This window comes from Macaca nemestrina, chromosome 20 (assembly GCF_043159975.1).
Source record: "Macaca nemestrina isolate mMacNem1 chromosome 20, mMacNem.hap1, whole genome shotgun sequence".
Taxonomy (NCBI): domain Eukaryota; kingdom Metazoa; phylum Chordata; class Mammalia; order Primates; family Cercopithecidae; genus Macaca; species Macaca nemestrina.
The window spans coordinates 16,827,741-16,953,819 of NC_092144.1; the positions used below are offsets into that span (position 1 = coordinate 16,827,741).

At 51.4% G+C, this 126,079-nt stretch overlaps 1 protein-coding gene across 8 annotated transcripts; it reads right to left on the bottom strand.

Annotated features, from left to right (window-relative positions):
• Positions 1-12,931: 12,931 nt before the first annotated feature.
• Positions 12,932-105,045, bottom strand: LOC105486735 (unc-13 homolog A). 8 transcript variants are annotated; one of them, XM_071086774.1, is made up of 43 exons: positions 104,867-105,045; positions 92,299-92,328; positions 90,939-91,038; positions 88,871-88,988; positions 84,945-85,068; positions 82,979-83,052; positions 80,600-80,654; positions 77,409-77,444; positions 71,160-71,367; positions 68,381-68,893; positions 67,772-67,880; positions 65,703-65,749; positions 62,030-62,108; positions 61,435-61,506; positions 60,955-61,174; positions 59,660-59,887; positions 58,094-58,235; positions 57,798-57,967; positions 54,788-54,903; positions 53,313-53,476; positions 52,433-52,583; positions 51,762-51,830; positions 51,358-51,447; positions 51,009-51,143; positions 48,171-48,304; positions 45,295-45,380; positions 44,972-45,098; positions 42,548-42,644; positions 42,040-42,183; positions 41,139-41,219; positions 39,830-39,907; positions 39,475-39,563; positions 38,663-38,815; positions 36,930-37,053; positions 33,935-33,973; positions 32,799-32,828; positions 30,722-30,778; positions 30,239-30,319; positions 29,520-29,667; positions 28,223-28,279; positions 23,029-23,121; positions 21,212-21,371; positions 15,102-17,949 (listed from the first exon to the last, which is right to left on the bottom strand). In XM_071086774.1, exons 1-43 carry the CDS (start codon positions 104,886-104,888, stop codon positions 17,649-17,651), a joined length of 5,151 nt encoding a protein of 1,716 aa, XP_070942875.1. In that variant the 5' UTR covers positions 104,889-105,045; the 3' UTR covers positions 15,102-17,648. The 8 variants fall into 8 exon arrangements, with proteins under 8 accessions (XP_070942879.1, XP_070942878.1, XP_070942881.1 ...); XM_071086773.1 differs by having other exon boundaries at positions 41,136-41,219; positions 104,867-105,044; XM_071086778.1 differs by lacking the exon at positions 28,223-28,279 and having other exon boundaries at positions 12,932-17,949; positions 104,867-105,044.
• Between the last annotated feature and the right edge of the window lie 21,034 nt (positions 105,046-126,079).

Sequence of the window (126,079 nt, forward strand, 5' to 3'; positions counted from 1 at the left end):
TTCAGTTGGGTAAATAGAGACAGGTGGGATTGCTGAGTCAACTGGGCTGTGCACTTCAAGTTTCAGTAGAGGCTACCATATTTCTTTTTCTTATTGAATCCTAACTATTCATCATCTATTGGCCAGAGTGAATTATCCATGTTTATTAAACGGTCCCTTCTGTGAAACATTTTTTTTTTCATTGAGGCAGAGTCTCATGCTGTCACCCAGGATGGAGTGTAGTGGCATGATCTCGGCTCACTGCAACCTCCACCCCCACCCTGGGTTCAAAAAATTCTCCTGCCTCAGCCTCCCCAGTAGCTGGGATTACGGACACCTGCCACAATGCCCGGCTAGTTTTTGTACTTTTAGTAGAAACAGGTTTTCACCATGTTGGCCAGGCTGGTCTCAAACTCCTGACCTCAGGTGTTCCTCCCGCTTCGGCCTCCCAAAGTGCTGGGATTAGAGGCGTCAGCCACCGCACCCGGCCCCTTCTGTGAAACTTTTTTTTTTCATGTTTTGCAGGGAAGTTTCTAAATCTTATTTAACCCCGTGAGTCTCAACCAGGGGTAATTTTGTTCTTCTGGGGACATTTGGCAGGATGTTTGTCTCCTAAACATCCTACAATGCTAACACCATCCTACATTGTACATCCTATGCAGTAGGATGCAGCTAAATATCCTACAGTGGACAGGTCGCCCCACCATACAGAATGTTCCAGTCCAGAATGTTCATAGTGCTGACATTAGGTCGCCCCACCATACAGAATGTTCCAGTCCAGAATGTTCATAGTGCTGAGACTGAGAATTCCGGTACCCGGCCAGATATGGTGGCTCGTGCTTGTAATCCCAGCACTTTGGGAGGTTGAGGCAGGCAGATCACTTGACCGCAAGAGTTTGAGACTAGCCTGGGAAAAACCTTGTCTCTATAAAAAAAAATAGAAAAACTTGGCCGTGTGTGGTGTCACGTGTCTGTGGCCCCAGCCTCAGGAGGCTGAAATAAGAGGACTGCTGGAGCCCAGGAGGTCGAGGCCGCAGTGAGCAGTAATTGTGCCACTGCACTCCAGCCTGGGCTACAGAGTGAGACCCTGTGTCAAAAAAGTCAAAAATAAAAAAAAGAATCCCTGTACCCGATTCCTTTTAGCCTCTTGGGGACATGAGTCCTTAGAAAGGTCTTGTCTGTGGCATGAAGTGAAGCTTCCTTTACTATGAAATGTATCTGAATAAAGCATAGATTCGCAGGCTCTTCTTACAGACTAAAGGGTTAGAATTTGGAGGCAGCCGGGTGCGGTGACTCCCAACTGTAATCCCAGCACTTTGGGAGGCCAAGGCAGGTGGATCACCTGAGGTCAGGAGTTCGAGACCATCCTGGCTATCACAGTGAAACCCCGTCTCTAGTAAAAATACAAAACAATTAGCCGGGCGTGGTGGAGCATGCCTGTAACCCCAGCTACTCTGGAGGCCAAGGCAGGAGAATTGCTTGAACCCGGGAGGTGGAGGTTGCAGTGAGCTGAGATTGCACCACTGCCCTCCAGCCTGAGCAACAAAGAGCAAAACTCCATCTCAAAACAAACAAAAAAAACTAACTTGGAGGTGGTGCCTGGGAACTGAGTTTTATTTTGAAGGCCCCCATACAGTTACCTAATTTTGGTGTTGCCTTTGACCTCCACACCTTCAGGAGACCCTCATACTTCTGGAGCTTTCTAAATAGACACACACACACACACACACACACACACACACACACACACACACACACACACAATGTGTACTTGTCTTGACTTTGTAAAATTTAATTTAATTTTTTTTTTTTTTTTTTGAGACAGAGTCTCGCTCTGTCACCCAGGCTGGAGTGCAGTGGCACGATCTCGGCTCACTGCAAGCTCCGCCTCCCAGGTTCATGCCATTCTCCTGCCTCAGCCTCCCGAGTAGCTGGGACTACAGGCGCCCGCCACCACACCAGGCTAATTTTGTTTTTGTATTTTTAGTAGAGACGGGGTTTCACCATGATAACTAGGATGGTCTCGATCTCCTGACCTCGTGATCCGCCCGCCTTGGCCTCCCAAAGTGCTGGGATTACAGGCTTGAGCCACCGCGCCCGGCTGTCTTTGTAAAATTTTTATTATTATTTTTTTCTGAGACAGGGTCTCGTTCTGTTGCCTAGGCTGGAGTGCAATGGTGCAATCACACTTCACTGCAGCCTCAACCTCCCAGGCTCAAGTGATCTTCCCACCTCAGCCTCTTAAGTAGCCAGGACTACAGATATGAGCCACTATGCCGAGCTAATTTTTTATTTTTTGTAGAGATGGGGGTCTTGCTATGTTGCTTGTCTTGAGCTCCTGGGCTCCAGCAATGCTCCCCCCTTGGCTTATCAAAATGCTGGGATTACAGGCATGAATCACTGTACCCGGTACCTTTATTTTATGAATGCTGTTTTTAATTATGAAGTGATTCTTATTCATGGGAACACCCTTCAGTTGGTCCACTGGCTATTATATTAGTTCCCTGTTGCTGCTCTAACACATTTCCATAAACTTAGTCGCTCAAAACAACATCAATGCCTTAGCGTATGGTTTTGAAGGCCAGAATTCTGACAGTTTCACTGGGCTAATGTCAAATCAAGCTGAGGCCAGGTGCGGTGGCTCACGCCTGTAATCCCAGCACTTTGGAAGGCCAAGGTGGGTGGGTCACTTGAGGTCAGCAGTTCGAGACCAGCCTGGCCAACATGGCGAAATCCCATCTCTACTGAAAATACAAAAATTAGCTGCACATGGTGGCGCACACTGTAATCTCAGCTACTTGGGAGGCTGAGGCAGGAGAATTGCTTGAACCCGGGAGGCGGAGGTTGCAATGAGCTGAGATTGGGGCCACTGCACTCCAGCCTGGGCAACAGAACAAGACTCTCTCTCTCTCAAAAAAAATCAAGCTGGGTGCAGTGACACACACCTGTAATCCCAGCTACTCGGGAGACCGAGGCAGGAGAATCGCTTGAGCCCAGGAGTTCAAGATCAGTCTGGGTAACATAGTGAGACTCCCGTCTCTAAAAACAAATAAGTAAAAATAAATTCAAGTCAGCAGGATTGGTTTCTTCTTTATTTTTTTGAGACGGAGTCTCACTGTGTTGCCCAGGCTGGAGTGCAGTGGCCGGATCTCAGCTCACTGCAAGCTCCACCTCCTGGGTTCATGCCATTCTCCTGCCTCAGCCTCCCAAGTAGCTGGGACTACAGGCGCCCGCCACCTTGCCCGGCTAGTTTTTTGTATTTTTTAGTAGAGATTGGGTTTCACCGTGTTAGCCAGGATGGTCTCGATCTCCTGACCTCGTGATCCACCCGTCTCAGCCTCCCAAAGTGCTGGGATTACAGGCTTGAGCCACCGCGCCCGGCCAGGATTGGTTTCTTCTGGAGGATCTGGGGGGAATCTCTCTCTCTATCTTTTCTGGCTTCTGAAACCCACTGGCATCTTTTTTTTTTTTTTTGAGACCGAGTCTAGCTCTGTCACCTACGCTGGGGCTGGAGTGCAGTGGCACGATCTCAGCTCACTGCAACCCCTGCTTCCCAGGTTTAAGTGCTGGTTATGCCTCAGCCTCCTGAGTAGCTGGGATTACAGGCGCCCATCACCATGCCTGGCTAATTTGTGTATTTTTAGTAGGGAGGGGGCTTCACTATTTTAGCCAGGCCAGTCTTGAACTCCTGACCTCAGGTGATCTTCCCACTTTGGCCTCCCAAAGTGCTGGGATTACCGGCATGAGCCACCATACCCCATCCCCACTGGCATTTTTTTTTTTTTTAATGCTTTAAACAATTTACTTTTTTAGAATTCAAAAGCAAACTCTGGATCTTGAGCTTAACTGTAATGGAATATATTACGTTCCATTTATTTTTGTAAATTATTTTATTTCTTCCTTGATGATTTAGAGGGACTATCTTCAAGCCAGTACAAATATTTCATACATAATAACTGGCCAATTTCTAACCAATTGAGTAATTTGTTGCATAAAAAGCTACCTCACATCTTTCAGCAAGAAATACATTAAATTTAAATAGTGAAGACATTATATAATGAATTAGGACACAATTAAAATTTGCTTTAAATATTTCTTTGGGGGGAGAACACCACACTTCTACTCAATGGAGAGAAAGCTTTTCATAGTCCGGAGGCGTTTTATTTTATTTTATTTTATTTTTTTGAGACGGAATCTCGCTGTGTCGCCCAGGCTGGAGTGCAATGGCACAATCTTGGCTCACTGCAAGCTCTACCTCCCAGGTTCAAGCAATGCTTCGGCCTCAGCCTCCTGAGTAGCTGAGACTACAGGCCACCATGCCGGGCTCATTTTTGTACTTTTAGTAGAGACAGAGTGTTACCATATTGGTCAGGCTGGTCTCGAACTCCTGACCTTGTGATCTGCCTGCCTCGGCCTCCCAAAGTGCTGGGATTACAGACGTGAGCCACCCCGCCTGGCCTTTTATTTATTTATTTATTTTTAACACCTATTATGTCATGAATTCATAGGAAGAGTTTCCAGCAGCTCAAGCTCCTTCCGACTGGTTTTCACGCAGTGTGCTTCTCTGGGTGGAGCAGGCTGCCACTTCAGTTGAACCCAGATACCTTGGTCTTTGGTTTCTTTCTTTTTCTGATTGTTTTCCTTCATGCGTTTCAGGAAGCTATCTTGGCTCTTTGAGAGTGCTTAATGTGCTCAATACGCACATTAATTCTCTTGGCAAGAATCTTGCCCTTAACTTGTTTGTTTACAATGCCAACAACATGCTGGGGAACATTGTAGGAGTCCAGTTTTGCCACGGTAACACTTGCGGGGCATTCCTTTTTGAATATGACGCACTCTCTTGATGTCTACAGTATCACCTTTCTTATAGATTCATGTATACATGGCCTAAGGAACAACTTCATGTTTTCTAAAAAGCCTAGAGAACATATATCAGGTGCCTCTCCTTTCCCTTTGTGTTTGTCATCTGGGCAAATTACTGGAAGATGGCGGTTCTGACCGAAAGGCCCCACTGGTATCTTTTGCTTGTGGTCCCTTCTCGTGTCAATCCAAGCCACTTCAATCCCTTCAGTTCTATGTATTCACCTAACCTTCTTGCCTCCCTCTTCCAAGGACACTTGTGATTACATTTACAGCCCATTCAGATGATCCAGGATAATCTCTCCATAATCTCAAAATCCTTGACTTAATCGTATCTGCAGGGCTGGGCCTGGTGGCACGTGCCTGCAGTCCCAGCTATGAGAGAGGTTGTGGTGTGCAGTAGGATTGCTTGAGCCCAAGAGTTCAAGGCCTCAGTGAGCTATGATTGCACCACTGCACTCTAGCCTGGGCAGCAGAGCAAGATCCTGCCAAAAAAAAAAAGAAAAAAAGAAAAATCACATCTGCATCTGCCAAGTTTCTTTTGCCATTTAAACTAACATCCATAGGGCCAGACGAGGTGGCTCATGCATGTAATCCCAGCACTTTGGGAGGCCAAGGCGGGTGGAACACCTGAGGTCAGATGTTCAAGACCAGCCTGACCAACATGGTAAAACCCCATCTCTACTAAAAATATAAAAATTAGCTGGGCATGATGGCAGGCGCCTATAATCCCAGCTACTTGGGAGGCCGAGGTAGGAGAATTGCTTGCGCCCAGGAGGCAGAGTTTGCAGTGATCTGAGATGGCGTCATTGCACTCCAGCCTGGGCAACGAGAGCTAAATTCCATCTCAAATAAATAAAGTAACATCCACAGATTCTGAGCAACACACATGGATATCTCTGAGGGGACATTATTTAGCCTACTGCTACAGTATCCTTTGGAGGGGCTGCCATTGTGTCTGACTCTATGGATGTATCAGTCATATGATACATAGTTACGTATCATAGTACAGTGTATCAGTCATGGATCAAGGTGGGAAAACAGAAACCACTTGAGGTCTTTTAACAGAAAGGGGTTTGATACAGGAAATTCACAATGACTCAGTGCTGCCATTGCAGCCTGAAAAACAACCACAGGCAATACATAAATGAATGAGCTTGGCTGTGTGCCAATAAAACTTTATTTGCAAAAACCAGGGTTGGGTCAGATTTGGCCCAGGGGCTGAAGTTTGCCATCTCTGGGTACAAAGGATCAGGACTGAGTCTGGTTCTACAGAGACGACCTTGAAGAAGTGGCTTTCCAAAGCTCCCCGAGGTTGTCACTGAACAAGGGAATGCTGAAACCCCAACTGGTTCCACATCTGGCTGCTGCCAGAGTGAAGGGGAAGGAAAACCAAGACGACTCTGGTCCCTTTTGTTTTCCATACTTGAACTTGGGTGGACACCTTGGGTGTGCCCAGCTGCAGGGAGACCTACGCGTGTAGCTGGGGCTTTGGAATGGGGTGGGACAGGGGCAGATGCTGATGTCAACCTCCCATGAATGGTTTATTAGCATATGTTACAATGATGATAGGGACGGCGGTGTAACTGTAGGGTGCATAATCACAGTCACCATTACGTGTAATTGCAGGATTTGGAGCAGAGTAATTCTCATGCAATATAATCAATTATATAATGAAATGTAATCTCAGACAGATCATCAAGGACATAACTGTGTTACGCCCTCCAGGAAATGGAATATACCTCTTTTTGAAGTTCCCAGGAGGTTCTGCCAGGTTGGCTGGTGGAGGGAGAAGAAGTCAAGAGCCAAATGGGGTTAGGATGAGAGGGTGATTGGGGTGGGGGTGTTTCAGGTGAGAGTGGAGGATAGTGATGGGCATGAGAATAGTTGGGAGTTTAGTCTGAGGTTGAGAGAAGTGAGGAGAAGCAGGGGAAAAAGTTCAAGAACAATGGGGTCAGGTCAGGGATTAGCAAACTGTGGATGAGGGCCAAATCTGACATCTGACTTTTTTTTTTTTTTTGAGACAGAGTCTCGCCCTGTTACCCAGGCTGGAGTGCAGTGGCGCAATCTCGGCTCACTGCAAGCTCCCCCTCCCTGGGTTAACGCCATTCTCCTGCCTCAGCCTCCCGAGTAGCTGGGACTACAGGTGCCCACCACCACGCCCGGCTAATTTTTTGTATTTTTAGTAGAGATGGGGTTTCACTGTGTTAGCCAAGATGGTTTCGATCTCCTGACCTCATGATCCACCCGCCTCGGCCTCCCAAAGTGCTGGGATTACAGGTGTGAGCCACCGCGCCCAGCCCGTTTTTTTTTTTTTTTTTTTTTTTCTGATACGGAGTTTCACTCTTGTTGCCCAGGCTGGAGTGCAATGGTGCGATCTCAGCTCACTGCAACCTCTGCCTCCCAGGTTCAAGTGATTCTCCTGCCTCAGCCTCTGGAGTAGCTGGGATTACAGGCGTGTACCACCACACCTGGCTAATTTTTGTATTTTTAGTAAAGATGGGGTTTCACCATGTTGGCCAGGCTGGTCTCAAACTCCTGACCTCAGGTGATCCATCCACCTAGGCCTCCCAAAGTGCTGGGATAACAGGCGTGAGCCATGTCACCCAGCTTTTTTTTTTTTTGCGATGGTGTGTCTCTCTGTCACCCAGGCTGGAGTGCAGTGGTATGATCTCAACTCACCACAACCTCCGCCTCCTGGGTTCAAGCCATTCTTGCACCTCAGCCTCCCAAGTAGCTGGGATTACAGGCATGCTGCCACCATGCTTGGCTAATGTATTTTTAGCAGAGACGGAGTTTCATCATGTTTGGTGATTCCTGAAGTGCTGGGATTACAGGCATGAGCCACTGCACTCAGTTCCCCCAAATTTTTTAAAAACAAGTCAGATTTGAGGCTGGGCACGGTGGCTCATGCTTATAATCCCAGCACTTTGGGAGGCCGAGGCGGCTGGATCACCTGAGGTCAGGAGTTCAAGACCAGCCTGGCCAACATGGCGAAATCCTGCCTCTAATAAAAGTACAGAAATTAGCTGGATGTGGTGGCATATGCCTGTAATCACAGGTTCTCGGGAGGCTGAGGCAGGAGACTCACTTGAACCCAGGAGGTGGAGGTTGCGGTGAATGGAGATCATGCCACTGCGCTCCAGCCTGGGTGATAGAGCGAGTCTCCCTCTTAAAACAAGCAAGCAAACAAAACAAACAAACAAACAAAACCCCAAAAATTATTTGGCTGAACAAGAATCTGGAAAAAAAAATTTTTTAATTGAGGTAAGATTCAGACAACATAAAATTAACTATATTAAAATGTCCAATTTGGTGGCACTTAGCACATTCGCAATGTTGCACGACTATCACCTTTATCAAGTTCCAGAACATTTTCATCCCCCTCAAAGGTGATCTCGTTTCTATCAGCAGTCACTCCCCACTCCCTCTCCCCCAGCCCCTGGCACCACCAATCTGTTTCCTGTCTCTGTGTGTTCCCAGAAAGGGGTCCCGATGAAGACCCTAAGAGAGGGATGTTGGATCTCGTGCAAGAAAGAATTCAGGGCGAGTCCGTAGAGTAAGTGAAAGCAAGTTTATTAGGAAAGTGAAGGAATAAAGAATGGCTACTCCAGGGTGGGCGTGGTGGCTCACGCTTGTAATCCCAGCACTTTGGGAGGCTGAGGCAGGCGGATCACGAGGTCAGGAGATCGAGACCATCCTGGCTAACACGGTGAAATCCTGTCTCTACTGAAAATACAAAAAATTAGCCGGGCGTGGTGGCGGGCACCTGCAGTCCCAGCTACTCGGAAGGCTGAGGCAGAATGGCGTGAACCCAGGAGGCGGAGCTTGCAGCGAGCCGAGATTGCGCCACTGCACTCTGGCCTAGGCTACAGAGCGAGACTCCGTCTCAAAAAAAAAAAAAAAAAAAAAAAAAAGGCTACTCCATAGAGCTATTAGAGTGACTGATGCGGATCTATTTGCCCCTCGCTACAAAAGGGTCTCAAGTCTTTGATCTTGTGTCCTTCAGTGTGTGGGACCCATTGTGTTACCCATGGGGCTTGGGGACTGAGGCTCAGGGCTGCTTGCTGGGAAATGTAACCCCTTTGTCCCAGAAAGGTAGAAGGAGTGAGAATGGTCATTCGGGCTTAATGCAAAGTTTCTGCAACCCAACCCAATTCCCAGACGCATTTTGGTCATGATCAATACAGGGGTCAACCCTGAGGGCTGCTGCTTGCCCGTTGTTATGGTTATTTCTTGATGATATGCTAAATGAAGGGTGGATTATTCATGCCTCCCCTTTTTAGACCAAATAGGGTAACTTCCTAACATTGCCATGGTATTTGTAAACTGTCATGGTGACGGGGGGAGTGTAGCAGTGAGGATGACCAGAGGTCACTCTTGTCGCCATTCTTGATTTTGGTGGCTTTGGGCCGTTTTTTGTTGTTGTTGTTGTTGTTGAGACGGAGTCTCGCTCTGTCACCCAGGCTGGAGTGCAGTGGCGCGATCTCTGCTCACTGCAAGGTCCGCCACCTGGGTTCACACAATTCTCCTGCCTCAGCCTCCTGAGTAGCTGGTGGGACCACAGGCACCTGCCACCACGCCCAGCTAATTTGTGTGTGTGTGTGTGTGTGTGTGTGTGTGTGTGTGTTTTAGTAGAGATGGGGTTTCACCGTGTTAGCTAGTATGGTCTCGATCTCCTGACCTCGTGATCTGCCAGCCTCGGCCTCCCAAAGTGCTGGGATTACAGGCATGAGCCACTGTGCTCGGCCAGGCCGGCTTCTTTACTTCAAACTGTTTTATCAGCAAGGTCATTATCTTGTGCCGACCCCCCATCTCATCCTGTGGCTGAGAAGGCCTTAACTGTCTGGGAATGCAGCCTAGTAGGTCTCAGCCTCATTTTATTGAGCCGCTAGGCAAGATGGAGTTGCTCTGGTTCAGACGCCTCTGACTTACGGATTTGCCTGTTCTGGACATTTCATGTCAATGGAATCTCACACTATGTGGCCTTTGTGTCTGGCTTCTCTCACTCAGCATCATGGTTTTGGGCTTCAGTCACGTTGTAGCATGGATCAGTGCTTCCTTTCTTTTTTTTTTTTTTTTTTTTTGAGACGGAGTTTCACTCTCGTCGCCCAGGCTGGAGTGCAATGGCAGAACCTTGGCTCACTGTAACCTCTGCCAAATGATTTGATCTTGGGTCCTTCAGTGTGTGCGACCCATCGTGTTACCCATGGGGCTTGGGGACTGGGGCTCAAGATTGCTTGCTGGGAAATGTACCTCCGGTTCCTTTGGTTCTCAAAGGCCTGGAGTAGCCACTCTTTATTCCTTTACTTTCCTAATAAACTTGCTTTCACTTACTCTATGGACTCGCCCTGAATTCTTTCTTGCACAAGATCTAACATCCCTCTCTTGGGGTCTTGATCGGGACCCCTTTCTGGGAACACATAGAGACAGGAAGCGGGAAGCACCAAAACCAAATGATTCTCCAGCCTCAGCCTCCCGAGTAGCCGGGATTACAGGTGTGCGCCACCATGCCCGGCTAATTTTGTATTTTTAGTAGAGACAGGGTTTCACCACGTTGGCCAGTCTAGTGTCGAACTCCTGACTTCAGGTGATCCGCTCGCCTCGGCCTCCCAAAGTGCTAGAATTACAGGCGTGAGCCACCATGCCCAGCCACTTCCTTCCTTTTCATGGCTGAATCATATTCATTGTATGAATAGACCACGTTATGTTTATTCATTCATTTGTTGGTGGACACTTGAGTTGTTTCCACCTTTTGGCTATTGTGAATAGTGCTGTTCTGAACACGCATGTCCAAAGGTTTGAGTATATCTGCTTGATTTTCTAAATAAAGTTTTATTGGCATGCAGTCATGCCCATCATTTGCATGTTGTCATGGCTACAATGGCCGAGTTGGTTGCAACAGAGACAGCGTGGCACGCACAGCAAAGCTATTTACTAGCTCACCCTTTACAGAAAATTTTGTTGACCCCTGTGTTGATTGTAACCAAAATGAGTCTGGAAATTGGGTTGGGTTGCAGAAACTTTGCATTAAGCCCGAATGACCATTCTCCACTCCTTCTACCTTTCTGGAACAAAGGGGTTACATTTCCCAGCAAGCCGTCCTGAGCCTCAGTCCCCAAGCCCTATGGGTAACACGATGGGTCCCACACACTGAAGGACACAAGATCAAAGACTTGGAAGCTTTTTGTAGCGAGGGGCAAATAGATCCACATCAGTCACAGCGTGTAGCCTATGCACTTTGGTACAGGAACAGCTCGGTCTCCAAGCCCTGCAGTCTGGCTCACGCAGCAAAAATGAGCAGGGGCACTCAAAGACCAGCAGGCTGACTCTGGGGACAGGATGCAGACAGCTGTGGTTTGTCCCGTTTTCCCAGCTATATGCTGTTCTTCTTTGAGAAGATACCACACCCCCATGTGCAAGTTTCTCAGAGGGGAAGAAGTCCCTCAGGAGCGGGATTGCTGTGTGCTGGATAACTCCTGGCGTAAGCCACTCTCTGGCCCCAGTTTTAGTCCTGTTGGCTGTTACTTGCAACCAAAAGCACTCACTGAACCCACTCCTGGTGGTGGATCCCACAGTGCCCGTCCTGTCCACTCAAATGTATAAATGACCCTAGACATTAGGAGGTGAATTGCGGAATTTACCGAGGAAACTGGGCTGAATCAGATTCCATTTCTACTTCCTCGTGGGATGGGGACTCAAAACAGAAATTAAATTCAGTTGTTGGAAAATGGAGTTTCATTCATTGCACATTTGAGTTTATGAAATGAGATTCCCAGCTGGTACATTTAAAACAGACATGGCCAGGCACAGTGGCACACGCCTGTAATCTCAGCAGTTTGGAGGGCTGAAGCGAGAGGATAGCCTAAAGCCAGGAGTTCAAGACCAATCTGGGCAACATGGCGACATCCTGTCTCTACAAAAAGTACAAAAATTAGCCAGGTGTGGTGGCACACACTACTTAGGAGGCTGAGGTGGGAGGATCGCCTGAGTCTGGGAGGTCGAGGATGCAAGGGGTTGAGATTGTGACATTGCACTCCATCCTGAGTGACAGAGCAAGGCCCTGTCTCAAAAACAGACAGACAAGAAAATCCCAAATAAACCAACAAAACCAAACAAGCATGGGGATGTGGGTTGAATCAACGGCGTGTATTCCTAGCATTTGTATCTTAACTTCCTTAAGGGCAACAGATGGCCAGGCGCGGTGGCTCACGCCTGTAATCCCAGCACTTTGGGAGGCTGAGGGGGTGGATCACCTGAGGTTAGGAGTTTGAGACCAGCCTGTCTGACATGGTGAAATCCTGTCTCTACTAAAAATAGAAAAATTAGCCAGGCAAGGTGGCGAGCGCCTGTAATCCCAGCTACTCAGGGGGCTGAGGCAGGAGAATCACTTGAATCTGGGAGGCAGAGGTTGCTGTGAGCCGAGGCTGTGCCACTGCACTCCAGCCTGGGCAACAGAGACTCCATCTCAAAAAAAAAAAAAAAAAAAAAAAAAAAAGAAGAGCAATGGTTGCAAATGTCCTGAGTTCAAATCTCAGCTCCATCTTTTCCTGGCTGTGTGATCTGAGCAAGATCTCATCTCTCTGTACTTCAGTTTCCTTCTCTGTAAAATGGGGATGACTCAGGCCGGGTGTGGTGGCTCAAGCCTGTAATCCCAGCACTTTGGGAGGCCGAGACGGGCGGATCATGAGGTCAGGAGATCGAGACCATCCTGGCTAACACGGTGAAACCCCGTCTCTACTAAAAAATACAAAAAACTAGCTGGGCGTGGTGGCGGGCACCTGTAGTCCCAGCTACTCGGGAGGCTGAGGCAGGAGAATGGCATGAACCTGGGAGACGGAGCGTGCAGTGAGCTGAGATCCAGCCACTGCACTCCAGCCTGGGCAACAGAGCGAGACTCCGTCTCAAAAACAAACAAACAAACAAAAAATGGAGATGACTCCAGTCGTGGATGAGCCACATTCACTGGCAAGCAGTGTGTTCTACTGAGTCTGCAGGTGCTAAACGTACGTGAGAGTTTTCGTTGTTGTTGTTTGTTTGTTTCTGCTGATAAAGGAATGCGAGGAGGCAACCACGTGTCGGAGGCTGTGTGTGGTTTTTCTTTTTTTAATGTCTGCTGTTAATAAAATATTTTTACAGAGACCAAAAAGTCAGAATAGTGCAAAACATCTCAACACCATGCATTCATGACCACTTCTCGTTTGTGTTAAACATTTGTTCCAAGTCACATATTTACAGAGAAATGAAGGCGTCTGTGCAGACACCGGACCGACGGGGTGGAATCAAAACAAAACAAAAAACAAACAACGCTTTGATTTCACATCTGCAATCACATGCTAAGAGAAGTTGTGTGGAGGGGAAGCGTCCCCGGACTGCTTGGCCGGTTTGTGGGGGTCTGAGGGAGCACGAGACAGGGGTGGACAGGGGTCAAACACCCCTGGCTGTGTGGTCAGGGATGATCAGGGGACCCTCCGCCTGTGACCTGTGTCTCCAGAGAGCCACTATGGCTGGACGGGGGTAAGGGGGTGGGGTGTTACTTGACACAGTCAACTTGATTTTTCTCTAAAACAATAAAAGGCAAAGAGAAAAGCAACACGTGTCAGCAAAGACGACTTTGGTCCTCAACGATTCTTAGGAAAGGATTCTGGGGAGCAGAAGGGGTTGTGATCCGGGACCAACGCCCTCCCCCCAACTTCCCCAGGGTGGCAGAGTTCCGGGAGGCCCCAGGTTGTCCCCATCTGCAAAATCGACAGCACATGGGGTAGGGGTCGGGGACAGAAAGGCTCTAAGATCCCAGCCGAGAGAGGTCCCAAGGATTTCTAGTTGGGTGTTTAGTTTTTTGCATCTCTGATGGGGGCATGGTGAGGTCTCAGGCTCTGGCACCTGAGAGAGGAATTGGGGGCATGGACAGGCACCTCCTCATTTTATGCAAATCATTCGAGGACAGACTGGTGACAATGGACAGAGCCTTCTTTCCTCGGGACACCCTCTTTACTTCCCCCGACACCCCCTGCCCTGGTCTCTGCATTTCTCTTTCTCTGTATATTTCCACCTCTATGTCTCTCTCCGTTCTCATCAGGGCGTGATCTCACTCTCTCTGTGCTTTCTACTCTTTCTCTATTCCTCTTGGTCAGGGGACTTTGACTCTGAGGCATCCCTCAATGTTACCCCTTTAATCCCTGCCCTGCCACAGGCCAACCCTCTTGTGCTGTTTCCCTGATTCATGGAAATCTGCGGCCAGCTCCTTGCATAAAGTGAGGTCCAGGGTTCAGAATCCTGGAGGTGTCATCCAAGGCTGGGCTCTGTGGCCACTTGCTGGGTGGCGATGGGGAAAGCCCTGCTCCTCTCTGGGCTTTGTTCTGCCAATCCAGGAACTTCCTGATTTCAAAAGGCTTTCAGCCGCCTGGACTCCTTGTCTTGTCTCTGTCCGTGTCTCAGCCGTGTCCACTCTCTGTCCCATGTGTTGGGCTCAGACACCTCCTATGTGCCCAGGTCCGTGTGGAAGGGGAAGGTTGGTATGGACAGACATGGACAGATACACATGCAGATGTGTATTCTCGCACTGACACTGCCCCAACACATAATTCCACTAGGCACAGACTCCCTGCCATCCACCTGTGCCCAACCTGTGCTAGGTAAAGTTGGGGGTCCTGAGAGGCCTCAGACCCCAGTCTGGGAGAAACAGAGCTGAAGAGAGAAACCCCAGTCCCATGGCATCAGGCTGGACTGGAGGAGGGATGGAGGCTGGGAAAGTCCTGAGGGGAAGGAAGGAGGGTTTTCTCCAAGAGGGATTTTCATGATGGGTTTCAAAGGATGAATAGGAGTTCTCTGGGAGGGAAAGAAAAGAGGGTGGAAATTGCAAAAACAGTTCTAGCCTGGGAGGCAGGAAAACTCATTCAACAAATATTCCCTGAAGCTTGTTTCCTTCACATGCCTGAGCCATTCTTGGGGAACCCTAAACACACACACACACACACACACACACACACACACACACACGTCTTGACCAGAAAGACTCCTAAGGAATCTTTTGGGAAATATCCTGACTATCTCAGGCAGCTCAATTTCCCCATTTCTTTCCAGCCATCCAAAAATGTTCCAGGTCACCCTCACCACAGGTCACAGATCACTTCCCCTTTGGGCTCTACGGGTTACAACCCTGAATCATCCATCCACCCGACCCCCACCCTCAGGCATGGCATGGTCCGAAATTCACATCTGCTCCTCAGCCCATATTACAGTCACATAAGCTTATCCCTGGCTACAGCTTCCCAAATCCTTTATGAGAATTTGCATTTTAGCCTTTGGTTCAGAACCTCCAGTTACCTGCATCTGTCTGAATTTAGGGGACACGCAACACCTTCAAGCAAATTAGAAAGTGGCGCCACTTCTTCCAGACACTTGGGCCATTCACATGTTGGGACACCAAGGTCATAAACATACAACACTCAATGTCTAGGATTTGCACGTGGCCTTCTTAGCGATGCCAAACCCTTGGGCAGTGTGCAACTGGGACAACTGTACTCAGCAGCCATGGAGCTCATCTAAGCGCAGGATTTTTTTTTTTTTTGGGGGGGGGTAGAGGGGAGGGAACGGAGTATTGGTCTGTTACCCAGGCTGGAGTGCAGTGGTGTGATCTTGGCTCACTGCAACCTCTGCCTCCAGGGTTCAAGCAATTCTCCCACCTCAGTCTCCTGTGTAGCTGGGATTACAGGCATGCACCACCACACCCAGCTAATTTTTGTATTTTTAGCAGAGACAGGGTTTCACCACGTTGGCCAGGCTGGTCTCAAACTCCTGACCTTAAATGATCCACCAGCCTCAGCCTCCCCAAAATGCTGGGATTATAGCCATGTCCACAGTTATAGGTGTCTTTTCAATACAGCCTTCAGAATCTTTCCAATAATCCATTTCAGTGTCTCCAAAGCACCCCCACCCCTCCTCACTGGTTTTAGTCTTCACAAAACAGCTTTTGCAGGCTGGAATCCAATCTCTCCCCAGCTTAAACATCTCCTGGAGCTCCCCGACTGTCTTAGAATAAAAGTGAAACTCCTCAGGACAGCGTACAAGGTCCTGCCTGGTCTGATGCTTCTGCAGATCTCCCCAACCCCAAGGCTCGTCATGATCCCCCTTGCTGGCTCAGCTCCAGCTGTGCCACCTTTCTCCTTGTTTCAACAGTTCTCCTCTCCTGGCCTTTGCACATGCTGTTCCCAGGCCTGGAGCTCTTTTCTCTCTAGTAAGTGGTTCCCTCTCATTCTTCACCTCAGAAAGCCTCCCCATCTGATGTTCCATCCTCCAGGAACCCAGCTACTCATCTCACCCCGTTTTCATTTCTCCCTAGCACAGCAAAATCTTGTCTTTCTCAATCCAGCAGAAAAAGGCGTGCCATACGAGCACGAGGAAAAGCAGATCCCAGAGCAAATATGGTCCACACTGAACTTTCCCCTAAGGTCCTGTGTGCACAAGGTTAACTGCAGCCAAGTCACTGCAACTTTGCTTACTGGAGAAAGAGCTTCCAGCAGGCTAGAGGGCCATCTGAGGTATCCTGTGGCTTGGGTGTTTGAATCAATAAATAGGATCTTGGAGACTAAGCTCTCACTGTGTTTGGGTTTCTCTCTCTCTCTCTCTCTCTTTCTCTCTCTCTCATTCTCTCTCTCCCCCCTAGAGTTTCTGGTCTCTTTCTGTTCTTTCCTATTTGGAAAATTCTGGGAAAGGAAGAAGGGGTGGAGAAACCTGGGACCAGGGGATCCCAAATTCTCTTTTGTGGTGGAAGGTCCTCATGGCATCCCCCATGGAGTGCCAGGAGAAAGGACTGAGGGCAGGGGTCTTGCTTGGCAGCCGGAGAAGGAAAGGCAAAGTAGGGGTCTTGGCCTGGAACTCCCACCCCTTGGAGGAGGCCCCCGAGGGGGAATTAGCAGCAATAGGGAGCTGTGTCAGGTCATCCCGATCTCAGCCCACCCTTTCATGGGGCACACAGGCCTAAGGGAGAGGAATAGAGGGTATGGCACCTGGAACCTCGGCCAAGTCTCAAGCAGCTCTTTGAGCCTCAGTTTTGCCATCTGTCAAATGGGTGTGTTGAAATCTATGATATGAGGACTGGGTTTGTTGGGGGAGAGGGAGAGGCAAACTCCCAAAGGGAAGTAGGGGCAGCGTGGGTGCCCCAGAGCCGTCCCCTCGGCCCCCAGGGTTTGGGCGCCCAAGGGCGCATGTGCTTTTGAAATCCCATCCTCCCCCCTCCCCCCATTTATTTTTTGCACAAACATCTAAAGGTACTCCGGTATTCCGGGGCCCTCCAACCAGAATCCTGGTCCCTCCAGTCCCCAGATCACCTAGAGGGGCCCTCCAGGGAGCTCTATCCCTTGCCCAGGGCCCCCCCCTTGAGGGAGCTGAGATTTCCATACTTGGCAATTGGTCTGGGGTCCCAGGGGTCTGGGTCCCGTCTTATGGCTTTTCCAGGGGACAGGAGGCTGTGCCTCCCAGTACCGGAGCGCCGGGATGTGGCCTCCTCCATGGGGACGAGGTTTCCCCCATCCCAGCTCAAAATGCCCCCTAGATGCTGGGGGCGTGGCCTCAAGTTGGGGATGTGGCTTCTTCCTTCATCGCGCCCTTGGGCGTGGCCTCCCGAGAGGGCGGGGCATCCTCCATTCCTAATTCTCCAAAAGGGAGAGCTCAGTCAAGGGCGTAGGCGCAGCCCACCCTCGGCGTGGTCTCCCGAGCCCCGCCCCTGGGGAGGTCCCACCGAGACGCAAGCCCCTCCCCGCCCAGCGCCCTCCGCGCAGGCGCAGTGCCGCTCGGCCGCCCGCCCCGCGCTAAGGCGCAGGCGCGGCACCACCCTCCTCGGCTGAGCGCGTGTCCGACTTGAGTTTCACGAACTCTTTGGCCACCTCGTCGTTGCTGCGCTGCGAGAGGATTCGCAGGACCGTGAGGCCGGTGTCGTCCATGTGGATGCGACGGCCTAGCGGCAGCCAGCAGGCGGCGCTCCCGCGCTGGGCCAGCTCGCGCAGCTGCAGCACGGCCAGCCCCACCGTGCGGTCCTCGCGCGCGAAGCAGTAGTCCTTGACGCACACCTGCAGCTCGTAGCACTCGGGGCCCGCGTCGGCGCTCAGCGTACTGCGGGGGGCGGGGGGAACGAAAGTCAGGCCACACCCACAGTGATGCCCCGCCCCCACCGCATTTGCTGGCCACGCCCACGCCCGGGAGGACGACCCCGGGGTACCCACACCTGTCACCTCCCACGCTACGCTAGCCCCGCCCCTGCCCCGTTACGTGCCCTACAACCCTGCGCTTGGCCATGCCCACAACAGCTGATCTCGAGCTGGGCCATACCCATGCCTTTTTGTCCCGTTTTTCCACCCACGGATAAATGACCGCATAGTTTTACTCCAGCTCCCGCCCCTCTAACCCTTTCCTCAGACACCGCCCCGCAAGGCCATGGCCGCACCCTGAGATACCCGCGCCTGTGCCCTCTGCCGCGGGCCCCGCCCCTAATGTCCCATCCAGAAGCTCTTTAACCAGGCTCTCCTCTAGACCCACGACGTGGCCCTTTCCCCAGCCCCCCACACCCCCAGCCCACCCCTCTTACTTCCAAGATGCCCTCCAGACATGAGCTTGCCCTGGTGCCTCACCATGGGTGACACCACCGCCCGCATGCCCCTCACCTGTGCTCCTGCTCCTAAGCAGTCCCAGTGACCTGCCCTGACGCCGGCTGGATAAGAGCCCCTCCTACAGGGCCACGCCGCCCAGCTGCTCCCTCTTGTCCCCCTCCCAGGTTGCACCTCTATCCCTGAAGTACTCCGGCCCACCCTGGCTGACATCTGACCTCCCACTAGACCATGCTTCTCCTCCTGAGTATTCCCTAAGGGGGCCAATCGCCCCAAAACCTTCTGACCAAGCGCCCTGTGCTGACATGACCTGGAACTGGCTTCAATCTTGTCCCATAAGAGCTCCCAGCCCCCCAGATGATACCAGCTAACCAGCTCTGATTTACCGTTACCTCTGTGCATTTTTATGTATTTATTTTATTTTATTATATTTATTTATTTTTTGAGCGGGCGTCTTCCCGTCACCCAGGCTGGAGTGCAGTGGCACAATCTCGGCTCACTGCAACCTTTGCCTCCCGGGTTCAAACGATTCTTCTGCCTCAGCCTCCCTAGTAGCTGGGATTACAGGCATGCACCACCACCCCCGGCTGATTTTTTGTATTTTTAGTAGAGATGGGGGGGGGGGGGATCTCACCATGTTGGCCAGGCTGGTCTCGAACTCCTGACCTCAGGTGATCCACTGCCTTGGCCTCCCAAAGTGCTAGGATTACAAGCGTCAGCAACTGTGCCTGGCCCATAGATTTTTGGTTTTTTAAAGACAGGGTCTCGCTATGTCGGTCACCCAGGCTGGAGTACAGTGGCACAATCATAGCTCATTACAGCCTTAAACTCCTGAGCTCAAGCGATCTTCCTGCCCCAGTCTCCCAGGTAGCTGGGACTACTTTTGTCTGCACTTTTGTCCCCCAAGAACATCCAACATTGCCCTGCCCCAGTGCTCTATGAGGCTGACACTTGACCCAAGGATCCAGCCCACATGACCCCAACTATACCTCTGCTAACCACCACCATCTAGCCCCGTGAACAGACATTTTTTTTGAGACAGTCTTCTTGCTCTGTCGCCCAGGCTGGAGTGCCATGGCACAATCATGGCTCACTGCAACCTGTGTCTCCTGGGTTCAAGCGATTCTCATACTCCTTACCCTCTGGAGTAGCTGGGATTACCAGCGCCTGCCACCACACCCGGCTAATTTCTGTATTTTTATTTTTATTTTTTTATTTTTATTTATTTATTTTTTTGAGACAGAGTCTCGCTCTGTCGCCCAAGCTGGAGTGCAGTGGCCGGATCTCAGCTCACTGCAAGCTCCGCCGCCCGAGTTTACGCCATTCTCCTGCCTCAGCCTCCCGAGTAGCTGGGACTACAGGCGCCCGCCACCTTGCCCAGCTAGTTTTTTGTATTTTTTAGTAGAGACGGGGTTTCACCGTGTTAGCCAGGATGGTCTTGATCTCCTGACCTCGTGATCTGCCCGTCTCGGCCTCCCAAAGAGCTGGGATTACAGGCTTGAGCCACCGCGCCCGGCCTAATTTCTGTATTTTTAATTTTTTTTGAGTCTCGCTCTGTAGCCCAGGCTGGAGTGCAATAGCGCCATCTGGGGTCATTGCAACCTCCACCTCCTGGGTTCAAATGATTCTCCTGTCTCAGCCTCCCGAGTAGCTAGGATTACAGGCGCCCACCACAACACCCAGCTAATATTTTATATTTTTAATAGAGATGGAGTTTCACCACGCTGGCCAGGCTGGTCTCGAACTCCTGGCCTCAAGTGATCTGCCCAAGTTGGCTTCCCAAAGTGTTGAGATTACAGGTGTGAGCCACCATGCTCGGGCAGAGCAGACTTTTTTTTTTTTGAGATGGAATTTCGCTTTTGTTGCCCAGGCTGGAGTGCAATGGCTCGATCTTGGCTCACTGCAACCTCCCGGGTTCAAGCGATTCTTCTGCCTCAGCGTCCTGAGTAGCTGGGATCACAGGCGTGCGCCACCACACCCGGCTAATTTTTTTGTGCGTTTTTAGTAGAGACGGGGTTTCACCATGTTGGTCAGGCTGGTCTTGAACTCCTGACCTCAGGTGATCTGTCTGCCTCGGCCTCCCAGAGTGCTGGGATGACAGGCGTGAGCCACCACACCAAGCCAGAGCAGACATTTTTATGCTGTCCACATCATCAGCATCCTCTAGACCCTATCCTGATACCCGCAGCCTAGGCCCACTCCCAACTCCGAGAACCTCCATCCAGTGTGACCCCACCCCCATGCCTGGGATCCATCCACACTCCACTCCTGTCCCCAGAGCCGACTCCTCCAGATGGGCTGCCCCGACGGTTCTGACAAGGCTCAATGTGGACTCCAGTAGTCCCCACCCCCATGCGACCTCGGTCCTGTCCCCAGGTCCCTCAGCCCCCCACTCATAAGCCTCATCACTGCCACCCTCATTCCTTCACCAGACAGAGTCTCCAGCCCCAGCAATGGCCCTGCCCAACATGCACTTCCTACCCAGACTTTCCCTCCCCTCCACAAGTCTTCATCACGAAGTTACTCCACTCTACTCATTGCCTCCCCTGGGATCTGCCTGCTCCCAAAGGTGACCTCCATCCTCGTGTCCCCTCCCTGATGCCATTCCTGCACTACTAAGGTGTCTCCCTTTCCAGCACCCGCACCTAGAATGTGGCCTCTCCCATTCTCGGGCCCAGATCCCAGATCCCTCCTGCCTAGCTGGCTTTGGGGTTCACCTCGCGGATGCCCCCGCCCTTGCCCCCATGCTCTTCGCAGCATCCCAAACTCACAACTGGAAGCTCTCATTGTACTTGGGAGCCCAGCTATTGTTCTTGGATTTGGTCGCAAACTTGCGTTTCTTGTCGCTGAGCTGGGGCCCAATGATGTTGACCTCGATGAACGGCCGGAAGATGCCGGAAGTCTGCCATTTGAGGTCATTGGCAGCCACCACTGTTGGGGGAAGTAGAGGGTAAGACAGGTCAGGTTCTCCCAGTTGGAAAAAGTAAATGTTTGTGGCTCTCAAAACCTGCCCCAAGGCTGGGCGCAGTGGCTAACGCTTGTAATCCCAGCACTTCGGGAGGCAGGTGGATCGCTTGAGTCCAGGAGTTTGAGACCAGCCTGGGCAACATGGTGAAACCCTGTCTCTACGAAAAATACAAAAATTAGCTGGGTGTGGTAGCACATGCCTGTAGTTCCACATACTTGTGGGGCTAAAGCAGGAGGATTGCTTGAGCCTGGGAAGCAGAGGTTGCAGTGAGCTGAGATTGTGCCACTGCACTCCAGCCTGTGTGACAAAGCAAGATCCTGTCTAAAAAAAATAAAACTAAAAACAAAACAAAAACAGCTTCCGCGCCCACCAAAAACTATGTCTGAAATAAAGACTACATTTCCCAGCATTCCCATGCAGCTAAGTGTGGTCATATGACTATGTTTTGGCCAATGAGATGAGAGAAAAAAAATCATGTGTACTACTTCCCCACTGTAGTTTAAAAGGCCGGGAGTGAACCCTAAACTTTCCCCTTCCTCTAGCTGCAGTCTGCAATGCTTGTGGGGCTGAGCTCTTTATGAGCCTACAGTGGAGGGAAAACACATTTGAATCCAGGTGTGGTGGCTTACGTCTGCAATCCCAGCACTTTGGGAGGAAGGATTGCTTGAGGCCAGGAGTTTGAGACCAGCCTGGATACCAGAGTGAGACCCCATCTCTACAAAAATATAATTAAAAAAGTAGCCAGGTGTGATGCTGCATGCCTGCAATCCCAGCGACTCCGGAAGCGGAGGCAGGAGGATTGCTAGAGCCCAGGAGTTTGAGGCTGCAGTGTACTATAATTGCACCACAGCACTCCAACCTGGGCAACAGAGTGAGACTCTGGCCTCTAAAACAAACAAACAAACAACAACAACACATTAGGGATGAAAATGCAACAAAAGATGTCAGCAGCACAGATCACCAGCACCGCGAAGCCGTCGTATCAGCTTGAGGCTGGTTGCTCTTAGACTGTTACCCCAGAGGAAACCAATTCTATCATTTTTGTTCATTTGTTTACATGGAGTCTCACTCTGTCACCCAGGCTGGAGTGCAGTGGCGCGATCTCAGCTCACTGCAACCTCCACCTCCCGGGTTCAAGCGATCTTCCCACCTCAGCCTCCTGAGTAGCTGGGATTACAGGCGCACACCACCACACCCCGCTACTTTTTGAATTTTTAGTAGAGACAGGGTTTCACCACGTTGGCCAGGCTGGTCTCGAACTCCTGGCCTGAAGTGATCCGCCAGCTTCGGCCTCTCAAAGTGCTGGGATTCCAGGCCTGAGCCACCACACCTGGCCTAATTCTCTCTTATTTAAGCCACGTCAAAAACAACCCAATCTGTGTTCTAGTCAACAAAAGACAAGAAAAGGAAAGCAGGGCTGAGAGATGGAGAAAGTGGGATTCAGTCTTATAACACTGTTTACACTGCTGGATCCGGCCACGCCTGAAGGTGGTGACCTCTGGACATTTCCATTTCATGGACCATTAAACAACAACAACAAAAAAGGGTATTGCTTAAGCCAGTTTGAATTTGATTTCTGTTTTAGAACCTAGCAAGTCCCTCCCACCTCAGACCACTCACCTTTCACTGTGACCTTGTGTTCCCCAGTTCCTGGATGAGTAAACAGCTCAACGTGGACGGAGACTTCACCCACAGGGTCTTCTACACCCAAGCCTGGGCAGGGCAGGGGAGGATGGTCAGCATGAGCTCTGTTCTTTCCCACCCACCAGGAGGGACCTTGACGGCCTCCCACCCACCCGTGCTGGCGGCACCAGGTCATCAGCCCTGATAGGGAGGCACTGAGGGGGGCCGGGATGGGAGGTGCTCTTGGGAAGCCAAGAATCCTGGGTTCTGGCCTTTTACTGCCTTGCTGTGTGATCTTGGGTAGATCACTTAACCTCTCTGAGCCTAATGCAATTCTTTTCTTTTTTTTTATTCCATTGACTGCCATGTTGTCAAAATTCAGTCTTCACGTTACACTACATCTTGGCAACATCTGGCACCCTGGCCTCCTGTGGCTGTTTGTCCTCTTGGCTGCAACAACATCACCAACTCCAGATTCTCATCCTACATAGTTGTCACTCCTTCCAACCCCCTTTTGTCATTTTCTCCTCTGTGGGTCCTCAAACTAACCCTGCACCTCAATCTTTGACTCTCTTCTTTGTCTTCACTTCTTCCCTAGGTGCCCATAAACTGGAAAATCCTGCCAGCTCTACCTTCAAAATACATCCATATGTCTTTTACCTGTATCCTACACTTGCCCCCAGCATCCCATGCCTGGACTATCGCATTAGCCTCCTTACTGGTCTCCCTCCTTCCATTCTTTCATCGACTCTCAATATACCAGCCAGAAAAATCGTATTAAGTCAGAGCTTGTCGGCAGGGCATGGTGGCTCACTGCTGTAATCCAGCATTTTGGGAGAGTGAGGCAGGAGGCTCCCTTGAGCCCAGGAGTTTGAGACTAGCCTGGGCAACACGGCAAAACCCCATCTCTACAATAAATACAAAAATTATTGGCCATGGTGGCGCGTGCTTGTAGCCCCAGCTACTCTGGTGGCTGAGGTGGGAGGGACGCTTGAGCTCAGAAGTGTCCAGGCTGCAGTGAGATGAGATCGCACCACTGCACTTCAACCTGGGTGACAGAGTGAGACCCTGTCTCAGAAAATTAAAAAATAAATACATAAACAAAATTTAAAAGTCAGATCATGTCCCTCCTCTGCTCAAAACTTCCGTGGGTTGGGCAGTGGTGGCTCATGCCGTAACCCCAGTACTTTGGGGGGCTCATGCCTGTAATCCCAGCATTTTGGGAGGCCAACGTGGGCAGATAACTTGAGTTCAAGAGTTTGAGCCCAGGCTGGCCAACATGGTGAAACCCTGTCTCTACTAAAAATACAAAAATCAGCCGGGCGTGGTAGTGCACGCCTGTAATCCCAGCTACTTGGAAAGCTCAGACAGGAGAATCACTTGAACCTGGGAGGCAGAGGTTGCAGCGAGCCGAGATTGAACCACTGCACTACAGCCTGGGTGACAGAGAGAGACCCTGTCTCAAAAAAAAAAAAAAAAAAAAAAAAAAAAGAGAGAGAAAAGAAAATTAGCCGGGCGTGGTGATGCGTGCACCTGTAGTCCCAGCTGCTTGGGAGACTGAGGCAGGAGGATCGCCTAATCCCAGTAGGTTAAGACTGCAGTGAGCTATGATCCCGCCACTGCACTTGGGCCTGGGTGACAGAGTAAGACTGTATAAAATGGAAACAGAACAAAGCAAAAACAAACTCTTCCATGGCTCCCACCTCACTCTGAAATAATCAAAGTGGTTTTTGCGATCTACAACACTCCTTCCAATAGTGGCCCTTTCCAGTAGGTTACTATTACCTCTCCCCACTCACCCCATTCTTGCCCTTGTTAACTCTGACCCAGCCCCACAGGTAACCTCATTGCATCACCTGGCTCAGAATCCTCATCCCTCCTGATGTGACAGCTAGTAGGAGCATATTTTATTTTCCTTACCCGTATTTCCCTTCTAGTGCAGAATCTTAAGTTTCTTTTCTTCCTTTTTTTTTTTTTTTTTTTTGAGACGGAGTCTCGCTCTGTCGCCCAGGCTGGAGTGCAGTGGCTGGATCTCAGCTCACTGTAAGCTCCGCCTCCCGGGATTACGCCATTCTCCTGCCTCAGCCTCCCGAGTAGCTGGGACTACAGGCGCCTGCCACCTCACCCGGCTAGTTTTTTGTATTTTTTTGTAGAGACGGGGTTTCACCATTTTGGCCAGGATGGTCTCGATCTCTTGACCTGGTGATCCTCCTGCCTCAGCCTCCCAAAGTGCTGGGATTACAGGCGTGAGCCACCGCACCCGGCCTTCTTTTTTGTTTTTGAGACGGAGTCTTGCACCGTCCCCAGGCTGGAGTGCAATGACGCAATCTTGGCTCACTGCAACCTCCGCCTCCCAGGTAAAGCAATTCTCCTGCCTCAGCCTCCTGAGTAGCTGGGATTACAGGCATCCACCCACACGCCTGGCTAATTTTTATATTTTTAGTAGAGATGGGGTTTCACCATGTTGGCCAGGCTGGTCTCAAACTCCTGACTTCAAGTGATCCACCCAACTCAGCCTCCCAAAGTGCTGGGATTACAGGCATGAGCCACCGCGCCCGGCCTCAACCCCTAATTTTTCCGTTCTGGAGTCAACAAGTTCCCTTGTCTGCTTGAATTGTGGTGTGGTGGGCTTCTGTGTGGAGTCACACGTGCCCTCCATGGTTCCAATGGGGATCATGGATGCGGCAGCCTATAAGAATCTCTCCCAGTCCTGCCTTCTGTGACTCAAAAGGGCATCCTGTGGGGCCTGTGGACCTGTGACCGCCAGCACCTCTACCAGCCCCTCCCCAGCCCCTACCAGGCAGCTCCCCACTCCTGGACCACCCCATGCACGGGGAGAAGAAGGGGAAAGTCAGAGGTGAGGGCGGGAAGTTGGGTCAGTCCAAGGCTGATTGGGTTACCTCGCGCTGGACAGGAAGTGACTGAGGGTTGGGAAGCACAGGGGCCTGGAGACCCCCATCACCCCAGGACTGGGGTATGTGGCCCCGGTCTTTGCTGCCCACCCAAGGCCGCCTTCCTTGTTGCCTCAGGCTCCCATTCCACCCCCGCCCCCCGCCACCAGTCACATGCTCAGCCGCCCTGCCCTCCCCCAGGCCGATGCTTCATAGCAAGCTCAATCCGGGCCAGACTGGGGTGCTGGGGGGAATTGGACAGTGGTGGGTCAGGTGAGGGGTCAGACCAAGGCCAAAGCTAGTAAGAAGGGGGGAGGGGGGCAGTGCTGGGTGCCCCCATCCCATGCTTTGCTGGCTCCATGAGGAAGGGTCTGTCCTGGGCCTCTCAGTGCTTCTTCCAACCCCGCTCCCCACTCCCCAAGTCCCGGGACTCCTGCAGGTGAAGGTTCCTCGGACAAGTGGTTGAATCTCCTTTGGCTCTCAGCATCTCATCTGTGGAATGATGGACCCCTCGTGGGGCAGTTAAAGAAATCTGTTTCAGATTCCCCAAGAAGGTTAGGCACGGAGGCTCATGCCTGTAATCCCAGCACTTTGGGAGGCCGAGGTGGGAGGATCATTTGGGGCCAGGAGTTTGACACCAGCCTGGGCAACATAGCCCAGGAGGTGGAGGCTGCAGTGAGCTGAGATTTCATCATTGCACTCCAGCCCGGGTGACAGCACCTGCCTCAAATTGAAAACAAACTGGTCAGGTGCTGGGATTACACCTGTCATCCTAGCACTTTGGGAGGCCGAGGCCAAGGCAGGTGGACCACTTGAGGCCAGGAGTTCAAGACCAGCCTGGCCAACATGGCGAAACCCCGTCTCTACTAAAAATACAAAAATTAGCCAGGTGTGGTGGTGCAGGCCTGTCATCCCAGCTACTCAGGAGGCTGAGGCACAAGAATCGCTTGAACCCAGGAGGCGAACGGAGGTTGCAGTGAGCTGAGATTTCGCCACTGCATTCCAGCCTGGGTGACAGAGTGAGACTCTGTCTCAAACAACAACAACAAAACCAAACATAGATTCTTCAAGAAATGCCTGGCACAAGGTCCTGCTCAGCGTTAGAACCTGATAAGTGTTCACTGTTTTCTATGCTAGGAAATGTGACATCAAATATATTAATGAGAACAATAATAATGGCCGGGCGTGGTGGCTCACACCTGTAATCCCAGCACTTTGGGAGGCTGAGGTGGGCGGATCACCTGAGGTCAGGAGTTCAAGACCGGCCTGGCCAACATGGAGAAATCTGTTTCTACTAAAAATACAAAATTAGCTGGGTGTGGTGGCGCATGCCTGTAATCCCAGCTACTTGGGAGGCTGAGGCAGGAGAATCGCTTGAACCCAGGAGGTGGAAGTTGAGCCAAGATTGCGTCATTGCACTCCAGCCTGGGCAACAAGAGCAAAACTCCATCTCAAAAAAAAAAAAAAAAAAAAAGAAAGAATGAAAGAACAATAATAACAGTGAGGAATTGCTGAGATCTTACTATCTGCCAGAAATCACTCTAAATGTAACTCCTTCAATCCTAAAAATAATCTCCTCAGCCTGGCATAGTGGCGCACACCTGTAATCCCAGCATTTTGGGAGGCCAAGGAGGAGGATCACTTAAGGCCAGGAGCTCAAGATGAGCCTGGACAACAAAGTGAGACTCCCTCTCTACAAAAAAAATTTAAAAATTAGCTAGCCATGGTGGCATGTGCCTGTAGTCCCAGCTCCTCGGGAGGCTGAGGCAGGAGGATCACTTGAGCACAGGAGGGAGGCTGCAGTGAGCAGTGATTGCACCACTGCATTGCAGCCTAGGTGACAGAAGGAGACCCTGTCTCTAAATAATAATAATATCGATAACAATAATCTTATGAAGTAGGGTCCTTGACTGTCCCCATTTTACAGATGAGAAAACTGAGGCTCAGGGAATCAGATTCTTGCCCAAGGTGCCTACCCATGGAGTGGCTGGGCTGGAATCACAGCCCAGCTCTTAATCTGACAGGTGCCTGTCCCGGGGTCCCAGGATCTGGCTTAAAAAAATGTGTCATTTCAGGAGAAATGAATTCTGGGATTGAATCACTTCTTCCCCATGTAGAACCAGCAAATCGTCCTTCCCCCTCACCCGCCTGGGCCCTCCAAGCTGCTCAGGCCTGGGCGGAAGCCCTGCAGGCCCCTGAGGCAGAAGGACGATCCTTTTACTAGCCGGGCCGGGAGGGGCGCAGGCACCGGGCACCAGGCGCGGGCGGCGGGCGGGCGGGCGGGCGGCGGAGGCACGTACCCTTCTCAGGATAAATGTCTTCACTAAGGGTAAACCTAGTACCTTTTCCACCATGGACTAATTGGGGGGTGGAGAGGGGAGAGAGGTGGGAAGCATGGGGAGCGGGGAGAGACGAGCCAGTGAGAGGTGAGGATGGAGGAGTGTGTGTGGAGCGGGCAAGGGAGGCGCGGAGAGGGGACAGCGAGTGAGAGGGAGGAAAAACAAGAGAGAGAGAAACGTCAGCTGCAGACAGACGGAGAGACAGACAGACAGCCTCCTGCTCCACGGACACCAGAGACACTAAAAGCAGCCAGGACTGGAAGGGAAGCTGAGCTCAGAGACCCAGCGCCCACGGAGGGCCCTGGGCTGGCTGGATCCGGGGGGAAGGGGGCCGTCGGAGGCCACAGGCCTTTACTCCCCTCGCCCCAGGCTGGGTGTCGATGGCGATTCTCCCTCTCCCTCCTGAGGTCAAGCTGCCAAACTTCTTGCCCTTGTTGGGACCAATTTTGAAAAGGGGGGCGGTCCCCAAGGAATCCCGCCCTCCATCCAGCCCCAGCTGCCGTGTGTGTGCACTCAGAGAGGGACAGGAGACCGAAGCAAAAGGCAGAGAGAAAGAGAGAGAGAGTTTGAGAAATGGGAACTCCCTCTCCGTCCAGCCTCCCCCACCAAGTCGAGGTCCCTCCCACCCTCGGGGCTGTCAATCATTCCTTAGCCCCATGACGTCACAGAGGTCCCTCCTCAGGGGACTTCAACCACTTCCTGGGACCATGAAGTCAGAGGTCCCACCCGTGGACCTGCCAATCATTCCTTGACCCCTTGACATCAGAGGTCCTGCTCATCCTGAGCTGTCAATCACTCCTGAAGTCTCCCAGAGCTGTCAACCACTCCCTGGACCCATGACTGTCCAGGTCCCTCAGGAGCTGACAATCATTCATTGGCCCTGGGACACCATAGATTTTCCCGGGAGATGACAATCACCTTGTGGCCCTACGAAGTCACAGGTTCCACACCTAAGAGTCATCAAGCCTGCCCTGGTCCTTGATGTCAAAGACATTCCATCCCAGAGCTGCCAATCATTGTCTGGCTCCAGGACATCACAGATTTTCCCAGGAGCTGACAATCACCTCCCGGCCTGTGACGTCAGAGGCCCCGCCCCCACGAACCTTTGATCACTCATTGGTCCCCGGACTTGGTGCAGAGATGTCAATTCCGCCCCATCCATGAGATCACAGGGGGAGTGAGCCGCACAGCCGCTCAGGCTTGGGGCGGGGCTGTCTCTGCGGAGCGGGAAAGGGTGATGGGGTCTGGGCGCCCTTACCCTGGGCCGATTGCGTCTGTACAAAGGTCTTAATGAGCAGGTCGGTGGCCTGTGTGTAGAGCGACAGGGCATAGCGCAGGGATTGCAGGTCCGGGCTCTTCTCCAGGAAGGTCTTCTTGAGGCCCACGCCACCCGCATGGAAATATTGCTGGGGAGGACAGGGTGGGAAGAGGTGAGGCTGGTGGGACGCTCTACCCACTCATAGGGCGGGGTAGCCCTGCTGTCACCACTCCCAATTCCTCCCGCTACTACTTTCTCACCTCTTCCTTTGCTTTGCCTGGTGAACTCCTATGCATTCCTCAGAACCCACCTCTCACATGCCCTCTTCCAGGAAGCCCTGGCTTCTCCCACCTTGGGTTCACCCAGCCCCCATCCTTCCCTCTACCCTTCTACACCTCAAGAAACGCCTGGCACAAGGTCCTTTACATCCTTCCCTCTATACCTTCTCACTCCTTGGGCTCCCCCAGCCCACATCCTTCCCTCTACCCCAAGCCTAATCCTACAAGGCTGAGGATGTCTGTATCCAGCCGTCTTCCCTGACCTGGGGCTCCTTAATGCTCCGGCATTAGCCAGCCCAGCTCTGGCACAGAAGAGGGAATGAGGCAGTGTTTATCAATTGAATGAATTAATGTGGGTCTGAGGCAAACCTAGGTCCATGACCACAGCAGCCACACCCTCTACACCCCCCACCTGGCATGGGGAGGGGTAGGGCCTCTCACCTTGATTGTGTCCAGGGCCAACTCAACCACCGCGCACTGCTTTGGGGTCAAGCTCTTGGCTTCTTCTCGTACCATGTGGTCCTGGATGGATGGGGAGAGGGGCCACGTGGGTGGAGTGGGCTCCACCTTCGGAATCTGTGCTTATGGGTCTCATCCCTGTTAAACTTGGAGGAGCTGGGCTGAGGGTCTACGTTTTCATCATCCCAGCACCCAATATGTGACTGGTACACAGCAGGTGCTCAACAAATATTTGTTGAACAAATGACTTGCCCTCTTGATCAAGTTGTACCTGAAGCTGAACCATTCACATCTTTCCGACACACTGGGGAGCAAATATCTTGTGCTTCAGTGAGTAGTTTCTGTCCTTTGAGCCTGTAATGCACGTCATCATCCTGCAAACCCTCCCCCAGGATGGTGGCAACCTGGAAGCCACATGAGTTTGGGGAGCAGTCCCTCACCCCATACTCTAGCCCCACTCCTCACCTTGAGTTTGGACAGCTGACCCAGCTCCTTGGCTGCATTGAAGATCATCTGGGTTCCCTGCGGGTAACAACAGACAGCTGGGTGAGGGCAGGGGCACTACAGCTGACACTCCAGCCCCAGAGACCATCTTGGTTCTTGCCCAAAGGCTCTGGGCAGGGCAATAATTGTGTCCCAGGGACAGAGGTCTGGAATTCCCCAGGAAGAACTGAGGAGGATGTGGTGACCTTGTCCCTGAAAATCCCAGTCCCATGGGGATAGTACCCACCCTCTCAGCCTCAACCAGGCTTGTGTAATGGGAGAAACAGACAGGGACCAGACTGTGAGGGGCAGTGGGTTGGGGGGGCCTCAGACGGTGGTGTTTGTGGGTATGGACAGGGTTTCCCAGGGAAAGGGAGCTTTGGGAAAACAAAAGGCCGGGCTGCGGTTTCAGAAAATGGCTCTGGTGAAACACTTCCTCCTCCTCAAGGAAGCATCCCCTCTGCAGGGAAATTTCCCCTGTAATCTGGAAGGACTTTCAGTCTGATTTTTTTTTTTTTTTTTTGAGACAGGGTCTCCCTCTGTTGCCCAGGCTGGAGTGCAGTGGCATGATCATAGCTCATTGCAACCTCAAACTCCTGGGCTCAAGCAATCCTCCTGCCTCCCCAGTAGCTGGGACTACACGTGTGAGCCACCATGTTCAGCTAATTTCTGAAAATTTTTTCATAGAGATGGGGTCTTGCTGTGTTGTCCAGGCTGGTCTTGAATTCCTGGGCTCAATTGATCCTCCCACTTCAGCCTCCCAAAGTGCTGGGATTACAGGCTTGAGCCACGTTGCCAGCCAGTCTGACCTCTTTTTTCTTGAGACGGAGTCTTGCTCTGTCGCCCAGGCTGGAGTGCAGTTGCGCAATCTCGGCTCACTGCAAGCTCCACCTCCTGGGCTCAAGCCATTCTCCTGCCTCAGCCTGCCGAGTAGCTGGGACTACAGGCGCCTGCCACCACGCCTGGCTAATTTTTTTGTATTTTTAGTAGAGACAGGGTCTCACCGTGTTAGCCAGGATGGTCTCCATCTCCTGACCTCGTGATCTGCCTTGGTCTCCCAAAGTGCTGGGATTACAGGCGTGAGCCACCATGCCCGGCCCAGTCTGACCTCTTAAAGGAAAAATCCTCCCTCTATACAAACACCTCCATATCCATCCTCCACCCCACTCCCAAACAGACACTGGCAAGATGGTGATGTGGTGATGGCTCTGACAAGCCAGATGGGCCTGGGTTCAAATTGCAGCCCTGCTGAGTGGCCCTGGGCAAGTCACTTAACCTCTCTGATCCTCAGTTTTCCCATCTAGATGGGGAAAATCATATCCACTTTGTGGCTTAGTCTGAACTAAACATGTCTTTGCTCAGTGTTCACTAATTATCACTTGGTCTCAAAGTCATGGGCAATGCTAAGGGAGACGGGGTCCCAGCCTGGAAGGCATGTCTCTAGCCCCCTCTCTCACTGTTGGATGGCCCCAGTCTTGTCCCTGAATACTCTGAGCCTCAATTCCCACCCTGGCTACCATGGATACCCATGGTAACTTGGGGGACAGGGTGGGGCTGAGTATTGAGGTAACGAGTCTCGTATTACTGGGTCCTGGGGTGGTCTGGGGGTCCTGGGTGAGGCTATGTGGGGAGGGGGCCCATTTACAGTGGGGAAATTTGAATGATGTTTATAGTCTACCAGCTGGCCACCTGGTCATTCCTACTAGTATTATTATTATCATCTTGGCTGTTACTATTCTTATTTCTTGTCGTGATCCTGAGGTTCTTACAAGGCACAGTTATTCAGGGGTCCAGCGAACTGGGCCTCAGTTTCCCCTGCTGGACCCACCTGTAGTCTGGCAGGGCTCAGGGGCCTTCCTGGGTACCCTCTGCCCTACCCACCAACCCCCCACCCACCACCCCAAACGAGCAAGCCAGACAGACAAAGGAAGAAGAGACCAACAGACAGTTTCACAGTACGCCCTCGGACGGCACGAACCACAGAGGTGGAAGGGGGCACAGGGGTGGGGTGGAGGGGAGTGGGGTGGGAGCCAGACAGACAGTGAGAGGCCGGTCTTACGTCTGAGTGGCTTGGCAATTTCACCCTGCCCTGTGGAGAGAATCAGGTGGAGGTCAGAGTTCTGGTGACTGCTGGGAGGATACTCAGTGGGACTTCCCTGCCCCCTCAAAGCACAGTCTCACTTCCCAGCCCAGGAGCTCCTCCCCAGGTCCTGAGTCTAATGGTGGGCCCCCTCCCCAGCTAGCACCTCCTCTTGTCCCCCAGCGGGGGTTTAGGGGTCAGACTCCTTGACTGCCAGAACATGCTCAGGGTGCCCAGGAGGCTGGAAGCAGCCTCATCCCACAGTCAGCCTGCCCCAAGATGGGGCACCTGGGGAGGTGGGGAGATGAGACAGGGCTAGGAATCTCTCCTCCTCCGTTCCCTAAGGGGCTGCCCCTATATCCCAGCACCCGAGTCTACAAAAAACATACTAACATATACTGTAAGTTCACTCAATGCTGAAGAATCCATACACTAAACTACATACGTGCACTCCTAAACACTTGCAGGCATGTGCACAATCACACACATAAACCCACACACTCTTGACCCCACACGGATTCACATCCACATATAGGGTGCCTGGACACTGAATATGCCCCCCAGAGGGCTGGCGGAGAAAGTAGAGAATGTGTGAATCCCTGTGACCCACATTCACAAAGCTATGTACTCCATTTATATGCACAAAGGTACAACAATATCTTCTGCACAAGTGCACAGCAAGACAGCTGCTTGCGTGTTGCTGTAGCTCCCATCTCCTTAACAACAAGCACGCACTAGCACAGCAACAAAAAATATTTCTACATAAAAAACAACACGTCTCAATCCAGGGTGGCGATCCAGCGTATAGGCTCCTCAAGAAGTCACAGAATTTCAGCTGAGCCCAGGGCTCAGATGAGCCCTGTGGGTACTACTGTGGGAGGATGGGAGCTGTTTGTGCACACACATTAGTTCACATGTGCACACACACTGCATGTTCTGTCCCTGGAGAATCACTTCATCTCTGACTTCTGGATTTGCAGGACTTGGTTAGGACAGCTATCTCCTACCCATGACCCCCAGCTGCCCTTCCTGCCTAGGTGCACAGACACACACACATGCACACGCACGCCCAGACACCGGAGCTCAGGGCCTCAGTGAGACGAGGCCCTCATTACCTTTTCTAATCCCTTGCCATGTTTTCTCAAGAGGTTCCCCTGCAGAGACAATGTTACAGGGTGATCAACCTGGCACGTCGTGCAGGGTGGGAACCTGGGATGCTCACAGGAATATTCACGGGGATGGGGGAATCCACACAGCACAGGGGACTTGACTGGGTTGCATGGGGATAGTGTGTTTGTGTGTGTGTGTGTGTGCACGTGTGGGCACACTTTAATGACTGACTCTTAAATGGTGTGAGTTAGAGACAGGAAAGAGAGAGAGAAAGATACAGATACAGAGCTAGAGAAAGCCAGAAAGAAGGGAAATAAGTCACTGCCAAAATAAAATCCATTTACATTTACTGTACACATGAGACCCTTGGTTCTTGGGTTAACAGGAAAGCAAATGTGCTGCATATTCAGACAGATCTGAATTTGAATCCTGACTGGCATATATTTACTATATGACCTTGAACAAGTGACTCCTCTCCGAGCCTCAGCTTTCCTCATCTGCAAAATGGGGATAATAATATCCACCTCACTCAAAGGGTAATCATGAAGGTGAGCTGAAACAGGGGCTATGAGAAGGTCTGGCATATGGGGAGTCATTAAATGTGAATTCCTTTATCCCCCTGCCTACAAATGCATTGCCTGTGGTCAGGTATGCTGCCACCAAGTGGTTATAGCCAAAGACCCAGGCTGCAGCTACCAGGAAGTAAGCACTTGTAAACTTTTGACAAAGTGAAATCTTGTAACAGCCTTGTCTTGCCCACAAAGGGAAAATCTGAAGTTGTTTTGTCTCTGCTCTCATACATGTCTGCATATCACCACCACCATCACCACCACCACCACCATTAGCTCTGATTTAGCGATCACTGCCTCTGGGCCAGTCACTGAGAGTGCAGTGGCGGGATCTCAGCTCATTGCAACCTCCACTTCATGGGTTCAGGCAATACTGAGATGAGTATTTTAATGCATCATGCCAGTAGGTTCTTAGAACTACCCTCAGGGAGGTGACACAATGAGCCCCATTTTCCAGACAAGAAAACAGAGGCTGGGAGGTCAAGTGACTTCCCAAGGTCACAGAGGGGGAGTGGCTGGGCTAGGATTTGACCCCAAATCTGCCTGACCTCAAAGCCATGACAAAAGTCTCCCACTTGGTCAACTGGGTGTATGTCTGGGATTGGTGTGTGTCGGTGTGGATGGCGGGAGTTGGGTAGGCAGGGTGTTGGGGCACCAAGGAATGGTCTGGAGCATGGAATTGCAGAAGAATCAGAAGTAGAGACCCTCATGGTGGGGACCTGCATTCTGAGAAGCTGCTGACAGTTCAGAGCCCAAAGAGGAGGTCAGAGGAATCCTGGGGTTGATCCTCTTTCTAGCTTCAAGGCATCTGGTGACATTTGGGCCCAGGAGCAAGGTTGGATTCTACCCTTAGATGGCAGGTCCGCTGCGAAGGAGGAGCTGGGATTTGGGTTTGGAAGCCGGTAAGGGGGGCTCCTCTGGACTTCAATGGAACAGAGAGGGTAGGCGTGGTCTCCTTCCCTCCCAGCCCCGCCCCCACCCCATGCCCCGCCCCAGACAGACACAGGCACATCTAGGCGGGAGGAAGGATGGTGGGTGAGGAGGGGGCGCTGGGTGGGTGGGGAGAGGGGTGCAGCGACGCGGTGGGCTGAGTCCAGACACAGAGAGGACGGACAGACAGACGGACAGACGGGCCTCTACTTACGATCATCTGTCAGCCGTGATGGGGGCGGGGCGGTGGGGGAGGGGGGAATAAGGTACCATGAGTCTCCCGGGAAGGCCAGGGAGGGGGCAGAGATGGCAGCACGGAGGGGCAAGACCCCTACCCCAGCCCAGCCCAGAGGAGATGGGAGGATGGGAAGTCCGAGCCTCCCCCACCATCGTCGCCTATCTATGGCCCCCACGCACCCTTCCCAAGCCTCCGTGGTCCACCTGGGAAAGACCTCCCCACTCCGCAACGTGCCCACAGCCCAAGTGCCATTGCTGTCCTCAGGTTCCTGACGCCTCCCGGAGGGACCCACGCCCAGCTACATCCCTCTACAGATGTCTGGGTCCCCCTGGTCCCTGGAGATTATGGCCTCTGGTCTATCGGTCCTGGTCTGTGGATGGCCACTGACCTCTGCTTGACCTCTTTGACCTTGGATGCCCTCCATGACCTCTGGCTGACCTCCAGGAGCCCCCTGGTCTATTGATCTCTGATCTTTGAAGTCCATGGTATCCCCCTTCTTTGGCTTTTGAATGAGCCCCAAAGCTCTTAGAAAAACCCATTGATGTCTATGCCTTCTTCTTTTTTTTTTTTTTTGAGACAGGGTCTCACCCTGTCGCCCAGGCTGGAGTGCAGTGGCACCATCTCAGCTCACGGCAGCCTCTACCTCCCAGGTTCAAACAATTTTCGTGCCTCAGTTTCCCAAGAAGCCGGGAAAACAAGCATGCGCCACCACATCCAGCTAATTTTTGTATTTTTAGTAGAGATGAGATTTCACCATGTTGCCCAGGCTGGTCTCAAACTCCTGACCTCAAGCAATCTGCCCGCCTCAAACCTCCCAAAGTGCTGGGATTGCAGGCATGAGCCACAGTGCCTGGCCAATGTGGGCCTTCCGTGACTCAAGGATAACCTTGATCCTGAAGCTGACTTGTTTTCTAGATGACCTCTGACCTCTGAATGCTATTTTGACCTACATGTGACCTCTATGACTTTAGCGGTCTCTTGACTCTACCTGATCTCTTCGACCCTGGAGAAACCACAATGGACTCTGAATGATCTCTTTAACTCTTCGATGATCTTTAACCCCCATGTGACCTCTCTGACCTCTGAATGGCCCCCCACTGACCTCTGGTGGCTTCCATGACCCTTGGATGGCCCTTGAGCCTGGATGACCTCTCTGAGACCGGATGCCTTTGTTTTCAACCCCCAGCCTCTAGGCACCAAGTTTTCTGGGCTCCCCCCAGGGATGTGACCCAAATATCCCCACGGGCCCCCTGTAGCTCTCACCGTCTGGTCGGTGAGGGGTGGCAGGACGATGGTTTTCTCCATAGTGTTCATAACCAGCTTCCACAGCTCCTTCAGCACTCGCTTCAGCACCGTCTTCTCACAGATTTTGGCAAAGAGGGTCAGGCTGGGGACGAGGGGCAGGTCTGAGAGAGGGCCCAGTTGGCCCCAACCCACAGATCCCCTTCCCTTAACAGGTGGGCAAGGCATTCCACAGATAGGAAAGAGGGCCCACAGCCTGTACAGGGACCCCTGGGTGGTTTGATGGGGCTATGATATCTGATGCATGAAGAAAAGAGTGAGTGGTGGTTGGACTGGTCAGCAGGGACCAGATGGGAAAGGGCCTCAATGTCTGCGAGGAAGGCTTAGGCCTTATCATGAGGATAGGGGTAGTGGGGAGCCATGGAGTGTTCAAGAGGGAGACACAGCCAGACTTTCATGTGTGAAAGAACAGTGTGGGGGAGGAACTGAAACAGGAAGGATGGAGATCAGGGACTAGGAGGGAGAAGGCCACGCCCAGGAGGAACAGGAGGGGAATGGTCAGAGGGCAGACTTGAAAGAGAAAACAGCAAAGAAATCGTGGTTGGATGGATAGGGGTTGAAGGAGACAGGCAGTCCACCATGATCCATCTGCCAACTGATCCAGTCACCCACCAATCCATCCCTCCTCCAGTGGTCCTTAATTCTCTATTTCTTTTTCTATCCATCCATCTGTCCATCTGTTCATCCATCCATCCTTCCATGCATCCTTCTACTCAGCCATCCACTTATCCATTTATTTATCCATCCACCCATCCATTCATCCATCTGTCCATCCATCTATGCATCAAAACATTTATTCATCCATCCAAATATTACTCAGCTATTAATCCATCCATTCATCGACCCACTCATCCACCCACCCACCCATCTGTCCATTCATTTACGCATCAAAATATTTATTTATCCATCCAAATATTTATCCACCTATATCTATCCACCGTCCATCCATCTACCCACCCACCCATCCAACCATCCATTTATTTATCCATCCACCCATCTGTCCATCCATTTATGCATCAAAACATTTATTCAATGATCTAAATATCTATTGACCTATCCATCCATCCATCCATCCATCCATCCATCCATCCATCCATCCATCCACCCACCCATCCATCCATTTATTCATCCATCCACCCATCTTTCCATCCATTTATGCATCAAAACATTTATTCATCCATCCAAATATTTATCCACCTATCCATCCATTTATCCATCCATCCATCCATCCATCCATTGGTCCATCCAACCATCCGTCCATCCAACCATTCATCAAGTCAGCCTGCCGGACATCCATCCATCTATGCATCAATCCATCTATGCATCAAAACATTTATTCATCCATCCAAATATTTACCCAACTATCCACCCATCCATCTTTTTAAAACATCTATCCTCCATCTAGCCTTCTAAACATTTATCTTTTAATCCATGCATCCACCCACCTATCCACCCCTCATGTCACCTATTCATCCACCATTCATTCATCCACAAAAGTATTTACTCACCGATCCTTCCAATTTTTTGCCCACCCAACTTTCCATCCCCTTCATTCCACCCTCTACTCAGCCATCCAACTATCCAGTGACTACGCGGCAAACATTCCCTGCACACCCTCTCCAGCCAGTCTCTGGGTCTCTATGGCCCTGCCCCAGCCCCTCCCTGGCCAGCCCAGTCCACCTGGCCCGGCTCACTTGCTGTCCAGCAGGTCCATGATGGGCTGCAACACATTGTCAGCGTCCTGGGCCACGCTGCTGCAGGCACTGGCTGGCACATTGCCTGTGCCCTTAACCTGGCTAAGGATGTCACCCATCTGTTTAACACACTCTTCAATGTGCGGCTGGAAGCTGGGGACAGAAAGAAAAGGCTCAGACCACAGGAAGGGCTGGATGAGGACACAGATGCTCATCTTTGGTCCTCGAGGTCATATCATTAGCATCACAGCACATAACCGAGCAAGAATGGAGAACAGGCCAGACATGGTGGCTCACGCCTGTAATCCCAGCACTTTGGGAGGCCGAGGTGGGCGGATCATGAGGTCAAGAGATTGAGAGCAACCTGGCCAATATGGTGAAACCCCGTCTCTACTAAAAATACAAAAATTAGCTGGGTGTGGTGGCGTGCACTCCAGCCTGGAGACAGAATGAGACTTCATCTCAAAAAAAAAAAAAAAAAGAATGGAAAATAATAACAGCAGAACCAGGCAAAGGGATAAGATGTTTGCCCACATTGCTCATTTCATTCTCAAAATCCTACCCAGGTACTATTATTGTCATCACCCCAACTTTACAGAGGAATAAAAGAATATATAAGGCTCAGAGAGGTTAAGTGACTCACCCAAGGCCACACAGCTAGTAAGCAGTAAAGCCGAGATTTGAACTCAGCCTTGTCTAACTCTGAGCCTGCAATCTTCACCGCTACATCTGCTGAGCCTCCAGATGCCCCAGGCTCAGAGGGCTGAAGGCTGTTCCCTCCCCACTGCCCCCAGCCCTGGAGATGCTCCCACCTGGTAGCAAACACCCGGCTGAGCTCATCCAAGACGTTATTGAGTTTCACCTGAAGCTCCTTCAAGATGTCACTGGCTTCGGCATCCAGCTAACAGGGGAGAAGGGACGTCAGGCCAGGTTCAGTAAGTATCCACATGTACTGGGCATTTTCTCATCTGACCCAGGGAAAGGGATCCCAAGGGGCTGGAGGGGAAACTGAGGCACAGACAGTTGTGTTGCAAGCCTGGGTTTAAGAGCATGGTTGAGCTGGAATTCATCCCCAGGCCTGGTGGCATATGAGCTTAGGGGCCTGCAGCGACACAGTGGTGGGGGTGCCCCCTTCCCTTCTCCAGCCCTGCCCTGGCCCTGCCTCACCTCCTTTCCTCCCATGGCTTCGAACATCTTCTCCAGCTGAACTCGTAGCTGTTGAGTGTTGTTCATGAGGATGCAGGGCTGCGGATGGGAACAGAGAGAGGAGTCAGGCCTCAGGACCTCTCCCCAGAGCCTCCCCTACCCACCGCCAGGGACCTCGGGATGGTTTCAGGGTCTGAGTTTGGGGGAAGCTGGGGTCCCCAGGGGTCACCTGCGAATGGAAGGCAGTGTTTGAGCTCAGGCTTCCGGGCATGTTGTTGCCAGAGCATCTCTGGGGATTGGTGGGGGCAAGGAGGACTCAAGTAATCCCACAACCCCAGGCCTGGTGGGTCCATGAGAGGGGCTGGGAACGCTAGGGGTAGCAGAGTTTCCTGCAGGGGTCCAGAGCTTTGCAGCTCGCACAACGAAGGCTGCATTTGCAACACACTGAAGGCGTGTGCCCTCACCCCCAGATATACACACGAGACCCCCCCCCACAGATACACAAACTCAGACATGCACAGCCAGACACAGTCAAAGATACACCCTCACACCATGCACATTTGACACAGCCAGACCAAACCTGGTGAGACACACCCACCCAGACGTGCACACACATACATAGACACACACTCACACTATATGCCGTTAACTCAGCCAGACGAAACATGGTCACACACACCCAGACACGCACAGCTGGACACACACACACAAGCATACACACACTAACACTATAACCAGTTAACACAGCTAGATAAAATATGAGACACACACCCAGATGTGTATGGTTGAACACACATACTCACACATACATACACTCACACTATACCCAGTTAACACAGATGAAACACGGCTAGACACCCACACTCAGATATGTACAGACACACACAGAGAGGCACACACACTCATGTTATACCCAGTTAACACAGCCAGACGAAATACAATCACACACGCACACTCAGACGTGCACAGTCAGACACACACACATTCATGCCATAGATACCCATTGAACAAAGCTAGATAACATATGATCAGACACGCACACTCAGATGTGCACAGACACACACACACATGTGCAGTGTACCAGTCAACACAGACAATACACAATCAGACACATGCACTTAGTTCCCATACACTCAGACACACACAACTAGATACACTCCAATCACACACATTCAAACAAGCACCTCTACACACACACACAGTCCAGTCAGATCACACACAGGTGGACATACATAGCCCCAGGTGTCAGGGCTCTGGGGAGAAGGGAGTCCTGGGGATGCTGAATGGGGCTGAGGAGGGGGATAGGTCAGGGGTTCCCTCAGGTCACCACTTTCTCCTTCTCCTTGGAGCAGTAGGAGGCGAAGTCCTTGGAGATGATGTCTGCATACTGGAGGAGCACGTTACTGATGGTCTGGGGAAGACACAGCATGTGGGTGAGAAGAAAGGCTGGGACCAAGGCAGGCCCCAGTCACCAGGTCCCATCAAGGCCACTAGAGAGATCAGTGATGAACTCAAACCCTAATAGCACCTAAGATGGGCCCTTGGGCTAGGCAAATTCTCCACCCAAGATGACCATCAAGACCTAGAGGAGATACCGCTCGATGAAGACGATCATTTTATGTAGACCCAGCTCTTTTTCAGAGCAACCAAGCATCATATTAACCCAGTCTCAACCACAAGCATGACCTCATCTCAAATCAAAAGCCAGTTCCTACTTGTAATCCCCAAGGTCAACACAGCCTAATGCCAATCAATCAAACCTCAACCCCAATGATCCCAACCCTCAAACTCACCCCAAGACTCACTCGAATTCTGTATCAATCTCAGCACTCATTGCAACCTCAATCCCAGATCAAGACCCAACCCAACCTCAAACTCCAACCAAACAGCATTGCCAACTCGCACTAATGACCTCAATTCCAACCATGATCTCAACCCACACCTCAATTCCAACCTTACCCTACACCTCAACTCCAACCCTAACTCAACTCCAATCTCAATTTAAACCCTAATCCCAACTCCAACCTCCATGCAAACCTCAACTCCAACCTCATCTCAACCTCAACCTCAACCCAAACTTCAACTCCAACCTCAACCCAAACTCCAACTTCAACCCCAACCTCAATAACATCACCAACTCCAACCTCAGCCTCAACCTTAGCCCATCTCCAACTCAGACCTCAATTCCCTGACCCCATTCCCTAGCCCCAACCCTACCCACTCTCCCACACCTTGGCAAAGCGCCTCATGTAGTGCCCCACAATCTGGGGGTCGGGACACTCAAGTTTCTTGATGATTTCAAAGCTCTGGTTGAGTTGAGAGAAGACGTCCACCACGGAGCAGGAGAATAGGGCATGCTCTGAGGTCTGCTGGAACTGCAGGGGGAAGCAGGCCAAGAGGAAGGAGATCAGCACCAGAGAAGCCCCAGAGCCCGACTCTCCCACTCTCCATGGGGAAAGCAAGAGACCAACTTCCCCAGGGTGAGATGGACAGAGGGCGAGGTTGACTTAGAGTCAACTCTAGAGGTGGACGCAGAAGCCATGGGGTGCATGGAGGTGTCTGGCTTGATGGAACTCACATTTCATAGTTGATGAATGAACAAAAGATTTTTAAAAATCATGAGCAAGACAAAGATGGCGGACACCTACCAGAGACTGGCCTCATCCCAAGAGCAAATTTCCCCTGAAATTGGACCCCAGTGGGAAGATTAGGAACCTGATTGTGGGTTGACCTTCTTACCCCATCCTTCTTGTCTCGCTCCAGGGCACCGTGCAGGAAATCCCGGGACACCTCCTCATTCTCATCCAGCCACTGGATGACGAAGGGTTCAAACCATCTGGAATGAAGAGCCAGGGTGGGGCTCTGCCACCTCTTGTCCTCCTCAACCTTTGCACTGCCTGGTTCTGACCCACTAATGAGTGGAGCTACGGCTGCTCCTATTCTCCCTGGAGCTCTCCCTGCAGCTCTCCCTGCAGCCTTGAGTGGCTGCTCCTCTGCTCGCCTCCTGCACTGAACCTTAGTTACTTTGCTCGTGAAATAGAACGAGTGGCCCTTTTTACAGGAGGGCCCAGGCCTGCGGGAATCCTAGTTCAGATAAACTGCCTGTGGCAAATGAATTTATTCTCTGAGCCCTTCCTTCCTTCCTTCCTTCCTTCCTTCCTTCCTTCCTTCCTTCCTTCCTTCCTTCCTTCCCTCCTTCCCTCCTTCCCTCCTTCCTTCCCTCCTTCCTTCTTCCTCCCTCCCTCCCTCCTTTCTTTTCTTTTCCTTTCTTTTTTTTATTTTTCTTTTTTTTTCGTTTTTGAGACATGTCTTGCTCTGTTGCCCAGGCTAAAGTGCAGTGGTGCGATCATAGCTCACTGCAGCCTTGACCTCCTGGGTTCAAGTGATCCTCACACCTCAGTCCAAATAACTGGGACTACAGGCACGTGCCACCATTCCTGGCTAATTTTTTTTTTTTTTTTGTCTTCTTTGTAAAGATAGGATTTCCCTATGTTGCCCAGGCAGGTCTTGAATTCCTGGCCTCAAGTGATCCTCCCACTTCGGCCTCCCAAAATGTTGAGATTACAGGCATGAGCCACCGCACCCAGCCAGAGCTTTCATTTCTTGTACAACAGAAGACTATCCGTCTGTGCTGTTGGGAGCAGTGAACGACACAGCACAATTCTCAGGAACTGGTGGTACCATACTATTCTCCAACACACAGCCCAGGAGTCAGATGTCCCGAGTTCAAATCTTGGGTCTGTCCTGTACTAGGAGTCACCTTGGGCAAGGCATTTGGCATTTATTCACTCATTCATTCTATTTTTATATTAATTTATTTTCTGAGATGGAGTCTCACTCTGTTGCCCAGGCTGGAGTGCAGTGACACTATTTCCGCTTACTGTAACCTCTGCCTCCTGGGTTCAAGTGATCCTGCTGCTTCAGCCTCTCGAGTAGCTGGGACTACAGGCGTGTGCCACCACACTCGGATACTTTTTTTTTCTTTCTTTTTTTTTTTGTTTTTGTTTTTGAGACGGAGTCTGGCTCTGTTGCCCAGGCTGGAGTGCAGTGGCGTGATCTTGGCTCACTGCAAGCTCTGCCTGCCAGGTTCACGCCATTCTCCTGCCTCAGCCTCCCAAGTAGGTGGGACTACAGGTGCCCGCCACCACGCCCGGCTAATTTTTTGTATTTTTAGTAGAGACGGGGTTTCAAGGTGTTAGCCAGGATGGTCTCGATCTCCTGACCTCATGATCCACCCGCCTCGGCCTCCCAAAGTGCTGGGATTACAGGCGTGAGCCACCGCACCCGGCCAGTTTTTTTTTCTTTTTTTGAGACGGAGTCTCACTCTGCCGCCCCGAGATCACTGGTGTGATCTTGGCTCACTGCAACCTCCGCCTCCTGGATTCAAGCAATTCTCCTGCCTCAGCCTCCCAAGTAGCTGGGATTACAGGCACCTGCCACCACACCCGGCTAATTTTTGTGTTTTTAGTAGAGACAGGATCTCACCATGTTGGCCAGGCTGGTCTCAAACTCCTGACCTCTGATGATCCACCTGCCTTGGCCTCCCAAAGTACTGGGATTACAGGCATGAGCCACTGTGCCTGGTCAATTTTTGTACTTTTGTAGAGCTAGGGTTTTGCCCTATTGGCTAGGCTGGTCTCAAACTCCTGACCTCAGGTGATCTGCCCGCCTCGGACTCCCAAAATCCTGGTATTACAGGCACAAGCCACTGCGCCTGACCCATTTGTTCATTTCAGAGATGGGATCTCACGATCTTGTCCAGGTTGGTCTCGAACTCCTGGGCTCAAGTGAGCCTCCTGCCACAGCCTCCCAAATTATCGGGACTACAGGCATGTGCCACTGTGCCTGGCCATTTGGCATCTTTAACTCTCCAATTTCTTCTCCGCAAAATAGGAATTAAAATGATCCCACCTTAACTCATAGAATTGTCAAAAGGATAAAATGAGAAAGTCACATGGTTCCTGCTGCTGTTATGACTATGAATTTTCTGGGCTGTAGGAGTCAACTGCTCAATGGCTGAGAGCGGAGAACACTGGATTCAAGCCCCACCCGTGCCCCTGATGCCCAGGTAACCCTGAGTAGGTCAGTCCTCCTCTCTGGCTTTCCTTCTAGCTGTCAGCGCTTCAGTTCTGGCTTGGGCTGGGCTTGGGGCAGGGGACTTACGCAGGGTACTCAGGCACGCGGTCCTTAAAGGCGGGAAGTTCCGTCACATACTCATTGTAGAGCCATTTCACCTTGAAGTGGAGGTTCATGTAGTCGGCACTCTTGCATAGACGATGCTTGTCGTGCTCTGGCCAGGGACAAAGAGGGTGGCACAGCTGGAAGGGTCTGCCACCCTGTGTCTCGGCAGAGAGGCTGCCCACTCTGGCCATCACTGATGTCCAACTCAGGCATGAGGGTACAGGGCACTCACAGCCTTGGAGGGGACACAGAGGTGCAGCCACCTGGTTTGGCCAGGCTGGGGAACACTGGGGTGGGAAACTCACCCTCCATGGCATACTTCATGTCTTGGGCAAACAGATTCCACATCACTTCAGCGCTGATTTTACCCACATTCAGCTCCTGGGGAAACCTGGCAAAGTCATGGAAGTATAAAACTTTGGCAGGCAGAAGGCAGATGGGATGGGCTGCTTTGTCCTTCCCTGCCCCACAGGGGAGTGTAGGGTAGGGTAGAGGGATTTGGGTTCAGGTTCCCTCATAGCCACTGCTGACTGACTCTGCACTAAGGCTTTGCTTCTCTTTGAGCTTCCACCCACTCATCCATCTGTCCCTCCATTCATTCATTCATCCACTCATGCAACTATCCACCCATATATTCAACAACTAATTTATTCATCCATCCATCCATCCATCCATCCATCCTTCTATCCATTCATTCACCCACTCATGCAACTATCCATCCATCCATGTACCCATCTATCTATTCATCCATCCACCCATTATCCACCCATCCAATCCTACCTTCCTCAATTCATTCACCCACTCATGCAACTATCTATCCATCCACCTACCCATCTATCTATTCATCCATCCACCCATCCATCCGTCCCTCTATCCATTCATTCACCTACTTATGCAACTATTCACCCATCCACTCACCTACCCATCTATCTATTCATCCATCCATCCCTCCATCCACTCATTAATCCAACTATTCACCCTTCCACCTAACCACCCATCTATCTGTTCATCCATTTACCTGTTCATCCATCTGTCCCTCTACCCATTCATCCAACTATCCATCCATCCACCTACCCATATATCTATTCATCCATCCATCCATCCATCCCTCTATCCATTCATTCACTTACTTATGCAACTATCCACCCATCCGTTCACCTATCCATCTATCTATTCATCCACCCATCCATCCATCCCTCCATCCATTCATTTGCTCATTCATCCAACTATTCATCCATCCACTCAACCACCCATCTATCTGTTCATCCATCTATCTGTTCATCCATCTATACCTCTACCCATTCATCCAACTATCCATCCATCCACCTGCCCATCTATCTATTCATCCATCCATCCATCCGTCCATCCCTCTATGCATTCATTCACCTACTTATGCAACTATCCACCCATCCGTTCGCCTATCCATTTATCTATTCATCCATCTATCCGTCCATCCCTCCATCCATTCATTCACTCATTCATCCAAATATTCATCCATCCACTCAACCACCCATCTATCTGTTCATCCATCTATCCCTCCACCCATTCATCCAACTATCCATCCATACACCTACCCATCTATCTGTTCGTCCATCTATCCATCCATCCTTCCATCATCCACTTATTTATCCATCCCTCCATCCATTCATTCACCCACTCATACAACTATCCACTCATCCATTAAATGACCCATCTATCTATTCATCCATCCACTTATCCATCCATCCTTCTATCCATTTATTTACTCACTTATCCAGCTATCCACCCATCCATTTACCCATCCATCTGTCCATCCATCATCCATCCATCCTTTTTTTTTTTTTGGAGACGGAGTCTCACTCTGTCACCCAGGCTGGAGTGCAGTGGTGCAATCTCAGTTCACTGCAACCTCCACCTCCTTGGTTCAAATGATTCGCGTGACTCAGCCTCCCAAGCAGCTGGGACTACAGGCATGAGTCACCATGCCCAGCTAATTTTTTGTATTTTTAGTAGAGATGGGGTTTTGCCATGTTGGCCAGGTTGGTCTCGAACTCCTGACCTCAGGTGATGCTCTTGCCTCGGCCTCCCAAAGTGCTGGGATTACAAGCGTGAGCTGCCGTGCCCGGCCCATCCATTCGTTTATCCACACAGTCATCCTTCTACCAATCTATCAGTCCATCTGTTATTTATTTATTTATTTATTTAGAGATGGAGTCTTGCTCTGTCACCCCAGGCTGGAGGTCAGTGGCACAATCTCGACTCACTGCAACTTCTGACTCCTGGGTTCAAGCAATTCTCCTGCTTCAGCCTCCCGGTAGCTGGGATTACAGGTATGTACCACCACACCCGGCTAATTTTTGTATTTTTAGTAAAGATGGGGTTTCACCATGTTGGCTAGGCTGGTCTCGAACTCCTGACTCAAATGATCCACCCGCCTTGGCCTCCCAAAGTGCTGAGATTACAGGTGAGAGCCACCATGCCTGACCCCATCTATTTATTAATCCATCCATTCATCCACCCACACTTCAATCCATCCAAATCCCTGATCTTAATTCCCTAACCAGGATATGTTAACACCCCAAAGCTTGAGTCCTCTCTAGCACTCATCTGGCGGATAAATAGAACACAGTAACCCATTCAGCTAACACAGATGAAAATGCTACAGACATATAAATCCACAAACGAAAACAGTGCACATATTCATACACAATACACAATATTGTATATTGTACAATATTGTATGTTGAAGTGCATTCAACAATTTTACACATATACAAATTAAACCCAAAACCCATTGACCACAATAATATACAAAATTGCTTACATCCACATGTGTAAGATATAATGCAATTTAAACATATAGGGTAGCACATAGTAATACTTGAGCAACATTATTATTAATTAACCTACACACACATACAAAATTATATACATATGTACACACTGTTATTCATGCAAATGAATACATACAAAATACATGTCTGATTATACCAGTGATTGTGAACATACACACAATTTTATATTTCTGTTTGCAAATTGGACCCATATTTGAATTTTGCACAGGCACAATCAGACCCACAATTACCCCCAGGTGCACATTTGTGTAATTAGAGAAAATCACCTTGACACGCAAGACACAAAGTTGTATACAAACGCATGATGATAAACCCAGATAATTAAACTACACAGATATGCAACTCACTGATTGAGGCAGGGAGTGTAGGAATTCTTGTCTTCCTCAATGATGGACACTATGAGGGTAATCAGCTTGGACCAGAAGTCGAGGTTCTTGATGCTGGGCCCCTGTTCCTCTGGGGGAACTTCCCCCTTCTTCGCCTGAAATGGGTAGTGGAGACCTCGGTTATAGGGGGTCCAGAGGTTGGTGTCTCGGTCAGTTTATTACTGAAGAACAAGAGGTTGTTGAGGAATGCATCCTATTAACATGTATATGGTTCAGGTAAGAAGTCTATATAGAGAGGAACTGAACTCATAAACTGGCCCAGAGCTCATGTCAATGCAGCTTGATAAAGCTTAAGATTTTTAGACTCCACTCTAAAACTGAATGGAAATAAATGAAATCAAATTTAGTTGAACAAATCCAGCTCCACTAAACCAAATGGAAATGAAATGAATGCAAATCAAGCCCACTTAGCTTAACGGAAGTAAGTTCTTCCTCAGAGTTAAATCAATGGAATTGAACTGGGGCCAATTACGCTGAATGGAGTGCAATTCAACCTAACTAGATTGAATTAAACTCAAATGAACTCCATTGGATTGAACCTAATCAACTTGTCCAAGATCAACATCAACTCAAATCAAAATAATGGAAATAAATCAACTTGAACTGAACTCTACCCCAGTCAACCCAATCCGATTCTACCTATCTAAATCCAACCTCACATACGCAGGGCAATTCAACCCAACTTTCGTTAATCAATGGAAATGAGTGTAATCAGCTGAAATTAGCCCAATTCAACTCAATTCAACTGAAATCAATTGCATCTAATCCAACAACCCAGTTCATCCTAACTCAAGACAATTTAACCCAGTTGAGAACAACCTGACTTGACTGTAAATGAACTAAATGGAAATGAATGAATTTGTACTCAGTAAAACTCAGCGCAATCTACCAACTTAGTTCCGCTCACTATTTTTTTTTTTTTCTTTCAAGAGACAGGGTCTCATTCTGTCACCCAGGCTGGAGTGCAGTGGTGCAATCATGGCTCAACATAGACTCAACTCCTGGGCTCGAGTGATCCTTCCACCTCAGCCTCCAAAGTAGCCAGGACTACACGTGTGCCACCATACCTGGCTAATTTTTGTATATTTTGCAAAGAGAGGGTCCTGTTATGTTGCCCAAACTGATCTCGAGCTCCTGGCCTCAAGGGATCCTCCTGCCTCAGCCTCCCAAAGTGCTGACATTACAGGTGTGAGCCACTGAGCCCAACCTGGCTCACTAATTTGTCAAGAACAATTTTAACTTAAGTCAACCAAATAGAAATAAATAGAACTAAACTGATTATGGTTGAAGTAAACAATCTAATTTAATCCAGTTCACCTCAACTCAGTTCAAATGAGAGCGAGACTGATTCCAACTCTAGTCAACTGAATGTAAAGGAAAAGAATGAAATCAAATTGAACTGAACACAGCTTATGTGTTATATCCTATCAGAACCTAGGTAGGGGCTGCCTCTAGCTCCCACAGCCTCCTGAGATCCCACTATCGCAATACTAACCATCCCTGTTTGTAAATTTCCAGTCTGTACATCTTTCCCTCATGATAGGCTATAAGCTCCTTACAGGTGGTGGCTCATGCCTGTAATCTCAGCACTTTGGGAGGCTGAGGCAGGAGGATCACTTGAGCCCAGGAGACCAGCCTGGGCAACATAGTGAGATGCCATCTCTACAAAAATACAAAAATTAGCCTGCCATGGTGGCGCATACCTATAGTCCCAGCCACTTGGGAGGCTGAGGTGGGAGGATCCACTTGAGCCTGGGAGGTCAAGGCTGCAGTGAGCTATGATTGCATCACTGCACTCCAGCCTGGGCAACAGAGTGAGACCCCATCTCAAAATAAATAAATAAATAAATAAATAAATAAATAAATAAATAAATTCAATTTAACTCAACATTTACTGAACAGTGACTGTATGCCAGACATAAATTTTTATGCCAGGCTGGGCATGGTAGCTCATGCCTATAATCTCAGTACTTTGGGAGGCCAAGGCAGCTGGATCATCTGAGGTCAGGAGTTTGAGACCAGCCTGGCCAACATGGTGAAACCCCGTTTTTACTAAAAATACAAAAAATTAGCTAGGCGTGGTGGTGGGCACCTATAATCCCAGCTACTCGGGAGGCTGAGGCAGGAGAATCATTTAAACCTGGGAGGCGGAGGTTGCAGTGAACTGAGATCATACCACTGCACTCCAGCCTGGGCAGCAAGAGTGAAGCTTCATCTCAAAAAAACCATTTTTTTTATGCCAAACTCAACTACGCAGCCAAGTGTACTGAGTGCCTACTATATTTTATCTAAACTTATAGCTCACGGCCGGGCGCGGTGGCTCACGCCTGTAATCCCAGCACTTTAGAAGGCCAAGACGGGCGGATCACAAGGTCAGGAGATCGAGACCATCCTGGCTAACATGGTGAAACCCCGTCTCTACCAAAGAATACAAAAAATTAGCCGAGTGTGGTGGCGGGCGCCTGTAGTCCCAGCTACTCAGGAGGCTGAGGTAGGAGAATGGCGTGAACCCGGGAGGTGGAGTTTGCAGTGAGCCGAGATCACGCCACTGCACTCCAGCCTGGGTGACAGAGCGAGACTCCATCTCAAAAAATAAATAAATAAATAAATAAATAAATAAATAAAACTTAAAGCTCATGAACTCTTCTCCCTAATCCTGAGATGTGGGTTAATGACCCCATTTTATAGAATAAGATACTGAGGTTCAGAAGAGTTAAATCCTTCGGGAAGGGGCAGTGCTGGGACTTAAGCCTGTGTCTAGTTGGCGTCACTGTTCCCTCGACCCATCTGGAGTCTCACCGGGTCTGTCTGGTACTCCCGGCTGTAGAGTTCATGGCAGTTGTTGAAGATGTACTCGTAGGTAGAATTAAGGCAGGCTTTCACACAATCCTTTACCACCTGGCTAGCTCGGGGCGGGCTCTGGAGTTCTTGTACCTGAAGGGAGGGAGAGAGGCACAGGCGGCCACAGCTGCGACAGGAGGTCCCCAGGAAGTGACTGCAAGTCATTTTGGATTTAAGGAAATGAAGTGGTATGAAAGAAGGTTACTGAGAAAGGTTGCCACTCTCCAGGAGGAATGTCACTTGTCCTGGAACTGGGAACCCTAGAGAACCCTCCTTGGAGGGCAAATGCAACTGGATCCTTTCCTACCTTCATCCGAAAGAAGGTGATGCTGGTGAGAAGGTCCACAGTGGATTTGAGGTCCTGGAGTCTCTCTGGGCTGCTGGCTGGGAAGTTATTCTGTGGGAAGTAGGAAGAGAGGTGGGGTTATGGAAGAAGGTTGGGGGAGGATGAGAGACTGCTTTTCAGGGGGATACAAAGCCTTCCTGGTTTCAGGCTTGGGGTTGATTAGAGCACCTCGAAGCAACTGGGGATCTGCTTGGATGCACCAAGCACATTAGGGCAGGTAGTGCCCGTGCAGGTGCACACACGCCGGAGGAACACACCGTACACGTGAAGATGCATCCTCCCATGCATACACCTGCTGGTAGCTTCCCCCTCCAGGCACACACACGTGCACAGGGTGAGCAAATCCTCCTGCACGCGCTTCCTACCCGGTACATGGAGAGGTCAATCCGCAGGGAGTTATGCAGCTGGTCCAGGAGTTTCACGAAGCGCTCTTTCTGAGGAGGAAGGGGAGGAGGGAGGATGGATGGAGCAGGACATGGCCGCCATACTGGCTGAGCACCTATTGTACACCAAGTATACCTCATCCACCACCCTCGTAATGTCCATTTCCATTCTATAGTATTCTTTTTTTTTTTTTTGAGACAGAGTCCTGCTCTGTTGCCCAGGCTGGAGTGTAGCGGCGCAATCTTGGCTCACTGCAACCTCTGACTCCCAGGCTCAAGCAATTCTTCTGCCTCAGCCTCCCAAGTAGCTGGGACTACAGGCACAGGCCACCACCCCTGGCTAATTTTCTTTTGGATTTTTAGTAGAGACGGGTTTTCACCATGTTGGCCAGGCTGGTCTCAAACTCCTGGCCTCAGGTGATCCACCCGCCTCAGCCTCCCAAAGTGCTGGGATTACAGGCATGAGCCACCGCACCCAGCCTCCATTCTATAGCAATCTACAGAGGAGTAAATGGAGGCTCAGAGACGGGTAGTGATTGGTGGAAAGTCACACAGCAGTCTGGTCTAGACTGGGGACCCAGGAGTCACATCAGATCTGACCGGCATAAAGTTGGGCTCTCCCTCATTCTCCAGTCCCAGTCCCCAGGACTGACCCCAAAGTTGGAGGCGGCGAAGCGGTCAGAGGCAGACACGTTGGTGGAGGCGGTGGTGTGCGCGTAGTAGGCATTGATGTTGGCGAGTAGGGTGCTCATGACGGCAGGCACCCCCGGGCACATATACTTGGAGGAGAGGCAGGCAAAGTGGCTGGAGAGAGGGAGCAGGAGGCACTGGGCCAGGGGTCCAGCTGGGATGGACCAAGTTCCCCCCTAGAATGCCTCCAAGATAGCATCTGTGAGTGGGTCTCCATCACCTCCCAAGCCATCCCCTGCTTGATTCTGTCCTTTGGGTCCCTGCATCTCCTCTCCCCTCCATCTTTATATCCATTTGAGTTGCTCTAACTCTGCTTCTTATTTATTTATTCATTTATTTATTTTGAGATGGAGTTTCACTCTGTCACCCAGGCTGGAGTTTAGTGGCACAATCTCGGCTGACCGCAACCTCCGCCGCCTGGGTTCAAGCGATTCTTCCACCCTAACCTCCCCAGTAGCTGGGATTACAGGCGCACGCCACTACACCTGGATAACTTTTGTATTTTTAGTAGAGATGAGGTGTCACCATGTTGCCCAGGTTGGTCTTGAACTCCTGGACCTGGAGTGATCTGCCCACCTCGGCCTCCTAAAGTGCTGGGATTACAGGCTTGAGCCACCATGCCCAGCCTCTATCTCTGCTTCTAACTCCTCCTTCTCTTCCGTGTCACTCCAGATGTCAACCACAACGCCGTCCTGATCTCCAGGGGAATTACAAAACACCCCCCCTCCACCATGCCCACTTCCTCTCTGGATCCTCCCCCTGAGAATCCCTCCCACCCCAGACCTGCAGGTGCCCACTTGGTGACCTCCCTCTTGTTTCCTGCACCCCAGCCTGCAGCCTCACGTCATGGCTTGGTAGATGGACTCAACGCCGTAGCGCATGGCAAACTCGTCCACAATCTCCTGGGCTGTCTCATCGTAGTAAACCTTCCAGGCATCGTCGCCCTTGGCATCCGGGATCTTCACAACCCCATTGTTCTGCACGTCGGTCACAAAGTGGAACAGGTTCTGCCACCATGGGAAAGAAAGTGTCATGGAGAGTGCAAGCGGTCGCCAGGGGTCAGAGGTCCCAGGGTCTGGGGCAGCTTATGTCATCCATCTGCCTGTTTATTCATTAATTCATTCGTCTACTGTTTCATCCATCCACACACCCACCAATCTAACTACCCCAAATTTCACCCATCCACTCTTCCAACCTTTCAGTAGTTCAACCACACATCCATCCACCCATCCATCCATCCATCCATCTCATACATTGATCCACAACTTAATCCACCTGTCCAATCATGCATTCTTCCATACAACCAACCATCCATCCACCCATCAATTTATCCATCCATCCATCTATTCCTCATCTGTCCACCAACTACTCACAACCATCCAGCTAAATACTCAGAAATTATGAACCCACTTATCAATACTTGCAATAGTTCAACCACACATCCTTCCATTCATCCACCCACCCATTTATCCATTTGTCCATCTGCCTGTACATCCATCCATCCATCCATCCATCCATCCATCCATCCATCCATCTACCTATCTACCCATCCGACTATCAACAAGTTCACCTATCTACTCAATCTTCCTTCTAATAACTCAACCACACTTCCATCCATCCCGTCCAATACATCTTACTCTGCTCATCCAACATCTCATCTATCCACCCATTCAACCATCTATCCAGCAATCTATCTATCCATTCATCAAGTTATCCATCCATCATTCATCTATATCCATCCATCATCTAGCAATTACCCCCAAATTCACCCTTCCACACATCTATACTTCCAATAGTTCAGTCACATATCCATCCATCTGATCATCCATCCATCATACATCTAGCCACAAATCTACCTACTCATCCATCTATCCATCCATGTACTCACCCATCTCTCCATCCATCCTTTTATCTACTCATCACTCATTCATCTACTCAATCATTCATTCATTCACCAGCATTCATTCAACAAACTAGTTCCTGGGGATACAGTTCTTTCCAGGAACCCCAGGCAGCTGGAGGAGACATACCCAGACACAAACAGCCCAATCCTCAGTGGTTAGGGCTGGAATAGAAAGAAGAACCTGACGGTGATTAGTGAGAGTCAACTTGGAGGCCAAGGAGGGCTTCTCAGAGGAGGTGACCCTGAATCTGGACCCTGATGGATAGTGAGGAGTTTTCCAGGTAAAGGGAATGGCATGGTGGGCAGTTTCAGAAGGCCAGGAGAGTGTGGATAGTGTGGCCAGAAAGAGGAAGAGCCGGGCAGGCAGGAATGGTGAGTGGAGGTGGTATGGGAGGGGCCAAGCAATGAAGCTCACCTCATGCAGACAGGTATACTGGACATGGTATGGGGCCACCTTCTCCTCGCCTTTGATCTCCACACTGATGTGGAGCCGGATGGCACCCGACACAGCAGATTTGTCAGTTCGCTTGTCTGCAGGGCAGAAAAGGATGACAGCGTCAGAACTTCCCACTATAGCTGTGGGCAACTTTTTTTTTTGAGACGGAGTCTTGCTCTTGTCACCCAGGTTAGAGTACAGTGGGGCGATCTCGGCTCACCGCAACCTCCACCTCCTGGGTTCAAGCGATTCTCCTGTCTCAGCCTCCCGGGTAGCTGGAATTACAGGTGCCTGCCACCATGCCTGGATAATTTTTGTACTTTTGGTAGAGATGGGGTTTCACCATGTTTGCCAGGCTGGTCTCAAACTCCTGACCTCAGCTGATCCACCCGCCTCAGCCTCCCATAGTACTGGATTACAGGCATAAGCCACCGCGCCCGGCCAGCTGTGGGCAAATTTTTTTTTTTTTTGAGATCCGTCGTCCAGCTAATTTTTTATTTTTAGTAGAGACGGGGTTTCCCCATGTTTGCCAGGCTGGTCTTGAACTCCTGACCTCCGGTGATCCGCTCTCCTTGGCCTCCCAAGGCAATTTTTAATAGATGCACGATTCTGTAGTCCTCCCAGACTTCCGGAAGCTAAGGGCTTGGTGTCTCTCTTCTGATTGGCTCCCTAGGCTTGAGTCTCCCCGCTTAGGCTAGAATTCCTTAAGCCCTGTCTCTTCCCTTCAAACAAGGATCCCAGACCTTGCTTCCTCACTCAGATCAAGTTCCTGGGTAGGTGCCTCCCTCCTTAGACTAGCAGCCCTAGGCCCTGCTTCTTTCCCAGTCTGAGCTCCCAGGCCCTGCCTCCCCCATCAAATCATGCTCCCCAGAGACTATACATCTTAGACATGGTTCCTGGGTCTGTCCCTCTCTCCTCAGACTAGGACCCCTGGTCTTTTCTCCCGCCTCCCCCATCAGAATGGATAGCTAGATGTCCTCCAACCTAAGAGGTTCTGCTCACCTCTCTCAGGCTAGGTCCTTTCTACCCCCTCAGATTAGGCTCATACACTCTGCCTTCTCCATTAGATTGGACTCCCCAGATTCTACTCAACTTCTTTTTGAGACAGAGTCTCGCTCTGTCCCCCAGGCTGGAGTGCAGTGGCGCAATCTCGGTTCACTGCAAGCTCCGCCTCCCGGGTTCACGCCATTCTCCTGCCTCAGCCTCCTGAGTAGCTGGGACTACAGGCGCCCACCACCACGCCCGGCTAATTTTTTTGTAAGATGGGGTTTCACCGTGTTAGCCAGGATGGTCTCGATCTCCTGACCTCGTGATCCGCCTGCCTCAGCCTCCCAAAGTGCTGGGATTACAGGCGTGAGCCACCGCGCCTGGCCTCAACTTCTTTACACAGGGTTCTTGGATCTGTAGCAGCCATCTCAGATTAGGATTCCCAAACAATACCTCCCTCTTTAGACTGGATTCTTTTCTTGTGGTGGGGGGTCGGGGGCACACAGAGTCTCGCTCCATCACCCAGGCTGGAGTGCAGTGGCATGATCATAGCTCACTGCAGCTTCAACCTCCCAGGCACAAATGATGCTTCCACCTCAGCCTCCCAAGTGACTGGGACTACAGGCATGCACCACCACACCCAGCTATTTTTTTTTTTTAAATGGAGACAAAGGCCTTGCTGTGTTGCCCAGGCTGGTCTCGAACTCCTGGGCTCAAGTGATCCTCCCATCTCAGCCACCCAACCAATGTGTTGGGATTACAGGTGGGAGCCACCATGCCCAGCCTGGATTCTTTTTTTTTCTTCTTTTTTTTTTGAGACGGAGTCTCCCTTTGTTGCCCAGGCTGGCGTGCATGGCTTGATCTTGGCTTACTGCAACTTCTGCCTCCTGGGTTCAAGCGATTGTCCTGCCTCAGCCTCCCCAGTAGCCGGGATTACAGGCACGTGCCACCATGCCCGGCTAATTTTTGTTATTTTTAGTAGAGACAGGGTTTCGCCATGTTGGACAATCTGGTCTCAAACTCCTGACCTCAAGTGATCTGCCTGCCTCAGCCTCCCAAACTATTGGGATTATAGGTGTGAGACACTGCACCCGGCTATATTTGTTTTTTGAGAAAGGGTGTCTGCCCGGGGCTGGAGTGCAGCAGTACGATCACAGCTCGCTGCAGTCTTCACCTCTCAGGCTCAGGTGATCCTCCCACCTTAGCCTCCAGAGTAGCTGGGACCACAGGTGAGTATCACCCCGCCTAGCTAATTTTTGTATCTTTTATAGAGATGGGGTTTCACTATGTTGTCCAGGCTGGTCTCAAACTCCTGGACTCAAGTGACTGGCCGCACCCAGCCTGGATTCTTTTTTTTTTTTTTTTGAGAGCGAGTTTTGCTCTTGTTACCTAGGCTGGAGTGCCATGGCACGATCTCAGCTCACTGCAACCTCGTCTTCTTGGGTTCAAGCGATTCTCCTGCCTCAGCCTCCCGAGTAGCTGGGACTACAGGCACCCAACACCACGCCGGACTAATTTTTATATTTTTAGTGGAGACGGGGTTTCACTATGTTAGCCAGCCTGGTCTCGAACTGCTGATCCGCCTGCCTTAGCCTCCCAAAATGCTGGGATTACAGGTGTGAGCCACCATGCCTGGCCCCAGCCAGGATTCTTAAAGCTCAATCTTCTTTCTTAGATTTGGTTCCTAGGTCTCTGTCTCTCCCCTCAGACTAGGATTCCCAGTTCTTGCTTCTTGCCTCCCCCATTAGACTAGGACATGGAGATTCTGTCCCCACCCTCCCTTCTAAGCTGAACTAAGAGGTTTCTGGGCTCTGCCCACCCTCCTGGCATGGGTGCTTCCTGCTCCCATCATATTGGGCTCCTAGACCCTGGATTCCCCATCAGATTATGGTCCTCGACCAAACTCCTCCTGAGAATGCATCTCTCCGCTCTTCATGGGCTCCAGTTCTGGCTGGATCCCTGGGACCCGTCCCCACCCCCTTCAGAACCCAGCTTCTCTCACCCAGGTTGTACCACACGTCCATCTCGCCGCTGAGCGTCCGCACCTCAATGATCGTCTGCCCCAGGAAATCGTCAGATTCCCTCTTGAACCTCTGTTTCACGCGGGATTTGATGTCATCATCCTCGTCCCAGACGCGCACCTTGATGCGGTCGGAGGAATTGTGACATTCACTGTGGCAGGAGGAGGAGGCAGAGGCGGGGGTCAGGCGGCCAGTGTGAGTCCTATGCTTGGAGCCCTCTTTTGGCTGCCCCAGCAGAGTGCCCCACACGGGACCAGTGACCTAGCCAGGCACTTACAAGTGGAAATTCTCCTCCCACACCGGGTTGAGGTTCCCATAGATGGTTTTTGTCCGTTTCTTGGTCTTCCCAACCTGGACGGTGACGTAGGGGTCACTGGATCCCGTCTTGTCCTTTGCCTGCAAGCCCTGCGCGCAGACCACTGGAAGACACAGAGGGCATACACAGGTGTGCACTCTAGGAGCGAGGCATGCTGGGAACAGTCACTGCCACACGCTACAGGCCAATAATTGGGACGCCTGCAGCATGGCTGGAGAGCAATGGCAGGGCACGCTGGGCTTGCTAGAGAGGTTTTTTGTTTGTTTCTTTTTTTTTTTTTTTTTTCGAGACGGAGTCTCGCTCTGTCGCCCAGGCTGGAGTGCAGTGGCGTGATCTCGGCTCACTGCAAGCTCCGCCTCCCGGGTTCACGCCATTCTCCTGCCTCAGCCTCCCCAGTAGCTGGGACTACAGGCGCCCACAACCGCGCCCAGCTAATTTTTTGTATTTTTAGTAGAGACGGGGTTTCACCGTGGTCTCGATCTCCTGACCTTGTGATCCGCCCGCCTCGGCCTCCCAAAGTGCTGGGATTACAGGCGTGAGCCACCGCGCCCAGCCGTTTGTTTGTTTCTGAGACTGAGTTTTGCTTGTCACCCAGGCTGGAGTGCAACCTCTGCCTCCCAGGTTCAAGCAATTCTCCTGCGTCAGTCTCCCAAGTAGCTGGGATTACAGGCACGTGCCACCGTGTCTGGCTAATTTTTTTGCGTTTTTAGTAGAGATGGGGTTTCACCATGTTGGCCAGGCCAGTTTCGAACTCCTGACCTCAGGTGATCCACCTGCCTCAGCCTCAGCCTCCCAAAGTGCAGGGAGGGAGCCCCCAACCCATGAAGGATGGGAAGGTGCCCCAGCTGCCTCCCGCATGGATAGGACCTCTCTCAGGTGTGAACTCTCTGAGGTCACTCACAAGAACCCATCGTCCCCGATAGCTCCTGCTCGTTAGCGCCCCCTGCAGGGTGCCTTCCCTTCCTAACTCACCACCCCAGTTCCATCCTGGGGTCACCCACTGGATAACCCATATACCCTGAAATCCTCATCCTGGGGTCTGTTTATGGGGAAACCCACATGAGGCTGGGTGTGGAGAAATGCCAGTATCCTCACCCCTGAGTGGGGTCACACTGAGCTGCATGCTCGACGTTCTCACCAACGGCCCCATGATGGGCTGAGCCCGTTGCCCATAGCATTGTCTGCTCAAGGCATCGCCTTCAGGACTCCTTCCATCCCTGTCTCAAGTCCTTGCCCCTCACCAGGACTTTCTGGGGTCACTTTCCAGATAAACTATGCACCCTCAATTCCTCTTCTTGGGGTCTCACTCTGGAAGGCACCATCCAAGACGAACCCAGATACAGTGCCCTGAACAGGCGTTTGGAGGCACGCATGTCCCCCCACATGCGTGCACAGGCGGAGATGGGATGGAATGCACGAGACTGAGTGCACGCTGCAAAGGAGAGGGACCTGGCCATGGGACAGGGCATGAGACAGGTCTCAGAGGGTGAAGAAGGAGGGGCCCTGTGGCGGCCCACGTCCCCTCACCGGTGATGCTGATCTTGGCGGACCACTTGGACGTGCCGTCCAGCACGCTCTGCTTGACCGCCTTCATCTGTTGCGTGTGCGCCGTCTTGGTCACCGCGAAGATCTCCTGGATGAGCTCGAAGATCTCGGGCTTGTTGCGCTCCCGGATCTTCATGCGGTCCTTGAGCACCATGATGATGTTCTGCGTCCGGTCCTCCGCCCCGTGCTTGGAGCTCTTCTCTGCAGCCCCTGAGGACGCCCGAGGCCGGCGCTGACCCCAGCGCCTCTGCCTAGTGGCTCCTCACCAAGGTGAGAGCCCGGCCCCCACTCATCAACTGCGGGGACTCAGGTGTCACCCCCTGAAGCCGGTTTCCTACCTACTCTCTGTACCCCCCACCCAGACCCTTCACCCTTTCACCTCCTCTCGGAGCCATGCTCCTCTGAGTCCCCATGTCCCTTCTCTGCCCCCCACCCCTTGGAGTCCCCACAGGTTTTTGGAGCCCCACTCCTCTAAGGCCTCTTCCCTAAGCCCCACTCCTCTGAGTCCCCGCCCCCTCTCTGCGTCCCACCCGAGTCCCCGCCCCCTCTCTGAGTCCCACAACTGTGAGTCTCCGGGCCCCTCTCTGAGTCCTTGCCGCCTCTGAGTCCCACCCCTCTGAGTCCCTGCCCCCTCTCTGAGCACCACCCCATCTGAGTCCCCGCCCCTTCTCTGAGCCCCACCCCTCTGAGTCCCCGCCCCCTCTGAGTCCCACCCTTCTGAGTCCCGCTGCCTGTCTGAGCTCCACTCCTCTGAATCCCCTCCGCATCTCTGATCTCCATCCCTGTGAGTCCCCTCCACATTTCTGAGCCCCTTCCTTCTCTGAGACCCCTCCCTTTCTCTTGGTCCCACCTCCTCTGAGTCCCCTCCCCCTTCCAACCCCCCTCCTCCACAGTCCTCTTGCAGTCTGAACCCCTTCCCTCTCTGAGCCCCCCTTCCTCTCAGAGCTACCCCTAGCCAACCCATTTTATCCAGGGGAGCTGCCTCTTCTCACTAAGCCTGTCCTTTGCACAACCTAGCTAGTCCCTGAGCCCTGCCCCACTCCTCTCTGACACCCTCCCAGTTTCTTTCCCCATCGCTCGACCCCCTAGCCCTGCCCCCAGAGAGTCCTGCCTCTTTAACTCCACCCCCAGTTCCTCCCCTGCCTCACGACGCCCCGCCCCTTGCCCCGCCCCATGGTGCCCTACCCATCGCCTTGCCCCTTCAGCCTTTCCCCGCCATGCAAGCCCGGGGGCTCCCCACGCCAACCCACGACCCTGCGTTCAGGCCCTGCGCTCACGCTGCAGGCAATCGGCGTTGAGCAGGTCCTGGCATTTTTCGTGGCACTTGACACCACACTCCGTGCAGCGCATGCCCTGCCTCGCGATGCCCCACAGCAGCCCCTCGCACTCGTAGCAGTAGGTGGGCGTGGTGGCCGTCCACACTTCGAAGTTGTGTGGCGTCGTGCACGAGATGGGGTAGATTAAGGCTTGCAGGGTCTTCTTGTAAACGTGGTTTTTCTGCAGGGAGGGAGGGGATGCTGTTTGTGGGGGCTAACCTGGCGCTGTCCCTGTCCTGCCCCACTCCGCCCCAGCACTGAACGCGGTAAGGTTCCAGCCCCTCCCCGGCCTCCACGCTGTAGGAATCCCCGCTGCCTTCTGCCAGTCTGTGTCACACACACACCCCTCCTCTTCCCAGGGACCCACAGAGGCTTGGACAATTCCAGAAGCTCCCAGCCCAGTCCGTCCCTGACCCGGGCAAAAACGGGTGCCCCACGCACCAGCTCCTCGTTGTTCAACGTGCTGGAGGCCAAGGCCGAGGTGATGCCCGCTTTCCTGGACTGGACCAGGGACTAGGGAGGTCACAGAAGAGGGAGTCGGGGGTTGACATCCATGAGATTACCACCGGGAGAGTTCACAGCCACGGATGGGGCCAGCAGCCACATTTTGAAGCCACAACCGCAAATTGAAAACAGGTCACCGAAGGCATCCGGGCCAGACCCAACAAAGAATTAGGAGGTGACAGAGGCTTTGAGTTAGAAGGGACCCTGGAAAGTGAGCAGCCCCACACCCCTGACTCACAACATGCAACACAGTGGGACACAGCAAGGTTTCCCCAGAATCCATGAATTGGGGGCCTGTTAGAAGGTCCCAGTGGGGGAGTTTGGGGAGAAGACCCCAAGGGGCCCATGTCGTCATCACTCACCATGGCCTGAAGTGTCCATGCAGCACGTGGGGGTAGGAATCAGATTACATTAGTCTCACAGAATCCCTAGCTAGCCCCCAACCCCAGGTTGACCATGGGCAGTTCCACAGGTTGTGTACTGCTTATAGCAGGCCTGCTCTGCTCGGGGTGTAAAGGACGAGGGCGCTTACCAGGTCGCTCACGAGTGGGATAGGTTTCCTCTTGCGGATGTCTGGCATGCTGTCGATGATGATGAGACCACCTCCTGGGCTGTAAGACACAGAGGGACATTGAGGGCCCAGATGTCCCTATTCCTCACATAGACATCACTCGAGCCCTGGAGACAATACTTAACCCCCACAGGTGTTAAAGGGTTGAATTGGGTCCCGCAAGAAAAAGATATGTTGATGCCCTAACCCCCACTACCTCAGAAGGTGACTTTATTTGGAAACGGGGTTGTTGGAGATGAATTAGTTAAGATAAGGTCATACTGGAGTAGGGTAGATGCTTAATCTAATATGACTGGTGCCCTTAGAAGAAGAGATACATGGGGAGAAGGCGGCTGCATGACGGCTGAGGCAAGGAGTGACATATCTACAAACCAATACTCGGTGGCCAAGGATTTCAAGCAAACTAGAAGCTAGAAGAGGCAGCGGAGGAATTCTCTTCTACAGATTTCAGAGGGAGCGTGGCCCTACCAATGCCTTGATTTCAGACTTCTGGTCTCCAGAACTGCGAGAGAATACATTGCTGTGGTTTTAAGCCTCCCGGTTGTGGTACTTTGTGATAGCAGTCCTAAGAAATGGAGACACCAGGCCTCAACCTCCTCATCTGAAAAATGGGCAGATGATGTAGTTGCCCACCTTGAATGAAAACGTGAATTAAGGCAAATCTAAATAATATACTAAAATACAGATGAGGCCGGGTGTGGCGGCTCACGCCTATAATCCCAGAATTTTGGGAGGCCAAGGCAGGTGCATCACCTGAGGTTAGGAGTTTGAGAGCAACCTGACCAACATGGTGAAACCCCGTCTCTACTAAAAATACAAAAATTAGCCAGGCGTGGTGGCGCGTGCCTGTAATCCCAGCTACTCAAGAGGCTGAGGCAGGAGAATTGCTTGAACCCCGGAGGCAGAGGTTGCAGTGAGTTGAGATTGTGCCACTGCAATCCAGCCTGGGTGACAGAGTGAGATTCTGTATCAAAAATAAAATAAAATAAAATAAAATAAAATAAAAAATAAATAAAAAATAAAACCTTTCTTGGCTCACTGCAACCTCCCCCTCCCAAGTGTAAGCGATTCTCCTGCCTCAGCTCCCCAAGTAGCTGGGATTACAGGTGCCCACCACCGTGCCTGGCTAATTTTTATATTTTTAGTAAAAACAAGGTATCACCATGTTGGCCAGGCTGGTCTCAAACTCCTGACCTCAGGCGATCCGCCCACCTTGGCCTCTCAAAGCGCTGAGATTACAGGCGTCAGCCACCGTGCCCAGACTTCTTTTGAGACAAGATCTCATTCTGTCACCTAGGCTGGAGTGCAGTGGTGCAATCATGGCTCACTGTAGCCTCCATCTCCTGGGCTCCAGCAATCCTCCCACCTCAGCCTCCTGAGTAGCTGGGACCACAGGTGTACGCCACAACACCTAGTTATTTATTTATTTATTTTTTAAAGATGGAATCTCGCTCTGTCGCCCAGGCTGGAACGCAATGGCATGATCTTGGCTCACTGCAACCTCTGCCTCCTGGGTTCAAGCAATTCTCCTGTCTCAGCCTCCCAACTAGCTGGGATTACAGTTGCCCACCACCACACCTGACTAATTTTCTGTATTTTTAGTAGAGATGGGGTTTCACCATGTTGGCCAGGCTGGTCTCAAACTCCTGACCTCGGGTGATCCACCCGCCTCGGCCTCCCAAAGTCCTGGGATTACAGGCATGAGCCACTGCACCCGGCCCACACGCAGCTAATTAAAAAAAATTTGTTTTGTAGAGACGGGGGGGTCTCACTATGTTGCCCAGGCTGGTCTTGAACTCCTAGCCTCAAGCAATTCTCCCGCCTCAGCCTCCCAAGTGGCTGGGGTTACAAGCATGCACCACGACACCTGGCTGATTTTTGTATTTTTTAGTAGAGACGGGGTTTCACCATGTTGGCTTGGCTGGTCTTTTTTTTTTTTTTTTTTTGGAGACGGAGTCTCGCTCTGTTGCCCAGGCTGGAGTGCAGTGGCGGGATCTCGGCCCACTGCAAGCTCTGCCTCCTGGGTTCACACTATTCTCCTGTCTCAGTCTCCCAAGTAGCTGGGACTACAGGCGCCTGCCACCATGCTCGGCTAATTTTTTGTATTTTTAGTAGAGACGGGGTTTCACCGTGTTAGCCAGGATGGTGTCGATCTCCTGACCTCATGATCCGCCCACCTCAGCCTCCCAAAGTGCTGGGATTACAGGGGTGAGCCACCGTGCCCGGCCGGCCTGGCTGGTCTTGAACTCCTGACGTCAGGCTTCAGGAGTTCAGCCTCCCAAAGTGTTGGATTACAGGTGTGAGCCACCACGCCTGGCCCCAAAATGTTTTCATTGGCCAATGAGATAGGTGCCTGCAGCCAACGATTCCAGACAAGCCCTGCAGGGCTATTCAACCTACAAAGCTTTTTGCAGGAGCCACCTGAGGCTTTGAGACTCCTAAACCACATCTTTTCGGTCTCTACTAAAAATACAAAAAACTAGCCGGGCGTGGTGGCGGGCGCCTGTAGTCCCAGCTACTCGGAGGCTGAGGCAGGAGAATGGCGTGAACCCGGGAGGCGGAGCTTGCAGTGAGCCGAGATGGCGCCACTGCACTCCAGCCTGGGCGACACAGCGATACTCCGTCTCAAAAAAAAAAAAAAAACAAAAAAAAAACCACATCTTTTCTCGGCAGCCTCCCCTTGTCTGACAGGTTTCTCCTGAGAGCACATCCTTCATAAATCACGTGCACAGGAATCCCCATTTCAGGCCCTGCATCCAAGGCTCTCAAGCTGGGGCACCTGCTCATTTATTAAGCAATCCCAGTTGCTGTCTCCCTGCCTGTTTGCCAAGGACGTACAAGGAAGGTCACTATCGTGCTGCTATTTTAAAACCTGAACATATTTTTAAAATATCTTGTGCATCCTCTAACCTGAAAATCCATAACATAAGAGGTTAGATGTGACCACATGCTCCACTGAAGACTAAACAACTATCTTTAATTAAAGAGCCCACAACTGTAGCAATCATCAAAGAGATTTAAAAATAGAAATCAAAGCAAAAATTTTGCTCCGGGATTACAAATGTATAGTGTATCTTTCCCAATAATGTCTAGTCCTAATAGTATCTGCTTTATCTTACATTTATTTACCTATGTATTTGTTTGTTTATTTTTGAGACAGCATCCCGCTCTGTCACCCAGGTTGGAGTGCAGTGGTGCGATCTTGGCTCACTGTAACCTCTGCCTCTTGGGTTCAAGTAATTCTCTTGCCTCAGCCTCCCGTGTAGCTGGGATGACAGGTGCCTGTCACCACGCCCAGCTAATTTTTGTATTTTTAGTAGAGACAGGGTTTCACCATATTGGCCAGGCTGGTTTTGAACTCCTGACCTCAAATGATCCTCCTGCCTCGGCCTCCCAAAGTGCTAGGATTACAGGCACGAGCCACTGCACCCGGCCCTATCTTCAAAGATTACTGTCTTTTGCGTCTACGTGTGGTTGTGTACCTTATGAAAGTGACATATTTTGCCCAAGCTCAATTTGTCCTCTGTCTAAATGGAACCCCTCCCCATCCTCTCTGGGCTGAGGCTCAGGCGCAAACCAGCTTTGGGCTCGGGGTTCAAATCTTCCACCCACAGCTCACAGTTCCAATACTTACCCGCCTTTGAACCATAGGGATTTGGACATTTCTCCTTCACCCCGGGCCTGCAGGACAGACAAACAGATATGGTCAGTGTGGCTGTCCCTCCCCTTCCCAGAGCAGGCTCCACACCCACTTCTGACTCCCCTCTGGGCTGGGAGTCAGATGGCCTGGGTCCTAGTCCTGGCTGAGTGATTTTAGGAAGTTCCCTGGCTATCTCTGGGCCTTAGTTTGTCCATCTGTCAGATGGGCTGGGGGAGAAAGAAGCTCCCTTCTTTCAACCACCTCAATGGACCTGTCTCTTCATTGCTTATTCCCTAAACCCCCTACAGTCTCACTTGTTCATCTGCTCTCTGGCCCCGGGCCCTTTCCAGGAGTTGTGACTTCAGCTTGTACCTCTTTCCACCTTCTGCAGCCAACCAGCCTCTATTTATCATTCAGGTCTCAGCATAGAGCCGGGGTCTATGCCCCCTACCTTCCCTCCATCTTGTAACTAAAGGGTTAACATGGGGGAGTCCTATGAGGAAGACAGGCAGTACTCTTCTGTTCTGAAATATTGAGGGTGTGTTTGGTTTTTTTAAAGACAGGGTCTTGCTATATTGCCCAGACTGGTCTTGAACTGCTGGCCTCATATATCTTCCTGCTTCAGCCTCCTGAGTAGCTGGGACTACACGCATGAGCCACCACACTCAGCTCCCGAAATATTTTTGAGATGGAGTTTCCCTTTTGTTGCCTAGGCTAGAGTGCAGTGGTGCAATCTCAGCTCACTGCAACCTCTGCCTCCTGGGTTCAAGCGATTCTCCTGCCTCAGCCTCCCTAGTAGCTGGGATTACAGGCGCCCACCACCACGCCCAGCTAATTTTTTGTATTTTTAGTAGAGATGGGGTTTCACTATGTTGGCCAGGCTGGTCTCAAACTCCTGAGTTCAGGTGATCCTCCCGTCTCAACCTCCCAAATTGCTGGGATTACAGGCGTGAGCTCCTGAAATATTGTTGAAATATTTTGGATGTCACTTTTCCTTAAGTGTCATCTCCTCCAGGGAGTTTTCCTGATTGCCTTGGATTAGTTTTATGCTTTTCCTATGAAACCCAGAGAGCCCTCCATGTGTCTTTTTCTTGTCATATTACTAGTTCCATAGTTTGTTTTTCTTGTATATCACATAGTTCCAGTAGTAGCTGCTATTTTTTCAATTTAATTTCTTGACGTAGTGAAAGTTATCCAATAGCCTTTTCACTGTGTACTCTTCCATCTGTCTAATTTAGAACCATATGTATGTATCGCTGAGTCAAAAAATAGATTTCTATTTTAAAACTGATGAGAAATTTCGTTTGGTATTTTTGTGGCTCTGATATTTGATGGTCTAAACCTCTGGAAGCCTGTTTAGAATCTCCTCCTGCCAAGCCTACTGCAGTTTGGAGGGTAACCCTGGAGAGCAACACAGCTGTCCCCAGCCCAAGGTGAGCTGAATGAAAGAATAAATCAATGGCCTCAATCCTGCTGCCCATCTGAACAGTCACCTTGACCCTGATGCTAATTCCTTCCCTTGATTCCTACTCCCCTACTGACCCGGCCCCAGACCTTTCCCTAACCCTGACGATGACTTCCAATTTGACCCTAAGCACTGACCCCTTTGCCTAACACCAATTCTAACCCTGACCTCTGATCTTTGATAGCTGAACTAACCCTGACCTTGATCCCTAACCATGACTTCAGCCCTGTTTCAGCCCCAGTTTTCTCTCCTCCCTCTTGACTTAGAAACCCCAGGCTGACACTGGGGAGGAGGTTGGGCTGGGGATGGGTGGGGCCAGACTTGGTGTGGGGTTTGAGAGTGGGCATAGCCAGGCTAGTGTGGACAGGTCATGGGGATACCCTGGGCTGTGTGCGTGCATAGCTAAGGAAGGGTCAGGGTGGGTGTTGCATGGGCACAGTGTGCGGACTGCACTAGGCATCCCCAGGCTAGGCTTGGGTGCAGGTGGGGTGTTGGGCGTGGCCAATTTAGGTGTGGGTGTGGCCAAACCATGTGTGGGCGTGGCATTGGGCATGGCCTGGCTGAGTGTGGCAGGGGCATGGCTGGGCGTGTCACTCACCTCCTGCAGCTGCATCCGCACCTTGTTGAAGGCACGCAGCCAGTTGGCCTTGGCCCTGGACATGGAGTCCTGCCCCTCCTGGCCTTCCTCATCCTCTCTCGGCCTGAAACTGAGACAGGGAACGCTATGAGGCTCCGGCTGGCTCTCCGTGACTCCTGACCTTCCCTCGACCCTCCAGCTGTGAAAGTGATGCACGGCTCCCCATGGTATCTCTGACCCCTCAAAGACATGGGGACCCACCTGTGTCCCCTGGCCCACCTCGGTGCCCCTCACCCCTTCCCACACACCCAACGCTTCTCTGACACTTCACTGTTCCCCAGCTTCCTTTTCACCAGCCCAGTCCCTCTGGCACCCCATTTACCCAGGATCTTGACCTCCCTGAGCCCAGCAACCCCTAAGGTCACAACCTCTAAGACCCCTTCATGACGCCCCTGAACCCTCTTTGACCCCTGTACTCTGCTCTGTCACCTCTGATCCCTTTAAGAAACCCAAGGGCCTGTGACAACTTCAGCCCTGGCAACTGCCCAGGTTCACACTGACCCCATCACAGCCCTATTGACCCTGTGACCTTCTGGCAGCCCCTCTGACCCCTTGGTCCCCTCCTGTTACCTCTCCTCGGCCTTGGGGGGCTCAGCCTCAGGGATCTGCTCAGCTGCAGGCACCTCCTCGGGTGTGGCTGGCTTGGGGGCCACCTTGGCCGTGTCGGGGGCCTCGGTGGGTGCCAATGGGGTCTTGTCCTCCTTCCCTGGGGCAGCTGGCGGGAGGCTGATGCGTTTGAAGTCTTTGGGCTCAGCCACAGCCACCTCTTCACGCTGGGCATAGCTGCCCAAATCGTCAGGCACCTCCTCCTCCTCCTCCAGCTCCTCCTCGTCTTCAGGCAGCTCCTCCTCCTCCAGGAAGTCCTCCAGGTCCTCCTCCAGCTCCTCCTCATCCTGGTCCCAGCGAGGTGAGTCTTTGTGATAGCTGACCGAGCTGTGGCAGGAGTGGTAGGAGTCCCGGTCCCGCTCGTCCTCCATCTCGGAGCCCTGCAGGCTGTGCTCGTCGGGGTCAAAGTCCTCACTCAGCTGAGAGCTTCCCTGGCTCAGCTCCGCTGAGGAGGCGTAGCGGCTGCTACCTGTGGGGCTGTGGGGATGAAACAGGGTTCAGGCGCCGGGGTACCGAGTCACTGCCCACCTGAGCCCCAGTCACACAGGCATTGACTCATCACCGATTAAGTACCTACCCTGTGCCACGTCCTGCTCTAGGGGCCAGAAAACACAGCCATGATCAGCAAAAATAAAAATTCCCCCTTTTGGCCGGGCACAGTGGCTCACGCCTGGAATCCCAGCACTTAGGGAGGCTGAGGTGGGCAGATCACCTGAGGTCAGGAGTTCAAGACCAGCGTGGCCAACATGGTGAAACCCTGTCTCTACTAAAAATACAAAAAATTAGCTGGGCGTGGTGCCGTATGCCTGTAATCCCAGCTACTCAGGAGGCTGAGGCAGAAGAATCACTTGAACCCGGGAGGCGGAGGTTGCAGTGAGCTGGGATCATGCCATTGCACTCCAGCCTGGGCAACAACAGTGAAACTCCATCTCAAAAAAAAAAAAAAAAAAATTCCCCGCTTTTGTGGCATTTGCGGTCTGTGGCAGACAGGCAATTGACTGTGCTGGGAACTCAGGGTCAGCGCCATCACCACAGCCCTGCAGCATGTCTCCTGGCCTCCACCTCGAAAAAGTATAGAAAATACATTCACTTCCCTGTACCCTCGGCCCCACCCCAGGCCAGCCTCTGCTGTCTCTACCAGATGCTGTCCCCACAGTTCCTGCTTCCCTTGGAAGCCACAGGGAGTCGTAAATCCAATCACCTCCCTCCCCTGCTCTAACTCCTACCATGGCTCCCTAGTGCCTTGCAATAAAATCTGTGCTAGCCCTGCGTGGCCCATACCCTCCAAACTCCCCCTGCATACCTCCCTCCACTTCTCCCCACCTCCTCCATTCCAGCCACACTGGCTACCTCATTGTCTCTCCAACACCATAAACCTGTGTACTTGCCATGGTCTCTTCCTTGTCTGCTTTATCTAGAAAACTCCTACCCATCCTCTGGTACCCACTGAAACATCACTTACTCGTGCGAATGCCCCCCATTCTCTGGCCAGGTCAGGCCCTCGGTTATATGCTGCTTATATGAACCCAGGATCGTGCTCAGCATCAATAGGAATATCTGTCTCTGTCTAAGTGCAGGCAGGGGAACATAGGGGCCTCCACTCAGCCCTCTTCTAATCATTCACTTAGTCACTCAACAAACTTTATCATCTCCTGATTAGATACCTCCTCCAATCTTAGTGCCTGGGACCCTCTTCCCTGGCCAGCCTCAGGGATGCTAGAGGAATAAAAAGGGGTTCAACACCAGCCCGGGCGACGGAACAAGACCCTCATCTCTACAAAAAAATAAAAATAAATTAGCTTGGTGTGGTGGCCTGTGCCTGTAGTCCCAGCTACTGGGGAGGCTGAGGTGGGAGGATCGCTTGAGCCCAGGAGTTCAAGGCTGCAGTAAGTCACGATGGTGCCATTGCACTCCAGCCACCATGCCTGGCTGTGTAGAATTTTCTTGCAAGCTTTTGGGTAAAGAAAGAGGCTGGGCCGGGCGCGGTGGCTCAAGCCTGTAATCCCAGCACTTTGGGAGGCCGAGACGGGCAGATCACGAGGTCAGGAGATCGAGACTATCCTGGCTAACACAGTGAAACCCCGTCTCTACTGAAAAATACAAAAAACTAGCCGGGCGAGGTGGCGGGTGCCTGTAGTCCCAGTTACTCGGGAGGCAGAGGCAGGAGAATGGCGTGAACCCGGGAGGCGGAGCTTGCAGTGAGCTGAGATCCGGCCACTGCACTCCAGCCTGGGTGACACAGCCACACTCCGTCTCAAAAAAAATAAAATAAAATAAAATACAAAAATAAAAAAAAAGAAAGAGGCTGGGTGCAGTGGTTCACCCCTGTAATCCTAGCACTTTGGGAGGCCGAGGTGGGCGGATCACTTGAGGTCAGGAGTTTGAGACCAGCCTGACCAACATGGTGAAACCTTGTCTCTACTAAAAGTACAAAAATTAGCCGGGCTTGGTGGTGGCGTGTGCCTGTAATCAGGAGGTGAGGCAGGAGAATCGCTTGAACCTGGGTGGCGGAGGTTGCAGTGAGCCGAGATGGTGCCACTGCACTCCAGCCTGGGTGACAGAGCAAGACTCCGTCTTAAAAAAAAAAGGAAAAGAGAAAAAGGGCTCATTCCCACAAGAAAATGTGAATTCTGCCCTCCTGGAACTCCACCTCCAGCTCCGTCCAGCCCCCAACCTCTCTCTCTACTCCAGGAGACACAGCAGGACCCTCATACACGTGCACACTGCACTCCACGGCACCTACCTGAGGGCCTGCGGCTCAGAGAACTCCTCATAACTGTGCATGGAGTCGCTGTAGGATTCCCGGGAGCCCAGGGGTGGTGGGCGAACAGAATACTGGTGGACTGAGGCGTTGGGTTGCGACGTAGTGTAATAGGGCGGCGGGATGCTGTTGCTCGTTTCACTGCGGTAGTCACTGTCGCGATCATCCACTGCACTGTCGGGGTCATCGTCTGGAAGAGAGAGGAGGTATGGGAAGAGGGTGAGGAAGAAAGAGTGCACATGATGGGGGCCAATATAGTTTCCCAGACTTAGGGTGCTGCTACTGAAGAAGAGAATTTTTTACTAGTATGGATAAAGAATTGTGGGTCATGTTAATAGAGATTTAGGCTTCAGAACAAGGGAGGTGAAAACCCTACTTTGCTTTATGTGGGTCAAATTGGACCTACAGTCTAGGTGCTAGTGTAGGTTCTCCAAGGTGAAGAAAACAGGGACAAAATAGAGGGCATCCTTCAGCTCAAATGTGAGGAACAGCTTTGTTCAAGGTCAGGATCTCTGAAAATGAGATGGGATTTTTTTCCGCTGGACAGTTAGTTTCCATAACAGGAGTCACACAAACAGGAGGAAGTTGGAGGAAGATCAGGAGTTCAAGGTGGAGGGAATGCCCTTTAACCCTTAGAGATTTCCTGATATCTGAGACTGAGGACCCCAGACCTGAACTTACATGTACAAGAACTAAGAAGATGCTGAGACATGGTTCTGTCTGTTTCAAAAAGGATTAGATTCTTAGCTTGGCAAAACCACCACACACTCAGAATCTATTGCTAAAATGGAATATGGTAGAGTTGCCAAACTTCATGTTTAATAAGAACTAAAAGATATTTTGGTTTAGTTTGGTTTCCTTAGAAAAAAGAACAGTTTGTTTTCTAAATCCTAAAAAAAAAATTCCAATTCTAAAAGCCACATGTCTGGGTGGTGGCATAATTGGGGATTGTACATTTTCTTCTTTATTCTTTGCTGTACCTTCTGAAAAAAAAAGATTTCAATAATGCAATCTTTTTAATTTTTTTAATTAAAAAGAATGATAAAAGTAAAGCAAAGACTGGGCACAGTGGCTCACACCTATAATCTCAGCACTTTGGGAGGCCAAGGCGGGCAGATTACCTGAGGCCAGGAGTTCGAGACCAGCCTGGGCAACATACCAAAACCCTGTCTCTACTAAAAATACAAAAATTAGCCGGGTGTGGTGGCAGGTGCCTGTAATCCCAACTCCTTGGGAGGATGAGGCAGGAGAATCTTTTGAACCCAAGAGGCGGAGGCTGCCACAAGCCAAGATCACACCTCTGCACTCCAGGCTGGGTGACACAGAGCCTGTCTCCAAAAAACAAAATAAAATAAAAGTAAAGTAAAATGTAGTCCATGGGCCAGGTGCAGTGGCTCATGCCTGTAATCTCAGCACTTTGGGAGGCCAAGGCAGGAGGATCACTTGAGCCCAGGAGTTCAAGATCAGCCTGGGCAACAGCAAGACCCCATCTTTTTTTTTTTTTTTTTTTTGAGACAGAGTCTCACTCTGTTGCCCAGGCTGGAGTGCAGTGGCACAAGTTCCGCTCACTGCAAGCTCTCCTGCCTCAGCCTCCAGAATAGCTGGGACTACAGGCGCCTGCCACCACGTCCGGCTAATTTTTTGTATTTTTAGTAGAGACGGGGTTTCACTGTGTTAGCCAGGATGGAGTAAGACCCCATCTCTTTAAAAAATTTAAAAATTAGCTGGGTGTGGTGGTGGGCGCTTGTAGTCCCAGCTATTTGGGAGGCTAACGGCAGGAGCATTGCTTGAGCCCAGGAGATCGAGGTAGCAGTGAACTATGATTACGCCACTGCACTGCAGTCTGGGCGACAGAATGAGACCCTGTATCAAAAAAAAAAAAAAAAAAAAAAAAAAAAAAGTAGTCCATGAAGAAAACATGAGAAGTATGGGGTAGGGGAAGAGGATGTAAAAAAAATGAAGAAACGCCCAGACCCCAAAGTCTCAGAGCAATGAGTGAAACCTTCAGACTTTTGCTGTATTCATCCATTCATTTAGACAGAGTCTCTCTCACTTGGGCTGGAGTGCAGTGGCACTTTCATAGCTCACTGAAGCCTCGACCTCCTGGGCTCGAGAGATCCTCCCACCTCAGACTACAGAGTACCTGGGACCACAGGTACACACCACCACGCCCAGCTAATTTTATTTACTTATTATTTTGTAGAGATGGGATCTTGCTATATTGCCCAGGCTGATCTTGAACTCCTGGGCTCAAGCAATCTTCCCGCCTCAGCCTCCCAAAGTGCTGGGATTACAGGCATGAGCCACCTTGGCCGGCCAGCATTCTTTCTACCCAATTGTCCTTGACCGGGCTGAGATGTTTCCAGCCAAATTGCATGAGGCTGTGCACATGTTCACCCAGTTTTTTTTTTTTTTTTCCCCTGACAAATTATCTGCTTATGAAGGGTAAATTACTTTGAATTGAATTCTTTTTGCTTTTTGCCCAGGCTCTGCTTTCTTAAGTAGCTCTTGACTAAATTGCCTGCTTCTGGCTATTTTCAACCACTTTTGTTTTGACCCAGTGGTCTGTTTTTAGCTCAATTGTCTTTCCTTTTTGACCCAATTATCTATCAGCTTTAGCTGCATTGGTGTTTTGTTCTGTTTGTTTGGTTTTTGGGTTTGTTTTTTTTTTTTTTTTTGAGACGGAGTCTCGCTCTGTCGCCCAGGCTGGAGTGCAGTGGTGCGATTTCGGCTCACTGCAAGCTCCGCCTCCCGGGTTCACGCCATTCTCCTGCCTCAGCCTCCCGAGTAGCTAGGACTACAGGCGCCCGCCACCATGCCTGGCTAATTTTTTTGTATTTTTAGTAGAGACATGGTTTCACCGTGTTAGCCAGGATGGTCTCGATCTCCTGACCTCGTGATCCGCCCGCCTCGGCCTCCCAAAGTGCTGGGATTACAGGCTTGAGCCACCGCTCCCGGCCGGGTTATTTATTTATTTATTTATTTATTTTGAGACGGAGTCTCGCTCTATCGCCCAGGCTGGAGTGCAGTGGCGTGATCTCGGCTCACTGCAAGCTCCGCCTCCCGGGTTCCCGACATTCTCCTGCCTCAGCCTCCCGAGTAGCTGGGACTACAGGCGCCCGCCACCTCGCCCGGCTAGTTTTTTGTATTTTTTAGTAGAGACGGGGTTTCACCGGGTTAGCCAGGATGGTCTCGATCTCCTGACCTCGTGATCCGCCCGTCTCGGCCTCCCAAAGTGCTGGGATTACAGGCGTGAGCCACCGCACCCGGCCAAGGGTTTTTTTTTTTTTTTTTTTTTTGAGACGGAGTCTTGCTCTGTTGCCCAGGCTGGAGTGCAGTGGCCAGATCTCGGCTCACTGCAAGCTCCGTCTACCAGGTTTAGGCCATTCTCCTGCCTCAGCCTCCCGAGTAGCTGGGACTACAGGCGCCCGCCACCTTGCCCAGCTAGTTGTTTTGGTATTTTTTAGTAGAGACGGGGTTTCACCGTGTTTGCCAGGATGGTCTCGATCTCTTGACCTCGTGATCCACCCGTCTCGGCCTCCCAAAGTGCTGGGATTACAGGCTCGAGCCACCGCGCCCGGCCGGGTTTTTTTTTTTTAAGAAGGAGTCTCGCTCTGTCACCCAGGCTAGAGTACAATGATGCAATCTCAGCTCATTGCAGCCTCCACCTCCCAGGTTCAAATGATTCTCCTGACTCAGCCTCCCGAGTAGCTGGGATTACAGGCATGCACCACCATGCCTGGCTAGTTTTTGTATTTTTAGTAGTGACCAGGTTTCATCCTGTTGGCCAGGCTGGTGTCAAACTCCTGACCTCAAGTAATCTGCCTACCTTGGCCTCCCAAAGTACTGGGATTATGGCGTGAGCTGCCGTGCCTGGCCTGTCTTTGCTTTTGACCATACTGTTCGTTTGTGGCAAGTTGGTTGTTATCAAGCTTGCCCTGTCTGCCAAGCATTCATTTTGGTGAAATTGATTTTATTTATCTATTTATTTATTTATTTTAATATATTTATTTTTTAGAAATGGGGTCTCACACTGTTGCCTAGGCTGAAGTGCAGCCGCACAATGATGGCTTATTGCACCCTTGACCTCCTGGGCTCAAGCAGTCCTCCCGCCTCAGCCTCCTGAATAGCTGGGACTACAGGGGCACACCACCACACCTGGCCTTTTTTTTTTTTTTTTTTTTTTGTAGCGGTGGGGTCTTGCTGTGTTGCCCGGGCTGATTTCAAACTTTGGGGCTCAAGCAATCCTCCCGCCTCAGCCTCCCAAAGTGTTGGAATTGTAGGTGTAAGCCACTGTGGCTGGCCTAAATTGATTTTTTTTTTTTTTGAGTTGGAGTCTCGCTCTGTCGCCCAGGCTGGAGTGCAGTGGTGCGATCTCAGCTCAGATCATGATCTGACCTCGTGATCCGCCCGCCTCGGCCTCCCAAAGTGCTGGGATTACAGGCGTGAGCCACCGTACCCGGCCCTAAATTGATTTTTAACCAACTCGTTTTTGATAAATTGTGGTGGACCAAAGTGTTTGTCAACAGTTTCACTGGTCCTGGAGATAGGTTTGTCCACCAGGATATAAGGAAGGAGTGAAGGACTTCCCAGTTGGTGGAGAAGAGAGAAGGAGGCAGATTTATCCTCAGAATAGAGGACTGGCCAGGCATGGTAACTCACACCTGTAATCCCAGCACTTTGGGAGGCCGAGACAGGAGGATTGCTTGAGGTCAGGAGTTCAAGACCAGCCTGGCCAACATGGTGAAACCCCATCTCTACTAAAAATACAAAAATTAGCCAGGCATAGTGGCATGCACCTGTAATCCCAGCTACTCAGGAGGCTGAGGCAGGAGAATCGCTTGAACCCGGGAGGTGGAGGTTGCAGTGAGCAGAGATCGCACCACTGTACTCCAGTCTGGGTGACAGAGCGAGACTCCATCTCAAAAAAAAAAAAAAAAAAAAAAAAAAAGAGAATAGAGGACTGGGTCTCTCTAGAAGAGGCAGGGTATGGGAGAAAGGGAGCAACTCCTTAGGGCACGGGTCTGGTCTGTGGCCTGTTAGGAGCTGGGCCGCACAGCAGGAGGTGGGCGGCGGTTGGGTGAGTGGGATAAGTTTCATCTGTATTTACAGTTGCTCCCCATCACTCACATTACCGCCTGAGCTCCGCCTCCTGTCAGATCAGCGGTGGCATTAGATTCTCACAGGAGGCCGGGCACAGTGGCTCAAACTTGTAATCCCAACCCTTTGGGAGGCCAAGGTGGGTGGATCACCTGAAGTCAAGAGTTCACAACCAGCCTGGCCAACATGGTGAAACCCCGTCTCTATTAAAAATACAAAAAATTGGCCAGGAGCGGTGGCTCAAGCCTGTAATCCTAGCACTTTGGGAGGCCGAGACGGGCAGATCACGAGGTCAGGAGATCGAGACCATCCTGGCTAACCCGGGGAAACCCCATCTCTACTAAAAAATACAAAAAAAAAAAAACTAGCCGGGCGAGGTGGTGGGCGCCTGTAGTCCCAGCTACTCGGGAGGCTGAGGCAGGAGAATGGCGTGAACCCGGGAGGCGGAGCTTGCAGTGAGCCGAGATCGTGCCACTGCCCTCCAGGCTGGGTGACAGAGTGAGACTCCATCTCAATAAAAAAAAAAGAAAAAGAAAAAGAAAAAGAAAAATGGACATTAAATTTAGGGAGGGCGTGGCTTGCCTTCTTCCCTGGGACAGCAAATGAAGATGGAAGGTAAGGTGTGAGTATGGGCGGAGCCTAGGGGGTTGGTGAGGTCTCCGCGTGCATCTCCCTGAGGTTCCTGGCCCACCCCTCTGTTGGAGACCCCGGCCACCCACTACCCTCTGAGTGACACTGGACCCATTTCCAAGCGGAGAAGGAAGATAGGAAGACCAAAAGGCAGGGGATACAGGAGAGGAGGTGAGGTTATACAGGGGGAGTGGCGGGAGGAGGCCACAGCACCCAGCTGGACACAGGCAGGTTGTCGGTCTAAATGTCCACTCCTCCAGGCTGAACCCCCCCACCCCAACGACGGTGCCCACTCCCCAGCAGACAGCGGGCCTCCCAAGACAGGCACTAACGAACAGGGTACAGGAAAGCTTGAAAGGGGTCTCGCCAAGCCCCCTGGCCCCCATGTGCTGGTCACAGGCTCCCTGCTTCCGTGTGTGATAGTGGGGAGGGGCCTTGGGATCACCAAGGTGCCCACCTTCCCATGGGCCTCCCAGAACATCAATCAGGCTGAGTACTTACTGTGCTGCTCACCCCAGCCAAAATAATTCCAGTTGCCTACAAAGAGAAGGGGCAGAAATAATAAAAGGGAGCAGACAAAGGGGTGGGTGTAGGAAGCGGGCTCCCCTGCGGTCCTCCTCACTCTCTGCATCTGCTCCCCCCACCCCAAGAGCCCCTCTTGTCCTGAGTACCTTTCCTAAGTATCACTTTCATTGCTGACACTTGCTGTGTCTCTGCTCTCCACCTTGGGAGGAAGGTGGGATATCCCTGTTTGTTTATTTTTTTCTTCTCTTTAATTTTTTTTGTTTTTTGAAACAGGGTCTCACTCTGTCATCCAGCCTGGAGTGGAGTGGTGCAATCATGGCTCACTGCAGCCTCCAATTCCCAAGCTCAAGTGATCCTCCCACCTCAGCCTCCCGAGTAGCTGGGATTACAGGCACCCACCACCATGTTCAGCTAACGTTTTGGTTCTTGGTGGTTTTTCTTTTTGTTTTTTTTGTGTAGAGATGGAGTCTTGCTATGTTGGCCAGGGTGGTCTCAAACACCTGGTCTCATGTGAGGCCGAGTAGCTGTGATTTACAGGCATGAGCCACTGAGCCTGACTCAGTTTTCAATGAGAGGAAAGGCTCAGTCAGGAAGTAACAAAGTGGGTATCTGGGCCCAGGGTTTTCTGACTATGAAGTCTGGGGTTAACAGTCTCCCAGTCTCCACCCTTTTCCTCTCCCAGCTCTTGGATAAGGAAAGACACACTAAATTGGAAACCCTAAGGTTTAAAACACCTCTGTTGGGTGGTCTGCTCATTTTACGGGTGAAACTATGAGGCTCAGAGAGATGCAGTGAGCAGCCAAAAGTCACACAGCCTCTGAGCATCAGGGCCAGGGCGAGAACCCCTTTGCCTATCATGTGCAGTACCTGGCACTTCAGAAAAATGTCCTGGACCAGAATCCTGGCTCCTCTGACCATTGACTGCTTCCTCTGGGAAATGGGGGTGACAAAATACGCCCAGGAAGGACTTGTGGGTAAATACTGAGTGGTGGTCTCCACTTCCCAAATCGAACTTGCCCCTGGCTCTAGTCCATCTGCCCAGGGACTCTCTGCCATTGCCTTCCCACTTCCACTCTGCCTGGCCCCACCCCCATTGCAACCTCTCAATGACCCCATTCACCCAGAGGGGGTTTGTAATTCCTTCCGGGCAGTGATGACTCCTCCCTGGCCAGGGAAGCCAAGGAACTTTCTCAATATCACACCCCAAGTTAGTGTAGAAACAGGATACTCCAGCTGGAGTTCCCCAAGCCCCCCTCAACCCCACCTCCATTACCACCCTCCTGGACACATGGTGGGGGAGACACAGATACAGGGAAAGCTGTGAGGGGGGAAAAAGGGAAGATGGAAAAGCAAATGGAAAGGGGTTAGGCATGGTGGCTCACACCTGTAATCCCAGCACTTTGGGAAGCTGAGGTGGGTGGATCACATGAGGTAAAAAATTTGAGACCAGCCTGGCCAACATGGCAAAACTCCATCTCTACTAAAAATACAAAAATTAGCTGGGCGTGACAGCATGTGCCTGTAATCCCCACTATTCAAGAGGCTGAGTCACAAGAATCGCCCAAACCCAGGAGGCAGAGGCTGCAGTGAGCCAAGATAGTACCATTGCAGTCCAGTCTGGGTGACAGAGGGAGACTCTATCTCCAAAAAAAAAAAAAAAAAAAAAAAAAGAAGAAGAAGAAGAAAAGAAAGTAAATGGAAAGGAGAAGGAGTTGGCTGAAGAGTGAAGTGGGGTTTTGGTGTCAGCAGGTGGGAGCTCTGTCCTGAGGCTATATGATTTGCTGCTACTCCTCCACCACAAAGCAATGGGAAGTCATTTTAAGGAGGGAGACAGCTCTTCCATCCATGAAAAGACCTTGTCTGGATGCATCTGAGTGTCGACAGGGCCCAGGAAGATTAAAAAAATCTTGACAACTGCAGCCTTGATGGAAATAGGAAGAGAAACGTGATCATCATCATCAACAGACAAGGTGCAGTGGAAAGGGAAGCAAAGTTGGAGTCCCTCAGACCTGGTTTCAAATCCTGGCTCTGCCACTTGCCGGGTGTGTGGCCTTAGGTAAATCACATCTCCTCTTGGGCCTCAGTTTCTCCATCTAAGAAAATGGGTTAGTGAAACAGCCTTCATCTGTTGTACGTGTGCCCATTGTACATGTGCTGGCAGGATCTTCTGTCTGTGTCTGTCTGCGCCATCTGACTGTAGGCTGCTCGGGGTTTGTGCTGGCCCCGTGAATAGTTTGTGGAATGAGTTATACGCCCTCATCCAGGATCTGATGAATGGAAAGTGAAGCATCTACGAAGTGTTTTTCATATCTCTAGATGTCCTGGATCCTTCCAACAGCCCTTAGAGGGAGGGGGCTGTCAGATGCACTATTTCAAAGAGAGGGCCCCTAAATATAGAAGAGGGACGCTGGCCTGCCCATGACCACATAGCAAGGTGGGAATCAAGCCCAAGTCTCAGAACTCTCCCTTCCTTCCTTCCTTTCTTCCTTCCTTCCTTCCTTTCTTCCTCCCTGTCTTTCATCAAGCCCAAGTCTCAGAACTCTTCCCTTCCTTCCTTCCTTCCCTCCCTCCCTCTTTCTTTCTTTCTTTTCTTTCTCTCTCTCTCTCTTTCTTTCTCTCTCTCTCTTTCTTTCTTTCTTTCTTTCTTTCTTTCTTTCTTTCTTTCTTTCTTTCTTTCTTTCTTTCTTTCTCTCTTTCTTTCTCTCTCTCTCTCTTTCTTTCTCTTTCTCTTTCCTTCCTTCTTTTTATGAGTCAGAGTCTCGTTCTGTCACCCAGACTGGAGTGCAGTGGCATGACCTTGGCCCACTGCAGATTCTGCCTTCTGGGTTTAAGCAATTCTCCTGCCTCAGCCTCCTGAGTAACTGGGATTACAGGCACCTACCACCATGCCTGTTCAATTTTTTTGTATTTTTAGTAGAGATGGGGTTGTGCCCTGTTGGCCAGGCTGGTCTCGAACTCCTGACCTCGGCCTCCCAAAGTGCTGGGATTACAGGGGTGAGCCACCATGCCTAGCCTCAGAACGCTAATTTCTAATATACTGTAAGTGGACACTGCACTCTCAGGACTTGTATCTCCAGACTGGAGGAGCCTTTAGACAGGACAGTCATGGGGTAGGGGAGGGATGAGTGTTTCAGCTGATGCCCAAGGAAGAATCAAGAGGTACTTACAGCACTGGTTGCTGGGGACAGGCAGAGGTTTGTCTTGCTCATCTTGGAACGAATACTGAAGGGGTGGGGGAAGGAGAAAGGGCTTATCTCAGAGGGGCCAAAGGCCAGGGGACCAGGATAGTCCTCTGTTCCATCCCATCCCGACTTCCCTCTGCCTCCCAAATTCTCTCCCCCACTATGAGAAGGATACAGGGAGTAAGAGAGAAAAGGAGAGAAAGATACACACACACACACACACACACACACACACACACACACAGATGTGAGAGAGAGAGAGAAAGACGGAGACAGAGACAGAGAAAGAGTGAGAAGCAGAGATAGAAAAAGACTAGGGGCCAGGTGCAGTGACTCACACCTGTAATCCCAGCACTTTGGGAGGCCGAGACAGGCAGATCACTTGAGGTCAGGAGTCTGAGACCAGCCTGGCCAACATGGTGAAACCCTGTCTCTCTTAAAAACACAAAAAATTAGCTGGGCGTGGTGGCACGCGCCTGTAAGCCCAGCTGCTTGGGAGGCTGAGGTACGAGATTCACTTAAACCCGGGCGGCGGAGGTTGCAGTGAGCTGAGATTGTGCCGTTGCACTCCAGCCTGGACGACAGAGGGAGGCTCCGTCTCAAACAAACAAACAAACAAACAACTAGGTATATACCCAAAGGAAAAGAAATTGTCCTACCAAAAAGACACATGCACACGTATGTTCATGGCAGTGCTATTCACAACAGCAAAGACATGGAATAAACTTAGGTGCCCATCAATGGTGGATTGGAATTTTTTTTTTTTTTTTTGAGACAGAATCTTGCTCTGTCACCCCGGCTGGAGTGCAGTGGCGTAATCTCGGCTCACTGCAACCTCCTCCCGAGTAGCTGGGATTATAGGCGCATGCCGCCATGCCCAGCTAATTTTTCTATTTTTAGTGGAGACGGTTTCACCATGTTGGCCAGGCTGGTCTTGAACTCCTGACCTCAGGCGATCCTTCCACCTCTGCCTCCCAAAGTGCTGGGATTACAGGCGTGAGCCACCGTGCCCGGCTTGGATTTTCTTTTTGTTTTTTTAATGTGGTACCTATACTCCATGGAGAACTACACAACCATAAAAATGAATTAAATCATGTCCTTTGCACGAACATGGAGGTGGCTGGAGGCCAGTATAAAGCGAATCTATCCAAAAACAGAAAACCAAATCCCACATGTTCTTGCTTATAAGTGCAACCTAAACATTGGGTGCTCATGGACATAAAGATGGAAACAGTAGGCTGGGCACCATGGCTCCCATCTGTAATCCCAGCACTTTGGGAGGCCGAGGTGGGCAGATCATGAGGTTAAGAGATTGAGACTATCCTGGCTAAACAGTGAAACCCCGTCTCTGCTAAAAATACAAAAATTAGCCAGGTGTGGTGGCGCACGCCTATAGTCCCAGCTACTCGGGAGGCCGAGGCAGGAGAATCACTTGAACCCGGGAGGTGGAGGTTGCAGTGAGCCGAGATCGCACCACTGCACTCCAGCCCGGTGACAGAGCGAGACTTTGTCTCAAAAAAGAAAAAAAAAAAAGCGATGGAAACTGTAGATACTGGGAACTCCAGAACAGAGGAAGGAGGGAGTAGGACAAGGGTGAATAAACTACCTGTTGAGTACTGTGTTTACTACTTGAGTAATGCCGTGAAATTCCAAACCTTAGCCATAATGCAATATATTCGTGTAACAAACCTGCACGTGTACCCCTGAATGGAAAATAAATTTTTTATTTTATTATTATTATCTATATTATTATTTTGAGACAGAGCCTTGCTCTGTCGCCCAGGCTGGAGTGCAGTGGCGTGATCTTGGCTCACTGCAACCTCCGCCTCCCAGATTCAAGTGATCCTCCCACGGACCTGGAAAAACAGGCGCCCGCCACCACCCCTAGCTAATTTTTTGTGTTTTTAGTAGAGACGGGGTTTCACCATGTTGGCCAGGCTGGTCTCGAACTCCTGACCTCAAACGATCTGCCCACCACGGCCTTCCAAATTGCTGGGATTACAGGTGTGAGCCACTGAGCCTGGCTAATTTTTTTTTTTTTTTTTTTTAGTAGAGACGGGGTTTCACTGTGTTGGCCAGGCTGATCTTGAACTCCTGACTTCAGGTGATTTGCCCACCTTGGCCCCCCAAAGTGCTGGAATTCCAGGCATGAGCCACTGCGCCTGGCCTCTGCATGTTTCTTGACCCCATCATTGTCTTGAGATTGGACCACATGGGTCATGGACGCAGTCAGGTTAACAAAGTTAGAAACAGAGACGCAGGGAAAGACAAGCTCAGAGAGAAACAGTATCAGTAAGTGAAAATCGTGGGGAGACAGAGACAGAAACAAGGAAAAAAACAGCCCCCTCCCACCGCAACACTCACTTCATCCTGGTCCCGCATAGCGTTGAGCTGCTCCAGCTTCTTGGCCCAGTAGCGAGCCTCCTCTTCCGGAATGTCTGCAAGCAGAGCCGTGTCCGTGAGCCTGGAAGCTCCTCCCTGCCCCTCAGCCTCCATCCTCCAGGCCTACTGAGTTCCAGCCGGGCCCTGGTTTCTGGGGTCTTTGGCAAAGCCTCAGAAGTAGGGGTGGGCGGCCGGGCGCGGTGGCTCAAGCCTGTAATCCCAGCACTTTGGGAGGCCGAGACGGGCGGATCATGAGGTCAGGAGATCGAGACCATCCTGGCTAACACGGTGAAACCCCGTCTCTACTAAAAAATACAAAAAACTAGCCGGGCGAAGTGGCGGGTGCCTGTAGTCCCAGCTACTGGGGGGGCTGAGGCAGGAGAATGGCATGAACCCGAGAGGAGGAGCTTGCAGTGGGCTGAGATCCGGCCACTGCACTCCAGCCTGGGTGACAGAGCAAGACTCCATCTCAAAAAAAAAAAAAAAAAAAAAAGAAGTAGGGGTGGGCTGGTCTGGGGTCTCAAGAGGATGGATGGAGATGAAGGGGAGGTACTGTGGTGTCTCTGATGCCCCTCTTCCCAGAGCTGGATGGAGAATAGTTGGAGGATGAGAGGAGATGGTTCCTAGCCTTTACGAGGGTGGGGAAGCCATTGTTTTTATTTAATTTTTTTAAATTAAAAAAATTTTTTTTTGAGACGGAGTCTCACTCTGTTGCCCAGGCTGGAGTATAGTGGAGCAATCGTGGCTCACTGCAACCTTCGCCTCCCGGGTTCAAGCAATTCTCCTGCCTCCGCCTCCTAAGTAGCTAGGATTCCAGGTATGCGCCACCACGCCTGGCTAATTTTTTGTATTTTGAGGAGAGACAGGGTTTCTCCATGTTGGCCAGGCTGGTCTGAAACTCCTGACGTCAGGTGATCCATCCACCTCAGCCTCTCAAAGTGCTGGGATTACAGGCATGAGCCACCATGCCCATTGTTTTTATTTTTTATTTTTTAGAGACAGGGTCTCACTCTGTCACCCAGGCTGGAGTGCAGTGGCACAATCACAGCTCACTGCAGCCTCAAACTCCTGGGCTCGAGCTATCCTCCCGCCTCAGCCTCCTGAATAGTTGGGACTACAGGCACCTGGTGAATTTCTTTTTCTTTTTTTTTTTTGAGATGGAGTCTCGCTCTGTCATTCAGGCTGGAGTGCAGTGGCGCTATCTCAGCTCACTGCAAGCTCCGCCTCCCAGGTTCACGCCATTCTCCTGCCTTAGCCTCCCGAGTAGCTGGGACTACAGGTGCCCGCCACCAGACCGGCTAATTGTTTTGTATTTTTAGTAGAGACGGGGTTTCACCATGTTAGCCGGGATGGTCTGGATCTCCTGACCTCGTGATCCACCCGCCTCAGCCTCCCAAAGTGCTGGGATTACAGGCGTGAGCCACCTGCGCCCAGCAGCCACCTCGCCTGGTGAATTTTTAACTTTTTCATAGAGATGGGATCTCACTAGATCGCCCAGGCTGGCCTCAAACTCCTGGCCTTAAATGATCCTCCCACCTCAGCCTCCCAAAGTGCTTGGATTACAGGCATGAGACACTGTGCCTGGCCAGCCATGGGTTCTTAGAAGAATGAGGTGGAGAGACTCGAGGTGCTTCCGGAAAGGAAGAGGGGACTATCTGTTCTCAGCCTCTGTCTACATGTCTCTCTGTCTCTCTTTGTCTCTCTCTCTGTCTGTCTCTCCTCCTATCCCCAGCGCACTGTTGCAGCCTTAGGCATCACCAAGGAACCGCCAGGATAGCTCAGCCCTGAGGGCCGTGGGTTTGTGAAACATTTGCAGCTCATTGGGAAGGTACGGGGCCTGGGTCATGGCCTGCACGCAGCAGGTTCAGCCTGTTGACTCTCCTGGAATAGCTGAGTGAGTCCAGAAGTGGGGCCGGGCTGGGTGAATGTCCCGTGCCCGGGTACTCACCTAAGGGCAGCTCAAAGCGCGTGTCCAGGAGGATGCGGTGGAAAGTGGGGTCCTTGGTGCCGCAGATCTCACTGTCTGCCATGATGACCTGGGAGTCCAGTGTCAGCCACTCTCCAGGGCCCTCCTGGAGGTCAGTGGAGGAGGTATGTGGGTCAGGCATCTGCTACGCTGGTCCCTGGGGCCCCTACTCTCACATGAGACATCCCCCTCACCCCTACCCCAAAACAAAAGTTGTGTCTCCTCTCCCTCTTCCTTTCCTTCCTTCCTTCCTTCCTTCCTTCCTTCCTTCCTTCCTTCCTTCCCTCCCTCCTTCTCTCCTTCCTTCCTTCCCTTCTTCCTTCCTCTTTCTCTCCTTCCTTCCTCTTTCTCTCTTTCCTTCCTTCCTTTTTCTCTTTCTTTCTTCTTTCTTTCTCTTTCTTTCCTTCTTTTTTCTTTTCCTCCCTCCCTTCCTTCCTTCCTTCTCTCCTTCCCTCCTTCTCTCCTTCCTTCCTTCCCTCCTTCGTTTCTCTTTCTCTCCTTCCTTCTTCTTTCTTTCTCTTTCTTTCTTTCCTCTTTCTTTCTCTCTCCTTCCTTCCTTCCGTTCTTTCTTTCTCTTTCTTTCTTTCTTTCTTTCTCTCTCTCTCTTTCTTTCTTTCTTTCTTTCTTTCTTTCTTTCTTTCTTTCTTTCTTTCTTTCTTTCTCTCTTTCTTTCTCTCTTTCTTTCTTTCCCTCCCTCCCTCCCTCCCTCCCTCCTTCCCTTCCTTCCTTCTCTTCCTCTCTCTTTCTTTCTTTTTAGAGATGGGGTGTCACTATGTTGCCCAGGCTCATCTCGAACTCCTGGCCTCAACTGATCCTCTTGCCTCAGCCTCCAGTAGCTGGGACTACAGGCACATGCCATTGTGCCTGACTGTGTCCCATGTTACACATGAGGAAACTGCGACTCAGAGAGGAGAAGGTCTCAGTCCAGGGCCACATGGTGAGTCAGGGGAACCCAAAGCAAAGGACCCAGAGGGGGAGCCCCTTGGGGTTATGTAAGGGCAGTCCCAGCCCGGCATGGTCATTCCCCACCCCTGATAAGGGGTTATGAGACTCTGACTTCAGATAAAAACCCTGGAGCCTCCCAGCATCCAGAGAGAAAGTCCCCCAGGACAACGAACCCATTTCCCCTGGCTCAGGAATGTGAGCCTTTGAGCAACTGGGGTTCACCCTGAACCTCAGTTTGTTCATTATTCAAATGGAATGATCTTCGGCGGAATCCACTTTCTACTGCCCCAGGTGACCAGGCCCCCCTCACACTTGAAGGGCCACTGAGGAAATTTTGGGTCTCCCTCAAGGCTTCCTTTTATATATTTAAATTAAAATTAAATTCAATTAAAATTTTTTTGAGACAGGGTCTCACTCTATCACCCAGGCTGGAGTGCAGTGGCGTGATCTCGGCTCACTGCAACCTCCGCTTCCCAGGCTCAAGTGATTCTCCTGACTCAGCCTCCTGAGCTGCTGGGATTACAGGTGTGCGCCAGCACGCCCAGCTAATTTTTTGTATTTTTTAGTAGAGACAGGGTTTCACCATGTTTCCCAGGCTGGTCTACTGAGCTCAGGCAATCCACATGCCTCAGCCTCCCAAAGTGCTGGGATTACAGGTGTGAGCCACCGCGCCCGGCCAAGGCTTCCTTTTAGACTCACTTGCCTAGACTGTTGCAACCATTTCATCCCTCTGCATTCATTCATTCAAACACAGACACTCACTGGCCAGGTGTGGTGCCTCATGCCTATAATCCCAGCACTTCGGGAGGCCAAGGTGGGCGGATCACTTGAGGTCAGGAGTTCAAGATCAGCCTGGCCAACATGGTGAAACACCATCTCTACTAAAAATGCAAAAATTAGCTGGGTGTGGTGGCGGGCACCTGCAATCCCAGCACTTTGGGAGGCCGAGGTGGGCAGATCACTTGAGGTCAGGAGTTCAAGACCAGCCTGCCCAACATGGTGAAACCCCATCTCTACTAAAAATACAAAAATTAGCTGGGTGTGGTGGAGGGTGCCTGTAATCCCAGCTACTCAGGAGGCTGAGGCAGGAGAATCACTTGAGCCAGGGAGGCGGAGGTTGCAGTGAGCCAAGACTGCCATTGCACTCCAGCCTGGTGACAGAGTGAGACTCTGTCTCAAAGTAAAATAAAATAAAATAAAATAAAATAAGATAAAATAAAATAAAATAACGAAACGAACAAACAAAAAACAGTCCCCAGTCCCTCCTCTATGCCTAGTTCATAGTGGATGATGCAAGGGTCCCCAAGAGGCCCCAGCCATCATCACCCTGGCCCCTGAGGAGCCCATAACCCTGGGAAACAAGGCTGGACACAGGCACCCCCAGCCCCATGAGGTCATAGCTAGCCCAGAGGGAGGAAGGAGGACTAAAGGATCCAGAGGGAAGTCAGAGAGGGCTCCCTGGAGGAGGGCACATGGGAATTTAGAGGGTGATGGAAAGGAGGACACTTGAAGCTCAGGGAACACACTATACAAAGGTTCAGAGGCTGCAATCTGGGAGGGGTGGAGGTTGAAGTGTGGGGGAAGATGAGGCTAGTGGGCAGGTGCCATCTGAGGGGCCTCCCAAGGCAGATGGACAGGGGAGGACAGATGAGAGCTCCAGCTAATAAGACCTTCCTGGGGTCAGCATGGAGGGGTTGAGACTTAAGGTCAGGAGGCCAGGGATTGGGCTGTGGGGACAGATGAATAGACATGACCACGGCCCGGTGTGGTGGCTTGCACCTGTAATACCAGCACTTTGGGAGGCTGAGGTGGGTGGATTGCTTGAGCCCAGGAGTTCGAGACCAGCTTGGGCAACATGGCAAAACCTTGTCTCTATTGAAAATACAAAAAAAAAAAAAAAAAAAATGAGTGGGGCGTGGTGGCATGCACCTGCAGTCCCATCTGAGGTGGGAGGATCACTTGAGCCTGGGAAGTCGAGGCTGCAATGGGCCATGATCGTGCCACTGCACTGCAGCCTGGGCAACAGAGTGAGACCCTGTCTCAAAAATAAATAATTAAATTAAAAATAGACATCACTGCTACCTGCTGACCGTGATGCACAGGCTGAGGGGCCAGGGTTGTTACCTAACACTTTCTTATGAGCTGGCGTAACCTTCCTGCTGCTGCCCATCTGGGACACAAAATGCTAATTGCCTACATTACCCCTTTTCTCCTTCCAAGGTAATACATTTTTAGCTGTGCCTAGGGTTGCACTACCTAGGACTACATTTTCCAGTCTAGGACTACATTTCCCAGAATCTCTTGCAGCTAGGTATTGGCCACATGTCTAAGTTCTGGCCAATGAGATGTGCATGAACCACCCCCCTTCTCCCCACCATCACCTTTCTGTGGTTGGAATGAAGATGCAATGGTGAGCCTAAAGCAGCCATTTGGGGCCACAAGGTGGAAGCCACAAGGAGAGAGAGGCAGAGCAAAATGGAAGGTGTATAGGTCCTGGTGACTTTGGAAGGTTCGTGGCAATCTCAAGTGTCTACATTGATGTTGTCGGGGAATTGGAGATAAATGTCCATCTTGGTTTTTTTTTTTTTTTTTTTGAGACGGAGTCTCGCTTTGTCGCCCAGGCTGGAGTGCAGTGGCCGGATCTCAGCTCACTGCAAGCCCCGCCTCCCAGGTTTACGCCATTCTCCTGCCTCAGCCTCCCGAGTAGCTGGGACTACAGGCGCCCACCACCTCGCCCGGCTAGTTTTTTTTGTATTTTTAGTAGAGACGGGGTTTCACCATATTAGCCAGGATGGTCTCGATCTCCTGACCTCGTGATCCGCCCGTCTCGGCCTCCCAAAGTGCTGGGATTACAGGCTTGAGCCACCGCGCCCGGCCTAAATGTCCATCTTGTTTAGCCCACTGGTCTCTGGGCTTCTGCAAGGCACTCGTCCTTCCTCACCCTCAGGCCACCCGCCACTCACCTCATTGGACTGGCGGATGGTCCGCAGTGGGATCCACACAGTGCCCACCATTGTGTCCCAGATGAGACCTTTGTTCCACACCTCCACTGTCAGTCCCAAATCCAGACGGTTAATCTCGCTGCGGAAAAAGGAGAAGGGGCATCGAGGGAGCAGGAGGGAGGAAACGAGGGCCCAGAGAGGTTAGTTCATTCACCTGAGAACATACAGCATACTGCAATTCAAACCTAGGCTTGGGAGTGTCCTAGGTGGTAGGGTAACATGGTGGTTCTTATTTTATAGAGGGGAAACTGAGACCGGGGTGGGAAGTTAAGAGCTCGGGGTATCACAAAAGAACAAGGATTCAAAGCCGGGAAGGACGGCTTGGGAACAGATGTTAGACCTCGCCTGCACCTTCATCTTTCTGAGCCCTTCCTTGGCCCTCCAACCCTGATCATGCTGGGTAAGTGAGAAAGAGGCTCAAATACCCTCCGTAGCTCCCTTTACCCCCAGGATAGGGACATTGGGGGCACCTCTGTCCTTCGCAGTGTCATCTCCATCTAATGAGGTGAGGACACAATCCCACCTCCAAGCACTTTCCCTGCAGGCCTCGCCCTAGACATATGTGGATTCAGGGGAGCAGGAAACTTAGTGAAATGTGAGATTCACTGAATTTACAGTTCACCAAAGATTTATCTTAAGGAATGTATTTTTAAAATATGTCCGGGCGCGGTGGCTCACGCCTGTAATCCCAGCACTTTGGGAGGCCGCGACAGGTGGATCACCCGAGGTTGGGAGTTCAAGACCTGCCTGACCAACATGGAGAAACCCCGTTTCCACTAAAAATTCAAAATCAGGCCAGGTGCGGTGGCTCATGCCTGTAATCCCAGCACTTTGGGAGGCTGAGGCGGGCGGATCACGAGGTCAGAAGATCGAGACCATCCTGGCTAACACGGTGAAACCCCATCTCTACTAAAAATACAAAAAATTAGCCAGGCGTGGTGGCGGGCACCTGTGGTCCCGGCTGCTCGGGATACTGAGGCAGGAGAATGGCGTGAACCCGGGAGGCGGAGTTTGCAGTGAGCCGAGATCGCACCACCGCACTCCAGCCTGGGGGACAGAGCGAGACTCTGTCTCAGACAAAAAAAAAAAAAGGAAAAAAATCTGTTGGCCAGGCGCAGTGGCTCACGTCTGTAATCCCAGCACCTTGGGAGGCTGAGGTGGGCGGATCACATGAGTCCAGGAGTTTGAGACTAGCCTGGCCACCATAGGGAAACACCATCTCTACTTAAAACACAAAAATTAGCTGGGTGTGGTGGCACACGCTTGTAATCTCAGCTACTTGGGAGACTGAGGCAGGAGGATCACTTGAATCTGGGAGGTGGAGGTTGAAGTGAGCCGAGATCACGCCACTGTACTCCAGCCTGGGCAACAGAGTGAGGCTCTGCCTCAAAACAAACAAACAAACAAAACTGGTGGCAAGGCCTGGGAAGGCATGATGGCTTGAAGTTGTAGCTCGGGGGGTGGTGGTCAGGGAGGGCTTCACTGAGGAGGTGACACAAGCTGAGACCTGAAGGAGAAGAGCCAGCTGGGGACAGGAAAGTAAGTGCAAGGGCCCTGGGGCAAGAACGAGCTGGGAGGTGTTGGAGACAAGGGGCAGAAGTGGGTGTGGCTGGGGCAGGTGAGGGAGACAGAGCGAGAAGCTGGTGGGAAGTGCGGGGAAGGCGGGGGGTTTTATGGTGAGGTCGATGAGCCATGGACAAGTTTGGAACATGGGAGCGACAGGATGTGATTTGCAGTTTTAAAAATATTCCCCTGGCTGCCTGGAGAACAGATTGTAGGAGGTGGATGGCACAGGAGGCCAGGGCGGAGGCTGGCGGGCAGCGGGGACTTGGCTGGTGGCCACGGAGACCAAGGGAAGGGATTGGATTGGGGATGTGCTTTGGAGGCGAGGGTGATAAGGTGCACATGGGAAGAGGGAGGACAGAGGGGAGTCGCCCGGGATTCCCTGGTGTCCAGCTCTGCCCTGAGGGGCCAGCGAGGTGCTGGGCTGTGCCAGGGGCCCAGGTCATGCCAGACACTGCAGACTCACAACATGAAATCCTGCTCCCAGCTGGGCTGGCTGCCCCGCACCGCGATGGTCGTGCTCTTGACATTCTGAACTTTCAGGGTCACGTACGTGTTGAATTTCTCTGTGGCAGTGAGAGCAGCAGTCAGCGCTGGGGCTCAGGGACTCTCCAATGCCCTTCCCAAGCTCTAGATGATCTGCTATGATCTCTTCGGGAATTTCTGGGCCACTCACCCCCTAACCCACAACCCTAACCCTCAGGGCACAAGGGAGGGGCCTCAGTGCCGGGAGACGTGGAATTTTGGGATACTTCATCCAGCTGCTTCGAAATGAGTTTTCGGCTAAAAAGACTGAGGTCCCAGAAAAGGGGAACAACATTGACCGTAAGAAACCCCCTTGGCAGGCCGGGCACGGTGGCTCGCGCCTGTAATCCCAGCACTTTGGGAGGTCAAGGCGGGAGGATTGCTTGAGCCCAGGAGTTCGAGACCAGCTTGGGCAACTTGGCAAAACCCTATCCCTACTAAAAATACAAAAAATAATTAGCTGGGTAGAGTGGCACCCACCTGTGGTCCCAGCTACTTAGGAGGCTGAGGTGGGAGGATCGCTTGAGCCTGGGAGGTTGAGGCTGTAGTAAGGCATGATTGCACCACTGCACTCCAGCCTCAAAAAATAAAAATTTAAAATAAAAATAATAATAATACAAAAAAGGCAGGGCAAGGTAGCTCACGCCTGCAATCCCAGCACTTTGGGAGGCCAAGGCGGGCGGATTAAGATCAGAAGTTTGAGACTAGCCTGGCCAACATGGCGAAACCCCATCTCTACTAAAAATAAAAAAAATAGCTGGGCGTGGTAGAAGGCGCCTGTAATCCCAGCTACTTGGGAGGCTGAGGCAGGAGAATCGCTGCTTTAACCTGGAGGCAGAGTTTGCAGTGAGCTGAGATCACACCACTGCACTCCAACAGAAGGAGACTCTGTCTCAAAAAAAAAAAAAAAAAAAAAAAAAAGAAGAAGAAGAAGGAAAGAAAAGAAAGAAACTCCTTTCGCCTCTCAGCTTCATTTTTCCCACCTGTAGCCCCATCTAAGAGTCCCCATTCTGCCTCTTAGGACCCTGGGAAGAGCCATTGGCTCAGGGCAAGCCCCACCCCTTACAGAGTCTCCAAGGATGGCTGGGGAGACCCGCGGACCCCCATACAAACTGCAGGGACCCCAGGCCAAGGGCTGCCCCTCCCCCTATTTAATCCTCTGACCCCTCTCCTGATGCTCCGAAGACATAAAGCCCAAGTCTAAGTCTGGGCTGGGACCCCCTCCCCAGTTTCTCCAAGAGACAGACAGACAGACAGACAGACAGACAACACCGGACAGGACAGCAAAAGAAGCTACTTACCTTGGGCACCATCAAACTTGGCTTTTTTGACTGTGGAGAGAGACAGAGATAGGGAAGGGAGACGGGAGAGATGTGGGGAAAAGAAAGGCAAAGATACAGAGAGATTCAGAGACACATCAAGATAGAGACATAAGGAGAGAGACACAGAGGAGAGACAGGCAAAGATAAAAAGCAAAAGAGACAGATGTTAAAAAAGATAAAGATAGAAACAATGTCAGAGACAGAGACAAGGGGAGGAGGAGAGGTAGGAAAGAGGAGGCAGGGATGAGAGGGAGAGAGAGAAGCCATCAGACAGATGAGCACAGGCAACCCTAGAATGGAAGGAAATTTGGACACTGAGAGCATTCCCTACCTGTCCCCTCCCTGCATCCCCTGTCCTCATCAAATTCCCCAAGCTCCCAACTAGCTGTGCCTTTACCCACAATTGAACAAGATTAGAAAGAAAGAGCTGGGCAGATGGTGGGAAAGGCCTCCTACAGGAAGCCCTCCAGGATTGCCCCAGAAGAAGAGGGGAAGTTGAGGAGGTGGAGAGGAAGAAGGCGAGGATAAAGACAATCTCTGATAACTCCACCAGCCCTGTCAGGTCAGCAAGACCTCTCCCTCAATTGTCCAGCTCAGTCTGCGATGTCAAATGCTCCTAGGGTTTGGGAAAGCCTCAAAGAAGGCTGGGTGAGGTGGAACGTAGCAACCCAGAGAGCTGGCTGTCAAAATGCTTGTGGAGGGCAAGGCGCGGTGGCTTACACCTATAACCCTAGCACTTTGGGAGGCTGAAGCAGCTGGATCACCTGAGGTCAGGAGTTCGAGACCAACCCGGCCAGTATGGTGAAACCCTGTCTCTACTAAAAATACAAAAATTAGCCAGGTGTGGTGGTGGGCGCCAATAGTCTCAGCTACTCGGGAGGCTGAGGCAGGAGAATCACTTGAACCCAGGAGGTGGAGGTTGCAGTGAGCCAAGATCATGCCACTGCACTCCAGCCTGGGCAACAGAGTGAGACTCTCTCAAAAACAACCAAAAGTAATGCACATGGAGACACCCGGGTCCTGGCTGGAGGGTTGACAGAGATCGTCCAGCCCCACTTGCTTGTGGGAAGTGCAACCTGAATATATGTCAGGCACCGCCCCCCGCCCCCGCCGAGGTCCAGTCTTCTCACATTTCACATAATCCCACAGCCCCAAGAGATTCATAAGCCATTTCACCCCATCCTGGCTCTTCTCAACGGGTATTCAGTTTCCACTGCCAACACCTCTCACACCTTGCTTTTGTCCTCCACATCTTTTTCCTCCACTAATTCTCTACTCCCACCCCCAATCTTCTCCCACACTGAGCTCTTCCCTCCTTTTCCTTTATTTTTTTCTTTTTCTTTTTCTTTCTTTTTTTTTGTTTTTTTTGATGGACCGAGTCTTGCTCTGTTGCCCAGGCTGGAGTACAGTGGTGCCATCTCAGCTCATTGCAACTTCTACCTCCCAGGTTCAAGCAATTTAGCTGGGACTACGGGCCAGCTAATTTTTGTATTTTTTAGTGGAGACTGGGTCTCACTATATGTTGGCCAGGCTGATCTCGAACTCCTGACCTCAGATGATCTGTCTGCCTTGGCCTCCCAAAGTGCTGGGATGACAGGCGTGAGCCACCGCACCTGCCCCTTTTGTTTCTTCCCTCTTTTCTTCTCCCTTTTTCCTTTTCAAACTAGTGTCTTTGTTTGTGTAGGCAGTGCATGCACATGTTGTAAAATCCAAAACAACCAAAAGATTAGACACCGAGAATAAAGCTCTTTCCATCCCAGCTCTTCGTCTCCCTCCCAGATGCAATCAACGTTGGCAGTTCCTTGTACCACTGGAGATGGTCCATGCGTCGGCAATCATACCCACGTTCGTCTTGCTTGATTTCCAAGACAAATGGCAGCATTTGACACCCACTGTTCTAATCCTTCATGTTTTTTCAGTATGTCTTGAAGAGTGTGTACTAGCGAGCTGAAGGATAAATTCCTAGAAACAGAATTGTGTTTCTATGGGCAGATGTCACAGCCTCCCATCCCGGGTTTGTATCTCTGTCCTCATCTCTTGAATTTCTGTCTCACAAAAGGCACCTGAGTGGAGCCAGTGAAGAGATAATTCTCATGAAGAGCGGGGGAAGTGTGATGGCCCTAAACACATGTCAGTGAAGACTGTCTGTTCCTGGCCAGGCGCGGTGGCTCATGCCTGTAATCCCAGCACTTTGGGAGGCCAAGGCAGGCGGATCACTTAACGTCAGGAGTTCGAGTCCAGCCTGAACAACATGGGGAAACCTCGTCTATCCTAAAACTACAAAAATTAGCCGGGCGTGGTGGCACGCACCTGTAATACCAGCTACTCGGGAAGCTGAGGCGGGAGAATCGCTTGAATCTGGAAGGCAGAGGTTGCAGTGAGCCGAGACTGTGCAACTGCACTGCAGCCCTTGGCTGGGCCTTGAGAGAGGTGAGTGCTGGTTTGAGCTGGGTTCAGATTCCAGAGCTGTGTGACTGTAGGCAAGTGAATCCCTCTCTCTGGTTCATCTCAGTTTGGTTCCATCTCTGTCTTTTTTTTTTTTTTTTTTTCTAGGTCTGGTTTTCTCTCTCACATCCTCAGCTCCACCTAACCCCCAGGGAGCGCACCCACCCAGCACCTCACCCCTGGGACTGAAAGAGGCTCAGGAACACTCAGGAATGTGCCCAGCAGGAGCTTTGGGCCAGGCTCCTGGAGGAGGTCCAGTCTGGAGGGGTGGGAACTCTCTGTGAAAGGGGTGGGCAGGGGAAGGGGCAGGAGGGAGAATGGTGACGGGGTTGGGGGTGGAGGGGACGCTGACAGAGGCTGAGAAAGGCACCATAGCTGGAGGGACTCATATAGGGAGAGGAGAGAGGAAGAAATGATGGGCGTGAAAGCAAGAGAGGAGAGTCTGGACAGATGGAGAGAAATAGAGACACAAGGAGACAGCGAGAGCACCAGGCATAGAGGCACATGCCTGTAATCCCAGCTACTAGGGAGGCTAAGGCAGAAGGATCCCTTGAGCCCAGGAGTTCAAGACCAGCCTAGCCAATGTCGTAAGATCCCATGTCTAAAAATAATAATTTAAAAGAGAGAAAGAGGCCAGGCATGGTGGCCCACACCTGTAATCCCAGCACTTTGAGCCTGTGGTGGGTGGATCACATGAGGTCAGGAGTTCGAGACCAGCCTGGGCAACATGGTGAAATCCTGTCTTTACTAAAAATACAAAAATCAGCTGGGCGTGGTGGTGCACGCCTGTAGTCCCAGCTACTCGGGAGGCTGAGGCAGGAGAATCACTTGAACCCGGGAGGTGGAGGTTGCAGTGAGCCAAAATCGTACCACTGCGCTCCAGCTTGGGTGACAGAGCGAGACTCTTGTCTCCAAAAAATAAAATAAAATAAAATAAAATAATATTATTTATTATTATTAATAAAAGAGAGAGAGGGAAAGATTTCCACTGGGGGGGCACGCAGGTGGAGGAGACACTGGGGAGAGGAGAGGCAGTTGGGGGAGAAGGGTGGGGATGCGTATGGGGATGGGAAAGTGACAGGCTCTGGGGGGGCCTCACTGGGGTCTAGCCTGAGCTGGGCTCACTTGAAGTTCCTCCAACTGTGCCCCGTTTTATAAACCATGGATTTAGGCTCAGAGGGGAGCCCAGTAGCTCCTTGATCTTTTCTGTGTGTGTGAGCCTCTCTCTGTTTCCCCATCCCTGTCTCTCATCTCCCTCCTCCCTGTTCTATTTCTCTCCACTCTGGTCGACTTCTTTTCCTCTCTGTTCTCCCCTTCTCTCTCTGACTGTCTCTGCCCTTCTTGTGCCCCTCCCTTGGTCAATTGGCTCCTCTTCCCTAAGCCTCAGCTCCTTCCCGCAGCCTCTCTTGGCTGGAGGGGAATGATCTCCGTTGGGGTCCTCAGGCAGTGGGGGACCGGCTGAAGGGCTGTACCCTCTGACAGCTGAAGCCAGGCTCCGGCCCTTAGCGCCCTGCCCAGGTCCAGGGTGAGGACATCCACGATTTTTCATCGCTGGGGCTCCGAGTGGGAGAGGGGTCTCAGAGGGAAAAGGGGACAGGGAAGGGGGCCGAGAGTGGAGAGAGGGTCCTCAGGAGGGAAGGGGGTTCGCGGTGGGGGAGGGGATTCGGGAAAGGGGATAGGCGCAGAGAGGAGGGTGGTCTCAGGGGGAGGGGCTTGGAGGAGGAAGGGTGCTCAGAGAAGGAACCGACTCTCTCTCCCCGTCTTCCCCGGTCAGTAAATGGTCCCTGAGTCACCGTCTTCGTCGTCATATCCCGCCACCTCCCCGCCCGCGCCGGGTTGCGGTATCAGGGTCAGCGGGGCGGAAGCACCACCCTTCCCCAGCTGGCTCCAGCGGGCTTCGGGTCACACGCACGAGGCTATTTATAGCGTGGGCGCGCGGAGGGCGTGGGCGGCGCGCCGGCGGGCAGGGGGGCGGGGACGAGGGGGGTGCCCACTGCCGTCCCCAGCGACGAGCGGGTGAAGACACCGCGTCATGCGGCCTCAAAGGTCTTTGGGGCCCCCCAGCAGCGCTGACTGATGAATGTAGTGGCTGAACCCGGGAGGCTGAAGCAGGAGTTCAGGCTGCGGGACACCCCTGCAGCCTGGCTCGGCGCCTCAGTTTCTGCATCTGGAAAATGGGGAGACAGAGTGGCTGACCTCCCTTCCCTCTTCTTTCTCCTCCTCTTCTTCCCTCCTCTTCTTCCCTCACCCCTTCTGCAGAATCATGATTGTAGTGTCGTATATACTACTATTATTATTACTGGTATCATTACTGTTTTTATTATTTGGTTGTGTTCTAAAGGTGTCTCTGCCCTGGATTCTAGGATTTGAACACCCTGGATTCTTTTCTTTTTCTTTCTTTTCTCTCCTTTTTTTTTTTTTTTTTTTTTTTTTTTTTTTTTTTTTTTTTTTAGACAGGGTTTCTGTCGGTTGCCCAGACTCCAGGCTGGAGGGCAGTGGTGTGATGATCATGGCTCACTACAGCCTCGACCTCCCAGGCTCAAGCAATCCTCCCCACTCAACCTCCCGAGTAACACAGACTGCAGGTGCGCACCACCATGCTTGGCTATTCCTTTTTATTTTATTTATTTTATTTTTTTGTAGAGATGGGGTCTTACTATGTTGCCATGGCTGGTTTCAAGGCTCAAGCGATCTTCCCACCTCGGCCTCCCAAAGTGTAGGAATTACAGGCATGAACCACATGGCTGATTGACCCTGATTCTAATTAAGGGGGACTCCAGGGACTCTTGGGGGCACTCGTTCCCTGACCTGCCACGTGGAATGGGGTGGGGAGACAGGAGGTGGAGATCCAGCTGTCTAGGGCTTCTGAAAGCCCACCCACCCCAGGATTAGCTTGAGGGAGGGGAGGAAGCGTAGAGAATCCAGAAATAGATTCTAGGAGATTTGATCGTTTTGTGTGTGATGTTGGTGGAGGGCATTTCAGCGGGAGATGGATGGGCTTTAGGATAAAAGACCTCAGCTCTGCTGGTTTCGCATCTGGGAGAGACTAAATGAGGACCCTTATCCTCCGTTGACACAAATAGACCAGAGCCAGACTGAGCCTTCAGTGTAAAAAACACCAAGAACATGGAGTTCCAGAGAGCTTCAGGAATCAGGAATTTCTGTGTGTGTTGTTTACCATGTACCACTTAGAACTAGGCCTAGCCTATAGTAGGTGCTCATTAAATAGTAATTCATGGAAGGAATGACGTCACCTCCTCCAGCAGCCCTGGGAGGTTGAGCTAAGAGCTGTCCCCCAGTGGCCCCGGCAGGCGCTGTCCACGGTGCTGAATGCTCGGTCCCCGCCCTTGTACCCTCAATGAACTTGGCTCCCTCCTGCGAGTGGACCTGGGGAAGTCTCTTGGAGCGCTCCTCAGGCCGCAGAATGCAGTGGACTCTCGGAAATGTCCTACACTTAGAACCGCCTTCCAGAAAGCTTTTAGTCCCCATTAATGAAAACATCATCACTGATTTTTTTTTTTTTTTTTTTTTTTTTTTTTTTTTTTTTTTTTGAGAAGGAGTCTCACTCTGTAGCCCAAGCTGGAGTGCAGTGGCGCGATCTCGGCTCACTGCAAACTCCACCTTCGGGGCTTCAGCGATTCTCGTGCCTCAGCCCCCTGAAAGGCTGGGACTATAGGCGCGCGCCACCATACCCAGCTAATTTTTTTGTATTTTAGTAGAGATGGGGTTTCACCATGTTGCCCAGGGTAGTCTTGAACTCCTGAGCTCAGGCGATCCGCCCGCCTCGGCCTCCCAAAGTGCTGCGATTACAGGCGTAAGCCACCGTGCCCGGCCCATCATTGATTTTTCATGTCTTTTGCTCATGATTATTGGGCCTTCCCGTAGGCTGGGCGTCGTGCCAAGGGCTCTGCAAGCCTCATTGGAGAGTTCTGGCAAACATAGATGGTGGGTGTTACTCCTGTGCCCATTCCACAGATAAGCACAGCAAGGAATGCAGAGGATGTAGGACTTGTCAGGAAGTGGTGGACTTAGGAATTCACACTCAGGCGTGCTGGACCCAGAATGCCCTTATTGGCACCTTGCAGAAGAGGTTCATTGTGTGTGGAAGAAAAGTGAGGCCAGGTTAGGGAAAGGGTTAGGCTGCAGTCCTGAAGATGCAACTCTGGAGGGCATCCCACGAGGACGGTAGAAGCTAAGACCTAGATGCAGCTCCTCCTACCTGGAGGGTATCAGAGACTGAGTAGCCAGGAACAGAGGGATGTGTGAAGGCTTCTTAGGCAAGGGGCAGGGGAACAGCACCGATGAATGGAGAGATTGTGACATGTCTGTTTACTAGATGCATGAAAGAAGAAAGCAATCCTGACTGGGCACGGTGGCTCATGCCTGTAATCCCAGCACTTTGGGAGGCCAAGGCAGGTAGATCACTTGACAATCAGGAGTTTGAAGCCAGCCTGGCCAACATGGTGAAACTCCATTTCCACTAAAAATACAAAAAATTAGCTGGGCATGGTGTTGGGCATCTGTAATCCCAGCTACTCGGGAGGCTGAGACAGGAGAATTGCTTGAACCCAGGAGGCGGAGGTTACAGTGAACTGAAATTGTGCCACTGCACTCCAGCTTGGACATCAGAGCCAGACTCTCTCTTAAATAAATAAATAAATAAATAAATAAATAAATAAATAAATAGAAGGAGGCTATCCCAGGGCAGATCCTCACCCCACAGAAGGGACTTGGCTGTCTCCCAGGTCCTGGGGGCTGACAGAAGGCTCAACCTTCTTCTGCCAACCCCAGTAGGCTCTGGAGTCAGTCAGCTCCACCTCTGGCTTTGTTACACCAGGCAAGTTGTTTTTTTTTTGTTTTTGTTTTTGTTTTTGTTTTTGTTTTTGAGACGGAGTCTCGCTCTGTCACCCAGGCTGGAGTGCAGTGGCCAGATCTCAGCTCACTGCAAGCTCCGCCTCCCGGGTTCACGCCATTCTCCTGCCTCAGCCTCCCGAGTAGCTGGGACTACAGGCGCCTGCCACCTCGCCCGGCTAAGTTTTTGTATTTTTTAGTAGAGACGGGGTTTCACTGTGTTACCCAGGATGGTCTCGATCTCCTGACCTCGTGATCCGCCCGTCTCGGCCTCCCAAAGTGCTGGGATTACAGGCTTGAGCCACCGCGCCCGGCCCAGGCAAGTTGTTAAAGCTCCCTGAGTCTCAGTTTTCCTCATCTGTACAATAGGGCTACTGTGAGAGTTAAAGAGGGCATGGACATAAAAATCCTCAACATTGTGCCTATGAAATGCTGGGCCAGGCACAGTGGCTCCAGCCTGTAATCCCAGCACACTGGGAGGCCAAGGCAGGAGGATCACTTGAAGTCAGGAGTTCGAGACCAGCTTGGCCACTAGAGATGTATTTGTATTTTTAGTAGAAATGAGAAACCCCATCTCTACTAAAAATACAAAAATTAGCTGGGCGTGGTGGCACATGCCTGTAATCCCAGCTACTTGGGAGGCTGAGGCAGGAGAATCGCTTGAACCCAGAAGGTGGAGGTTTCAGTGAGCCGAGATCACACCACTGCATTCCAGCCTGGGTGACACAGTGAGACTGTCTCTAAAAAACAAAACAAACAAACAAACAAAAGCTGGATAAATGGAGTTTGTTGTTGATATTATTGTAAGTTGTGAAGCAAACCTGCCCTCACCTAAATTCACTGATTTGTTCATGTCATTTATTCATAAAATGTTTATAGAGCCTTTAAAACATCAGTTGGTATGGTGGCTCACACCTGTAATCCTAGCACTTTGGGAAGCTGAGGAGGGCGAATCACTTGAGCCCAGGAGTTCAAGACCAGCCTGGACAACAGGGCAAAACCCTGTTTCTGCAAAAAATAAAAAAATAAAAATAAAAGTTAGCCGGGTGTGGTGGTGCATGCCTGTAGTCCCAGCTACTTGGGAGGCTGAGGCGGGAGGATCGCTTGAGCCCTGGAGGTCAAGGCTGCAGCAAGCTGAGATCGTGCCACTGCACTGCAGCCTGAGTAACAAGTTTTGAGTGAGACTCTGTCTCAAAACAAAACAAAACATCAAGTGGTCTGTGCAAAATGCTGTGAAGCACATAGGAAGATCTGGAACTGACCTTTCACACCACCATGGTTTTGCTCATGCTGTTCCCTCCACCCAGAGCATCATCTCCCTCCTGCTAATCTCTCCCTCATCACATCTTCTGAGACTCAAATAAATGGTGGTGGTGGTGCAATCAGGGCAGGCTTCCCAGAGGAAGAGAGCCCTGGATACCCCACTCCTCAGCTCCCTTAGCCCTCCCTCACCTCTTTCATTCTAACTCCATAGGAGGTGCATGGGTGGTGAATAGGAATAGGGTTGGGTCCCCAGAGCCAGGAACAGTGGCTGGCATACAGTTGATGCTCAATTAATGCTTGTTGCATAAATAAAATGAGTGACTCCACGAAGGAACCAGGTAGCATTTGCCATTCACAGCCTCAGGATCCTGCCAGGACCTCGCGAGTGGATTAAAATGTTGGGGAGCAGCGGGACTCCACGTGGATAAGTAAATGAAGGGGGCAAAAATAAGGCCCATGAATCATACAGGGTGGTCTGCTATGTGTTGGTGCTGGGTGTATACACAAGAGCTTGCATTTGCCTATACTTGCTTGGATATTTGCAGCAGTAGTTGGCTTATCTTACCAGAGCAGGCAGGCGCCTGCCTGTACATGGATATGAGCGTGCATGTGTGCAGGGTATGTGCACCATTTCAGTGCAGGTGGGAGTCTGCACATGTGTGTCTGGGAGTGGGGTGTCACTACATCAGAGACACACTGGTGTGTGTGAGCTTGTGGGTGATAGGTGGAAAACACACATATTGATGTTTGCACGTGTACATGGATGCAGTTCTGTGGCAGCTGTATTTGTTTATATGCATACATGTATGCACTTGTGTGCAATGAAATACTCAAATGTGTATTTACTTGTATGCATCATCATCCACTTGTTGAAAGGGGGTGGTTTGAATGTCCAGGCAAGTGTTGTCATGTGCGTACACACATGGCTTTGACATATGCTTATATGAATATATGTGTGCTTCATGGGGTTGGGGACCTTAACAGATATTTATGGGTACATGTCTGAGCGTTAGGACATGAGTGAATCTCTTTTTTTGAGACAGAGTCTCACTCTGTTGCCCAGGCTGGAGTACAGTGGCAGGATCTCAGCTCACTGCAGCCTCCACCTCCCATATTCAAGTGATTCTCCTTCCTCAGGAGCACGCCATCAAGCCTGGCTAATTTTTTGTATTTTTTTAGTAGAGACAGAGTTTTACCATGTTGGCCAAGCTGGTCTTGAACTCCTGACCTCAAGTGATCTGCCCACCTTGGCCTCCCAAAGTCAAAGTGATGAGATTACAGGCCTGAGCCACTGAGCTCAGCTGGACATGAATGGATCTTTATGTGACATGTATATTGTGAACATTCATCAGACACACGTGGATACATCTATATGCGTGCTGGCAGACACACACACACACTCACGCGTGTGTTGCCAGGACTATATCTGTAGTGGCAGACTGTGTCCTATATACATGTATATGCTTGTGTTCACACAGGCGTTTGAGTACACACGTGTGCCTATGGAATGCGCCTTCCCAGGCACATGGTCTGCGTGGAGCCTTCGTGCATCCTAAGCGTTTGTGTCCACACAGGAACAAGTCTGGGTATGAATGTGTGTAGGGATTGGCAAACGCCTGTGGGTCCCCGGTGGAGGGGAGGCGGGGCAGGTATTTCCTCAACTGAGCTCAGGCAACACATCAACGCATCTCAGCCTAGCTTTACTCCTGCCAAGCCCACCCCAACACTCCCCATCTCTCCTGCTCAACCATCCCAGCCCCTCCTCTCTCTGGGCACCGTCCCACCTCTTCCTGGGAGACTGGCCTCACCCAGCACTTCTTCTTCTCCCCACCCCTCCCTGCCTCCTACTCCTCCTCACTCCAACCTCACACCTCCCTTTACACCTCAGGGCCTTACCTCCCACCCCCGTCAACCTCTTCCCCAGCCTTGCCCCTCCCAGCAATTCCTCTCCACTCAGCTGTGTCCCTCTCTATAAGGTCCACAGAATCCAGCACAGTCCTCCCCCCACGTCTCTGTTTCTGGAAGCCTCATCCCTCTTGCCTCCTGCTGCCCCCCCTTAATGCCACCCCCGCAGCCGAGCCTCCTGTTTGCGTCAGAGGCTCAACGTTGCGTTAAGGGTGAGATCCCCACCCCCCTCACTCCACTAGGCAAACCTTCCAGAGAAGCCCAACTTGAAGGATGTGAGGCGGGGTGGGGCGGGATGCTGGGGGGAGAAGAGAGAGGACAGAGGAGTCTGCCAGGAACACCCACGTCGGAACCTCCTCCAGTGCCGCCTCTAAGAGCCCGGCTACTTAGGGCAGGGGGAGAGGTCAGTAGGGGGTCTGGACATTCAAGTTCTCCTCCCATTCCGTCCTCAGGCCTAGGCGGTGGAGGCCACCTAGGGGTCTCCTTCACTTCCCTACTCCCTTAACTCCATAAGCCTGGAGGCTAGGGGCTGAAAGAGTTGACCTTTGACTCTAGGGACCCTTCTTCCACCACCCCCAGCCCCGTCCAGCAGAAACGAGCTTAGAGAAAGGAGGCCCCTGTCCCTTTAAGAACACCCGCGTCCACGCCGGCCCATCCCGGCCTGATTTGCACTCGGAAGCCGCCGCGGCGGGGAGCGGGCGGGCGGGGCAGGGTTTGTGAATGAAGCGGCCGAGGGGGAGGGGAGGGAGGAGGAGGGGCAGCGGGGGCGGTTCCCGGATCCCAGGCCTGCCCACCCTGGGCCCAGGCAGCAGGAGTTCAGCACACACACGCTTCCTGTCGCTCCAGGTCTCCCGAAGCCTGCCGTCTCAGGCTTGGCCGACACACCCCTTCCCCCACCCCAGCCTTCTTGAAGTAGGTGGGAGTGATGGGGGGACCCCAGTCCTTAAGAACCAGGGGTTCAGAGCTCTGTAAGCGTTGAACGGCGGTCCACCTCCACCCTTGCCGCCCAAGGTCTCCCAGAGCTTGAGTTCTCAAACAGGAGTGCCCAGAACGCCTGGGTTCGGGTGGGCTGGCTTCTCCCCAACCCCAGAGCCATAAAGGTGTGGGGTAGGGGGTCATGCCCCTCCCACGTCTCCCTCCCTCCCCCAACCCCAACGCATAGCGTGGGCCTGGGCGTGGGCCTCTGTGCAGATGGCGTTCTGGCCCCAAAATAGCTCCCCCCGCCACCCCACGTCTCCCTCCCTCCCTCTCTCCAGCGCAAAGTGGGTGAGGTGAGGATGGGCCGGGAGGGGGACCAGGGGACATTGCTCTTCCAAGAAGTAGGCTCCCTGCCAAGAAGGCCCTGAAACGTGTTTGGGAGAACCGGAGGGGGCAGGGAGCGGGAAGACCTTCTGGCCATTCCTCCAACCCCCTCACTCGGGAGACCAAAGAGTTAACTGGAAAAGCGCCCCCAGACCCCCAGTCACAGCCCTCTCTGGACGTTGGGAGGGGTCTCCTGTCTCCACACTCCCCCAACTCCAGTCCTCTTTACACCCAGGGCTGGGAGAGTCCTAGAACTCGTGGATGTCCTGATGGCCAAGCCCCTCTACCCATATCTTACATCCCCACGGCTTGGAGAACCCTCCCGCCGCACTCTCCTTCGAATTTCCAGCCGGGTCCGCGTCCATGAGGACCCGCAACCCAGCCCACAACACCAGATCCCTTCCAAGTACCCCTGCAGGCTTCAATCAAACCACCCAGCCCATACTCTTCCTCACTGACCCTCTAAAAACCCGGTCTACACAGACGCCCCAGTCTAAATCGTTTCCAGGTAGAACCCCGGATCCCCGTCCACGTCCACACGGGCCTCCGCGTTCAGCCGCATCCACACGACCCCTCCAGCAGTGGCCACCAGGACCCCCGAGAGCCCTGCCGGATCATCCCTTCCGGGGCCCTGCTGCGTCGACAAGGGCTACCCCTCTCAAAAGTCCAGCCGCCTGGACTCGGGCCACCCCCCAGGATCCCCCTAGGAGCCGCATCCATGCGGACCCCGAGCCCAGCCCGCGTCCAAACGGGTACCCCGACCCCCAGCCTCGCCTCCTACCTCCAACGCACAGCAGAGACATGTCTCCGGGCTCGCAGGCGGACCGGAGGCGGCCGGGCCGGCTCTGTCGGGTCGGGCTCAGCGGCCGCTGGGCTGGGGCATCTCCCGGCTGCAGCCCGCGCTTGGCTCACGCCGGGGCCCGGCCGCCACCGGCCATCTTGGTTCAGCACCGGGGGCGCGGACAGCGCCTGACGTGGCGCCGATGCGGGGCTGGCAGGCGGAGCCCAGGGACGCCTGATGGGGCGGGGGCGCTGCGGGCTGGGGGGGCGTTAAAGGGCCTGGCTCCGGGAAGGGGCGCCCCGCCCCAAACCTCCTCGTTGCAGGTGGGACAAAGGGCGAGGGCGGCCCCCAAGCAGGTTTCCTCCCGTGCAGACCCCCACCTGCACTGAAATGGTGCACGTGTCCCCCCGACCTATGCATGGACATTCCTGCCCTGGTAACCTAGGCAAACTCCTCCCTGCAATACTCAAGCAAGTACAGGCAAACGCAAGCTCTTGTGTGTACACCCGGCACCAGCACGAAGCAGATCGTCCTGTTCCTGAGTATCTCTCTTCCTCTGTCTCTACCTCTCGGTGTCTCTGACTCTGCTGACTGGTCTCTTTCTCTCCCTGGGTCTCTGTTCCTCTGACTCTGTCCACTGCTCTCTCTCAGTCATGTGTCTCTTAGCCTCTCTCTGTGCAGTCTTTTTGCAGGTCTACTGCATCCTGTCTAGGTCTCTCTCTGTGTCTCTAAGCCACCCAGCCCATGGGTCCTTACCCACACTCTGACTGGATCCCACCCTTCATGCCACTGTGTAACTGGAAAACTCCTATTCATCCATCAATGTCTTGTCTGAATATCCTCTCCTCCAGGAAGCCTTCCCTGACTGCCCCAAGCTGAGCCTTTGTTTCTCCTCTCTGGAGTCCCCCAGCCCCTATCCCTTCCTCTGATTGGGCCCTGACCCCAGTGAAACTCTGCCATTCCTCCCCTCTTTTTTTTTTTTTTTTTTTTAGTTGGAGTCTCCCTCTGTAGCCCAGGCTGGAGTGGCACATCTTGGCTCACTGCAACTTCTGCCTCCTGGGATCAAGCGATTCTCCTGCCTCAGCCTCCCCGAGTAGCTGGGACTACAGGAGCATGCCACCATGCCCAGCTTTTTTTTTTTTTTTTTTTTTTTTGTATTTTTAGTAGAGACGAGGTTTCCCCATGTTGGCCAACCTGGTCTTGAACCCTTGACCTCAGGTGATCCGCCCACCTCAGCCTCCCAAAGTGCTAGGATTACAGGCCTAAGCCACCGTGCCTGGCCCCCTCCCCACATACCTAACTGGGCAGTTCCATGTGGGCCCCTTGCCCTGCAACCTGCTCGCTGTATCACTGGCACCTAAAATAGTAAGAAAGGCTGAGCCCCACAGGGCCTCCTGCCCCCAGCCCACATGAAAGAGCTTCATAAATGCAGAATGTGCATGGAGTTGAGTGAGGCCATTGTTCAAAACCCAACTCTGCCTCTCATCACCAGCATGGCCTTGGGCAGGTCATGTGACCTCTTTGTGCCTCAGTTTCCCCACCTGTAGAATGAGTATGATAACAAGTCCTGCCTCACAAGGTTGCTGGAGGTATTACATGAGTTAACATATGAAACCAGTTGTAGGCCGGCAGCAGTGGCTCACGCCTGTAATCCCAGCATTTTGGGAGGCCAAGGCAGGCAGATCATGAGGTCAGGAGATTGAGACCATTCTGGCTAACATGGTGAAACCTCATCTCCACTAAAAAATACAAAAAAAAAAAACAAAAAAAATTAGCCAGGCATGGTGGCAGGCGCCTGTAGTCCCAGCTACTCGGGAGGCTGAGGCAGGAGAATGGCATGAACCTGGGAGGCAGAACTTGCAGTGAGCGGAGATGGCGCCAATGCACTCCAGCCTGGGCAACAGAGCAAGACTCCATCTCAAACAAACAAACAAACAAACAAAACATGTGAAAACCAGTTTTTTGTTTTGTTTTGTTTTTTGTTTTTGAGACAGAATCTCAACCTGTAGCCCAGGCTGGAGTGCAGTGGCACCATCTCAGCTCACTGCAACCTCCACTTCCAAGTGATCCTCCTGCCTCTGCCTCCTGAGTAGCTGGGATTACAGGCACTCACCACCACATCTGGCTAATTTTTTTGTGTTTTTTGTAGAGACAGGGTTTCACCATGCTGGCCAGGCTGGTCTTGAACTCCTGACCTCAAGTGATGCACCCACCTTGGCCTCCCAAAATGCTGGGATTACACGAATGACCCAAAACGCCTGGCCCCAGTTGTAATCTTAATGCCTAATAGTATCTATGTTTGTATCTGTCACTGCTTTAAATTTTTAAAAAATCAGCACAGCTAATTTTTCTATTTTTTGTAGAGAGAGTTTCACCATGTTGCACAGGCTTTCTCAAACTCCTGGGCTCTAGTGAGCCTCCTGCCTCAGCCTCCCAAAATGTTGGGATTACAGGCTCGTGAGCCACCATGCCCGGTCTTAAATTTTTATTGAACATCAATGAGATGTAGGTATACTATAAGGAGCAGCAAAGACAGCCTTGGATAAAAAAAACATTACCATCAAATAGAAGACCCCTGGCCGGGCGCGGTGGCTCAAGCCTGTAATCCCAGCACTTTGGGAGGCCGAGACGGGCGGATCACGAGGCCAGGAGATCGAGACCATCCTGGCGGCCGGGCGCGGTGGCTCAAGCCTGTAATCCCAGCACTTTGGGAGGCCGAGACGGGCGGATCACGAGGTCAGGAGATCAAGACCATCCTGGCTAACACGGTGAAACCCCGTCTCTACTAAGAAATACAAAAAATAGCCGGGCGAGGTGGCAGCGCCTGTAGTCCCAGCTACTCGGGAGGCTGAGGCCGGAGAATGGCGTGAACCCGGGAGGCGGAGCTTGCAGTGAGCTGAGATCCGGCCACTGCACTCCAGCCTGGGCTACAGAGCGAGACTCCGTCTCAAAAAAAAAAAAAAAAAAAAAAAAAAAGAAAAAAGAAAAAGAGACCATCCTGGCTAACACGGTGAAACCCCGTCTCTACTAAAAAATACAAAAAACTAGCCGGGCGCGGTGGCAGGCGCCTGTAGTCCCAACTACTCGGGAGGCTGAGGCAGGAGAATGGCGGGAACCCGGGAGGCGGAGCTTGCAGTGAGCTGAGATCCGGCCACTGCACTCCAGCCTGGGCGGCAGAGCGAGACTCCGTCTCAAAAAAAAAAAAAAAAAAAAATAGAAGACCCCTGTGTGCCTCTCCCCAATCTCATCATCCTTCTTTGCAGATGGAAGAACTAGCACAAATTTTGCTTTTCATTTCCTTCCTTTTCCTTATAGTTTACCGCATGCTTGTCAGCAAACAATACATGGTTACCTCTTGCACGTTTCTACTTTTTTGAGACAAGGTCTTACTGTGTCACCCAGGCTGTAGTACAGTGGTGTGAGCTCCTGAGCTCAGGCAATCCTCTCCGGTCTCAGCCTCCCAAGTACCTGGAACAACAGGCATGCACCACCATGCCTGCCTAGAGATGAGGGTCTCACTATGTTGCCCAGGCTTGTCTTGAACTCTGGGGTTCAAATGATCTGCCTGCCTTGGCCTCCCAAAGTGCTGAGGTTATAGGTGTGAGCCGCCTCATTTGACCTTGTTCACATTCTTTACTAGTCTGTTCGTTTGTTTGTTTGTTTTTTGAGACAGAGCTGTACTCTGTCATCCAGGCTGGTGTGCAGTGGCACGATCTCCGCTCACTGCAACCTCTGCCTCCCAGGTTCAAGCGATTCTCCTACTTCAGCCTCCCAAGTAGCTGGGATTACAGGTGCCTACCACCTTGCCTGGATTTTTTTTTTTTTTCTTTTTTTGAGACAGAGTTTCACTCTTGCCCAAGCTGGAGTGCAATGGCACGATCTCAGATCACTGCAACCTCCGCCTCCCGGGTTCACGCGATTCTCCTGCCTCAGCCTCCCGAGTAGCTGGGATTACAGGCATGTGCCACTATGCCCAGCTAATTTTTTTGTAATTTTAGTAGAGACAGGGTTTCTCCATGTTGGTCAGGCTGGTCTCGAACTCCTGACCTCAGGTGATCTGGTCACCTGGGCCTCCCAAAGTGCTGGCATTACAGGCATGAGCCACCACGCCTGGCCACGGAGGTTGCAGTGAAAATTTTTGTATTTTTAGTAGAGACAGGGTTTCACCATGTTGGCCAGGCTGGTCTCAAACTCCTGACCTCAGGTGATCCACCCACCTCAACCTCCCTAAGTGCTGGGATTACAGGTGTGAGCCACTGCACCTGGCCTGCTAATCTGTTTTGTTTGCTCAATGTGATTCTGCTGATATCCATCCATATTGCTGTATGTGGCTGTAAGGCTTGCATTTTTCACTGCTGCATAGTATTCCTTTGTGTGAATCTTCTATTGGCTATTCATCTGTTCTCCAGGTCGTGGACTTTTGGGTTGTTTCAAGCTAGGTTTATTACAAAAAAAAGTTTTTATGACCATCCTCAGACCCGACTTGTGTGCTGGCACACACAAGTAAGGATGGCTGGGTCAGAAAATACATATATGCGGCCAGGCACGGTGGCTCACGTCTATAATCCCAGCATTTTGGGAGGCCAAAGTGGGCGGATCACGAGGTCAAGAGATCAAGACTATCCTGGCTAACACTGTGAAACCCCAGCTCTACTAAGAACACGCAAAAAATTATCCAGGAGTGGTGGTGCATCCCTGTAGTCCCAGCTACTTGGGAGGCTGAGGCAGGAGAATTGCTTGAATCCGGGAGGCAGAGGTTGCAGTGAGCTGAGATCATGCCACTGCACTCCAGCCTGGTGACAGAGCAAGACTCTGTCAAAAAAAAAAAAAAAGAGAGAGAGAGAGAAAGAAAGAAAAAGAAAGAAAGACAAAGAAAAGAAAATGCATATATGCTAAGCTTCACCTGATAACATCATGTTTTTTATTGGGACTCTGGCAATTTACATCATACCAACACAGTATGATCATCGGTTCCTCTATGTTTTGATATTGTTTTTTGTTTTTTCTTGAGATAGTCTCACTCTGAGGCCCAGGCTGGAGTGCAATGGTGTAATCACAGCTCACTGCAGCCTCCACCTCCTGAGCTCAACAATCCTCCTGTCTCGGCTTCCCGAGTAGCTGGGACTACAAGCCTGTGCTACCATGCCTGGCTAATTTTATTTATTTATTTTTTATATGGGATCTCCCTGTGTTGCCCAAGCTGGTCTCAAACTCCTTAGCTCCAGCGAACCTCCTGCCTCGGCCTGAGGAAGTGCTGGGATTCCAGGCATGAGGTACCGTGCCTGGTTCTAAGTTCTTGCCAACACTTTGAATTGTCCAAGTTTTTTCACTGGTCCAATGTGGAGGGAGGGAAGGAGTGCCTCATATGGGTTTTGGTTTGCTTTCTGATTGCTCTTGACATTGAACTTTTTATGTGATTACTGGTTTCTTTTTTGGTGAAATGCCTGTTCAAGTCTTTTATCCATTTCTTTCTCTTTTTTTTTTTTTTTTTTTTTTTGAGACTGAGTCTCGCTCTATCATGTAGGCTCGAGTGTTTCTACTAATGTTGACATCTTATATATGGTTACAGGGTACATTTTGAGATGGAATCTTGCTCTGTTGCCCAGGTTGGAGTCTGGAGTGCAGTGGTGAGATCTTGGCTCACTGTAACCTCTGCCTCCCAGGTTCAAGGGATTGTTCTGCCTCAGCCTCCCGAGTAGCTGGAATTACAGGTATACTCTCTATCATACCCGACTACTTTATGTATTTTTTGTAGAGACAGGGTTTCATCATGTTGGCCAAGCTGGTCTCCAACTCCTAACTTCAAGTAATCCACCCGCCTCAGCCTCCCCAAGTGCTGGGATTACAGGTGTGAGCCACCGCGCCTGGCCCCTACTTATATATTTTTAATGAATTTAGTGGTGGGGGTCTTGCTATGTTGCCCTGGCTGGTCTCAAACTCCTAGTCTCAAGTGATCTTCCCACCACAGCCTCTAGCAAAATTTACCATTTTGAACCGGATAATTCAGTGGCATTTCCCACATTCACTGTGTTGCTATGTTGTTGTGTATTCATCACCTCTGTCGCGTTCCAGAACATTTCCATCACCCTGAAAGAAAACCCCATCCCCATTAGTAATCACTCCCTTTCCGCCATGCCCAGCCCTGGGCTACCATTAACCTGCTTCCCATCTCTATGGATTTAAGTTATTCAACTTGCTCAGTCTTTTGCAGTGCAGGACAGCATGTCTAACTCATAGCATACTCGCTTGTTTAAGAAATCCTTACGGCCGGGCGCAGTGGCTCAAGCCTGTAATCCCAGCACTTTGGGAGGCCGAGACGGGCGGATCACGAGGTCAGGAGATCGAGACCATCCTGGCTAACACGGTGAAACCCCATCTCTACTAAAAAATACAAAAAACTAGCCGGGCGTGGTGGCGGGCGCCTGTAGTCCCAGCTACTCGGGAGGCTGAGGCAGGAGAATGGCGTGAACCCCGGAGGCGGAGCTTGCAGTGAGCCGAGATCGCGCCATTGCACTCCAGCCTGGGCGACAGAGCGAGACTCCGTCTCAACAACAACAACAACAAAAAAAAAAAGAAATCCTTTCCTGGCTGGGTGCATTGGCTTACACCTATAATCCCAGTACTTTGGGAGGCCAAGGTGGAGGATCACCTGAACCCAGAAGTTGAAGACCAGCCCAGGTGACATCGGGAGACCCCATCTCTACAAAACACACAAAAATTCGCTGGGAGAGGTGGTGCATGCCTGTAGTCCCAGTATCTGAGAGGCTGAGGTGGGAGGATCATCGGAGCCTGGGAGGTCAAGACTGCAATCTGCAGTGAGCTGTGATTGTGCCACTGCACTCCAGCCTGGGTGATAGTTTGAGACCCTGTGGAAAAAAAAGAAAAGAAAAGAAAGAAAAAGAGGTCAGGCGCGGTGGCTCACATCTGTAATCCCAGCACTTTGGGAGGCCGAGGCAGGTGGACCACAAGGTCAGGAGATCAAGACCATCCTGGCTAACATGGTGAAACCCCGTCTCTACCAAAAATACAAAAAAATTAGCCAGGCATGGTGGCGGACACCTGTAGTCCAAGCTACTTGGGAGGCTGAGGCAGGAGAATGGCATGAACCTGGGAGGCGGAGCTTGCAGTGAGTGGAGATCACACTGCTGCACTCCAGCCTGGGCAACACAGAGAGACTCCATCTCAAAAAAAAAAAAAAAAAAAAAAAAAAAAAAGCCAGGCATGGTGGCTCACGCCTGTAATTCCAGCACTTTGGGAGGCCAAGGCAGGTGGATCATGAGGTTAGGAGATCGAGACCATCCTGGCTAACGTGGTGAAACCCCGTCTCTACCGAAAATACAAAAAATTAGCCGGGCGTGGTGGTGAGTGCCTGTAGTCCCAGCTACTCGGGAGGCTGAGGCAGGAGAATGGTGTGAACCCGGGAGGTGGAGCTTGCAGTGAGCCGAGATTGCGCCACTGCACTCCAGCCTGGGCGACAGAGCGAGACTCTGTCTCAAAAAACAAACAAACAAACAAAAAAAAAACAGAGAAAGAGAAAAAGAAAAGAGAAAAGAATAGGAAGGAAGGAAAAGAGAGAAAGAAAGAGAGAGGGAGAGAGGGAAAGAGAGAGGGGGAAAAGAGAGAGAGAGGGAGGGAGGGAAAGAGAGAGAGAAAGAGAGAAAGAAAGAAAAAGAGATAGAATAGAAAAGAAAGAAAGAAAGAAAGAAAGAAAGAAAGAAAGAAAGAAAGAAAGAAAGAAAGAAAGAAAGAAAGAAAGAAAGAAAACAAGAAAAAAGAGGGAGGGAGGGAAGGGAGGGAGGAAGGAAGGAAGGAAGGAAGGAAGGGAGAAAGGAAAGAAATCATTTTCTGCCCCAGCGTCATAAAGATCTTCTCATACGTATTCTACATTTTTTAAATTTTGTCATTTGCAGTCATGTCTTGACCTCTCTTGGAACTGATTTCTGAGTGTGGAGTAAGATAAAATCCAATCGCATATTTTGTCCATGGAGATGATCTATTGTCCCAATACCCTGCAATGAAACTCACAGAGCAAGTTTTCATGCATGTGTGGATTTAACAGCAAGCATAGAACAACCAGAAGTCAAGCAGTGCTGCTGGATGTCTGCCCACCTGGAAGTCTGTTCTGGATCTCTCTTCTGTCCCAAAGGCTGATCTATCCCTGGTAGAAGCTTTGTGCTTTTATCTGCCAATACCAGTCACTCATCGTTTATGTCTGCCAATAGCAGTCACTCATCTTACTCTCCTTCACAAGCATCGGATTAATTCTTTGCCGCCTTCTCAGCTTTTTGGGTTCCATGGAGAAACTCAATTGGGACTTAGATTGGAATTGCATTGAATCTATAAAATCAGGAGAATGAGCATCTTTTGTGATTGAATCTTTCAAAGTGAACATACAATGAATCATTCCGTTTATCTATCTTTCAGCAAAGCTTATAACTTTGGGATTTGTTTCTAGATGCTTTGAGTATTTGGTGCTGAGGATAAGTGGCCTATTTATTTATTTGGGGGACAGGGTCCGTCTCTGTCACCCATTCTGGTGTGCAGTGGTGCAATCACAGCTCATTATAGCCTCAACCTCCCTGGCTCAAATGATCCTCTTGCCTCAGCCATCCCAGTAGCTGGGACTACAGGCGTGTGTCACCATTCTTGACTAATTTTTGATTTTTTGTAGATATGGGGGTCTCCCTATGTTGCCCAGGCTGGTCTTTGAACCCCTGGGCTCAAGCGATCCTCTTGCCTCATCTCCCAAAGTGCTGGGATTACAGTTGTGAGCCACTGTGACTAGCATCTATCAAGTTTCTCAACATTTTGTAAACCCAATAGTTAGATGTGCACATTCTTTGGGGGTTTATTGCATATGAGGATGTCATCTGCAAATAAACACACTCTTTTTTTTTTTTTTTTTGAGGCAGGGTCTCGCTCTGTCACCCAGGCTGGAGTACAGTGGTGCGATCTTGGCTCACTGCAACCTCTGCCTCCTGGGTTCAAGTGATTCTTGTGTCTCAGTCTCCCACATAGCTGGGACTACAGGAGCAAACCGCCACACCTGGCTATTTTTTGTATTTTTAGTAGAGATGGGGTTTCGTTACGCTGGCCAGGCTGGTCTCGAACTCCTGGCCTCAAGTGATCCGCCCGCCTTGGCCTCCCAGAGTGCTGGGATTACAGGCGTGAGCCACTGCGCCAGGCCTAAAGACACTCTTAATTCCTCCTTTCCAGTCCTCAGAACTTTCATTTCTTTTTTCCTTTAGTAAAATGCCCAGCACCATGTTAACAGGCATTCCTGCCTTGTTCCAATTCTGAAACAGAATGTTTCAACGCTCACCATTGATCACTCGGATCCAATTAATTTTTAAGCCCTGGTGCCTCATTTCATTCCCACCAACAGCACAGCTTGGTTGATTTGAAAGCTATTGATTTGAGCCGTCTCCTCCTCCATCCAATTAATTATGCCATGCTGCTTCTTTTGCCTTCTCTTCTCTGTGGCCCCCTCTTTTTTTTTTTTTTTTTTGAAGCGGACTTTTGTTCTTGTCACCCAGGCTGGAGTGCAATGGCATCATCTCAGCTCACTGCAACCTCTGTCTCCCAGGTTCAAGCGATTTTCCTGCCTTAGCCTCCCAAGTAGCTGGGATTACAGGCATGAGCCACCACACCTGACTAATTTTGTATTTTTAGTAGAGATGGGGTTTCACCATGTTGGCCAGGCTGGTCTCGAACTCCTGACCTTAGGTGATCCACCTGCCTCGGCCTCCCAAAGTGCTGTGATTACAGGTGTGAGCCTCCACACCTGGCCGGCCCCCTCTTTTATTTATTTATTTATTCATTCATTTATTTATGTATTTATTTATGAGACAGTCTTCTTAACCCAGACTGAGGTGCAGTGACAAGATCTCGGCTCACTGCCACCTCCGTGTGGCCCCCTCTTAACTTCATTCCCCTCCATGTGCATCTGCATTTGGACCCTTTGCAAACCCTGACTCTCTATGTGCTTCCATCTCTCTTCTCTTGGCTTCCAATTTCATGCTTTCTCTCCACCACCCTAGGAAACCCACAAAGAAAAAAACAATAAATTGAAAGAGAAGTGATGGGAGATAATGTACAGGCTGGTGAAAAGTACAACCCCCTCCCCCACCTGCAGAGAGAGGCTCCCACTGCCAGCAAATGCAGACACATCCTTCCTGCCTTGCTGAGCTCCAGGGCCTCCCCAGGGACCCTGCTCTTATCAAAACCTGCCCACCCCCTGTGCCAAAAGCAGCGATGAAAACATCTGGGCTTTAGATGAGAAGAGTTTCGCTGCAACGTCTGTCCAGCTCAGCTTTTGAATGGAGAATGAATGGTAAGAGCTTTTTTTTTTTTTTTTTTTTTTGAGACGGAGTCTCACGCTGTTGCCCAGGCTGGAGTGCAGTGGCGCGATCTCGGCTCACTGCAAGCTCCGCCTCCCGGGTTCCCGCCATTCTCCTGCCTCAGCCTCCTGAGTAGCTGGGACTACAGGCGCCCGCCACCGCGCCCGGCTAATTTTTTGTATTTTTAGTAGAGACGGGGTTTCACTGTGGTCTCGATCTCCTGACCTTGTGATCCGCCCGCCTCGGCCTCCCAAAGTGCTGGGATTACAGGCTTGAGCCACCGCGCCCGGCCTAGAGCTTTTTTTTTTTTTCTTTTTGTGAGATGGTGTCTCACTCTGTCACCCAGACTGGAGTGCAGTGGCACGATCACGGCTCACTGCAGCCTCGACCTCCCTGGGCGCAGGTGATCTACCCACCTTAGGCTCCTGAGTAGCCGGGACTACAGGCACACACCACCATGCCCCCAGCTTTTTTTTTTTTTTTTTGAGATGGAGTCTCACTCTGTTGCCCATGCTGGAGTGCAGCGGCATAATCTTGGCTCATTGCAACCTCCACCTCCCTGGTTCAAGCAATTCCCCTGCCTCAGCCTCCCGAGCAGCTGGGATTGCAGGCATACGCCACCATGCCCGGCTAATTTTTTTGTATTTTTAGTAGAGACGGGTTTTCACCATGTTGGCCAGGCTGGTCTCAAACTCCTGACCTCAGGCAATCAGCCCCCTTTGGCCTCCCAAAGTGCTGGGATTACAGGCATGAGCCACCGCACCCGGCTCCAGCTAATTTTTTGTACTTTTTGTAGAGTTGGAGTTTCACCATGTTTCCCAGTCTGCTCTTGAACTCCTGGGCTCAAGCAATCCTCCCACCTTGGCCTCCCAAAGTGCTGGGATTACAGGCATAAGGTACCCACACCTGGCTGGGCAGAGCTTTTTCTAGCAGCCCCAATCCAAGGCAAACTTGCTTGGTCTTCAAATAAATTCCCGGTCCTTACGGGGTGCATTTGATGTTTCTGGCACTGTGCAAAGCTCCACGGAGTAGACAGATATTGATGACACATCAAGTTGTTCAGCCAGCATTTGCTGGTGCCATCTGGATGCTGGTAACTATGCTTGTCACCAGGTTCTGCCAGGCGACATGGTCCCTAGCATAGGAAGTGGGAAAGAATAAGCAGGCAGAGGAAGTCAAGGACGATTATGAGGCGATGAGAAGGGTCCCATGATAGAGAGGGATGGAAGGGGCAGGGGAATCTGCTTCCCGGAGGAGGCAACACGAGAGCCGAGCGGTAAAAGAGGTGGAGCCAGGCATGGGGAGAGATGACGGACAGGCATTCACAGGATAGGTGTGGAGGCCCTGAGGTGGGGCTGTGCCTGGTGTGTTGGTGTGTTGGAGAAGCCGAGAAGGCTGGTGTGAATGAACGAGGGGGAGACAGGAAAAGAGACAAAGAGGACTGGGTGTGGTGACTCACCCCTGTAATCCCAGCACTTTGGGAGGCCAAGGTGGGCAGATCACCTGAGGTCAGGAGTTCGAGACCAGCCTGCTCAACATGGTGAAATCCCATCTCCACTAAAAAATTACAAAAATTAACCAGGGGTGGTGGTGCACGCCTGTAGTCCCAGCTACTCTGGAAGCTGAGGCAGGAGAATCACTTGAGACCAGGAGACGGAAGTTGCAGTGAGCCGAGATTGTGCCACTGCACTCCAGCCTGGGCAAAAGAGCAAGACTCTGTCTGAAAAAAAAAAAAAAAGAAGAAGAAGAAGAAGAGAGAGAGAAAGGGAACTATGGGGGAAGGTTGTTCAGAGCCTCAGGGCGGGGGATGGAGAAGGCTCTGGAATTTACTCTGAGACAGACAGACAGAGAGATGGAGACAGTGGTTGAGAAGGAAGAAGAGATGGGGGTTCAGCTCTGCAAGACAGGGCTGAGACTCCAGCCCAAGCCTAAGGGCCACTGAGGTCTTGTTCTCACCCATGTCTCCCCACCCCCGGACCTCTCTCTGATGCCCCCAACTGCACTGGCAGGGGGTGACCACCTTGAGCGGGAAAAGGAATCAGAACACTGTGGGCACTCCATAAACATGAGTGATTCAGTACGTGCTGGAAGGAGCAAGGGAGTGCTGGAGTTGGGGGCCAGGTCAGCAGGGACACAGACTATGCCAGGCCTCCTGATCATGGGGAAGAGTGTGGGCTATATTATGAGGATAATAGGGAGCCATGGGAGGGCTTTGAGCAGAGGAAGGGCGTGATCTGCTTTATGATTTTTTTTTTTTTTTTGAAACAGAGTCTCACTCAGTTGCCCAGGCTGGAGTGCAGTGGCACGATCTCAGCCCACTGCAAGCTCTGCCTCGCGGGTTCATGCCATTCTCCTGCCTCAGCCTCCTGAGTAGCTGGGATTACAGGCGCCTGCCATTCTCCTGCCTCAGCCTCCCGAGTAGCTGGGATTACAGGCGCCTGCCACCACACCCAGCTGATTTTTTTTTTTTTTTTTTTTTTGTATTTTTAGTAGAGACGGGGTTTCATGTGTTAGCCAAGATGGTCTCGATCTCCTGACCTTGTGATCCACCCACCTTGGCCTCCCAAAGTGCTGGGATTACAGGCGTGAGCCACCGTGCCCGGCCTGTTTTATGATTTTAAGAATCCATCTGGGGCTCCCTAGGGGAGAAGGGGTGGCTGGGGGCAGGAGTGTAGGTGGCAGGGAGCCAGGGCAGCATCCACACAGGATACAGCAGCGCCCCTTGGGAGCTCATGGACGCTCAGTTTCATTCTGGAGCCTGAGACTGCAGGACCTGCTGATGCACTCGATATGCAGGGTAAGGAAAGAGAAGGGACAAGAGTGAGTCCAGGTCAGGCGCAGTGGCTTGTGACTGTAATCCCAGCACTTTGGGAGGCCAAGGCAGGAGAATTGCTTGAAGGAGACCAGGAGTTTGAGGTCAGCCTGAGCAACAGAGTGAGACCCCATCTCCACAAAAATTTTTAAACGAGCTAGGCATGGTGGTGTGCACCGGTAGTCCCAGTGCTCAGGAGGCTGCAGGGGGAGGACTGCCTGAGCCAAGGAGATGGAGGCTGCAGTGAGCCATTATTGCAACACTGCATTCCAGCCTGGGTCTGAGTGACAGAGTGAGACTGTCTCTTTTTTAGTTTGCTTGTTTTGTTTGTTTGAGATAGAGTCTCCCTCTGTTGCCCAGGCTGGAGTGCAGTGCCACGATCTCGGCTGACTGCAACCTCCACCTCCTGGGTTCAAGCGATTCTCATGCCTCAGCCTCCTGAGTAGCTGGGATTACAGGCACCTGCCACCACGCCCCACTAATTTTTTGTATTTTCAGTAGAGACAGGGTTTCACCATGTTGGCCAGGCTGGTTCTGAACTCCCGACCTCAAGTGATCTGCCTGCCTCAGCCTCCCAAAGTGCTAGGATTACAGGCACGAGCTGCCACGCCTGGCTGACCCTCTTAAAAAAATAAAATAAAGAGTGTATCCAGGAATCAGGACCCAGGCCACTGTGTGATAGTGGAGCCACCAACAGGATGGAGAAGTGGCAGATCTCAGGGCGAGTAACTTCTAAGAGCCAGGTTTTGGCCTTGTGGGTGTGAAATGCCTGCAAGGCACCCAGTGGAAATATCCAATGCCATTGGATACTGAGGTCTGGAGCTCTGGGGAGATGCGGGCTGGAGATACCAATGGGATAGTCAACAACATGCAATGAGGTGTGGCCATTTGGGGCAAGGCCATAGATATAAGGTCAAGGGACACCCTGCCCTTCCAGGACCATCAAAGCCAAGATATCACACCCAGAGGTCCACCCTTTACAACTCTGTCCATGCTCAACACCAGTCCCTGTTATCAGGTCAGCAGGAATGTTACCTGCAGGGAACATGGAATTCAGGGTCCTTGGGCATACCACAGGTGCTCCTCTTCTTCTCTCAAGTGCTTATTTATTCATTTATTTATTTATTATTTGAGATGGAGTCTCGCTGTGTCACTAGACTGGAGTGCAGCGGCGTGATCTTGGCTCACTGCAACCTCCGCCTCCTGGGTTCAAGCAATTCCCCTGCCTCATTCAATGAACACAGCCTGGATCCACATCCATGCCCATGTCGCGCTGATCTGAAAGGGGACGTTTCTGCTGGGTGTGGTGGCTCACACCTGCAATCCCAGCACTTTGGGAGGCCGAGGTGGGCGGATCACCTGAGGTCAGGAGCTCCAGACCAGTCTGGTCAACATGGTGAAACCCCATCTCTACTAAAAATACAAAAAAAAAAAAAATTAGCCAGGCGTGGTGGCGCATGCCTGTAGTCAGTCCCAGCTACTTGGGAGGCTGAGGCAAGAGAATCGCTTGAATCCCGGAGGCAGAGGCTGCAGTGAGCCGAGATCACACCACTGCACTTCAGCCTGGGTGCAACAGAGTGAGACCCCATCTCAAAATAATAATGATAATAGTACTAATAATAGTAATAACGAAAGGGGACATTTCGACGTTCACCATTGATCACTCGGATCCAATTAATTTTTAAGCTCTGGTGCCCCATTTTCTTCCTGCCAACAGCTTAGTTAATTCCAGAGCTATTGATTTGAGCCTTCTCATCCCTCCACTTAATTATGCCGGTGCTGTCTCCATCTGCTCTTGCCCTTTTTTCTCTGCGGCTCCTTCTTTGCCAAGGTCAGGGGTCCAGTGAGCAAGGAGGATCTCTCTCAGCACAGGGAATTGGAGGAAGGACATTCCTGGCCGAGGGCAGGGCGTGTGCAAAGGTTCTGAGACTGGACCTCTTATTGAACTTAATTGTAGCTGTCAGGCCGCCTGGGGCAGAGAAATCAATGAGGGCAACCTTGGTTTATCGCCTATAAAATGAGGATAAAAAATAATGGTTTCTGCCGGGCGCGGTGGCTCACATCTGTAATCCCAGCACTTTGGGAGGCCAAGACGGGCAGATCACCTGAGGTCAGGAGTTCAAAACCAGCCTGGCCAACATGGGGAAACCCTGTCTCTACTAAAAGTTTAAAAATTAGCTGGGCGTGGTGGCGGGCGCCTGTAATCCCAACTACTCCGGAGGCTGAGGCAGAAGAATCGCCTGAACACAGGAGCCAGAGGCTGCAGTGAGCCGAAATCCCGCCACTGTACTCCAGACTGGGCAACAGAGTGAGACTCTGTCTCAAAAACAACAATAACAACAACAACAACAAATAATAATAATAATTAATAATAAAATGGTTTCCCAGAGAATTAAATGGGACGAAGGCAACATCAATCTTTTGAAAGTTCCGGGCCCTGACCTGCAGGGATGTAGGGCGGAACTAACAGGAGGCAGCAAAATGACTGGATGGGCCTGGAGTGGTTGGATGGGATTGGATGGATCACAAACCAAAGTGATTGGATTGGTCAAGAAGATGAGACGGAGGCGGGAAATAAAGGGAGACGAAGGAACGTAATAGGTTCAGACTCAATGGGGGCGGGGTTCCGGAGTCAGAGACAGGGCCTCAGCCCAAAGTTCCAAGAGTGACCAGCTGGGGGCAGCACTAGGCCATCGGGCGATCCCACTGCTGGGAGCAGCGGGGAACCAGGGACTCTCTGTGACCCTCTGAGGGAGGTTAACTTGTTTAACATGTGCCTGCAGTGTGCCAGACATGGAACAGAACTCTACAAACACTCATTTAATCCCCATAATAGAGTTTGCAGATGGAGAAACTGAGAACGACAACGTTAAGTCGCTCACCTAACGTCACACATCAGGGGAGTGGCAGAGCTTGGATTTGAATTTAGGAAGCCCAGCTGAGGCCCTTAACCCCTGCACTCTGCTGGCTCTCCTTCCCCTAAATCTCCTAAAATGGCAGTTTAAAACGTTTTTTTAAGGTGGCGGGGGGCGGGGCACAGGTATGGTGGCTCATGCCTGTAATCCCAGCACTTTGGAAGGCCAAGGCGGGCAGATCACTTGGACTCACGCCTTTCCTCCAAGTCCTGTTTCCCCACTCTAGACTGGCTGGAGACCTCGTGGACTCACCCCCAACCTAAGAGGCTGAAGCAGGGAGGGGAGAGAACACTCACCGTGGGGCCTCTCTTTCCTTTGACCCATGAGAAAACCATGGATCAGAGATGCCGAGGCATTTGCCTATACCACCCAGGTAGTAGGAGACATTGCTGGACCCCAACTCAGGGGTTTGACTTCTCATATCTATAGGACCACCATAAGGGGACTGTCAGGCAGGCCTGTCTCAGACTCTCGGTGCCCGCAGCTGAAAAGTACTCTGGGGCCCTATCAAAATGCTTTACCAGGCACGGTGGCTCATGCTTGTCATCCCAGCACTTTGAGAGGCTGAGGTGGGCAGATCACCTGAGGTCAGGAGTTTGAGACCAGCCAGGCCAACATGGCAAAACTCCTTCTCTACTGAAAATACAAAAATTAGCCGGGCGTGGTGGCAGCTCCTGTAATCCCAGCTACTCGGGAGGCTGAGGCAGGAGAATCACTAGAACCTGGGAGGCGGAGGTTGCAGTAAGCCGAGATCACTCACTGCACTCCAGCCTAGGGGATAGAGTAAGACTCTGTCTCCGAAAAAGAAAAGAAAAGAAAAGAAAAGAAAAAGAAAGAAAATAAAGAAAATGCTTGAGACCCAGAGACATGTTGGCTTTGGCTCCAAAATGCAAAACGAAAACTGCAAAGTCCAAATGAATCGATGTTTAATTACATTCAGACACAGGATGTCACCTTTATTTGGGGTTAAATTCAATGCATCTAGAAACAGTCCCGGGGTTGATTCGCTATCCCTAGGACGAAGGGATACCTAGAACGAAGCTGCAACCAGCTGCCAGAGAGCTACTTGTAGCCAGTAGATTTCCAAAATAAAATGATAAATTACAAGAATAAAGAACACCAGGTGAGCGCTTAGCACATGCAGGCCTACACCCTTGGACTGTTTTAACTCTTTAATCCCCACAGCGACCCTACCAGTTCAATTGATGGAGAAACCAAGGCCCAGGGAGGTCGCACCTCTGGGGAGAGACAGAGCTGAGATATGAACCCCACCAAGCTTGGTGTCTGTGCCCTTGACCCCTCAACCTCATGTTTTACAACAGGGTCATTAGTAGAAAAGGAGGTGCGGGGACGTTGGTGACCGTTTGACTTGGTGCGGGTCTGGATGTCGAGACATGGTGCTGCTTGGGGGCCCAGACCTGGGCGGGAATTGGAAACTGGGTCTGGACCCAGTTTGGTCACCTCCGCCGGGGTAACAACACTGCGCGCCACCCCGGCAGGTCGCATCCAGCTCGGGATCTGGACCAAGTGGCTGGGATGCAGCACAGTCCCTGACCACGCCCCTGTGACTGCCGCTGCCTGGACCACGGCTGGCGACCAATGAGAAGACGCACATCAAAAGCTCCGCCTACAAGGCCCTTCTTCCTTGGTGATTGGCCATTTCAGCTTCCCCTCACCTCTGCCATCCTCTGGCCTACAGCCTCCCTGGAAGTCTTTAATTTTTCCCACACATCTCCCCAGCAGGCCTTTGCACACGCTATTCCCACAGCCAGGAACACCCTTTCCCCTCTTCTCTGGGATAAACTGCTTTATCCCCCTGTCTCTGCCGAGATGTCCCCTCCTCCAGGAAGCCTTCCCTGACTCCCATAACTGAGTGGAGGAGGTCAGCTGCTCTCATCACATGAGTTTCCTTATTTGCCTCCCAAGCAGGCGATAAGCTTCTCAGAAGCCAGGACTGGGTCTCAGAAAGTTTTGTCTCTCCACTGCCTCACATGGTAGGTACTCAATAAACGTATGTTAAAAGGAATAATTAATGAATTAATCTGGTCTTAAAGATTGAGGAGCACTGAGCTAGCAGTTAGGAGCTAGGAAATCCTGAAGGCAGGGCTGGGACACCTGTTGCTGGCTTGGCACAGAGTCTAACGCACAGTGAGTGCTCAATACATGTGTGTAGAAGGGAGGAGGGAAGGGGGACATGTATGTCATCCCTGAGGACGGCCCATAGTATGTGCTTAATGTTGGCTCACTGCACCATTTCATAGTCCCCCGCAGCCCCAGGGACCTAAGTCAGTCTTATCCTAGTTCCAGCCTGTCCAACTGGCCACATCTCTACTCATGTGCACCCCATAGCCAGCCCTGAGGGTGGTGGCGGAAGCATGGTTTCACTCTGTCGCCCAGAGTGGAGTGCAGTGGTGTGACCTTGGCTCACTGCAACCTCCACCTCCAGAGTTCAACCAATTCTCATGCCTCAGCCTCCCAAGTAGTTGGGACTACAGGTGTGTACCACCACATCTGGTTGATTTTTGTATTTTTAGTAGAGACAGGGTTTTGTGTGGTGACCAGACTGGTCTCGAACTCCTGACCTCAAGTGATCTTCCTGCCTCAACCTCCCAAAGTGCTGGGATTACAGGCGTGAGCCACCACACCCAGCCTAAGCCGTATATTTCAAAGCAAAAGTATTTGGCTGGGACCGGTGGCTCATGCCTGTAGTCCCGGCACTTTAGGAGGCCGAGGCAGGTGGATCACAAGGTCAGGAGTTTGAGACCAGCCTGGCTGACATAGTCAAACCCCATCTCTACTAAAAATACAAAAAATCAGCTGAGTGTGGTGGTGGACACCTGTAATCCCAGCTACTTGAGAGGCTGAGGCAGGAGAATTGCTTGAATCTGGGAGACGGAAGTAGCAGTGAGCCGAGATCAAGCCACTAACCATCAACTTCCACTCTGAGGGAATCAATTGCAACCACACCCTCCCGTCCTAAGAGACCCCCGTATGGTCCCCTTCAGAGCCCGCTGTTCCTCTACCCAGGGCACCTCCTGCTCTCACCCCTTCTTCCAGCCCATTCATGATCACTTGGAGAGTCTGTATCTGGTTCTGTCTCCCTGAGCCTGGAGGATCCTTGAGGCCAGGCTGGAGTGAGAGTAGCACAGAGGTTTTGGCTGGTGGTAGTGGGGAAGGGGAATTGTTGAGTAAATGAACACATCCTCTGACTGGCAAACTCCCACGCACTCCTCAGAACCCCAGTTGCAAAGTCTCATTTTTCAGGATAAGTTCCCTGCCTCCCCAGATATAGTCCCCACTTTTCCAGCTCCTAGCTTCACCCTCTATCCCAGGCCTGACATCACACAGATGAGGGAGATCCGTGTCCGGCTGATCTTCCTCCAGACTGACGTCTCCTTGGGCACCAGGACTGAGACCACTTAGGTGCGCCAGCATCACCCAGCACAGGAAAGTTGTCAGGGAGTGTTTATTGAAGGAAGGAAGGAATGAATGAATGAATGAATGAATGGTGAATGAATGAATGAATGAATGAATGAATGGTGAAGGAATGAATGAATGAATGAATGAATGAATGGATCTGTTGCAGGGCCTACAGTCAGTTCCCCTGGGTTCACATCCAAGTCAATGCACAGGTCACTGAATCTGTCCCTTGATGTCTCTGACCTTCACATTCCAGGCAACTACACGTGTTTACTCAAAGCCCATGCCCCGGGTGGTTGCAAAGATAAACTAACACACAAATCTTGTGACTAGAGGGATGTCAGGCTCCCTGGCATCCCAGAGCAGGAGTGAATCGCACCCAGGACCAGCTCTGTCCTCCCCCTGCCACCCCCACAGGTGAATTGCGCCACCACTAGCACCAGCACCCAGAACCGGGATGTTGTCAACACAAGCGCTCAGTGAATGCTGACACACAGGGTTGGTCTGAGGGCGAGGCAAGGAGTCAAGAAAGGTGACTATTAAAAATCTAACAACCTGAGTTTGGTACAGTGGCTCATACCTGTAATCCTAGTGCTTTGGGAGGCCCAGGTGGGAGGATTGCTTGAGCCCAGGAGTCTGAGACCAACCTGGGCAACATAGTGAGACCTTGTCTCTACCAAAAAAAAAATTTTTTTTTTTTTTTCAAATTAGCTGGGCATGTTGTCACGCACCTGTAGTCCCATCTATTCAGGAGGCAGAGGCAGGAGGATCACTTGAGCCCAGGAGATCAAGGATGCAGTGAGCCATGACTCCTGGAATCCAGCCTGGGCAAGAGTGAGGCCTTGCCTCTTATAAAAGGCCTTGCCTTTCATAAAAAAATAGCTGGGCACCGTGGCTCACGCCTGTAATCCCAGCACTTTGGGAGGCCGAGGCAGGCGGATCACAAGGTCAGGAGATCGAGACCATCCTAGCTAACACGGTGAAACCCTGTCTACTAAAAACTTCAAAAAATTAGCTGGGCGTGGTGGCGGGCGCCTGTAGTCCCAGCTACTCGGGAGGCTGAGGCAGGAGAATAGCGTGAACCCGGGAGGCGGAGTTTGCAGTGAGCTGAGATTGCACCACTGCACTCCAACCTGGGTGACAGATGAGACTCCGTTTCAAAAAATAAAAATAAAAATAAAAATAAAAAAATAAAAAAATAAGTGGCCGGGTGTGGTGGCTCACGCCTATAATCCCAGTGCTTTGGGAGGCCAAGGTGGGCCAATCACATGAGGTCAGGAGTTCAAGACCAACCTGGCTAACATGGTAAACCCCATCTCTACTAAAAATACAAAAATTCACTGGGTGTGGTGGTGGGCGCCTGTAATCACAGCTACTCGGGAGGCTGAGGTGGGAGGATCGCTTGAACCCGGGAGGTGGAGGTTGTAGTAAGCCAAGATCATGCCACTGCACTCCAGCCTGGGCAACAGGGTAACACTCTGTCTCAAAAAAAAAAAAAAAAAAAAAAAAAATCCAGACCTGGCGTGGTGGCTCACACCTGTAATCCTAGCCCTTTGGGAGGCCAAGGCAGGTGAATCACTTGAGCTCAGGAGTTCAAGACGAGCCTGGGCAACATGGCGAAACTCCATCTCTACTAAAAATACAAAAATTAGCCTGGTATGGTGGCATGCATCTATAGTTCTAGCTACTTGAGAGGCTGAAGTTGAGAGGATCGCTTGAACCTGGA

What these genes read in the sequence shown, in the direction of transcription:
- LOC105486735 (XM_071086773.1), bottom strand. Translation starts at nt 104,888, where the DNA reads ATGTCTCTGCTGTGCGTTGGAG. An exon ending in CAAGTTTGATGGTGCCCAAG is followed by an intron (nt 91,039 to 92,298) that starts GTAAGTAGCTTC and finishes TCACTGCCACAG; the next exon opens with AGAAATTCAACACGTACGTG. An exon ending in ACACAAGGTCACAGTGAAAG is followed by an intron (nt 21,372 to 23,028) that starts GTGAGTGGTCTG and finishes TTCCCCCAACAG; the next exon opens with TGGTGGCTGCCAATGACCTC.